This window comes from Dermacentor variabilis, chromosome 1 (assembly GCF_050947875.1).
Source record: "Dermacentor variabilis isolate Ectoservices chromosome 1, ASM5094787v1, whole genome shotgun sequence".
In the NCBI taxonomy this organism is placed as follows: Eukaryota; Metazoa; Arthropoda; class Arachnida; order Ixodida; family Ixodidae; genus Dermacentor; species Dermacentor variabilis.
In genome coordinates, this window is record NC_134568.1 from 241070883 (window position 1) to 241215061 (window position 144179).

The following is a 144179-nucleotide window of genomic DNA, read 5'->3' on the forward strand; positions in this document are numbered from 1 at the left end:
ACCCTGGAGTACGCAACAACGGGTTTCGGCACTCAAGGCCTTAAGGGCTTTGCTCAAGTTCTTAAGGACATGTGAATTGTACGACCGCCTTTGAATATGGCTGCGCGTAACATCGCGTTACTGTGTGCATTTTTCTTGTTTTTTTTTTCTCTTTCCCCAGCACAGCGTAGCCAGCCGGTATTTACACTGGCTAACCTCCCTGTCTTTCCTTCCCTTTTGTCTCTCTCTCTCGAGCGCGTATCCAGTTCATTTTATTATTCTGAGGCATTCCGAAAACACTGGAACTGCCCGAGATAACGAGCTCCGACGTTGACGCCCTTCACCGACTGCCAGCACGGCCCGGTAAAGAATCTGTTGCAATTGTTCGGTTTCGTTCAACCACCCTTAAGGAAGCGTGGTTACAGAGCCGCTCTGTCCTTAAGTTAAAAAAGCCTAACATGCGTATCTTTGAAAACATGACTGCTTTCAACAAACATCTCCTCTGGCTTGCGCGAAAGAAGGCGGAAGAAAAATGCTACCGTTTTGTGTGGCAAAAGAATGGGCATGTGCTTGTCCGTAAGGACGAGGGCGATGGCGTCATTCGTATCCGTAACGAACATGACCTAGAAAAAATGGTATAGGTGGTTAAGCCTTTTTTTTTAAATGTGATAGTGAATTCCAATGCCCGTCGCAAAGGATTCCTGCCGTTATCATGATATCGCATCTTTCCGCAACGTTGTATCTGTGCAACAGAAGCAATCTAGTTTTTTTTCTTGTTACCATTTAAATGCGCAGAGCTTAAGGAATAAAGAAGAAGAACTGCACTCTTTTTTGTCTTCTGTACACTACAATTTCGATGTACTGGCGTTTAGTGAAACGTGGTTTACTTGTGACTGGGATGTTGTACAGCTCGATGGCTACAATTGCGAGGCACTATGTAGAAAAAACAGGAGGGGTGGTGGCGTGGCCCTTTACATCAAAAATGAATTTTCATATAATGTTATACCCGAATACTCTGTTATTAATCCAGATTTTGAGTCCCTTTTCATCACAGGTAACGTATTCACACTTGGAGTTATCTACCGCCCGCCCTCTGGATCCTTAGAAGAGTTTTACCGCTTTTTTGAACCAATGTTGGAGTATTTTTCATCTTTCACATCGACAGTAATTATTTTAGGGGATTTCAATATAAACATTTTAAACCAAATGGATTTAGTTACAGAATTTGTCGATATTATATCGTTAAATGGTTTTTCGAATGTTATTGATGTTCCCACACGCATAACGGCCACTTCTGAGACTCTGATTGACTTATGCCTCACAAATCTCGATAAAAGCGATATTAATGCTGGTGTACTTACTACTGCTATCAGTGACCATATGTCTCTTTACTGTTTTGCTCCGAAACGCTCGGTGCATAGGGTGACACCCACAGCTACAAGCATTACTGTTAGGCCTATAACGTCAAGTTGTATTGATAATTTTCGACAACTTGTATCGTTGATAGACTGGGGTACATTAATGCAAGAGGCTAATCCTAATGACCTCTATGATGGATTTCTTGATAAAATTATTGGAGCATATGATCGTGCGTTTCCGATCAAGATAATTAAGAAATGTAAGAAAGCAAGAAAACCTTGGATAACCCGAGAGCTATTGCGTCGAATAAAAGAAAAGAATAAACTCTTCCATAAATTTATAAAACACAGAGACTTGGCAATGCTTGTAGAATTTAAAAAGATCAGAAATAAGTTGAGCTCAGATATTAAGAAGTCCCGAATTTCTTATTATGCTAGTAAATTTGCCGAAATATATTATGACCCTCAGAAAACCTGGCGCACTATCAAAGACTTACTACGGAAAACGCGAATTGACGTCCCTCAAGAAATGAAAATAGATGGGCAGAGATTAACTGGTAAGGCTCTCGCTAATGAGCTTAACCACCACTTTTTGACTTTTGGAGCGTCGGAAGGGACCACCTGTGAGGATTTTGAAACGTATATGGAACACAATTTGCCACAAACTTTATTTCTTTACCCGGTTACCAAAGTTGAAATTGCTGCTATAATTAACACTCTTAAAAGTAATGTTTCGTGTGGCTTCGATGGCATTAAAGCAGCCCCAATTAAAGCGGTCTCAGATTTACTATCCGACGTAGTTTGCCACTTAATGAATACTATTTTGTTGACAGGAATATTTCCGGATAAAATGAAAGTTGCTAGGGTTTCAGTTCTGCATAAAGGTGGTCCTCTTGACTGTATTTCTAACTACAGACCAATATCAGTACTTCCGCTATTTTCCAAAATAGCAGAGAAAGTTATAAATTCTAGAATTTCTCAGCATTTATGTAAGCACAACCTAATATCCGAATATCAGTACGGGTTTCAACAAGGTAAATCGACTGAGTCAGCATTATTAAACATTAGAGAAAAAATTGTTACTAATATAGAAAATAAACTGTATACAATAGGCATTTTCCTAGATTTTAACAAAGCCTTCGATTCTATTAAACATCCCATACTGTTTGCAAAGTTACCTTATTATGGAATAAGAGGACTTCCACTTAAGTTACTGCGTAGTTACCTGACTAACCGTACTCAGTTCGTTGTAATTAAGAATGTACAGTCGGATACGGAATTCATAAGTTATGGAGTTCCGCAAGGATCTATATTAGGGCCAACAATATTCTTGCTGTACATAAACGATATTGTCAACATCCCCCTGACCACAGACATTGTCCTTTACGCAGACGATACAAATGTTTTTTTTACATCTAATAACCTTTCGTCTCTCACTCGTACTGTTAACTTATGGCTTCAAAATTTGTCCTGCTGGTTAGATGCAAATAAACTCTTATTGAATGTTAGGAAAACCAAATACATTGTCTTCTCATCCGTTAATAAACTAGTTCACCTTGATAGTTCTATAACGTTTAAATCATGTCCATTAGAGCAGGCTTCAGAATACAAGTTTTTAGGGGTAATATTTCATGAAAACCTTCGATGGACAAGTCACGTGAATTTTATAAAGGGTATCATTGCTAAATCAATTGGAATGCTAAATAGATTTCGGACGTTGTTGCCAATAAGATTAAAACGGCAACTTTATTTTAGTACTGTACATTCCCGTATACAATATTGTCTACTAGTTTGGGGTGTTACATCAAAGTATAATTTGGAACGGCTATACATAATGCAGAAGAAAAGTATAAGGTTCATTCAAAACCTATCTAGTCGTGATCATACATCCCCATACTTTGCCGAGAACCGAATACTTCACATAGAAATGTTATATAAACAGCGTTTGTTAGAATTGATATTTCTCGAATTAAAAGCAAATCGTGAGCTGTTTTTTCATACATATACAAATACAGAGACACCATATTATTTTAGAAATAAAAACTTTGTAAAGATTAAAACAAGAACTAGATACGGTGTGCAATTATTAAAATGGCAAATTCCGAACCTACTGAATTGTTATCCATCGTTCTTAGATACAATGGAGAGTGCTCCCTCCTTGCTTGCCTTCAGAAAACTAACTAAAATGTATTTCCTCCAACAGTTGTAATTTTGTTGTACATTTGTTTTTGTTCTCTTCAAATCTAATTGTAGTCCATTGGCCTTAATAGTTCTATGTCTTGTTGATGGTGAATGTGTTGACGACAAATTGTCATTCTTCCTTATCTTGCTTTATCGTGTTTGATACTCTGTACATGCATTTTTATTTATATGTGTTTGATATTTTGCAGTGTGCTTTGAAGCATGTTGCGCTCATGTTGTGTGCTGCGCGTGCTGTCTGGTGTCAAAGGCCTAGTCAGGTGGCTTTTAGTGCCGCCTTTTGCCTTGGCACCAAGGCAAACCGCTCTTGAGCGTTGTTTTGTCAATAAACAAATAAACAAACAAACAAACAAACAAACAAACAAAGAAATCGCAGAACGCAAGACAATCAACCGAAAATGTAGACATAACGAACCTTATAACCTCACTTTTACCATCGCCGAGCTGAGATCTTCGTTGAATGCTTGTCTTAACTCTGCACCCGGAACTGACAAATTCATGTGCGATATGATTAAACACCTTCACAACGATACTCAAATGACTTTTCTTGCACTTTATAATGCTATATGGGCTGCTGGGTACCTTCCACCTACATGGAAAGAAGCCATTGTCGTTCCAATTTCATAGCAGGGGAAAGGCCCCTTCTCTGCGACAAGTTATCGCTCGATTGCGCTGAAGAGTAGTTGCCTTTGTCAGTTATTTGAAAAAAATGATTAATTATTGTCTTCTACGTTTCCTGGAACCTAACAGACTGCTAGATCCTCATCAATGCGGTTTCAGAGAAGGCCGGTCTACAACCGAATATCTCGCGCGCATCGAAACAAACATTAGTGATGCGTTCATACCCCCCCCCCCCCACATATACAATTCTTTAGATAGGTATTTCTCGTTATTGAATAGGTGTACGACACAACGTGGCGTTGCGGAATCCTGCGAGACTTGTCGGCAATGGGCATCCACAGGAACATGCTAAACGCTATAGAACTCTATATACACTTGCACAATCGCACTTTCCGGGTCAAACTGCGAAATGCACTGTACCGTCCATTCGTACAGAAAACTGGGGTACCCCAAGGAGCCGTTCTGGGCTGTACTCTCTTTAAGGTTAAGATGAATTCAGTCCAAACATCGTTGCCGGTAGCCATACCTTATTTCTTGTACGTCGATGACATACAGATAGGTTGAAAATTCTGTAACCTTAGAGTGTGCGAGCGACAGGTTCAAGTAGCCCTGAATAAAGTGTTTAAATGGGACATTGAAAATGGCTTCAAAATAAATCCGAATGAAAGCTCGTGTGTTCTACTCACACGAAAGAGAGTGCTATTAGCAGACCCCGAAGTAGGACTCCACGGACAACACATACCAGTGCACACAGAACACAATTTTTAGGCACCTTTCTAGACGCTAAACTAACTTTCATTCCCCACAAAGAGTACATCAAGGGTAAATGTTTAAAAGCATTAAACATACTGAACGTCTTGTCGCACACCACATGAGGCAGTGGTAGGAAGCGTTTATTAAACTTATACAAAAGCCTAATTCGTTCACGCATACACAATGGCGCGACAGCTTATCAGCCCGCTGCACCGACTTCTCCAAAGACACTGGATCCTGCATGTCCAACTTTTAGGCATCCGCCTCGCGGCCGGAGCCTTCAAGACAGCTCTGTGCAAAGTTATTACGTAAAGCCAAGTGAGTCGTCCCTCAATCTTCAAAGGTGTTTTACCAGTTTTACGTATTTTCATAGAGTAAATTAAAACTGTCAAGAGTCTTGTTACTCCATCATAAATGATTTTTCATAACCTACGTAGCGCAAGGGAGACCTTCTCACTGCGGGTGAGGAAACTCGGTGACAAAAATTATGCAGATCCCACGCACTGTGGGAATCGATGTAAGTGAAGCTGTTTGTCTGCGTAGTACACAGAACACACAGGAAGAGGTAGTTTGCTTGAGGCGTTGTTGTGCGCCATATTTCATAACCTCTGAGAGGGTTGAGCATATTCATTGCCTCACATGGCACATAGCATTGTGACAGAAATATTAAACTTGAATTGGATTATCGGGCTGTATGTGCCAAAACCACAATTGGATTATGAGGCACGCCGTAGTGGAGGACTCCGGACTAATTTTGACACCGTGATGTTCTTTAACGTGCCCCAAAATCTAAGTGCATGTGCGTTTTCTATTTTGCCCCCGTCGAAATGTGGCTGGTGCAGTTGGGATCAAATCCACGGCCTCTATAGCAATGCCATAGCCGCAAAGCTAACGGGGCGGGCACAGAAGTGTTGATTTGACGGTCGACCGCTTCCGTAGTGTCGTCTGGGCCTTGCGGTGCACGTGAACTAATGCGGCTCTGCTTCTGCACGCCCTGTATAGTTTGTCCGCTTTACATATTTGCATGGTGTTTATTTTTCAGAAATAGCAGCAACGTACTGTACCGTACCTTGAACTTCTAACGCCACCTCCCTCTCCTCCCTTGTGTGGCAACTGCCTCTTCTCCACCCTCCTCCTTACAGTTCTATCTACGTCCCCTCTGGACTCGCACCTTAGTAGAAAGGGAAGCGGTGCAGTTTCTGCAGTGCTTCTGAGGGGAGTCACGGATAATTACAGCTGTCAAGAGGCTAATGTGGCGAGAGCAAGGGAGCTCCAGAGGGCATTGTGCACATTCGACGCGGCAGGGAAAAAGTAGTTAAACGACAAAAAACGGAGACGTACAAAAGCACAGAAGAACATCATTTTGGCCTAGTTGGTGTTTACTGCATATCATATTGACTGCAAATAAAGACGGGGACAGCGGGAGAGAACACACAAACAACACGAGTGGTACACATACATACCATCCGTGTTGAATGTGTTACCGCCCGTGTTGTTTGTGTGTCCTCTCCCGCTGTCCCCGTCTTTATTTGCGGTCAGTATGATAGGTACAAAAGCACAGTTCTCAATAGGGGATCAGAAAATTTGGTTGTGGGAGTTAATAGTGTTTTTTTTCTTTTTTTTTTCTTGTTTAACCTAGGTAGGACATTAGGCAGTATAATAGCAAGAGCTTGGTGGCGCAACCCACCGCCCCGTTCCAAAGGGGACGCTCATAACATCCATCCATCCATCCAGCGGTGGGGGAAAACGAGTTGCTAGCGTCGTCTTTCCTTTCTGACTTGCTCTTGTCAGGTATGCACACGCTGCGACTCCCCCCCCCCCCCGACAGCAGCAGCGACAGCAGCCACAGCAGCAGCAGCAGTGGGAAAGTCGAAATATAGTGTACTATACAGAAGGCTTTGCTACTTCTAGTACACAGTAGTCGAAGGAAGAGGCAAATAAAGCTTCGCTTTAAAATGGCCGTTCCACTTCTTGGGCATCGTGCAATGCCTCCGGAAAAGCTGTTACCGCCATGGCAATGGCAAATTGTCGAATGTGATACATCTTTCGTTGAGGTCACAAAGCATGCTCCGGAAATACACATCTAAATGCATTTTCTTGAACTTCATTCTTTTATTCTTGCCTGGAATTTTACACCGATGCATCAAAGCCACATGCTGGCGTGTCTTAAGCGGCAGTCGGTCCCTCCTTTTCTGAATCTGATGTCCTGAACTCAGAAACAAGTATATTTACGGCAGAGGCCGTTCTGCTATTGTCTGCAGTCAGATATATCGGGAAGAAAATCTTTAAAAAAACAACATCAATTATATTTACTGACTCTTTAAGCGTCGTAAAAACATGTCACCTCATAAATACAGATATCATGTCCTGAATGAGCTCTACTCAGTGCTGTGCATAGTATATACGTCTAAGCAGCGTCTCACAATATGCAGGGTATCTGGCCACAGAGGTATTAAGGGCAACATGCTTGCAGATGAAACTGGCGCTTCTCGAGCAAGAAAGTGGCACTCCTCCTCTATAGCTGTCCCTGCGACAGGTTTAAAGCCTTTCCTGGAGAAAAGCCTTAGAAGCTATTGGCAGCGCATATGGAACACTGAAACCTTTAATAAATTCCACGTCTTAAGTCACATTTAGGGAATTGGCCACCCATTACAAAAATACAAAGAACTGAGGTCACTTTCTGCCGTCTTAGAATTGGCCCTTCGTATGGAACACACTCTCACCTGTTGACTGGTAATGAATCTCCTATCTGTGGTAAATGTGGCGAGACGCTGACTGTACTTCATGTTTTAATAGGGTGCCAGGAATTCAAAGCTAAAAGAAAAAGCATACTCGTACTTTCCTTTAGCGTATAAACAACATGTTCCCCTCCACCCGGCAATGTTTCTTGGCATAGAACCGTTTTTTGACCACAAGTTAGTTTTAAGGTTTCCTCGTGATGTCCGTACATCGCCAGTTATCAGCTCCCTAGATTCGTAGCTCATCCTTCTCCAGAGGCTGCTGCTGCGATAGAATTTTTACAGAGCACGTGCCTCTTAGCATTTGCGTTCAAGGGCATTGTTGAGGCACCAGTGCTACTTTCACCTACACGTTTTACTACATCATCCCTAAGTAACAACAATTTATTGTCATAGCACACATCTGTAGTTACTGTCATTATTTTATACTGATGTATTTTACGCAAGTTACAGCGGCTGATTTTAGGTCTTTGAAAAAAAGTTTTCTTTTAGGTCTTTGCTTCATTGAAAACCAATCACCATGTGCATGGCGCTAATTGGCCCTGCGTCATAAAACCACATACATCGGCACCATCGTACAGAGTGTTGTACCTGGCGTTCCTTCTGGACAAAAGATGCTGCTTCACCGGCGAGCGTGCAGCTATAGAATGCCATTCTCATTTCATCGTCTCCTCGACGCCGAAGAGCTGGCGACGAAGCTGTCACCTGAAGCTAATTGACAGCGATTATATGTCGCGTCTTCGTCTGTTCGACGACCCAGAGCTGACAAACGAGACGAGTTCTGGGCGGCTAGAAAGTCGAACACCAGTGGCGGAGTCTGGCGCGGTACGTGGTGCGACACCATGGGCGAGATTTTGCGATATTTCCAAGTGACCGAGAGAAGGACATTGAATTCCCTCGTCAAAGCTTAAAAAGCGGAGCTTGGGTGTTGTGGAGGGTGCTCGGACATGTAATGACTTTGACATGCATTGTACTCGGAGAATAATGGAGCCCTTCTTGTAAATTTGCCCATAAAACTTGATTTTCTCATCGCGCGAACGTCTTTATGGACCTCTCTTTTGACCAGCACTTGGCAAGTCACCAGCCATGGAACCCGGGGCCGCTCGGAACCCCGACTTCACAACGAGAGACAAGTACTGTTTGATTTTTCTATGTCAACTGCAACTGAATTTTTGCACTCCGCCCATATCTGAATCCGGCCGGGAATCTGACCCATGACATGGCCCGCGTCACCAGAACGCCATAGCTGTCCAGCAACCACGGCTGGTCTGGAGTATGTATGCGTTTGAAGTCATGCCTGACTAATGCATTTTGCATAATGCATTGATTTGGTTTGTTTGTTTTTGACCTAGTCAAGCTTCCAGTTTATTTTATTTATTTATTCAGGAACGTATATCGCCCAATTTGGCATTATTGTAGGGGGTAGGAACAATAACCAGAATGAGAACATGGAATCTGTCACAGCTGTCACTTGAACATTCAACTAAAGCATACATCTTGCAAGGATGACGAAAACGTTTGCGGGAACATACACAACACTCGCATCAAACTGATTCCACTCGCGAATCGTAAAGGGGGGGAAAATGCACAAATACATCCGTACGACATGATATTTCTCGAACCTTTTTAACATTATCAATTCTGAGCGATATGTACTGTGGGCTCATTATGTAGAACCTTTGATTAATACCAGTTATATCATGAAAAAATGGAAGGGAGAAATTCTTATCGCAGAAATTTTCGGCGCTGCTGAAGAGCTTTCCAACCTAGGTCATCATCATCATCATCATCATCATCATCAGCCTGTTTTATGTCCACTGCAGGACGAAGTTCTCTCCCCGCGTTCTTCAATTACCCCTCTTCTGCGCTAACCGATTTCAACTAGCTCCCGTGAATCTCCTAATTTCATCGTTCTACCTAGTCTTTTGTCGTCCTCGATTGCGTTTTCCTTCTCTTGGTACCCATTCTGTAACTCTAATGGTCCAATGGTTATATAACCGGCGTATCACATGACATGCCCAGCTCCTTTTTTTTTTCTTGATGTCAATTAGAATATCGTCTATACCTGTTTGCTCTCTGATCCAAACCGCTCTCTTTCTGTCTCTTAAAGTTATGCCTAGCAATCCTCGTTCCATCGCTCTTTGCGCGGTCTTTAACTTGTTCTCAAGCTTCTTTGTCAGTCTCCAAGTTTCTGCTCCATATGTCAGCACTGGTAAAATGCACCGATTGTACATCTTCCTTTTCAATGATAATGGTAAGCTTCCAGTCAGGAGCTGGCGATGTCTGCCATATGCGATCCAACCCATTTTTATTCTTCCGTGAATTTCCTTCTCATGATCAGGGTTCCCTGTGATTAATTGACCTAGGTAAACGTACCCCTTCACAGACTCTAGAGGCGGACTAGCGATCCTAAACTCTTGTTCCTTTGCCCGGCTATTTATCATTATCTTTGTCTTCTGCATATTAATCTTCAACCCCACTCTTACACTCTCTCTGTTAAGGTCTTCAATCATTTGTTGTAACTCATCTGCGTTGTTGCTGAATAGAAAAATGTCATTGGCAAACCGAAGGTTGCTGAGATATTCGCCGTCGATCTTTACTCCCAAGCCTTCCCAGTTCAATAGCTTAAATACTTCCTCTAAGCATGCAGTGAATAGCATTGGAGAGATTGTGTCTCCCTGTCCGACACCTTTCTTTATAGGTATCTTCTTGCTTTTCTTGCGTAGAATTAAGGTAGCTGTACAACCTCTGTAGATGTTTTACAAGGTATTTACGTAATCGTTCTGTACTCCTTGATTGCGTAATGCCGCTATGACTGCTGGTATCTCTACTTAGTCAAATGCATTTTCGTAATCTATGAAAGCCATATAGAGAGGCTAATTGTATTCTGCGGATTTCTCGATAACCTGATTGATGACATGGATGTGATCCATTGTAGAGTATCCGTTCCTGAAGTCAGCATGTTCCCTTGGTTGACTGAAGTCCAGTGTTGCCCTTATTCTATTGGAGATCATTTTTTAAATATTTTATATAACACTGGGAGTAGGCTAATGGGCCTATAATTTTTCAATTCTTAAACGTCTCCCTTTTTGTGGATTAGAATAATGTTTGCATTCTTCCAGTTTTCTGGAACCCTTGCAGTCGATAGACACTTCGTATGCCAGTTTTTCAAGCATTATGTCTCCTCCATCTTTGATTAAATCGGCTGTTATTCCATCTTCTCCTGCCGATCTTCCTCGTTTCATGCCTTACAAGGCCCTTCTGACCTCATCGTTAGTTATAGGAGGAGTTCCTGTATCCTGTTCATTACTGTTTCTAATTGAGGTATCCTGACTCCTCTGAGTACTGTACAGGTCAGTATAGAATTCTTCCGCTACTTTTACTATGTTTCAACAAGATACTCCCTCACCAGATAAGGAATTGGCTTCCCTGGTGCAGTATTCGGCCACCCCTCCCAAATGGCTAATTCAATCACGCAATGGCCCTCAGTCCCCATCAGCTGCGGAGCACCTGACCAAGGCGGCGGTGTTAGGGATGGCCGGACGCCAAGGGCGATACGTCATCCCCTTACCCTCTACATGGTCGTGGCACCGTGGGTGCTACGTCATCCCCTTCCCCTCTCATGGTCGTGGCACCGTGGGTGATACGTCATCCCCTTCCCCTCTCATGGTCGTGGCACCATGGGTGCTACGTCATCCCCTTCCCCTCTCATGGTCGTGGCACCGTGGGTGCTACGTCATCCCCTTCCCCTCTCATGGTCGTGGCACCGTGGGTGATACGTCATCCCCTTACCCTCTCTTGGCCGGACCCCACGGCGCCGGAGAGGTCATTCACCCGACCTTCTCCCCGGATTCGTCGAAAAGAGGATCGCCTTCCCCTCCCGTGCCCGGTGTTGCAGGAGGAGCGGCCCTCTCTCGGTGCCTGTCACGTGTCAATAGTATCGACAATGTCGTCTGCTAGCGTATTCTCGCACAGTCCAGCGCTTCATTGCGCTCGTCGTATCGCCTGTGCCAGCTGGCAATTCACCGAGCTTCTTGTTGCTCATCTACTGCTCGAAAGCCAATATATCTGGGCCTGCCTTGCTTCTATGGGACTATATTTACCACTCCATTTAAATCGCGTGCACGGGAAAGTGCGTCGCGACTTCGGCGTTGCGCTGCTAACCCCGAGGGCGTAGGATTAAATAATGAACTCGTTGGCTGCACTTTCATAGTGCCAAATGCAAACATGTCCGTGTTGCCGGTTATAAAACCCCAGTTGGTCAAAATTATTCATATGTCCTTCCTCCCTTTACTGCGTGCCTAATAATTAGATCTTAGTGTGTTTTACACATTAAACCCCGGAATGAATTCATTTTGACTATGCAATTGCGCACATACAAACTCACAATTTTTCCCGAAATTTTAGCTCCTAAGAAATCTGCCGCATCTTCAGCACATACTGTCAGAGTGACGCTCGCAAAAATTCCAGGTTAGTATTTCTTTTTAATTATTCACCATGAAAATAGCGTAGCTTTAAAGGAACCCTAAAGTGTACCTTCCCTAAACACCGAGCATCTAATCCCATTATAAGTAACTATTACTGTTAAAGCACATGACCAAAAACACCTTGTAGCATGGAGTTCTAGGAACATCAACTGAGCTTAATATATTTTGATGCCTGGCGCCTTCTTTCATTACACTTATTCACGCTTTTTGTGAAGAAATGTAGCCTGGTTGTGATGTAGAAAGCAGTGAGTTCTGCTGTGATTGATTCGAAGTGATCAGGGCAGCAAAGTTGATGCTGCAGCCTGTCTCAGCACCTAAAGCATCTAAAACGCTGCCTGCGTGCAACTCAAGAAGACTAAAACAAACCATGAAATCTTTGTCCAAGTTGATCACAAACTTGTACAGAGGGGAGGAAGGATGCGACAAACCACCGTTGGCTTTCATACGGTAAACTGTGCAAGCCTCAAATTTCCTGCTGCCCATTTTGTGATCAGTAGTCAGTTCAGGCAGGCTTCACAGCCTGTCTTTAGAATGCACTTTCTCGCCACAACCAGCGATATAGAAAATTAGGCGACTGTCACTGGATGCTGGAGTCCCAAATACCACAGCAGCTGGCTGAAACCTCGAGTTAAAACATGTGAAAGGTCATGAAAGTCACTTTCAGGCATTATTCCTTGGCAGATGATGCGGCTCTCAGAGTCTTGTAGCAAATGGTTCGCAGCGGCAAGGGAGCGTACAACTATGTCTTGGCACAGCGCACTTCTAAAGTACAGTTGAGCAGACACTTCGTCTTCATGCCCACTGAAATGCAGAACTTTTTCATGCAATATCTCGAGCCTTTCTTGCTTTTGTACCTACGTTGTCGCGAAAACTACGGTTGAGTCATTGCCACAGTTAAAGTGGCACCAGAGCTTGAGGGAACATTCACTACTTGGAGCGAGCTAATTGCGAATGGTTCATTCTCCGCAAACTGTCCGTTTTCATCTTACGCAGTCTCGACCAGGATCTCGCGAAGTGGTCGGCGGAGCTGACAATCTCCCCCTCTTTCTCCATTTCGTGCGGTCCGTACGCTCTTACGTGGCTTCGTGCTTACCATCGGTGCACTTTCTGCGGCTGGCCTCTTCCTTTCTGGCCTCTCTTCAATAGGCGCGACAGGAAGGTAGGACGTACAGTCGGGCAGAAGGGTAGGCACCGCGCCAGGCGCCAGCGACAGCTTCCCACGTGGAAGTCGCATTTCGGTGCTATTGATGATGTGGACGTAATCCCTCCAAATGTATCGAGGCTCGAAGTGGCGCTCACATACCGCTGAACATAAAAATTTTTAACAGCGCAAGCACATGCAACCACAAAGTAACAAGGACGAGACACAAGCACGCAATTTTTATGTCAAGTATGCACCAACTCGCCCAGAAAGAGCATAGAACAGTTTACACCCTTTGGAGTGCCCCTTCTGATAACGCGCGTGCCGTTCGTCACTGGAAAGTTCCGGGCTTGCAGCGATAAAGAAAGGAAACGCATCAAGGCAGATGACGATTATTTTTGTGTGGCAGAAGGGGCAAGCCAAAGGGTGTAAACTGTTCTTAGAGTGTACTTTCTGCTGATTCCAGCATTGTGCAGGATGTAGAAGTGATAGGTAAGGTGAAGTGCAATGATCATAGGTTAGTGAGGGCTAGGATTCACCTCAATTTGAAGAGAGAAAGAGCTCAATTGGACAAGAAGAAACAGGCCAACCTAGAGGCAGTAAGGGTAAAAGCAGACAAATTTAGGCTGGTACTTGCAAACAAATATAATGCCTTAGAACAGAGAGATGATGATGACATAGAGCTAATGAATGAAACCGTAACTAGGTTGGCTTCAGAGGCAGCAATTGAAGTGGGAGGCAAGGCACCAAGGCAACCAGTAGGCACGCTCTCCCAAGTAACAAAGGACCTAATAAAGAAACGACAAAAAATGAAAGTGTCCAACTCAAGAGAGAGGATAGAATTCGCGAAACTGTCAAAACTGACCAACAAGGCGAAAATAAGGGATATTCGAAACTATAACGTGAGAAAGACCAGTGGCGTAGCTAGGTGGTCTTGCATCCGGGGCCCATAGGTATTCTGTCACCTCACCCCCCCCCCCCCCACCCTGGTTGTAGTCGAGGAAGGCGAGGATGTCGACAATTTCCGGGTTTCAGCACCACTACAGCCACCTTGGATACCGCACACGTACGTTCCCTGGGTCTCCCTCTCCTTCGCTTTCTTTCCCAGAGATCGCGAATACAGCAGGTATACATGCTGTTTTTTTCTGCGCCAAGTAACACAGGGTGCTGCACTGATAACTTGTGATAAGCGCATATGCACATCTTCTGTCAGACTGTAAGACTTGGCAGCCAATACAAATGCGGCATCGTGGAAAATATGGCTCACGTCACAGGTAACAAAAATATCTTTATAAAGTTTTAATTACCAATTTTAGCGGCAATATTGCATTTGCAAAATTGAAGCCCGACATTCATATCTTGCCCTACAACAACTTCACAAAAATCGTCGCAGGTACTATGGCGCGCAGTATTTTGGCTGTGGGCAGCCCTGAACGAAAACGAAAATTAAATTGTGTGTCGGTGACGCTGATCTCCCCACCCTATAAGAAAATGCCACCTGCCTCCCTGCGGCGCGGGCGCCAATGCTATGACAAGTGCGAGTTCTCTTTATTCTGATCAATAAAGCCTTGTTTTTATTTGCTGCTATACGGACAAATGTGATTATCCGAGCTGCAGTACCACCACAAGATTGGAAACAGAATAGAGCACGCTTCGCGTCGATTCTTGGCGTCACCATGAAAAAAAAGAAAAGGACCGTGATGAAGCCCGTGCCAGCGAAAGCTTGCACTACTGTTGGTCTGCACTCGCAATGGAGATGATAGACGGATCAACGTCACTGGTCCACTATTTAATATTTCTGTCGCTGCTGCCACACTGGGCACCGCCCGCAGTGCCATAGTAATGTAGGCTGTAGCACCCAAAACGATTTTGTTTAAGAAGTTTTTCTTGAGTTAATAATATGACTTTGAGTCCTCGATTCTCGAATTGAAGTGCTTCCTCTATAAGTACTAATTAAAGGATTATTCAGGATATGGTTATAACTTATCTGCCATATTTTTCACGCTACCGAGTTTCTTGTAATCACAAAGACACATAACTTCATAGAATATCGGGAAGTATTATTACAAAATTAATCTTTTTTTTAATAAAATTCCGTGTAGCTGACACAGACACTGTACTTGTGACATGAAGTTATACAACAACAATATGGTAAAGAAACGGTTAGCTAGGACTAGGAGAAATATCTTTTATTGAACACTGCGAAACTGATAAGGAACGAATACAAAGATTCAAAATTGATAAACAGAACATTGTATACATATTGCCGATGCATTAACCATGGTGGGACATCGAGCCTTTTGCGCTAAAGTAATGACCGGTAAGGACACATTTCCTTCAGAAGTTCTGTTTCCGACACTTCGCTTCTGCAAACTCATTAATTACAGCAGTAAAGATTATATATATATTTTACGTGTTCTTTTTTTATGGTCAGTATCGCCAAGTTTGACAGCATTTCATCCCTCATGGTGGAGCGCAGGGACGTCTTGATCAGCTTTAACTTGGAAAAGTTCCTTTCGCGTGATGCAACTGACACGCAGATCGTGAGGAACAAGCGAAAGATAAGAGTAAGAAGTTCCATTTGGAGATAAATTCCAGGAACTCCAGGCACCGCGTCTGAAGACGACCCAGAGAATCCCATTCGCGACTTTTCACGGCCGCACTTATGCAATGTCGCTCTCAACGAACGCTTCGCCGTAAACGCGAGCGCCGGGCGCGCTCGTTGAACGCCCTCTCGCTGCTGTCTTTGTTCGTCTTCGCTGCGCGTTCGGAACGGAAGAGGGACCCAAGAGCCTCAACGCCTTATAACGCCTGACTGTGTGTTTAGCGACGCCTGCTCCCAGCATGAACGCACGGCACGAGCGCACCCCATGAAACGTTCCGCTAAGGCGAGTAGTTCAGCGACCATTTCTCGAAGTAAATTTTTTAGCCCGCACATTCGTGCAATTATTTCGTGGGGTGTTGATAGAACTGCAACCGACAATTCTGCGGCGCAACGCATCGAGTACATGAGCTCGGGCTACTGGATACCGGAGCATTCGTTGCCATTTGCGCCCAGTCAAGCCGGTAGAAAGAGGGGTGTCTTCAGACGTATATGACACCCCCCCCCCCCACCCACTGGCCCCTTGCACCCGGGGCCCACGGCCCCCCGGCCCCCCCTGTTGCTACGCCACTGAGAAAGACTGAAGAAGCCGTAAAAAATGGACTCAGCCTGAAATCGGTGAGAAAGAAACTTGGCATAGGACAAACCAAGATGTATGCACTGAAAGATAAGAAGGGTAATAGCATCAGAAATCTCGAAGATACAGTAAAAGTAACGGAAGAATTCTATACTGACCAACCTAGGTAGTCCATTCATGATGTTATACTGGAATCAGGGTTATAATTATAACTGAAAAAGCGCGCAGAACAGTTTTGTATGCGTTCAAGTTTATAAATTAGCGTTTGGTCATGAAGATCCCATACTGTACAAGTGTATTCAAGGATTGGTCGCACATTGGTGACATACCGATTCTTTGAGGCCGTTTGAGGCTGATTTGAAATCCGCGCTACGATATTATCATCAATCTGGTGACCGCTGGAAGCGGCAGAGGGCGCTAGAGATAATGGTGGTCCTCTTTTCTGATAAAGTTTTCGTTCGAGGGTTAGGTTCTTTAGCCCCATTATCTTCGTTAGTTCGTCTAACAAATGCAAGACGTTCTTGTCTTTACGTGACACATTCACGGATAGCATCTAAGGTACCCATTCGGCTCACGCACAGTTCATCTGTCGAAATGGATCTTGTCGAGAAGGCTAAGGAAGCAGCAGCCCAGAGAGCAGTTGACAACCACATCAAAGTAAGTGCAGCAAGCGGCCGCCTGCCGCGCATTGAGATAATTTGCGCGAGGAGTTGCAGAGTTCTTTTCTCCGTGCAGTTACGCGGACGTGGCATTCAACTTTCTTGTGTTGCTGCGGCGTGAATATCTGCCCACTGCTAATTAGAATTCACAGCGCATTGTATTTGTCTTTGCACTTTATTTACATTACAGTTCTTCGCCGCGGGAACGCCAATTTTTCTTACGTGTTGTGTTCGACGTTGATGTTGCGCACGTAGACTCACGCTTGCTCTTAGTTTACTTGCGTTGGAACTGTGTCCGTCTTACTGATAAGTGAACAGCTATCTTAATTAATTAGCAGATCATCAAATGATACACTAACTATAATAAGTAAGCGTATTGATAGCGTCAACCCTATCTTTTAAGCTCCTCTGTATTGTTGACCGGTAGGCAGCCAGAAATACGAGATGCGTTGACTGGAAGTTGTTTTGCCTTAGTTGAACCTATTCAATAGCACAGCTTTGAAAACATGCTCAGTTACGTGCTATTCAGTCTTACCATAGAGTGCGATAAAAATTGTTAATTAAGGAAATAAAGTAAGACAAACCTTATCTCTGAGGTTGTGCCTGTTGCAGCATTGATTGCTACATATTACCACAAAAAGCCATATGTTATGAGTAGTGCTACAAACTTAGCAAGTTCAGGAAGTAAAACTTAAGTTATACAGTAACAGCGTGCGTAAGAAAGGAACAAACAAAAAAGGCACATTAGACTACAACATTTTACAAAAGTGACAAACCTGTTATCTGTATAGATGACAGTGCAATATGCAGTACTTGGTAGCACTGACTTCGATCAGTGTGGCCAATCATTTCACCAACTGCACAAAACAATAATGGGGAGACAGCATGAAGATTTAATGTAAGAATGCTCTGTTGTACTACATTGCTAGGATATAGTAATCAGCAGCAGAATTGGCAAATTTCTTATGCGCTATAAAAGAACAAGAATGCAAAACTGACTTCAGTATTGAGGGATATTGATAGGTGGTTCTGTCAATTGCTTCATGAAGTAAACCAGCAGAATCGAATGTGCTGATGTGGTTGGTGATTTCACATGATATAAAAGTTTACCGTTATGTACTGATAAACCTAGCACTGAGCTTTGTTAGTTCTTATATTACAAAGAGGATAATGATACTTATAAAACCTATGGACATATTAGCCTTCATATTGCTGCAAAAGCCACAGTTGTAACTGCAATTGCGGGAAAAGGTTGACTTGAATGATATCATTATTTGAGTACTTTTGTTTTTTTCACATTTCTTAGTAGCTGTGGTGGCTCATTTTTTATGCTTGCAGGCTACTTTGCCCTTCACTGACCTATTTTCCCTGGCTTACATGAGATAAGCTACACAAAGTGACTCATTTGTCGTCCAAGTATATTGGAAATAAACTATAATTCGAATAATGCTCCCCATTCACCACACATACTACCTTCCCAACACCTTAAGAGAAAGCTTTAGTTTGGGTGCTCCTATTTAAATACATGTAAAAGGAGAATTTGTTTTTCTCTGTTACCACTGCACCAAATTTGGCGAGGTTTGTTGCATTTAAAAGAAAAACTAGTGACTGTTGGTATTGAATTCTTGATTTAGGTTGTGAATGTTTTAACAAAAATTGGCAAAAGTAGAACATTTTCAGAAAATCAAACTGTTATCACGTTTACAACTCTGTAACTCAGCAATGAAAGATGATATCACAATTCTGTGAATTGAATATAATAGTACGTCTAGAGCAAACAAAATTGATGTGTTACACGTAAATCTAAAAATTTAGAACTATGGAAATACAGCTTTTGCAGAACCCTTGTACAGAACGTAACAAATTCACGTAATATATAAATTGACACATAGAATTTGTCCGCTTTGAATGACCTAATGGATGCCGTTTACAGAACCGCAATATCCGTTCTTGATGTAGAGCTATTCATTTGTAAACTTCGTGCTTCTATTTTTTTCAGACTTGCGAACATTTGAAAATATTTAACAAAATTCAGGCCCTAAATCGAAATTCCACTTCCAACAGTCACTAGAATTTAACTTTCACAATTGCAACAAATTTCATTAAAATTGGTCCAGGGATTATCTCGGAAAAATGTTTTTGCGTTTTACATGTATTTGAACAGACCGTGTCGGAGTTGGGCCCGAGGTAAAGCTTCCTCTTGAGAGTTGGGTGAGAGGGAGACATTTTTCTTTGCAGCAAATGAACTTGCCTTGTTTAAGAAGATACATGGTAAAGGAAGAATTTCACATTTTGTAACTTTTTAGAAAAAAAAATGAAGCAATATGCTTACTGTGCCTTTTTTTTTTCTTTGCTGTCTAAGGAGAGTTAATTGTGAAATCTTTAAAAGGATTTACGGGTGCTTTTTTATTTAGATTTTTAAATAAAGACCACATTTGTAAATTGAAAGGAGTAAAAAAAAATATTACTATGCCATTGAAAATTGTCGTATTTCTTTGTAACCTGTACAGCTATCTATGCAACAAATTTGAAGAAGCGGAGGTGTAAAAACAATGGAAGTAAAAAATCCTGTAATTGGGGAGGTTTTGAAAATGCACTGCGTTCCGAATTTTTCTTATATGGATTCTGCTTTATCAGGGCGCTGAATCCTCATGTACCATGCTCTTCATTATTTCTGCTAGGCGCATAAAAAGCTTTATTGTTATTGTTTCAGTATTCCGCTTCTCTCCTTTCAAACATGGAAGCAGATGCTTTCTGGGAAAACAGTGCCTCTGCCTGGCACCTTTGAATGACTTTTTTTACTGTGAACTAGCTTCTTTCTTTTTTTCAAAGATAATTTTGTGCTTTTGACTGTGTAAGCAATATTATAAAATTATGTTATACAATTATATTTTAAAAGAAATTTAAGATGTGAAATATAGCCCTGGTATTGAATGCTGGAATCGAAGTTACGTAATAAAAGTTTGGAGTTAATTCAAGGTGCTGTATCAATGTCTGAATGCGTAGTTCATTTTGGCACTATGTAACCAGTGGCTGTATTGTGAAAGGATTCTTTTCCTTCTGTTATTAATTTATTATTTGTCCCACCATGGTGGCCGGTACTGGTGGTAATGAGGGTGCGGCCTCGTGCAAGCTCATGGCGGAGGTTATAAGAGTGGCAAATAAAAGTAGTTACCAAATCTGATGGCAATACTGTACTGGAAATATCTAGAGGGAGGTGGATACTTAGATGACCTCTGGCATGAGGAGGGCATTAAGGGTAGGGCCAGCTAAGCACTTAACATCAGGTATATGACATCTCTAAGTAAATGAAAAGCATAGTGGCTCTTTTGTTGTGGTCTTGGATAAAGAATGACAATTCTGAATTTGTTGCTGGAATTTCTTGCACACATTCTTGAGCACATGCTGTTTATGTTGATGGCATGTGATCTATATCTTCCAGAACAACTACATTGTGGGCATTGGAAGTGGAAGTACGGTAGTCTATGCAGTTGAGCATCTGGGTACGAAAAATTTTATTTCTTTCTTAATTTGCATGTTTTGTATTTTCCATTCCGCAAAGGGCCACATTAGACTATGCAAACTAGAATTTTAGTAGCTGTTATGCCTAAACAGTTCGTAAGAATAGGCCTTGGTTCAATAAGTAACATAAGCAAAATACTTATCACCAAGTCACCATGTTTTGATGAAATGAAGTTAAGAGACCTTATGAAGCCTAGATAAATGAAATAATATTCTACTGTTCAATAGAAATGACTCTCTCAGTGGTCAAAATCATGTGGAATGTTATTTTTTATATGACCAGCTTTCGTACACATGCACAAAAAAAAAAAAAAGAGAAAGAAAATACGGTGGTGGGTTTTAAGAATGATTACTACAACTATAGGCTGATTTCCATCTTTCCTCCTTGGCTTGTCATAGAAAAAGTTCGTGCAAGCATGGCTTCATTCTGTGATAAATTTGACTTAATAAATGTTGCTCAGTTTGGTTTCTGTAGAGGGCATAATACGATGGGGGGAGGGGGGGTGAATCAGAAAGTCATTGCCCCTATTTTTTATTAGCCAAAATAAGGTACATACAGGTAACTACAAATATAGCATACTATTCTACATACCTTACACTATTTTTCCACAGAGTCCCCACACCGGTTCAGACATTGGTCCCTTCGCAGGACTAAATTTGAGGTGCCCCTGTCATTGGTCGGCGACGCACGCAGCCTCCCCGAACGCTCATTGTCATGCAAGTCTTCACGGCCTTTTGCGAACTCGCAACACCACCACCTCAGGCTTCTCAAAGCGAGACACCTTTCCCCATACGTGGGCTGCATTTCCCTGTGGATTTCGTTGGGCATTCGTTCCTTGCACCATAGAAAACGAATCGTACTTCATTCATCGTACGCCGTGGATGTGTGAAGCACAACCGCCATCTTCAACAACTGACATCAGCACTGTGCTGCAAAGCTACCGGCAGATAAGGCCGGTCTAGTCCAAGAAAGGCCCACCTCTAGGGATGGATATTTTGACTTCGCGCTAAAAAAAAAAAAAAAGGGCAACGACTTCTTGATTTACCCTCATACAATGAATCTTTTAGAAGACTTCAGTGGTTTCCGCTGTGATTAAATTGATAGCATAAAATACTTGTTTTGTAGGTCTGTGTGTCACTACTGAGCAACTATTGTCGTCTTGGCCTGCAGTGTACAAACCTTGATGAATACCTCTGTCCAAGTAGTAGTGCCTCATGATGTGACCATGCTCATCGCATCCTCCCTAATTTTCTACAGGAAACTGACTTCTTGTTTGTAGCAAATTTTTTGCTTTGCGAGTGAAATCAGACTTTTTTGTATTTTGTAATTAGTGTGACGTGGAGATTACTTTTTTTTTCTATTCCTACTACAGTACTCTATCCTTTGTTGATGTCTTACTTTAGTCTGTAATTTGTCATCTTGTTCATTCTTTCCTCTTTACTCCCCTTTTTTCCAATATTCAATTTCTGGGCATCTATACCCGCCTTCGTAAAGAGTAGGTAGGTGTTATGCCCCTTTTGGTGCCAGTTGCCAGCCTGCTTCTTCTCTAATTTCCCTCGCTGTCCATTGTATATGTTTTCAGACTGAATAATAATAATAATAATAATAATAATAATAACATTATTATTATTATTATTATTATTAATTGCATTTTTACAATTTACCAGTGACTGATGTAAGAAAAATGGTTTGCAAAACCCTGTTCAACATGGTTTGGCTAGTATACATTAGCATCTCCTTACAACTAAGATCATTAGATAAAATACTCAGAAGAATTGCATCTTGTATTGTTTATGGAACTGTTTATCATAGGGAACCGGCTCAGCTAAGCGTGCCACACCATGATATGCTCATTGTTAAGAACATTGTTAAGAAATAGCTTATTATTAAAGTGGGGGGGGGGGGGGGCTGCGTAAAAATTATTTTTCGCACACTTTTAGTGATCTCAATATGAAAAGTGGGACCCTGCACCGGATGGAAAAATATTTCATCCCTTGCATTTAGACCAAATGCAAGTAAAAAAAAAGTTTTTTTATGTTCCTTTTTACTTTCATAAACTACAAACACAGTCAAATGTGGCTTCCTTAACAGAAATTACGATGTTCTAGAGGTCACTGGTTCTGGAGTGTCCAGCGATTCTCTTCATGCTCATTTTTATATAGCCCACCGCAATGCATTCCGTTCATTTATCTGTTTGCTGAAATTTGCTATGTATACTGGCCTTTCTGCAACATTGCCCTTTTGCAGAGATGGTTTTTAGGTTAGTCCCTGGTTGTCAGCTTTGTTTTGTTAGGATTCAAGCTTTAGTCTTTACCCAGTGTTGTGCTTCCGAGCTGCATAAACAAGCAGCCTTTGCTTATAATGCACTTCATTTACTGTTTCAAATAAATTCATATTATTATCAAAGTATCGCCACATAAAGCATGTTTGAGTGCATTTAGCAAAACAAACCAGAAGTGTTCATGCTAGCTCTAGAAAAAAAAATGGCGGAAGAAATGCATACTAGTTTTACTATGGCCGTGTGGTAATGTCCAAGGTCAGATGTTTTCAAAGGTAGTACGTTTTATCTTTCTTAATGAGCTTGTGCATGCTTCTGTCTGTTGTCTCATAAGTATCGTTTTCTTCACTAGCTCGTAGGGTAAAAGAGCATGGATGGAAGATATCTTGTGTACCTACATCATTTCAAGTAAGTTTTGTCTAGAGGCAGTAAACTGGTCATAGTGACTGAGTGGGTATAGCATTGTGCTGCTGAGCATGAAATCATTCATTTGGTTCTTAGCTGCTGTGACTGCATTCAAAACACCCTTGTATTGATTTTGTGCACATTTTGGTACATCTTAAAGAATGTAATTAGTTAAAATTAACCAGTGCCCCATATGTCGTAGCCCAGGTACAACTTTAAGACATTGGATGCCATAGTGTCCAATGTCCTGCTTATATACAACACAGCATCATCTATGCATCATGTTGATGGATTTTATTCATTGTGGTTTAGACAGCATATGTAGAAGACGTTAAGTACCCTTTTTTTGCAATTGTACAAGACAGAGCCATTGATCTCTGCTCTGCTTGCTGCAGTAAATTTCTTATCAATTTCATCGCTTACTGTAATAACGTAGCCTGTGTAGACAGCCTTATTTATTTTTGTACATGCACACGTAATCAAAAGCTCCTAAATATGCTAAAAATGTCTGGCCACACTACTTTGCTTTCAGTGAGTAGCTCATTGAGGACGTCTCTTCAATCACAAGAAAAGTTAACATTTCTCACCCTGATAATCACTGTGCAACAAGTCTTGAAAATGCAGAACAGCAACTAGAAATTGTGCTGCAGTAATGTGAGGGAAGTTAAAAATATTTTTTTTCGTGTGTGATTAGCATGAAAATACATTTGCTTTGCTCTCTTTTATGTTGGCCATTGTTTCTTAAGCTTCAATATAAAACTCAATTTGAGTTGGTGGAGCAGCATGCCTTGAGCTGTTCATTGCAGTAGAATGTTGAGTATTGTCTGTAGTTTCATTTTAACAAGGCTGAGACGTTGCAAAGCTTTTTCTTATCGAGGTTTAAATGATTGCTTTGCTGGACACAAAACTGTTTTGTCTTCTTAGGCTAAAGAACTGATTCGGAAACATGGCCTTGTGATGACAGATCTGGAAGAAAGCCCCGAGGTGAGTTTCATGTGTATACTTAAACGTGGGTCTTCACTCTGAAATTACAAACAGAAATGCTATGGAATGCAATATGGCCATCTTTAGTTCTTTCACTTCCAAACAATGAGCATGTGAAAGAAAAATATTACCACTTTCCTGCAGACCCACTGGCAGTTGCATGAGTATGGAAAAGAAGTACAGTGGTCACAGGTATCAAAATTGTGCCAAGATATGATTAAAGAAGCACTGACCTGACTCATCTTTTTTTGTGTTTTGCCTTTAATGAAGGTTCACAAACTCTGAATTTTTTTTTACAAAATGTCAGAGCACCCTAAATAACTTATATGTTTCTGTGGGGTGGTTTTGGTTTTAGTACCCTGGAGGTGCATGAGTCATGTCACAATACTGCTGCTTGCTCCGTTCCTTCAATTGCTTCAGCTGCCACATGCAAATGCGGTCAGAAGAAACGGGTGCAGCAATTTTTTTATATCTGTGGCATTATACCTAGCCCTATTGCTACACAATATTCTCAAATATTGCTCTGTCTTGACATCACAATAATGTTAATAATGCCAGGTCTGGCATTTTTTGAGACTGACTATAGTGTTAAATTAAAATACTGTGTGTTTCCCAACCTTTGTACCTGCCAAGTGTAATCTCTTTATGTGTGGGAAGTGTGTGGTGGAGTTTCTAACAATTTTGTACAACACTCAACACTCCCTTAAAGTGTGTAATTACTGAAAATTGAAGTGCTGTAAAATTTTGGTCCAAATTATCTTGGTGTAGATACTTCTAGGTTATATTGTGCCATAAGAATTTCATAGTCACTCAATCTACCTGTATCGGCACATGCCTAGAAATACCTTCCTCAAATAGGCCTACAATCTCTCGTTGTGTGGCTATGCAGCTGCATGTTAATTCAAGCACTACATACGAGGCAATATCATGCTGCACCAGAGCTTGTAGTATTTCATCTACTTTCTGGCTATAAATCAACAATGCAGCTGACCCATTTGCTTGTCAACTTTAGGACAAGCCCTCAGTGGACTTTGTACGTGCTTTTGTTTGCATTATGGGATGTATTGAGGACTGAATTTAGTGGCAGGTATTAAGTTGCATAGTTGTTTATATTAACTTGCAAGGTCACTTTAGCTTTGTTAATTAATCCCTTCAATTCTTAAGCACATACTTGCAGCCAAGAAGTTTTGCACCCTAGGTAATCAGCCATATCTCTCCAAGTACATCAAAATTTAGTGTCCAATTGGTCAAATTATGGGGCATGATAAGCAGTCTGTATGGCTGTTGCTACTGTTTCTTTATCTCAATGGAGGAATAGGTATACAGATCTGCATCTAAGTAAGTTGAACTTTGTTTAGGTTGTACGTACTTATCACAAGGGTGGAATTCCTGTTCCATTTGTGCCATTCTGCTCCATTTGAGTTTCCCGTGCCATCCAGCTCCATCGCCCGCCAATTGCGCCAAAAATAAAACTCTGCACTGCACTGCGCAATGCAGGACATTTTACTACAAATAAGGACACTTGGACTGGTTTCAATTTTGGTTGCTAGGCAAGGTCGTCTTCTGTCTGGCTAGCTCAATTTAGTCTGGCTACAATTTGGCTGTAGCCATTTCTCTTTCATACGTGGTGGTTGGTGAAGTTGGCAGTGACTGTATCATTGTGCACCGGGAAGTTCAAGGACTGAAAAATGGCCAAAAGTATGTACTATTTTCCTGGTATCTTGTATAAATCCAACTAAGCGAGCATTCGTGAAAAAGGGTCTGTTTGAGCGTGCCAGCTAGCATGTAGCCAGCTATGCGGCGTGAGTAGTGGCCCGAAGCAAGCGGTAGGCCTTTTGCCTTTTATCTGTGTTCGCACGTTTTCTTTACTTGCCTTTGTCGGGAACGTGAAGTAGGATAAACAGGTGAAGTGGCCATGCTTTTAGGGTGCACACATAAGAGTTACGGCATTCACAGGTTTAAGAGGAAGCTTTACCTCGGAGACTATTATCCAAATACATGCGAAATAGAAATCGTTTTCTTGGCAACCACTGCACCGAATTTGATGAGGTTTGTTGCATTTAAAAGAAAAAGTTAAAATCTAGTGACTGTTGGAAGCGTACCTTTTATTTAGGCCGTCAATGTTACTATAAAAATTCTCAAACATCTCAGCCTTTAGAAAACTAAAGTATGAAGTTTACAACTGTTTAACTCGGCAATGAAAAACGATATCACAATTCTGTCATTTGCATCTAATAGTACATCTAAAGCGCACAAATTGTGCAGTATCCCGTTAATATGTGAGTGCGTCTTCTGCAAAACCCTTGTAAACAATGTAACAAATTCATGTACGGTATAAATTTATGTATAAAATTTGTCCATTTTGGATGCTCTAACGGATGCAGTTTATAGAAGTGCGATATCTCTTTTTGGTGCAGAGCTACAAATTTGTAAATGCCATGGTTCTATTTTATTACGATAGCAATTACTGTATATCGGTGCTCCAGACATATTTCTGCTGTCAGTGTCGCCGTGAGGTTCCATGTATAAAGTCAAAGGCACTCTGCCACCAGAGAGACTGGCGCCATCTCATAGCCATTGGAACCGCACTATGCTTTTCAAGACACAGCAGGAGGAAATTCCCTCCCCCAGCCCAAAACTGAACAGGGCTCAGGTTGTTACTTTCAGGCTCTTACAGACGAGATCCTACCTCACCCCTAGAGCGCTTAGTTGGATAGACCCCAACTTTCCGCACTCGGGCTCCAAATGTGGTCATGCATGCTGCTCCTTCTACCACATGCTCTGGCTGTGCCCTTTACAGTGTGGGCTCCCAGCTTCAATACAAGTCCAAGTGGGACGCCTTGCTGAAGAGCTCGAAATTCACGCACCAACTACAGACCATTCAGAGGGCCCGCAACGTCGCAGAGAGTCGCCACCTCCCGGTCCCGTCGTGGGCAGAGCCACCAACTTGATTGGGAACCTTCGGCTCCCCCACTCAAGTTCTTCAGGAAACTCTAATATTAAAGTTCTTGTCACTGTCCTCAAACTTTCGCTATACTCTCCTCTTTGCGCCTTTCATCCCCTGCTGCGCTCTGCGTTTGCTCTTTCATCCTTCGCTGTGCTCGTTTGCTTGATTACGCCGACGTTCGCTGTAGGAATGGGTGCCTAAGAGCTGCGCTCTAAAACAAGGACATGGGCAGAGTGGAGAGTGGCAACATGCTGCTCGAGGACTCTGGGAGCTCAGTTTGGCGGAGGCAAAGAATAGACATTTTGACGGCTTGAGAACGGGGAGTCGTCTGGCTTTATTCAAAAGCAAAAGCAGGTTTGCCGAGTGACTGTGTAGGTGTCCCAGACAGGGGAGCTGCCTCAGCTCCAAGAAAGAGCAGCGGGTAATGATCCAAAGGCAAGGAGAACCAGCTTTCTGAGAAGCGGGGATAATGCCGGGACAGATGGCCGCTCCGAGGGCTCCTCCACTAGAATGCCGGAGGCTTGGGTGTGAATGGCAAAAGGAATAGAGAGTTAATGTGCAAGGTAGGCTGGTTTCATGCGGTCGCTCGACACTGTCTCACCTTTGCCACGAACGTCAGTCTTCAAGGTTTTCTCTGAATGCAAAGCAGCACAAAAGAGGCCTTGATAGGAAGGAGTCAGTGGTGGCTTGATAGAGTTGCATTGCAAAAAGACATCTGTAGTTGTGTCCATTGTTGGGAAACTAAACACAGCCTGCCCGCAGGCAATACGTGGGGGTGTAAGCTGAAGTTGTTCGAGCCAGGAATGTAGCCGAAAAACTGGCCTGAAACGCGGATTGATGACCCATCAAGAATCTCCGCTGCGCTGACTCCAAGGTCATCCCTGATTGTTGTTCGCAGCCCCAGTAGTACTAGAGGTAGCCTTTCTATCCAGTGCTGTCTGTCGAGCGTGGCGGTCAATGACGCCTTCAGTTGTCGGTAAAGACGCTCGACCATGCCGTTTCTGTGTTGGTGCTAAGCCATGGTGTTATGAAATCGCGTGCCGGGCAGTCACCAGGGCAGAAAAAAGCAAGCTTTGGAATTGCCAGCCTCGGCCAGCAGTTATACGCGAAGGACGACCATACCGCGACACCAACTTAGCAACAAATGCTTCCGCCACTGTTACGGCCGTGATGTCTTGTAGAGGAGTCGCCTTAGGCTATCTGGAGTACCAGTCGACGCATGTGAGGAGGTATTTGAAACCTTGGCAGGGCAGAAGAGGCCCCACCAAGTCTAAATGCACGTAATCGAAGCGGCTCTCTGGTGGTCGAAATGGCTGCACCGCTGAATGTGTGTGCCGGTTCGCTTTCACGGCTTGACAGGCTTGGCAGCTTCTTGCCCAGCTTCAAATACTTTTGTTGATCCCTGGCCAGATGAAGTGGTCCGTGATAAGCCTCTGTGCTGCTTTGTTACCAGGATGGCTTAGCCCGCGCAGTGCTTCGAACGGGCGAGGAGCGCCCTGCGATGGGTGTTGCACGTGACCAATGTTGTTGTGTATGGAAGCGGTATGCTGGGTGGCAGCTAGAGCTTGGAAATCCAAAGGGCCAGCAGGCACAGCGCTGATCTGCGACAGTGTGTCAGACGCCTGGTTTTCGGTACCAGAGATGTGGTGGGTGTCCGCAGAAAATTCAGAAATAAAGTAAAGTTGCCGAAGCTCACATTCTGAGTACGAGGAACTATTGTTCTTGAAAACGAAGGCTAACGGCTTGTGGTCAGGCAGAATATAAAAGCTACAGCCTTCAAGGAGAAAACGAAAATGCTTGACAGCTCAATAGATGGCCAACATCTCCCTCCCAAAGGTGCTGTAGCGAGCTTCTGTAGGTTTCGGGCGCTTTGAGAAGCCCAGTGGCCTTGAGTCTGTGCCATCGTGCTGCTGCAGTACTGCACCCACTGCAGTGGTTGATGCGTCTATTGTAAGGCAACTTGGTGAGTCGGGCAACGGCCAACACTGCAGTCGCCAACCTCATTTTGGCTTCCTGGAAGCAGTTTCGCGCTCGGAGGACCAGTGGAAGGTAGGTGGTCTTTTGGAGTCGCGATGCAGCAGGTCGGTAAGCAGCTGAAAAACTTGCACACAGGATGGTATGAAGCGCCTCTGAAAATTTATGACTCCCAGAAACTTTTTCAACTTTCGCAAGGAGGTTGGAGAGGGAAAATACTCGATTGCCCGCACCTGTGATTTCAATGGCTTGATTCCTTGGGGTGAAATGCGATGGCCGAGAAAATCCAGGGCTTCAACTCCGAAAATGCATTTCTGGGTCTTCAGGACCAGGCAGTGTTCATCCAGTCGCTCAAATAGAAGGCAAAAGTGCTCTTTGTGCTCTTTGTCTGTGCAACTTGCAACGAGAATGTCGTCAAGCTAGATGAAAATGAATGGGAGTCTGCACGTAACCTCATCCATAAACCTGTGAAAAGTTTGCGCAGCATTCTTCAAACCTTAAGGCATACAGACAAACTCAAATGGGCCAAATGGAGTTTTGATTGCTGTCTTCGGAGTATCGCTGCGTTCGATAGGAATTTGGTGGTATGCGCTGATCAAATCGGTGTTGCTGTATATTTTGATTCCTGTGAGACGAGCACCGAAGTCATGTATGTGGGAAAGGGGATATTGATCTGGAGGAGTGGTGGCATTCAAATTTTGGTAATCACCACAAGGCCGCCAGTTGAAACTGACCTACTTTGGAGCCAGATGGAGAGGTGAAGACCAATTGCTGGAGGAAAGACGAATAATGCAGAGCTGAAGCATGTGTTCGAACTCGCGGCAGGCGACTTCCAACCTTCGTCCTGTGAGCCTCTGTGGCCAGGTGGCGACAGGTGGGCTGGTGGTCGTTATATGATGCGTCGCCTTGTGCTTCACAGGCCGTGGCATTGTTTTGGGGGCTTCGTGAGTTTTGGGTACTCGGCAAGTATCTTTTCATACGTTGAGACCGGCCGAAACGTACGGATGCCGGATGAGGTGAAGTTGGACTGCAGGCCAAGTAGATTGAGGGATGTGGCATTATCCTTTAGCCGTGAACGCTGCATTTAGGTTGAAATGGCTGAGGAAGTCCGCCCCCAGTATGGCAAAGCTGACGTTGTCGAGTGTCGTGTACTCTACATGTGACACAAATAAAGGCATTATTATTATTATTATTATTATTATTATTATTATTATTATTATTATTATTATTATTATTATTATTATTATTATCTGTTCGAGCACAGGAGTCTGATGTATAGCGTTACAGAACGGAGCCCATATGATGCGATGGCAGTGCACTGTGTGAAGCGTGGGTGTGGACTTGCCGCGTTGGTGATCTGCGGCCATGGTGGGAATGATAGACAGCTCAGCTCCGGTGTCGATGAGGAGGTGGGTGCCAGTGATGCGGTCGACGACGAAAAATAGGCGGCTTGTGCAAGGGCCAATGTCGCATGCTGCCTTTAGCGACTGGCCAAGGTGTTTTCCGTCTATGAACAGGGCTGGGTGCAGCGACTTGGTTGTTCGTGAAAACAGCAGTGGTTCCAGCACAACTGCGACGGCAAGTCTTTAGGTGCGCTGCAAGACTGTGAAGCCGAATGGTTGTGCTGAAGTTGGTCACCAGTGTTGCCACCAGTCGTTGGCTTCTCCAGAGCACTGGTAAGGCAGTCGGCTGCTTCCTCCAGGCATGAGAATTAGTCTCCTGGCTCGGAGACTTTCGCAGTGGCGATAGGTAGTTGTGCCGAAGACAAGCAGTCGCATATGTGGTCAGCGAGTGAAGTTAGCTGATCGAGACTCATCTTATCGTAACCCGCCAGTACCATGCGTACAGACTGTGGGAGGCTTTGCTAGAACAGTTCACACAAAATTGGAAGCTGGCTCTCATTTGCAGAGTGCTCACCTTGTAACTGACGCAACTGGTGCAGGATTTGTGACGGGCATTGGTCGCCGACTTCCTTGGAGAGGAGCTGTTGGAGCCTACTCTTTTGTGATGGTTCGAGGCACTGCAGGACCATGCATTTTAGCTTGTCGTATGCTGTGGCCGAAGTCATACCCGCAAGCACGTCATCTATGGCATCGGCGATGTCGCAGGGTAGTGCAGCAACAATGTGCAGGCACTTTGCTGTCTGTGAAGTGATGCGCCGGAGTTGAAAGCTGTTCTCTACTTGCATAAACCAAACTTGGGGATTCTTGGGCCGAAAGTTGGGAAGCTGAAGCTCTGTGGCGATGACAGGAGACGTAATCGTGGCGTTGAATCTGTCAGCAGAAGTAGGAGCAGTGTCGTCCATGGCTAGTGTACGAAAAAAAAACATTTAAATGTCGTGGGTGACCACATGTTGAGAGCTCGACTTGGCGGAGGAAAGGAATACACATTTTGACAGCTTGAGAATGGCAAGTCGACTGGCTTTATTCAAAAGCAAAAGCAGGTTTATCCAGTGCCTACAAGTAGCTGTGTAGGCGTCCCACTCAGGGGGAGCTGCCTTGGTTCCAAGAAACAACAGGGGGTTATGACCCCCAAGGCGAGGGGAACTGGCTTTCCGAGAAGCGGGGACAGTGCTGGGAGGGACGGTCACTGCAAGTCCAGCAGAGGTCTGCCATAGGTGCTGAAGCGACTAGAAAAAATTGGCAGCTGACTATTAGTTGAGTGATGTTCTATCAACCTTTGTGGTACGGGACAGTGAAGTACAGTACTTGTTTACCATTTTGAACGTACCGCGAAGTGATGTGCAATAGCATTTCTGTGTGCTAAAGCCTAGCACGCCAGTGTTCCTTAAGTAATAAAATGGTCCAAGGCAGTCGAGCCTCTTTTCAAAGCGAAGCTTTCTTTGCCTCATCCTCAGACTTTCCCACTGCTACCGCTGCTGTTGCTGCGTCTGGCATACCGCATTAGGTAGGGGGGAGGAAGTTCAGAGCATGTGTATACATGACGAGCGGCGCATGGAGGAAAGGTGACGCGAGAAACTCATTTGGATTCCTCTGCATCAAATAAGCACAATGCCCTCTGGAGCTCCCTGGGCGTCGTCACATTAGCCTCTTGACAGCTGTAATTATCTGTGATCCCCCTCAAAAGCATTGCAGAAACTGCAGCACTTGCCTTTCTACCAACGTGCGCACCCAAAGGGGACCTAGATAGAACTGTAACAAAGAGGGGGGGCAAGAGGCAGTTCCCATACAAGGGGGGAGGAGGGGAGGATAGGGAGGAAGTGACGTGAGAAAGCAAGGAAACGCTACTACTATAACACGACAATAGTTGTGGGGAAACTGGATTAACTTAAGTTCAAGGTATTGTACAGTACATTTCTGCTATTTCTGAAAAATAAATGCCATGCAAATATGTCAAGTGGACAACTTATGCAAGGCGCGCAGAAGCTGAGCCACATTAATTAAAGCGCAGTGCAAGGTACAGGCGACACTGCAAAAGCGGTCACATGTCAGATCGACACTTCTGTGCCCGTTGCGGTAGCTTTGCGGCTCTGGCATTGCTCGAGGTTCTGGATTTGATCCCGACCGCGGCAGCCACATTTAGACGGGGGCGAAATAGAAAACGAATGTGTGCTTAGATTTTGGGACACGTTGTTAAATAACAGCACGGTGTCAAAATTTAGCCGGAGTCCGCCATTACGGCATGCCTCATAATCTGATTGTCGTTTTGGCACGTACAGCCCCATGATCCAATTCAAGTTTAATACTTCTGCTGCGATGCGATGTGCCATGTGAGGCAATGACAATGCTCTACCCTCTCATAGGTTATGAAATGTGGCGCGCAACAACGCCTCAAGCAAACACCTCTCCCTGCCTGTTCTGTGTACTAAGCAGACAAACAGCATTGCGGCATGCAAAGTAACATTTAACGTCGACTCGCCTCTGTCGTGTTAGACTAAATGTTGAAGAAATTAAGCTTTCGCTGTCAACATCACCTCTAATTATCGTTTATCAAAGCAACCAGCACAGAAATCTTCGCTTACATCAATTCCCATAGTGCATGGGATCTGCATAATTTTGTAACAATATTATCAGGTTCAACATTTTAAGGTATGATACATGCTCCTCTGATGTAAAATAAGGTTTGATATGCCGCTTCTATCTCTTCTGAAACAGTATTTTAGCTGCTCCCAGCCTGCTCCAAAACTTCAATTTACCTGCTCCCAGGGGTGCTCCAAGGTACAGTGTATCAGTTCCACCCCTGTTATCATTCTGAGGTATTATTAGTAGAGCCATTCTGGTGTACACTAGCAGAGGTGCAGATATAATACCATGCCAGTGCCACACTCTGCCTGTGGTGAAAATTTCACTTTGACTAATTCCTAGGAGCAGTGTCCATGCACTTCTCTTATGTTACCTTTCTTAATTTCAGTTGAATGTGGCAATTGATGGTGCTGATGAAGTTGATGCTAAGCTGACTCTAATCAAAGGAGGGGGCGGATGCCTCACTCAGGAGAAGATTATTGCATCGTGTGCAAAAGAGTTTGTTGTTGTGGCTGACTACAGGTGAGGATCAACTTTCATAGTTCCACACACTGTTCACTGCTGTGCAGTGTCAATGAACATAGTAGTGTTTCTTTTCAATCATCATTTTGAGAAGAAACTGTGTGTAAAGTCGGCATTGATAATCTATAGACGGTGGTCCTTTATGAAAGGTGACATGCAAGCGTGTGGCCTGTGATGTTTTTTTTTTCTTTTCTTGTTTTGGCATCCCCTTTGAAATGGGGCAGTGAAAAATAGTCACCTAGCATGCTCGATTTAATAGGGTATGCTATGCATGGTTTTCATCCTAGCATTTTTATATACATCTCCTTAATTTCCTTTTTTTTTCCTCAATACTTCTCCACTTCGTACCGCTACCTATGCCGGCACATGATCCGGTTGTATCAATCTCTCCACCAATACTCTAAACGTCTCTTGCTTATCTCGACTGCTGACTGGTTGATGCTTCCACATTAAATCCAAGCGCTTCTGGAAGGTGTACATTGCGTACTTGTCTTGCTCGGTGAATCCCTTTGCATTCCATTAGGATGTGCTCAGCAGTCTCCGGATTTTTTCTGCAGCATAACATGCCTCATCTAATTGCGAATATTTGCTGTGGTATGTTTTTGTCCTTAGGCAACCAGCTCGAGCCTCAAATAGCAGGGCACTGGCCTTTGTGTTATTGTTTAAACTTTGCCTTTCTAATTTGTTTTTTCTCATTCTTGTATATCTCCGTGGTCTTTTTTGTTTCCATTCTTTGTATCCGATTCACTGTCTCTATTTCTCACTTTCTTTGATTCCTCCTGGTTGTCTATCTACACTTTCAATTACCTTGTACTTGGTTGCCAACTTTCTTGACCTCTTCCTCCATACTGTGCCCATGCTTTGTAGGTACAGATACTTGTGCACTTTAGCCGCCCATTTCTTTTGATCCAGCGTGACTGTGGAGGCTGCTTAGAGCGCCAGCAAGTGGCAGCAAGACAAAGTACGCCCGATTTTGACGTCTTCTATTGGTGGCCAAAATAACCAGGCATGGCCGATAGGCAAGTGCCTGCTGGAATTAGCTAGGCACCTCCCCCCCGCACACACACATACACACACAACTTGTGCAAGCAGCGGGTTCTACAGTGCAGCATCTGCTGCAAGCAAACCGCTCTGGGCACGCGAGCGCCCTGGAAACATGGAAGTGCCAACCTACACTCGGTAGTTATTAAGTGCTCCCAGCGTATATTAATGCATGAGAATTCTAGGGCTACCTCCCTCGGAACTCTGACCATCCGTCTGTCTGCTGTAACATGTGACATGATGCACTTCATGCATAGGTAGGTATACATGGGGTCCTATGGAGGTATATATGAGAATGCCTTATTACTACGTATCACTATTGAGATTTATGATTTACTTATCTATAGTGAGTACTGAAGAGCTGTGAGAGTAATTAAGGTTGATAAGATTAATAAGGTTAATTATGATGTAATTTAGCATGATTAATTGAGGGTAATTAAAGAATAGTGAGGTTAATTAAAATAATTTGTTATATTGTAAGAGTGATCAAGAGTAACGAAGATGAAATCAATGGAGCCACTCGAATAAAGGGACTCTGAAACGATTTTGACAATTTTGTATAAACGTACTGAGTCGTTAGAGTAGGTCCTTCTGATCATTCACGCATCTACCGCGTAAAGTGTGTAATTTATTATAAGGTTTAAAAAAATGTACATCGCTGCAGATCGCAGCACACTGCTCGGCGGACTTTTCAGCCGCCCCTACCCATATGACGTAAATCACCCAATTGACGTCCGTAGGGCGAGCTATTCGATTGGCTGCCCAGGGTGTGCCATCGATAATTTTTCTGCCTTTATGGTGAACAAATCATGTTCGTAATATTTGTAATGTTAGTTAATTTGTTTCTACAAAAAGAAAGTAACAGAAAAAGAATGCACAAGAACAATTTCTCACTACACTTAAGCACTTCTGGCACACAGCAAGCATCGTCTGCTTGTGTTATGTGCTCCATTTTGACGAGAGCTCCATGGTCAGAGTTGGTCTCAGTCTTTTCGTGAGCATTATGATTCAACTTTGTTGCGTTGTGGACTGCAAACATAGCGACTGGCAATATATCAAGCTGCGACATCGTGTCCCCCTGCAAGGCAGCAGACGAGTGGACTGGCTGCAGTGCATTGGACTGCCGCTATTCGATCGGCGCCAGGATTTGTGTGTTTGCGGCCGTCGCTTTACACCGAAAAATTACTAACACAATAGCGTTTCGCAAGTCCGGTATTAGGGTAAATGCAAGCGCAAGGGGACAGGGCCTGGCCGTTGCAAATGTGAATGGTCTGCACGGTGCAGCCACTTGGTGGCACAGAGCTCAACCACACACAGTAGCAGTAACGAAATGTATTTTTATTTGCTGCTGGCGTAAATTTTTCGCAGTAGTGTGATCATTAACACGTTGTTTTTGTAAATGTATAAACTGTTTTGCACTTGGTTAGTGCAATATTAGCTCTTTGTTTGGCTGGTTAAGCTCTGCGCCAATAGGTGGCTGGACCATGGAGACTGATCAGGCGGCTCACGTACGCCTACGCTAAGGTTCCTTCATCAGCTTGAGTTTATGCCTTCACTGTTCTGTCGAAACGCCCAGCTCGCCCATGGTTACTGGAATACCAGACACATTCGGCGCTGCAACAGAATGCTCGCAACACACGCTGCTTCAATAGCTCTCGCTTGAGGTCGACGGCCAAGCAGCTGGCAGAGAGTTTGGAGAGGCTTTGCGCGCTCGCTCCTAGAGACCAAGAAGTCGACGACACGATGTGCCATCATGACGCAGAGCCAGCGAAGGCAGAGCTTAGCCCCGATCACTCGGCGAATGAGTTGAGGAGAAAATGCATGACTATGGAGGAGGGCAACTTGTAATCGTCCGTAGCTCTCTTAATATAAGATGTTTCACACAAATTGTGGTGCGAATGATTAACTTTAGCTGTAGCCTATGCGTCTACAAAATTTGTCCAAACCGTTTCAGGGGCTCTCTAAGGGTGCTGAGATTAGTTTGACCTACTCAAATAATCTCAATTAATTATACAAACATCTTCATCATACATTTAAGTATAATTTATCAATGAAGCAATTAAGCAGATGTTGCCATTTTGCAAATAATTGGGCCTAATTACTGAATTAAGTTTAATTACCACAGCCACTGTTTGACCTGAGTGCATTGGCCTCTCCTAAATCGCTCTGAGGTTTATTCATGCTGTGTGGCGAAGCGGGGAGCCAGAGCCGAGTGCTGCAAAAAATACGGTGGGAAGCGCCTGTTAACTAGCAGGCATATGTTGGCACTGCCATGTCTGCAGTGCGCTAGCATACCGAGCGCGGTTTGCTAGCAGCAGATGCTGCGCTGCAGGCCTCACCCCTAGGGCATATCTCTAGCGTGGGAGGGAGTCCAGCAGGGACTTTCCTATCAGCCATGTAAGGTTATTCTGGCCACCGACAGATGATGCCACATGCGGATGGACTTCATCTTTGTGCTCCTGTTGGCGCTCTAAGCAGGCTCGACAGAGCACAGGCTGTGTTCCCTTTAATAAAGGTCTACCGTGTACATATAGAAAAGGCAGTCACTGGCTTGCCAACATTGGTTTAGGCTTTTGATTATTTATGCTTCTTTGATAATGGTAGTATGCTCAGAAGAATGAAGCATTCAGAGATTTTGGTTTATAGGTGAGTAAGTGCAGGGCAAGCCTTTTATCTAGGGAAGAAACAAGATATTTAGCAGAATTTATTTTAAAGAAGGTTCAGAAGGCACCAGGTACTTATACAAAGAGCCACTACAGCAAGTTGGGCAAGTTGAAAAAATTGCATGAGGACAGATGAACATACTTTTCGTTATGTGCTTATCAGAGTTTGCATCCTTTTTCACGCTGTTTATCTGTCGTTAGGAAAGATCCAACAGTCTGGTCTGTTGCTCCTTTACTTGGATAGCTAGTTTAAGCATTTTAAACTGTCTCTCTTTTTCCTTTAATTTTCTACTCCCCACCTGCAAGGAAAAAAAAAACAGCTTTGTGCTCACAGAACAGCTACAAAGTGTCTTTTTTCAGTTTCATCTCTGAATAAGTATTTGTGCTCAACGTCATGCCTCTTTTTGTAGCTAAACAATTGTATCTAAAGGGCATCGGTTATTGGCAACATGTTGTTTTACACTCGTAACTTGCAGTCACATTGCCATATTTACTTGCATAATGATCGCACTCGCGTAATGATCGCACCCCTGTATTTTGTCGTTAAAATTAGATTTTTTTCCTTTCCCGTGTAATGATCGCACCCTGAACATGCCACAGCGATATGTTGTGTGCCAAGTCTAGCTAATGATGATTGCGCTTACCATCTGTCAAATGCTGTCGAATGCTGTCAAATGCTATGCGAATGACTCTTCAAGACATACCAAGCGGTCTGCACGCACCGAACATTCTTAAGCAGATGCCCCATTTCATTCCTTTCATCACTTTCCGTACTTCCACGAAAAAAAAAAAAAAGCTGCAACCAAACTTGCCTTGGCTTTATTATTTGTAGGCTTTATAATGGTTGTGGTTAACAACAAAAAAGGCACTTTTCGATTCTCCTCGCCTGCACTCGTGGACACGCAACAAATCGCAAGCGGCAACAATAGTAGCCATGTTTACACTGATATGTTAGAAGTGTACCGTATTCATATGCCGACGCTTGTAACACAGCTAAGATGTTCACTCACCCATAGCAGAAGCGTAGCGTATTAAGATACTGTATGAAGATAGTGAAGACAAGTGCCGCAGTTTCCGCAGCGTGGCCGCCATGGGTTTCTGTCATTGGCAGCTGAGCGCGCCCATCTCTGTTTCTGTCCCCTCAAAGTGGTCATGGCTACGTTATTGCCGGAAACTTGCCTTTAGTAACAATATTATTCATAACTGATATGGCAGAAACTGTTTCAATGCGCGCAATGTACTCACGAGAAGAAAAAAAAATTTCGTTCGGCATGTTTGGCTTGCTCCGCCAGCCGCCGTTTTTGTTTTGGTGTCCCGCACTGTTACTGTTACAGCAGAAGCCGCTTATTTGTTGACCTGTTGTGATCCCGCAGCAAACGCAGTATGAAAAAAAAAATTCTTTTCACGGGAAATTTAGCCAGCGTAATGATCGTACCTCTGAATCTGCGTCAATTTTTTTTACAAGAAAGTGCGATCATTGCGCAAGTAAATATGGTATTTCTCGTAAGCTGTGATCAAGGAACACTTCTGAAAACACTGATAGCCTTTGTGCTTATATCTGTGTCATATAATCCACTGCAAGGCACAGATTACCTTTCTTTTTATTGCGATACAGACTTGCCCTTAAGGCATAATTCTTGGAGCGTATATGTGTATTATATGTGTGCTGTGAGGCCTGTGTTGTGTATGAATTGAAGCAGTCTTTTGTGGAATCTGTTGTCATGTATCCAGCGGTCATAGCTGGTTGTCACGCTGTAGCGGAGGCCGGCTTGCAGTAGGAGACGCGAGCGTTCAGATTGTAAACCTGTACATGTCCATATTAGGTGGTATGCATCTGCTTCCACCTCAGGAACGGAGCAGTATGGACACGTAGCACCCAGTGGTAAATGCGACCAGTTCCACCTTGAGACAACAGCCAGTGTAAGGGCCACCCCGGCCCGAAGCCTCCTAAGCACAACTTCCTCCGCCTTAGTAAGGAGAAGGGGGAGGGAGCAGACACACGGTGGGATAAGAGCGCGTGTGTCCTGCTGGAGAACATTTTTACGGGTTCGGAGCGAGTTACGGGGTTGGGGTGGGAGGGGAATAGGTGGAGGATCAGGATTAGGAGGGCAGTGTGCCTGCTGGTCAGCAGCAATGTTGTGAGGGTTCGCTGAATGGCCTTGAATCCAGTGTACCTTGACTCAAGTAACTGTTTTACTATTCATAGTGTGTATTGTCTCGCAGATTTCCATCGCCTTATCAACCTTCTTGAGTTCCTGAATAGCCGCTAAAGAATCAGTGAAGATATCTAGTTGCTTGATGGTAGGCAGCTTAGATGTCGCATCTTGCACAGCGTCGTGGATGGCTTGAAGTTCCATTACTAGAGCGCTGGCTTCCGTAGATAAATAGTGCTGGTGGCCGCTAATGAAATCATGTGTAGTACTCAGGAATGATGTCCTTCCGCCGTCTGGGAGAATGGCAGCATCCGTATAGACTTTGCAGATGTTAGCGCATGCTGCATCGACGATATTGTGTTCGTCAATAATACCTGTTGTATCGCTGCGTCGTAACTTCATTGGCTTACTAGTTGTGATGCTGGTGAATTCCCAGGGAGGCATTTGATAGGGCTGATTGTCAATCCGAGAGCCGCATTGAAAATGAGCATGCAATGCAGCGACAGCCGGAACAAGTTGCCTTTGATTTCACGTGCTTTTTCACGTTGCAAAATTAGCTCTGCAATTGTGTTGAGCTGGGCATGTTCCTGTAAGGTTGGTATCGGTGTGATGCGGGGCAGTGCTGTGATTGTGCGCATAGCATCGCGATTATCGTCTCCAACTGTGCCAGCTGTCAGCCGTTGAAATTGTGCCTGATATAAAATTCGTGGCTGCAAGACTGCACTCACCAACCGTCGAGCTACGTCAGTACGAGTTCCAGCTGCTTTTGCTGCAATGCGACGAATAAGGTGAAGGGTTTTTGTTGAACTCTGTCTGGTTTTACGGAGCCAGTGTGCACCCCTGCCGGAGTGGTGAATATCGAGACCTAGTATGCGGACCTCAGAAGCCCCAGGGATTGTCACTGCGCCGAGTCTAAATGTAAAGGGGTGCTGCATGATTCTTGTGCGTCCTTTCTTGTTGGCCACCACAACATAGCTTGATTTTTGGGCGGAAATGTCCAACCCTGCTTTCTGAGTGTAGTTCTTCAGAAGATTAAGGGCTTCTTGAAGCTGTTGAGTTTGTATAGATATATCTTCATGCACGGACCACAAAGTGACGTCATCCGCATAGATTAAGAACCTCACGTCTGGAATCCAATGTAGTTGCCAGGCTAGAGGTATTAGAGCAACGTTGAAGAGGAGCCATAACCGAACCTTGTGGGACTCCTCTGTTCGATGTGAAGTATCTTTCTTGCCTTCCATCAACTCTAATCGCAAATGTGCGATTCTGAAGGAATGAGTAGATGAATCTTATCACCCGCAGTGGAAGTCCCAGGTCGATGAGGTTGGCTATAATGATTTCATGGTCTATATTGTCATAAGCTTTCGTTATATCTGTTGCTACTACCGTGCGCACAGCGTGACTGTGTGGTGAAACCTGTAAAACATCATCTGATAAGATAGAAAGTCCGTCTTCAGTTCCCAAGTAAGAACAGGATCCAATTTGAGCAGGATGATATTTATCGTGGCGTTCAAGCCACCAGGAAACACGTGTGGCCAGCATCTTTTCAGCGAGCTTGCAGACAGTTGAGGTTAGTGAAATTGGGCGTAAAGACTGCAGGCTATTTGGAGACTTTCCTGGTTTCAGAATCGCGACAACAATTGAGTGCTTTTAATCAGGTGGAACGTTTCCAGTCTCCCATACTTTGTTAATAGCCTGAAGAAGTGTGTCGAGAGCTGCTCCTTCCATGTTCTTGAAAACCTCATAAGGAATACCATCGGGACCAGGTGTTGTTCGTTGCTTCGAAGTTTCAATCGCCGCTATTAGTTCGGCCATGCTGAAAGGGCTGGATATTTTGGATTTGGAAGTTGTGTCAGACTCATCAATTTCGGGGCAGTTTATAGGTGACGCGTGATCGTATTTCGGGAAAAACGCTCTAGCAGCGTGTTCTGCAAATTGATGTGGCGAACTCTGCATCGCTAACCTAACGCTCGCTGCAGGGTCAGGTTGCTTATGACCGCGTTCCATTGATCGGAACGTATGCCAAAGCGCTCTGTTTCCAATGCCCGATCCAAGATTCTCGCACCACTCATACCATCGTCGTCGAGAAAGTTGCTTTTCGTGCTGACGCGCCTTCGCCACTATATGGTTAGCACGTGCAAGGCTACCTGGTGCATCGGGATTCCTCGACGCATACACTTCTGCCTGACGTCGCTTTGCCCAAAGTTGCAAAAGGGCGAGGTCCAGTTGAGGTTGTTCCTCGTCAACTACAGTGGTGAATAAACTACAACTACAGTGGTGTTCCTCCGTAGCGGTTCTTGCAAAGTGGGAAGAATTTCTGAGGGCTCTGAAGGTACTTTATCAATCGATAATTCCCGAAACTTATCCCAATGTGTGACTGTTACTCCTCGTCGAATTTTCTTTATGCACGTTCTGTGCAAACCAATCATTATTGGCATATGATCACTGCCCCATGTATCTGGTTCCACCCGCCACTGCGGCATTCCAGGACTCAACCACCACGTGAGGTCTGGAGCGTTTGTTCTAGGTACTGAGGGTACAGCACAGCTAGCCACTGCGTGATGGTTCAACAGTGTAAAAGTGGCATCGCTCATGATGTTTTTAACTTGGTATCCTCTTCGGCAGTTGTGCTTGTACCTCTATTCTGTATGTGGGGCATTGAGGTCTCCACCCACGAGAATAGGAATTCCCGGGTACGTAGACCGGAGATGGGCTATCCACCCCAAGTTCAAACGTGTGCGCTGTGGTCTGGCGTAGAATGACACTAGAATGACAGGAGTCTTCACTGGTCGTGTCAGGACCCCGACAACTTCTTGATTACCACTACACCATGGCTCCAGATCAATCACTGTGTGAGCTATATGCGATGATATATAAACTTCAGCTTTTTCCGGAGCTGAAGCCATTGTAGTAGCACATCTATCTCTAATAGATGGGTTATGATACCCATTAAAATTGGACAGGGAGCATAGCTTATTATGCTCTTTAATAAGTAGTGCCCATACATGTAGCTTATTATATTGAAGCTTGGTTTTAATTTCTCCTAACTTGGAGCTTAGGCCCCGACAATTCCACTGTAGAATTCCATCCTGTGACAGCTGCTTCAGAGAATTAGCCATGATGCAGGCAATTCTGAATCAGCAACGTTAGTTGAGCAAGTTGATCTAAAACTGCTGTCCAAACAGCTTGGTTGACCTGTTGTGCCGGACGGGATCCAGACGTAACGGTAGCATTTGCAGTGGTTGGTGCGTCACGTGTTGGTCCTGTTTTCTGACGACGCAGAATTACCAATTCCTTATGTTTGCGTAGTCGCTCAATCTCTCTGGCCAGTGCGTCTGTCCGAGCGTCAATGTCATCATGGTCATCATCTGACTGATACAGAGGTTCCGGTAATTTCTGTTTCTTTGTCTGCGACTGCTTGCCACATTTAAGAACAGAAGAATACAGTTGTGTTTCTGGGCATTTTGTGTCTTCTGCCAATTACCTGCAAGGTTAATGGCAGTTGTCTTGGTGCCATAGCTTAACTCTTTCGTTACCACACCTATTCAAATTGATCACCGGTGATCGATGCTTTAGATAGCCGATTTCGACATGTTGGAGCAGTTTCTTATCCACTTAAGGCAATCTGTTAGTTAGTACAGGCACTGAACTTTCAGAATCCGTTAAAATTTTTGCACTCTGGCAGCGTTGCGACTTTTGATGGACATTTCATTTTTGCGAACTAATGTGCGTATGTTGTAGTGAAAAGAGGCATGGCTGTCACCTTCTGCTGTGCACGAGAAAAAAGCATGCCGCTCACGATTACATTGCACTAGCATCAAAATATTGTAATCCAATGACTCCCAGCAAGTCAAGAATTAAATTATATCGTCGGCTTTGTCGTCCGACAGTGCTGAGTAGTGATAATTAACTGAAAATATCGCCAGCTGGGGGGGGGGGGGGGGGGTTCACTAGTGAGCTTTGGTTTGGAGTCCGAGTCGTTTTATTCCGCCAAAGTGTATTTCTGAAGGTACGCCGCATGTCCAACATGTGGACCTGGCATTTTCAACCAGCATCCAAGAGTTTCGGTTTCGCTTCTTTCATAAAATGCTGGCAAGGGGTGCTGCTGGTGTCACTGCACAGTTATCGAAAGTCACTCCCATGGCGTCGTCCTGTGCAGCTGTGTCGCGAGCAAAGCGTCGTGCTTCAAACTATGCTGCATCCACACTTCAATTTAGTGATGAGGACTCGAGTTATGATTCAGAAGATGACAGCAAAATAGATTCAAGCTCTGATGGCAACAATGCTTTGAGTCAGCTTGGGACATTCACAGTTGTTCACCGGCGAGTTTCGTTTACGGCCGTGAGCGGTCTCCTTCTTTGTGCATGCTTATCTGCCGATCTTCTTGCATGACCTGAGAGCTGTGCTGATTATCTTCAGGGTGCATACTTCGCTTGGTCACAATGTGCTGCTATCGACATCAAAGAAACTTCCGTTCACGCCAAAAAGGCTGCCCATAGCACATCTTGGCCCAGCGCTACGGAGCAGCGTAAGACAGTTTACAATGTTGTAGGATTTCTTTCTACTCTTCTCTGCAGACTTGATAAAGAGAATCTGCAAAAATGCAAACAGATATGCTTGGATGCATAATCTTGTAGTTGCCCAGCTAGGCTGAGAGCAATCCATCCTGGAAGAGGTGCACGACCCTAGATGAGCTGGTGAAGTACGTTTCTTGGACTTCTCATCGGACCATCCTCAGAAGATGCCGAAAAGGCGGAACTGCACAATGTCTTACGAGGACGGCAAAGTTGAACAAAAACCAGATGATTTGTGGGAAAAGTGCGGAGTGCACCTATGCTTCACAAAATCCAAGAACTGATTCACCGCATCGCATGAGTGATGAACTGGTCTTAGTTCCTTTTTTGTATCCGAAGGATGGCTGTGTACATAGCATTTATGTTTTTCAGGCACTATTCCTGGGTTATTTATCTTTGAAATGTGTATTCTGAATTTCATTTGATATTAATGTTTTTGTTGATATCATGTTTCTTTATTGTTGTTATCAACAGGCAGCAAAAATGGTGCTTTATAGAATTTGTATGTTTTACCTAATAATTCTCTTGTTTCACAATGCATGTTTTTGGAAAGAGCATTTTATTATGCACAATATGCTGTGCTGCAATATGTGCTGGAATATTATTTATAACGGTAAATTTTTTTCCATGACCTATAAAAAACAATTTTTTTGCGGTAAAGAAAGAGTTAAAGCGACACTAAAGAAAACATGAAGTTCAGCTGGATAAGCAGGCTACAATTGCAGAATGCCAGATTGGTCACTTTTGCCAATAGCAGATGCTTGTAATATCAGAAAACTAATCTAAAAAATGGAAGTAAGTCAGTGATGCCACTTTGATGCCATTCCAGCCCCATGCAACATAGATCATGGTAGCTTCTAGTCAGTATGTTATAGCACACAAATTTGATGAAAATCAAGCTGGCAGCCTCTAAAGACGTTTACTACATAACAAGACTCACGTATATGCGAATACTACTACAGATTCCATGGATTTGCACAGCAATCATTGGCACTGCAGCTCAAAGGCTGAATTCAGAGGTAAAAGCGTAGTGTTCAATAAACCATCTCTCATAAGCAAATAGATTCAGATTCCACTCAGTCTACCATTCTAGTGGAGGAAGAAGCATGTGCTTGCTGCGGATGCGTCCGCGCCGGCTCCCGCTTTCTCGCCAATTTACATGTGCCTTTTGCCCAGTTTTGCACCTTTTCTACTCGGAATCGGATTCTTGAAGTTCTTTTCTACCTAAGGAGACCACATTTTGGCAAGTGCGTGACCTCTGGGCTTTTTTACGAGTGATTTAATCTCTCGTCGCCCTGCCTCAGGCTGTAAGCCTAACGGCGAGTACGGCCGCCGCCATTAACGCCCGTCTCGACTACGACCAAGCCGCCACCGACCCCAGACCTCCCCGCGCCCACCCCGGCTGCAGGGATCTCCAGCGATCACAACAAACAAGCCTTCCACCCAAGAACGACCCTACAGCGATGGCATACGAAGTCAATGGCCAAGACATGAGCCCGGAAGACTTCACCGCAGACGCCGGGTGGACTACCGTGGCGCCGCGCCCGTCAATTATCAAGACTGCATTGAGCCAGCCCAACCTCGTTAACCTCCAGCGAAAGGGAGAAAATACGAACGCAACCATCTCAACAGCGAGAAACTCCTTGATCAAAGCAAGCAGGATGCCCGCGCTTCCCCAAGATGACATCAAGATCGGGATTCGCATACGTGGCGGTATCAACAAGGTAGGCCAACTTACGGTCACCAAAGCAATTGGCATGGCTGCTTGCATCGAACCTAACGAGCGAAGCGAGGACACGATATGCCCCAATTTGAAGCAGAACATCGTGGTGGTCAGCACACCGTCCGAAGCAAACGCAGCGAAATACCTCAGGATCCGCAGCATTTCCATAGGAGAACAAACGTTTGAAACCACTGCATATAGGACGGCGCCGCACGAAACGTGCAAAGGCGTTATAAGAGGGGTTCCGCTCGATGAGACGCAGGACTCCATAAACAGCAAGATCGTCAACCCACGCAACCAGCTCGCTCTGGTGGCAAAGAGAATCAAGGAAACTGGCACGGTCATCATCGCCTTCAACGGCTTTCATGTCCCGAACTATGTCAGATATGACAACGCCCTGATCAAGTGTTCTCTTTACCGCAAGCAGATTGCCATGTGCCATGTGTGTGGCAGACTCTGCCATTGTGCCGACGTACGCCCCTCGCCCAACGATGCAATTTGCAAAGGCTGTGGACTAGCTAACCCTAACGCAGATCATGTGTGCACCTCGATCAAGTGTGCGCTCTGCGAGGGAAATCGCGTCGCGGCAAGCAAGGAATGTACGAACCGCTTCCAACTCCCCTACGTCGTCCGAAGAAGACGAGTTGAAAGAAGAATCGCAGCAAATGCAAGCAAAAGCACCACGAGATCAGGACCGATCGCCCTCAGTCAGCAAGACTTCCCGCCGCTCAAGAACGACGAGTGTAGTGCCATCAACGACAATGTGGCCGCCAACGCAGATGCTCGCTCGTCTGGCGAGCGGGGGCGCTCGAGATCGAGAAACCGCGGTCACCTGTTGTCACGGTCGGGAGGTCGCTCCAGGAACCCGAGCCAGAGATCCTCGTCAAGGATACGATTCGCCCCCAGCCCATGAGTTGGTGGTGATGACCGGTTGACGTGGGCCCAACGAGTTCACCAGCACCAACAACAGGAGCGACAAGAACAGCAGAACCAACAGCAGGCCGCCAGCCAGGTGAGTCCGATGGCACGGCCAGAGCAAGTAGAAATAGCAAATACGATTAAAAGACTAGAACACGAAAACAAAGAGTTAAGGCAAACAATCACACAACTTGTCGAGGAAATCGGACAACTCAAAACGCCACCACCCTCCGACTCTAATCAAACCGAAGCCACATCAGAACCCATGGTAGTGGAAGTACCGGTCGCAGAATCCACGCGCAATCCGCATAAGAGAAAAGCCGTGACAAACACATCCATTGAGCATGGACAGCGACATTAAAGAAATCAAGGAACTGCTTGGCGCGCTTGCAGCTACCGTCGCGTCACTGAAGGAAGGGCAAGACAAACTTGCGACGACTGTAGGGACCCTCAAGGAAGGTTACGACAGGATAACGGTACAAATCAACCACATGATGGAGACGATCAACAGCCATGGGGCAAGGCTCAACGCGCTAGAAATGGCAGACCACCCGTCTGTGATGTCACAGTCTACTATCACCAAGCTACCTCAGGCGTTGTCGCTCGATATACAAAGCAACAACGTGGCCTCACAAAGGCCACCTAACGCCAACAACAAAGATGGCTGTGCAAACTGAACCGTTTCGTCTTTGGCAATGGAATTGTAGGGGCTACATCCGCAAAGAGGTTCCCCTGCAACAATACATTCGAGCCAAAAAAGACAAACCCCAAATCATTCTCCTACAAGAGGCAAATACCGCTACACCCTCGCTATCCGGATATGACGTGACTGCAACGACACCGCAACACAAATGTAGAGGTATCGGCACGTTGGTCAGCAACAAGCTAGCCTTCACGACACACAACATTAATCACGACCGCAGCAATTGCGAATTCATTCTGACGGAAGTCTTCCCTAGAGCCAAGAACGCCAAGGGCATATTCATTCTAAATGTTTACAGCAGCCCCAAGCACAGAGCACAAAAATTTAGGCAAATACTTCAGCTCACCCGCAACCGTGCCGGTGACAACCCCATGATCGTGGCCGGGGACTTCAACGCCCCTAACACGGCCTGGGGATACATCACCAGCAGAGCCAAGGGCAAGGACTTACTAAACGACGCCGATGAACTTGACCTAACGCTCATCACGAATGCCGAATACCCCACAAGAACGGGTAACTCGGTCAACCATGACACAACGCCAGATCTCGCTTTCGTGCGCAACATTCCAAACTATCAGTGGAACAACCTCTTCGAGGATCTGGGCAGCGATGATCACTTTGTCGAGACAACGATTGACACCCCATCCAGAGAACCCAGAAAAATGACATATGTCGACTGGGACAAGTTCCGTGAGTTCAGACACGAACGCCGAACAGGCAAAGAGTCAATGGAACAATGGACGTCAAAACTAAAGGCCGACATTAAAGCGGCCATGAAGGAAATAGAGACACATCTCCCCGTTCAAAGCATGGACAGCCGACTGGCTCACATGCTCAAAGCCAAACAATCGCTCACTAGGAGATAGAAAGAACAAAGACACAATCGACAGCTGAGGAAAAGAATTTCTTCCCTCAACGAGCTGATTGCAGAATATTGCACGCAATATCTAACCAGCAATGGAACGAAGTGTGGGATGCCGCGGACGGCCGCATCAACAGCGGGACAACGTGGCACCTGCTCAAGCATCTTTTAGACAGAACCAGAACCAAAGCAGACCAGGGTCGTACGCTGAACAGGATCCTGCACGAGGAACTCAAGATTACCACGGAAAATGAGCTCATTGACCGTCTCACCGACAAGTACCTCCCGCTGGCCAAAAATGCTAGAAGCACGACCGCCGAAGCATATCGCAACAAAGCCAACCCAGAGCAAGATCGGGATTTCTCAACCAAAGAGATACGCACGGCGCTTCAGAACCTAAACAGCAAGTCAGCGCCGGGGCCAGACGGCGCAACTAACAAGGCACTTCGAAACCTAGACGAGGCCTCAATCGAAACCCTCACAGAGGAAACCAACAAAATCTGGAGGAACGGAGCACTACCCGAAGACTGGAAAACGGCCCTCATCATGCTCATCCCGAAGCCTGGCAAGGCGCCCAACATTAATAACCTCTGACCTATCTCGCTGATGTCTTGCGTCGGCAAGGTAGCCGAGCATGTGGTCCTAAACAGGCTCTCAAAACATCATGAAGAAAAAGATATCTACCCCGCAGCAATGATCGGCTTTAGACATGGGCTATCCACTCAAGACGCCATGAAGCTCCTCAAGCATGAGATCATTGACGCAGACACGAGAGACGCAAGAGTAATCCTAGGGCTAGACCTCGAAAAGGCATTCGATAATTTATCACATGACTACATACTCGACACGATCTCCGACCTCGACCTCGGCGCGAGACTCTACACTTGTACAAAATCGTTCCTGAGCGACAGAACGGCCACCCTCCGTCTAGGGGAAATCAAGTCCCAGAAATACAGACACGGCGGCAAGGGCACCCCGCAAGGTTCTGTCATCTCTCCGACGCTTTTTAACCTTGCGCTAGCCGGCCTAGGCAAGAAACTGGATCAAATCGAGAATGTCAAATACACCATATATGCAGATGACATAACGCTCTGGGTCCCCGGAGGTAGCCTGGGATCAATTGAGAGCACTCTGCAGCAAGCGATCGACGCGATCGAGGAATACCTCGCTCCCACCGGCCTGCGATGTTCACCTGCGAAGTCTGAGCTCCTCGTCTCCTCAAGCTAACACACGCCTTTGCGCTATGCCACTTCACCTACGAGGCGGCCATGCACAGATGGAAGGTAGCGGACAAGGACAAACTCAATGTACAACTGAGGAAGCCAGTCAAATTAACGCTGGGAATCCCCAAGAACACCGAGGCAGAGCTCCTGCTGCAACTGGGGGTACACAGTACACTTGAAGAAATCGCCGAAGCTCAAGAACGGGCTCAATGGACAAGACTCTGTGGAGCCAAACCGAGTAGAGCAATGCTAGCCAAACTAGGTCATGACACCACAGTAATCAAGAATCTATATCAAAGCGTTCCGACGGACACACGCAATTCCTACATGGTTCGCCCACTCCCGCGGAACATGAACCCCACGCACCATCAACCCAGAAGGCTGGCACGCGGATCGTTCATCCTGCGCGAAATACGTGATAAGAAGATCCTAGCCTGTTTTGTAGACGCGGCACAGTAACCGACCAGGAAGGCCTTCATTGCCACCACGATCAATAAGCAATGTCAAGTCACAAACGCTCTCACTGTCAAGACCCACAAGTCCGAGATAGCAGAACAGGTCGTCATCGCACTCGCGCTCACAAACCCGACCACCACCCATATCTACAGCGATTCATGCTCGGCCGTCAAAGCCTTTCAGAAAGGAGCAGTTGCAAGCCAAGCACTGCAAATAATCAATAGATCCGCACCGCTGCAGCATCACACCATCTGCTGGTTCCCGGCACACCTCGGAGAGATCGAGGACGCCCCTCGCAATCTCAATGAGATGGCTCACAGGAGCACGCGAGACCTAATCCTCTGCGACGCCACCTATTCTGGTCGTGACCATCCCAGCGAGAATCGGCGCCCTCCCTCCACATATAACGAGATCACAAAGCACTTTTATCTAGACCGCAGAATATACAGCACACCTCGCAATAAGCTCACCAGGCCTCAAGCCCTCACGTTCAGAATGCTTCAAACAAACATGTACCCCACGCAGAACAGACTACATCACTGCATGCCTGACCTATACAAAACACCGTATTGTGAAAATTGCCATAGCACACTAGACGTACATCACTTGCTCTGGCCGTGTGGTCGGACCCACGCAAACAAGGATCAAGACTCCGCCAGGCTACAAGAAGCGTTACGCAGCACGGACCAGCGGAGCAGCTCTGGGCTGTCCAGCGAGCCCACAATGCGGCCAGGGAGTTACAACTCCCGGTCCCAACGTGGGAGTAGCCCGCTCTATGGGACCTTGCACCCCGTACCTCGCAGGACCTTCCATTAAAGTTATTCCATCCATCCATCCACCATTCTAGCCTAACTTAACGTCTTGATTAATAACTTGGCATCTTTTTAATATTTGGTGTCCTTGTATGCTGCTGCATTCTGTGAGGGTAGAAGTAGCAGCATAACAGATGACTGAGCAATCAAAGTGCGAGTCAAAATGTCGTAATGTCCTGCTGCTATATGGCCACATACTGCATCACGTCGCAGCACAGTAGAAATGAAAACGAAACTGGTTTTTGAAAACCTGCTTTATTAATTTTTTAGGGTGCTGTGAGGCTTGAATGTATTTCTCTAGTATTTAGAGGTGGCAAAACATCATTTGAAGAGAGAAAAAAATATTGTCAGTACCCCTGCGAAGTTGCGTCATCTAAAGAGACGCTTGTCAGATTACTCCTTGATAGCTGGATCGAATTTGGTTAGCAGTTCACCACCTCAATTGATTTGGGTACCAAGAGTCATAACCAGGGTTCTGTGCTTTCGGATTAATTCGATAAAACCCACTTTCTCTGTGTTCATAGCAGAAAAACTAAAGTAAGTATGCCATTACAACTCTAGAACAAAGTAGAAAGTAATGCATACCTGATCTTTCAACAATAGCAAAAGATATGTAGCGTGCCTAGGTTTCTGGCTATGAGCAAGAAAAAATGAAATCAGGATAGGTCACCTTCACAGAATAGTAATCTATTTACTCCTAATGTGTCATTTTCATCAGTTTCAGGCAGTACTTTATCGATATCTGTGTGGACTCTGTGGTCCATTGTATGTTTGGTATTCTTGATTTATCAGTCTCCGCAACAACCACAAATGGGATCGTGGCCCTGAGGCTAACCACTTTGCTATTTGGTCCTATAACGCGTGCAATTCTTCGGAACACTGAAAACACATGACGCGACTTGTTGCAGCTGCAGTAAAACTTTGTTAATTCGGATTTCACAGGATTGAAACAATGTTCAAAATAACCAAATGTTGAATTATCGAGGTTATCGAGAAAACAATCAACAAATACTGACTACATCAACACACTTTTATTTACTGAATGAATGAGCAAATCCTGTTTCTATTTTGTACAAAAGCAGTGTGGAAGCGGCAGTTCTAGTCATCTTGTGACTGAGTGGCTCTTGCAGCGTTGAAGGTCTCGCAACTTCCTTTGTAGTCCAGCTGCGGTGTGCGCCTTCATTTGAGACATGCTTATCGCTACCGCACACACATTGCAATTATTTTTTCGGCATTATTTTTCTCCAGTGAGCTGGTCGCCAACAGATCGTCCGTCAATTGCGATGTAGCTGGTGCTTTTCATCCTTGACAGCCTTGCAGCGAGTCAAAACTAAACAACTTTTTTGACGCAATTGCTGTGGACGAAACCGCTGACACTATCAATGCGATCATGGATGCCGACCTTGTGGTCTTGAAGCTACTTGGTCGATGCTCACACAGAGTTAAAACGGAACTACTGCTAGGTACAAATGCTCCAGACAAGACTGCGGTCACTGTTGACGTGATCATGGATGGCAGCTATGCAGTTATAAAGGCATGCGGCTAAAGCGGTGGTGTGCATGGCAGTGAACACAAGAATAAAGGCTTTAAAGGCACAAATAGGCATGAAGCGTTTCGGCGTTGCTGTCATTAATGTATAGCTTCTATAGATGACTCTTCAATGGGTACTCCACTGCTTCGTTTCGGTTGGATGCTAACACCGTTCTTGCTCTTTTGCATTGCAAATTTGCAGCGCTCGCTGAGCTCCGAGGGTCATCCGAATTAATTGATGTGCGGCCAAATACGTCCGAATTAACGAGAGTTTGATTGCAATAAATAATGCACATGCCTGCTGGGACAAGAGGACGAGTCTGAATTATCAGATTTTTTGAATTAACGAAGGTTGAATTAATGCGGTTCTACTGTAGCTTAGCGTTCAAAGTAACATCTTTTGAATGAATTTTCATAATCAAAGACTGAAAGTAGCATGTTATTGTTATCGCATTGCATGAGAACTATGGATCTACTTCTGCCGCCATCTTGCGATGGCAATGGAGAGGAAACATGATACTGGCTGGACTGGCTCTCACAGTAGGCTGTTGCGAACTCGGCGACATGGTTTTGGTTTGGTATCCAATTGCACTACACAGGCAATTCCTAGGCCAATTTTCTTGGGGAAAGAAGGCAGATGTTAGAATCCGCCTTTCTCATGGTGCGATGGTGCATGCGCCCTGCCCTAGCAGATTAGTTGTGAAACATTTTGGAAGGGTCGCCATGATGGAAAGTCCCCTAAAAAAAAGAAAAGCGCTCAGACACTCGCTGTTACGAACACTCATGCCATGTATTGCGTTGAAACTCCAATGTTAGCTCGACCATGGTGTGGTGTCGAAAACGTGCGTAGCATAAGACTAAAACTCCACTTTAAAACAGAAAGTGGCCAGGGCTTCGTCCGAGTTGTCCGGACTGTACCATGAGCCAGGTAGTTGCTGCCTTTCAGTGATGGCTAGCGAATTTAACAAAAAACCCGTGCGTTATACTTGGGCGACACTTAATAACATCAGGTTGCTGACGAAGTCTTCTTGCAGTATCGGCCCTCACTTGCTGGTGGGGGCAGCGCATGCCTGACTTCATGTATTCGTTTAAGGCGCAGTAACACTTGGTCGATATGGGACTGATTAGATGCTCACGCCAACGATTCACCTACTCTTGTGCGTCACTGAAACCATTTTATCATATCAGACTGACGACGACGCAACCGATGAGTGCAAGTTGTTGTACTGCAACAGGCTCTCTTATCGACGGCACCGACAAAATCTGCGGACCAACCATAGTTTGACCGAACCCTGTGCGATCGGCTGTTGAATCGACAATGTGATAGTGACAGTGTGTTCTCTTACATATGTAATTAATCATGATCAAAATGAGTCAAACATGCTTTCCAAGTTGAAATGCACAAGCTTCAACCCTCTCAATTCATGCACATGAAGTTTGAACCAATGTTGATCCTGTTCAGTGAAGGTTAAGCCTGGCGTCCGTCAAGTTCATGCCCCTGCTACCGATGAACCTGAACTGACAAGTAAGCAGTTAGGATGAAGGAAACTGCTTTTATAGTTCAGTACTGGTCTTAGAGATTTGGAATCAATTACACTTCATTTCGCACGGTGCGTACACAATAAGTGCCAATCGGTGACACAATGCTGTACCAGCATCTGTACGTCACCGTGCCCGTAGGCTGCCGGTTGTACAGTATTTGCTGCCTAGATGGGTGGGTCTGTATGTGTGGTTATGCAGACACATTTCTCAATTCGAAAGATGCACTGTTTACCTCTGCATCAAATGGTAAACAAGTGGCGGTGCATTTGGTATACAGCAGCGTAAGCAACCGTCTCACTCAGTTATACCAATGGTGTCAGTGATGGCATCTGCATTATCGCGAAAGAGCAACACCGCCTATAAATGTGTGCATATGTGAGCACAGTTTTCTCTAATAATGCTTTATGGAACATGCAAATTGTTAGTATGATGGAGTTAAAGAAAAGTGAGAATCGGTAATAAATAATGGCGCATAATATATATATATATATATATATATATATATAGGGGTTTTCTTCAAAGTTCAGCACGCAGGACCCGACGTAAAATACGCAGGAAAGAGACGACGAACTTTTTGGGAGACTTCTTTTACTTAACGTTTTCGGCTGGTGGACCAGCCTTCGTCAGAGTACAGTGCTCTGACGAAGGCTGGTCCACCAGCCGAAAACGTTAAGTAAAAGAAGTCTCCCAAAAAGTTCGTCGTCTCTTTCCTGCGTATATATATATATATATATATATATATATATTCTGGATCTGGATAAATCTGGATCACAGTTGTTGTTTAAGTGGTTCGGCTGCTCATGGGAGAACAATAAGTCTCGGGGTGGAACAACATGGCACATATGCGCAGATATGTATCTTTTGCTACGTTTTGACGTTGTTTCATATCAGTGATGCACATTTTCCGCAATATTTGCACTAACAATGATCTGTGGCTGTAGATGTCGATGTAAACAAGTGCACTGCTTTGATAGATCTGATACGGAAGGCTGCGCTTGAAGAATTCTTGAATATGCGACATGTCTAAATAATGGGTAAAGAGATACATAAACTGAGCTTTAAGTGCTGAAATCAGTGACAACAAACTCCAAGGCAGCCGTGTTGGTGAACGGAACTCAACGTGCCTTTATCGGCCACGCTGTTTGCGCAACAGCGCACTCAGGCCTCACCCAGTAGTCAGTGAGTGCTACATGGCTTCCAGGAACGACATGCTGCCCTAAAGAAGCCATTAATAATGGTCTGCGATCCACGAAATGCACAACGATGTGCACTCAACGTGCGCGCAAGTACACAAAGCAACCAGTGAAAGCCCCGGCACCCTTCCAAAATGTTTCCAGAGGCATGCGGCAGAGGGGCACCACGGGAAAATGGAAAAGGTGGATTGGGGTAAATACTATAATCGTTCTTTGTAAGCTACCATTATCGCTTGAAAATCTTCCTTGGGCAGGCTGAAAATATGGGGGATAACGTGTGTTAGAAGCGTACACTGTCCCCAATGCTTCTCCAGGACAGACTTCTCCAGGGGGGGTCATTGGTTGGGTCAGTTGCATGTGCGTTGATCGAGTTTAAATGCTCCAGTGAAGGTCAATTTTACGATCCAAATATCAAAAGCTTGGGCTCGTATAAATGTATGCGCACCAGCTGGGATCGTCTGTTAGGAACAAATTAACCTAAAAATGGAATTTCCAAGACCTGAGTTAGCCAAGGTCTACTGTACTACTTTTTTTCTTCTTCTAATCATTGCTATCTTTAGGTCATGGGTGAAACTAAAAAGCGAATAATTCCAAAAAGGCAGGTAGACTCTGAATTTAATTCAACGGTAACAGAAAGCTCTGATGAACTCTGATTTTTCATGAAAAGATAAACTGTGAACAACTTTGATTTGCCATAAAATAAGCTACAAAAATGCAGGACTCTAGTAATAGCGATGTGCACAGCTCGGCTGACAGAGACAACAAAGGAGTGGTGAGGACAAGTGCCAACTTCCAACTGAAGTTTATTGCAGAGAACGCACAAATATACCCCTGTACACATGAGTGCAACCTGGGGAGCTTTTAAAGCTGACTCGCATAACTTGGTCCTACTTTCTGCATGTTCTAAAGGCCTCGCAAATTTCTCGCGTAAATTGGTAAACCTTTGTTTTTGTTTTCACTGCACTGGTTTTATTGCCATGAACCAATACAAACTTTCCCAGCTTCCTATCCTCATCTTCAGCAGATGTACAAGAAATACTGAGCAGATTATATTATCTCATAGTTTGAAAGTTGCTTTGCCAGAATCGTTCTTACGATGAAGCTTTAGCTCGGGCCGAACTCCGATGCCGCCTATTCAAATACACATAAAATGCAGAACCGCTTTTCTTGGATAACCACTGGGCCAACTTTAATGAAGTTTGTCGCATTTGAGACGAAAAGGTAAATTCTAGTGACTGTTGTAAATGAAATTTTTATTAAGAACTAAATTGTTTATAAAGGATATTTAAAAATTAGTAAGCTTGAAAAAGAAATAGATGCACGAAGTTCACATATTCGTAGCTCTGCACCAAGAACAGATATCGCATTTCTGTAAACTGCATCCGTTGGAGCATCCAAAGCGGAAAAGTTTAATAATAACTTTATATCTTACATGAATTTGTTTTATCGTTTATAAGGGCTTTGCAAAAGACTACTTGCATATTAGTGGTTTGTTTGAGGCCATGTATAATTATCAATTTTGCCACTTTAGGTGTGCTATTGATGCATTTTACAGAATTGTGATACCATATTTCATTGCTGAGGTGTAGTTGTAAACTTGGTAGCTTGGGTTTCTGAAAACTTGCAATTTTCAACAATTTTTATTAAAAAATTGATGGCTTAAATCGAATTCGCTACCAACAGGCACTAGATTTTAACTTTCTTTTAAAGGGACACTAAAGCGAAACAATAAATCAGTTTAGACTAATGAAGCATTGTTTGAGAACCCTGCAGGCACTCATTTAAAAAAGATAGTTTGATTATTAGATGAGAAAATGAAGGTCCAAGTATCAGTATTTGAATATCGCGCCGGTATGTCAGCGTGACATCAGAGATTCCAAAGTATGTTTTAGCATTTGGGCCGCGTTGGCTGAATAAAGGTTCCCGAAACTTGCCATGTTTAATATTTGGTTCCTTTAGAACACAATGCAGTCAGTCTGTACCGCTATATATAATTAGTAGGCCCTAGAAGATGCCATCAAAATTAAAGACATCGCAGCCCCCAGGTGTGGGAACATAAGTAGGCGTCGCCACCCGTATTTCGTTCTTGCGCTTTTTCTGGTTTACCAAACGTCTTATCGTTGTAAGAGTGGTGTGTTTTTGGTGTTCTAGAACGGTAATTTACTGATGCAGAAGAAGTCATTTTTCACTTTAGTGTCCCTTTAAATGCTACAAACCGCACGAAATTTGGTGCAGTGATTGCCAAAAAAAACGATATCTCCTTGCCCGTGTATTTAGATAAGAGCCCCGAGCTAAAGCTTCCTCTTCAGTATACTACATGTTTTTAAGGGGGACACGGCAATTGAAGTGGTCAAATTGTCAATTTCCGATTTTCCAATTTATTTTTCTCATGGTCCACAGACCTTTATTTACCTCGTGGTGAAATATTATAACAATGTACACAGTAGAAACAGAAAAAACAGCACTTTCCTAGAGTGCTGTCATCTAAAATTGCGAAAACATCTGACTTCGCCAAGCGCCGTTGCACCGCGGAACGTTCGGCTGTCTGTTGATGCAGCGTTGCCATCTTAGTATCATCGTAAACTGAAGAGATCGAAGCTCAAGATACCCACAGCAATGTATTTCTCCACCGAAAAATAAACCAGCAAACGCGAGCGAAAAAAAGGCAAAAGTGGCATTGCGATTGGGCGCAGCAGTCACGTGCAGCACAGTGCATGCTCCTATTGGCTGTTATAGATTTGAATTGCTGATGACCCTCTCTCACGTGCATTTGCGCAGCAGTGAGCTGCATGTTCCGGTCAATGTGATTGGTGACAACACGACCATGGGCTGTGGTGACAGGGCGTCCGCGTGTGGTCGTGACGGCAACGTGACATTGACGAAAGCAGAAGTTTTCACATCATACATTCAGCTGTGGATTTCAGCTCCAACTCTCACTAATGAAGAGGTTGCGCTATCATCTACCTTTGCACAACGCATGGAGGCATGATGCATCAAAAAGGCAACTAAGCTGCACGAAACTGCTGCAAAGAAGCCGAAAACTACATGAAAATCTAAAGAAAATATGTCCTCCTAGGCAAAAGACTACATCCCAGGCAGCTTTTAGGCGCTGAAAGTAAATATTTAAATGTTTACAACAAATGAAACTTTGAGCTCCGTTTTCTCAGCTTTCATTTTTTGTGCAGTTGCTTGCAGTCATCCCAGTGCCATTTCGCAACGAATAAAGACAAAATAATTCTGTCTTTTGCACTTAGATCCTGAAACATTGATGAGTGCAATAAAGCTGTCCATCTTTATCTGCACCTCATAAAAACAATGTTTTTTTTTTTGCTAAAGTCGTTAGTAAGACAGTATGCATAGGAAAGTTAAAAAATATTTTATGCTCATTTCTTCATTTAAAAAATAAAACCAATAGCGTTATTGCACAGAATGGGTCTTTGTGAACATGCTGATGTGAAAATCTTGAACTTGTGTGTAATGAATTAATTTGGGGACAACCATTAGAGGTTGTCAAGTGTTGTAACATGAAAGCTACAATAGATAGCATAAAACTGTCCAAGTGTGTGTCATCTGCAGAAACGAAAGAATTCCACCGTCGCTGCTTAGCACAACAAGCTGCATGCCACACTTGTGCACTGTATGCATGGGGAGAAGTGGTACAGATACAGATGACTAGCCTACTCTGTAGACACTCCCAAAGAATGCGAGTGCAGCCTGTTGGAAAATGCATGTTTACAGCTTGCATCATAGCACAAAAACAGCATGCGCTTAACAGGCAATGCATGCCATGCGAATCGTGAGATGACTGGCACCGTGCAGCAGTGGGTACTGTGTTTCAATGAAGCGGTGCCAGTTGTCACTTAGTATGTTGTACAAACTTACATACCTATATGCATATCAGAGAAATCTCGACAAGTCGATGCATTGTCCCCTCTGCTGCTGTGCTCCTTGCTGAAGTTCGGAAGTGCTGCTTGGTATTGCCTGTGCTCTATGGCACAGTCATGCAAGTGAGCCGGAATCTTTTTTCACTGTGCAGTTAAAAAAAGAAAAAGAAACCGCTTGTTGTATATTTTAGGTACATTTACTGTGGCGTAGCATTTCTTCATTTTTTCGTGACAGCACAGAAAACGAGATGCAAATTTATATTTGCCAGTTAGTGTGTACTACCATTTAGTGCGTGTTGTGCCACATTCCCGTCGTATAAATATTCACAAGGTTCCACTGCAGTAACAAATACTTTGCAAGTCGTTATATGCAGCAGTGATCACATTTAATTTCCTGGCTAACTTGCTGGCTTATGTCACTGAATAATCTTTCACAATGTTGCTTTGCCATGCAAGAAATGTATGATAAATCACATGCAGACCATTATCTTTGTGCAGGAAAGATTCCTCGACCCTTGGCGAGAACTGGAAGAAGGGCATTCCTGTTGAGGTGATACCCATGTCCTATGTCCCTGTGCAAAGGAAAATAGAAAAGCTGCTTGGGCATAAGGCAGAATTGCGGCAGGCAGCTAGGAAATGTGTAAGTAAATACTGGAACATCTGCGAATAACATATAATGTTTTTTAAAGCGATGCGCAAAAGGAGTCATGTACAGTGAAGCTTTGTTACAATGCGCCCTTATATACCAGCATGAATTATCCAAAGTACAGTTTTCTGCATAAGAAACTAAAGACTATTTGTCTGTTGCTATAAGCAGCAATTTTTTGCATTAAATGAAGGTCGTGGACGTTGGAACTAGAAAATATACTGGCTAGCCTCGGAGCACTCTAAATAAATTACTATAATAGCGTTTCTATGAACCAGCTTTAGTTAAATTTCCCAGGAGGTCTATCTCGTATAACACAATTGACATAGGAGGTAGTCATGTTGTAGCAGGACCATTGTGATGTTTTGGCACTCGCTCCAGCTTGCTTGGTAATCTGTTACGCTGAAACATTGGGCTGTACAATGAGCAGAAACATTAGCTTCGGCTCAAGGTCGACTCTGGAATCTGTCTTCAGCCATAGATTTATAGCCTTCATCTCGCACACACAGTCAGCCGTTCACAAGGTCTGGTGCTGTAGAAGAGCGTCGCATGTTTCAAGCAATGAAAATGTCTCCACACGCTCGACACTGCTCACAATGGCAATATTGTTCTCAAAAGTAAAAAAAACTACCTTGCTGTGCAGGGATGCTTTATTGTCTTAGAAAATGCTGACCACACTTGTGAAGCACACCACTAGTTAATGGTCACCAGAGGTGGGCAGATGCCCTCATTTTATTGCGATGGCAATTATATGGACACTCCAAGTGAATTTCTGCTGTCAGTGTCGCCGTGAGGTTCCCTATAAAGTTTGAGGGTGTTAAAATTGTCGCTGGGTGCCTTATGCTGCATGTGCAAGTAAAAGCGTGCAAGGGTGAGCCGGTGATAACGGCTTAATCTTGCATATGAAAGGGAGGAAAGCTGGGAGGAAGCGTGCCGTCTTTCATCACACGCAAGGCTTCAGGGGAGAGGCAAAGCAGGGAGGGGAGGTGCATTCTACGTTGGGCAGCACGGTTGGCCACAAGCTGGGCCGCTGTATCTTGAAAGCCATCTGCGACGGGGACAAGTTGCGCCATGGGTAGGAAGGAAGGGTGGGGAGGAGGGTTCTACCCTGGGCAGTGCGGGCGGTAGCGCTTGCCCGGGCCACTGTATCATGAAAACCATCTGCGACGCGAACACCGTCCACCATCTCTTTCCACCGGAAAAGTCTATGAGAAGAGACTTTTCCTCACTTGAAAGTGTTCATGAAGACTAGAATGAATTGCCTGTGCAGGAATATTCCACAATATAGGTCACACACCTGTCTCTCTCTAGCATCTCCTGCACAGTGGCGATGTTCTGCTCTGCGACAGACGAAACTGGGCATCCTTACCTTCATGCATTTTGAACATTGAAATTTTCTCTCTGGAACTGCCGATACCATCTGAATACAGTAAAACCTTGTTAAACCGTACCCGCTTAAACAGTAGTTTTGTTTTAAAAGTAGTAAAGTCAAATCCTTGACTCAGCGGCCATTAAACATAATGTGTTTTGTATCCACATAAACCGTACCAGCTTATTGCGTACATATCTGTTAACATGTAGCGTTTCCATATTTCGTTGTGCAAGCGCAGCGTTGCGTCGTCTCCATCGGGTGGCCTGGCAAAACAACAAGCCTCAGAGATCAGAACGGCCTTCAAGCGCCCTGTGCGTTTGCGCGTGAAGCCACATCAACGTCAACATAATTTCGGTGCTGTGCGTGGCGCCGTGCCAGAGAGTGTTGTGGCGACGTGCAAACAAGGACTCGTGCCGTACCGAAGCTTGGATAAAAAAGACGCCGGGTGCTCATCATAAAAGAAAAATTAGACATTGTTCGGGCTATCGAACGTAACGCGAAGAAGTCGGCGCTTGCATGTGACAGGGATGTACTGTTTACTACGGTGTGTGGCATTTGGAATGCAAAGTTGCTCAGCAGTGCTGCTGCGACCGTGAGGAGATGTCGGCTACGAGGTTTGACTTTTCGCCATCATTGCCTCTGTTGTTGCCGAAGTGTCGACTAGCGACAGTGATGAGGACAACATCACGGGCGATTCAGGCCTGACAGTGGCAAAAGCTGCGCGTTACGTCAGCCTCATGAATGCAAACATCGCGGCGAGAACAGCACTCCACAATGAAAAAGGCGCCCTGCGAGTTCTGCAGCGCTACCGCCCACGTGCATGGAGAACATGCAATGCCAACGAGTGTTTGCCGAGAAGAGGTTGCTGGCTGAAAAGCTGGCTCGCAGCTTCAGGAAGTTTGAGGCCGCTGTTGGTGCCGCTAGGCTGCCGTAGCATCAAATGAAAATAACACTTTTGTCGTGTGAAGTGAATAAATACTGCATGTCTTTTTTCCCCTTTCATCGCGCTCTCTCCGAGTTCCGTATTTGACAAGTAAATGGGGGATCGCATGCTACTTCGGTTATGCAGTACTACCGTTTAGTAGCTACTTTTTCCGAGCTCCGGCCAACTACGGTTTAATGAGGTTTCACTGTATTGACCTGCAGTGAGAGCAGTCATCACCCAAGCACAGGAATCATTTCTTCCTGACACTTATCCACACTCAAACCACAAGCAACGTTGTAGCTCTAAACTGCCCGGTATTAGACTTCTGACCATGATGGCATGTGAGCACTTCACATTCCCACAGCTCGCAAAACATGTGCTCAGGGCCTGTGCTACTATCTAATAACATAAATTAAGACATTTCTCAATCCATGTGTACTTGCAATGAAGTGTGACCGTTGGCTAAGTCGTATTGCAACATTTTCTTAATGACTTTTGTATGTAATGAAAATTTTTTCGTTGGCTCCTTCTTTGAGCGAATATAGGCAGACGTGAAACGTATTGTTGAGCAAGTAAGGTATAGAAATAGCATTTTTGCTTCATGTTATGCAAATAGTGAATTTTAATTTGTCACATTATGCTAACTGGGTTATTTACTGTCAGAGTCACAACTTTGTTTTATTTTGTATTTGTGAAGGGACCAGTTGTAACCGACAATGGAAACTTCATACTTGACTGCAAGTTTACCGCACAGAAGGACTGGTTGACTGTTAATACTGCACTGAAGATGATTCCTGGTAAGTTGTGTCTGCTGCATATGCTTTGTAATCCGCCTTTGTGTATGGTTGCAGGTGACTGTCAGGACCTACTTAAAAGCTGTTTCAAGCATAGTTCAGCTTTCTTACACAGTAGAACCCTGCTGATACGTTCCTCGTCCATACATTTTCTTGGATATAGCATTGCTAAGCTTGGTCGTGGCAAAAGCCTGATAGACAGCCTTGTATTAAAATCCTTGATAAATTGTTGTTTCCACAACGTCCCTGCATATCACATTGCGACTTTGGCGCATAATTTTAAATATATGAATGGTACAGTCTAAAACGTAAGAAATCTAAAAGAAAATTGTCAACAGGCTGTGCTGTATACCCTATATCTGCATACTTTCGACCACCACCAATGTGTGCTTTTGATGCACCACCGTCTTGGCTGAAATTTCTAAAATTTTGGACACCTAGCAGCAAGCCACTTGATATTGGGCTGCACGACCACGTGCCAGTTTGGTCACAAATTGGAAAAAATAGCTATATTTTGGTTTTAATGTGTTGTTGGCCATGTCATGCCCTGGTTCCTCCTTCAACCCAAAACTAGTAAAGCGTAGTCGATCCATTAGTTGCTGAACGCACCCAGACTGCAGGATAAGCTAAGGCACGTCGCAAAGTGTTGAAAGACTGCATCATCTGCATGTGGTTCATTTGCTGTTTGTCATGTGAGTTCTGCGTGTCCAGTCTTTTTTCATTTCTGTGTTCAGTAGCAACTAAATTCCGGGCAACCTTTCAGGCAGTTTCAAGTGGCGGCGTCAACTCCACTCTTGATGTCAGCATCGATGAGAGAAGTGTCGGACAATGATTATTGCAAGAAAGCTGTGACCATTTGGCTGTTGCAACTCGGTTGACTTCGTTATGTGGCTAGCGCATGTAGATTGGATGCATGCAACGACTGTACTGTTGTCTATAGGTAGCAACAGCATGACAATGGTCGAAATATGAATTGACCAGGTTGCAGGCAAGCGTACGTGCACGCTGCGGTGCAGTGACAAACTTGGACTGTATTCTCAGATGATCACTTTGGAAGATACTTCTATAAGTTTCGTAGCGCTGGATGCCTTGGCAAACAATAGCAATCCTGCACTGTGATAAGACAGCGAGCTTGGCACTGTGCCTAGAAAGCCTTCACTCGTAGTCCCTCCGATGCATCTAGTTTAGTCACGCGACATCTTGCAAAAGATAATGTATCCCCAAAAGTGGTGATCTGAAAATATGACACACCTTTTTTGGCCACTTTTGGAATACGTACCGCATTCTTTGCAGAATCCATGTACCGTATTTAGTTGCATAATTGATGCGCTTTTTTTTCCAGAAAAATATGTGCAAAGTTCATTATGTGGGGTAAATTTTTAAGTGATTTTTTTTTTTTTTTTCTGCGGCCACATCTAAAAAAAGTCAGTTTCACCCGGAATGCGAACCATTGATTGCGATAGAAAATGTGTAGACAGCTACACAAAGTAAGGATAGTAGTTTTATTGGCAGTATAAACTTGCAAACATTTGTTTCAACGCAAACAGAGCGGCACGAATGCAGCATGCACAAAGGTATGAGCCACCATTGACTCAGCCCCCAATACAGATCGCTTTGAAGATAGGGCGTACCGCAGCCATGCAAGCTTTAGCATATAGCTATTTTGTGCGTTAGCGCAATGTGCAATTGCTGCCGGAGTAAAACGCCGCCCCCCCTCCCCCCCCGGCACCATGCATGTGACAGAAGATGGCATGTTTCCCCGCTTTCCGTCCTTGTACGTGGTAGATTGAACCGCGATCATCGGTGTCCCTGGGCCCAGTAGTGCAATATGCAGTTGCTGCGGGAGTACAACGCGCCCCCCCCCCCTCCCCTTTTGGGACATTTTGTGCGACGAAAGACCGCGCGAGATTGAACCGCGATTGTCGGCTTCCCTCGTGCACTTTCACTCGCACCTACACCATGCGGCGCTCGGTGACAACCACAACCACGATGATGGCAAAAATGCGCCTAGAGCATCCATATAATTGCTATTGCAATAAACTAGGACACACAGTACGACTCGGCGTCCGACATGGCATCGAACACAATTGCACCCACTGAATTCCATATCAGACGTTGAATCATGGCACGTGTCTCCTACTTCATGGCAGCAAGTTCATCGTGCGATCATTATGTGAGAAAAAAAAACAACACACTTCTTGATTGGAAAAGTGGGGGCTGCGTTCATTGCACAAGTGCGCTCATTGTGCAAGTAAATACGGTATCCTGGACATTTAATGGGTCCCCGTCAAGCTTGCATTATCGGTCGACAACTTTAAATCTTTTAGAGGCTGAATCGTGCGTAGTGTCTTTGTTTTAATATTCAACAGCACATTCGCATGATTTTAACGACATGCTCGTGCAATACGTTTCTCGAGTATTACTTTTTTTTTTATTGATCCTGTGGAAAACATATTAGAGGAGTTCCACTATACTCAAGTCACAGGTGGCACAGCTGTGCTATTTGGGCCTAAGGGCTACATTTTCGACTTGCTGCACTAAAACAACAAAACTGCCTCATATTGTGTCCGTGCAACTACAGAACACTGTGTGCGACATTCAGGTTCTGGTCAGTTTTAGTGGAAATTGGTAGTTATGCAATTAATGTTGTTGATTTTATTAGTCTGATCTTCAGAATATTGGGATTAGTGTACTCTAATTGTGCAGTGCTATAGCCGCTGGGTGGTCTAGTGCCGTCTTGCGTTCTATTTCGGTACATTCGTGTTTAAAAGTGAAACCCTATTATACACATTGTTAGTGAGCCCACATACCCATGTTAATCTTTCGTCAGTGGTAGTCTGGTTGGGGCTTACAACAAAAAATTGTTTTATAGTTTCATTCTTTCAATTACAGTGATGAAAACATGTAAATATATGCAATTTTATGTTCTTATTTCGAATATGAGTTACTCATTTGATTTTGTTTCTGTGTAAGTTTATTTTAATTAATTTTCTGGAAAAACAGCTTTCACTAAACAGGGTTGTATCAGTGGCTTCAGCATGATTAAAAACAATCCAATAGACAAACTTTCTGAGCTTATATACTCAGTAGAGACTTCTGTCTAGTGTAGATGCCAGGGTAGACAGAGCAATAAGGTTGGTCTTGTTGGATTTTTTACAATTGTGTAGAAGCCACTGATACCCTGTTTGGTGAAATCTGCACAATTCTTTTGTGAATAATTCCAGAAAATAAGTAAACTTCCATAAAAATATCACTAAGATAAATCAAAATGTACCTTATATCCAAAGCACATAAAATTGCGTAGTCTCATTAAGATTAACTCGGAGGGATTCTGGGAAATCTGTTCGTCCTATCAAAAGTTCATCACAACAAAATTGATTTGCAAAACTAAAGATCTACTATTCCTGGTGCACCCAAATATCTGTGACACCATATAAACAAAATAGCATTGAAACCAAGAGAGAGATGTAAGAAGAGACATGTATTTGGCTTATATAATAGGGAACATAGCTTATTGCACACATCAACAATAGGTGCAGTCAGCTTCCATTAAGTCGACCTGGACAGGACCGACAACGTTGATTGAATTATCTGGCAGGTCGAATTAAACAAGATGCATAAAAAGCGTCAAAACGAACCACTGATTCATTTGGAAGTATCTTCAAGAACCGTAACGCGCCTCTGAATGAAACGCGGGCCCACTTTCTATGTGTATAAAGTAGAAAAGTAGCATAGAAACTACATTGAAGCTCCTTAGCAAATAGAAATCTAATGCGTACTCTATTTTTTAGCAAGAAAAATACGCATTGCGCAATAAAGGCCAGTTTTCTAAAGTCAGCTTCGCTGCACTGTTTTTAAAGTCAGCTTCACAGAAGTACATTTGTGTTGTGCAGTAAAGCATATGAACGCCATGAAGGCTGTTTTGGTTTCGTATGCAATTGCATTTCAATTCTTGGTCCAGTCGCAATTCACAGTCCAATTTCCTCGAAAAAAAAAGGTATTAGAATTGCATAAATACTGGAATTAGACATTGTGAGCTACATTTATTATTTGAAAATTTTTCTAGGGCAGGCCGAAAATGGGCATTTTTGATGGGAAATGACGCTTGTTCAACACATCTACTGGCCCCTAAGCTATGCCGAGACAGACACTGCCGCTAAAGGGTTTGTGTGTGCGCTGGCTGGCCAAGCTCAAGTTATTCAGCAAAGGCCAATTTTCTAATCGAAATAACAAACCTTTGGGCCCACAGAAATGCATGGGCGCCGGCCGGGACTTTTGGTCGAAATTGAATTAACCCAAAAATCGAATTAAATGAAGTCGAATTAACAGAAGTATACTGTATTAGTTGCTTGCTGGTGCTGTGCAAACTTGTGGGCAGTTACAAAACATGACATTTCTCCTGACTTGCTCATAAATTCTTCAGTGTCCTCATGTTGTTAAAAAAAAGATACACAAAAGCATTCAGGACATTAACAGCTGCATTATGCAGTAACACTGTGTGTCCTTGTAGCTCCTGGGCGTTGTCCTCACAATAATTGTATTGGCCTGCAGAAACACTTTGAGGATTTCCTCAATTAGCATTTCTAATGTGTCAGCCCTGTGAGTTTCTGCATCATTGTTGTCACTGGTGTAGCTCTTCATGGCTGCTGAAACACCATTTACTCCTTGTGTCGCTAGAAGTGTTGTCTCCTTCAAGTCTGTTGGTGTGTATTGAGTATGTAGCAGGCATCAGTGGTGGTTGCAGAAATTCAGCTCTACTGAATTAGTGGTTAGTGTTAAATGGATTTCTTTTTTCACCGGGTCTCGGCAAACCTACCAAATGTTCCTACATTGTTCCTCATATGTGAAACTTCAGCTTGACTGGGTTCATTTTAATGGGAGTCAACAGTATAACTACAAGTTTTCAGTACCATAACTTGAGGAATAAAGGTTTTTTTAAAAATTTTAAGCCAACTAGGAAGGAGGGAAGCTTGCCTTGAACAGCTTTATTTAAATTTCATCTAAGCTTCATTTAAGCTTTCCTGGCACTTTGTGTCCTTCTTTAACTTATACTACTAAATAAATATGGGACAAAAAGTGCTTAAGGGCCGCAATATGTAAAAGAACTGAATTGTTCTTGACTGTTTGCTAAAATGTCTCCTCATTCCTTTCATTGTTATGTTGCTGTAATTGTTTTCTTTTAAATTATCTAGAGAACTACGTGCTCAAAAGTTATCTTGGCAATGCTTATCTGCTCTCCAAGTGTAATGGAAATCCCTATAGCTTCTTCATCTTGCTTGGCTGGGTAATCTACAATACGACTTTTTGCTGTCCCATTGTAGTGATAAATATTATAAAATGTAATCTGTACAGTTATTTCTTGAAGTCTTCGAATGCAAAGTTTGCATTAGAAGTAAATGGTGATAAATGTTTGGAGTAATGGCACAACTGTTCAAACTCATTGCTTTCTCTGGACATTAGTGTGCGAATTAGTCTTGCTTACTCATATTGATGCGGTGTTTTTTTACACTTGCAGGTGTTGTTGAAACAGGTCTTTTTGTTGGAATGGCGCACAAGGCCTACTATGGGTTAAACGATGGCTCAGTGAACGAGAAGAAAGCTGCATGAGCCCGTTTTTCTGACTTGCTATATTTTTGTATTCGTATACCAAGTTGAATAATGTACAGTGCATAGGCTAAGCTTCGAACAGACTTTGGCAGTGCAATGCTATATTGACTGGCTAGTCAACTTATTAACTTGAAGTTACTGTTTGTAAGATAGCTGGTGACAAATGCCACTGGTAATTTTACAGTCTTTTCAAGGGATCATTTTCCTCCTCTTAAAGTGTAGAATAAATGCAGTTTTATATATTGCTGTTGCTTTCATTCTTAACACTCGTGCTAAAATTTATGCACATGGTGCCCATTCCAAGATTAAGTTACTGATTTGTGTTTATTTTATTTATTTGCAATTACAAGCATTATTGAAAACAAGCTACAGTGCAGTGAAAATGGTGTATTGATTAAGGCAAGTAAGTACAAGTGACTACAGTAGCCCTTGCTTGCATTTGTCCATAGGCAATTGTGCTGTTGGTTTTGGGGCATTTTATGGGCATTTCATGAAATTTGTATAGTGAAACCTCAATATTATGAACTTCATATCGGCAATTTCTTTTTTATGTTAACGAAAGTTAACAGAATCCCCAGCCAAAAGCTTTATGTAAAACTGTTTCTGCACTTTGAATTTCATGATTGAATATTTCAAAATAATGAGCAGAATTTTATCTGTTCTTTGTGTAAGTAGCACCTTAAAGAAACGACTTTTTAACCTGAAATATTGCACACATTTACTAAGCTCTGAAAAATTATGCGTGCCACTAGTGCCACCACTGGCCTCGACAGCACCAGATCTGCCTGTATAGCTGGGGTTCCAAATCTACACCGGGTTATCAACATCACCTGCAGTAATGGTGGCTTGCAGAAACACTAATTTGTTCTTCCAAGATCGTGAGATTACACCCGTTGCGATGGCCGTAGTCATGACAGTCTTGAAGGATTCTGGAAAAAAATTGCTGCCTAAAGGCAGGTTTGCTTAAAACGGCTCTTAAACCCAGAGAGTGATCAAGAAGTCGATGAGAAAACAAGGAAAGTGATAAAATTCGTGACTGGTTCAGGACATCGACAACATATCGTGAAGATACCAGCATGTGTAGATCTCGGATACACTGTGCACTTTACTGACGGGCACTGCTGTAATTGGCAAGCTTATGTATATGGTGTGGAGGCTCGAGGTACATTATCTATGATTTGAAAGGATGCACTGCTGCATGGTTATTGGTGCACACTCAGGAATTACGGTATCGTGACGCTCTTGCACTGCAGCATCGCATTTCATCCCACCACAGATTATACATGCTTGGAACGGTGGCATACAATGTCATTGTCGGTATGTGTCTGTACAGGGCACAGACGTACAGCCAGCCACACACTTGCTCTGAGGTCTGTACGAGCTGTACACATGCCAGAAAGAGACTACTTGTTCGCATTAATATGCCTTCCGACTCCTATCGTGTTGCAGCTTTTGTTTTTAGTGGCATAAGCATCGAGTGAGACTCTTTGTTTCTTGCACTGTTCACCACCGAAAATGACTGGGGAGGAAATTCAAAATAAATTGGGAAAAATTAAAGAAAAAGATAGTACAGTACAAAATTCATGGGGTTCATTATAGATATAATATCGGAGCATAAGCTTAGTTACTAGTTGAGTTACTGAAATGTCTGTGGAATAATTAGAAATCACTCATTACCGCACACCAAAGCACATAATTGTAGACTTTAGAGACCCACCACGTGAGCACAACTTTGGTGAAATAGAGCCATAAGGACATCTGAAGTCCCAAGCATGAAGATCGGACAAATCCATGTACTACCCATCATTTTCATGCTAGCTAAATGACTGCAGCGCTTCCTTACTGTAGGAAACTATGGGAGGAAGCAACGGCAAGGGAGTATGGACATCATGCGAAGAAGGTGAGAGAGGGAGGCCTGTACTAAATAAGATAGTGTCCGCTCACACCACTATGGTTTTGCTCACCGAGGGCTTCACTCTTGATCGTAAACATCTTTACTCGAAGTCAAGTGAGGGCATGCCTTGGGTTATTATTAAACACTGTCCAACGGCACCGTTGGTACTTGAGCACTAGTACTAGAGACAAGCATCTTGTGTACGTGGCTAAGGGCCATAGTTTAAAGGGACCGACAACCACCTAAAACGTTGTGAGATTTGGATGGAAACGAAGAGCGTGATTTATAGTGAATGATTGAACTGAACATGCTGTTTGCTGCATAAATAGGAATTCCAATTTTAAATCTCCACAGGAAGTTGCAAAAAACGGTATGTCACCGTGCATTACAGTGAAACCTTGGTTACTAGTATTGCAGGCCCACCACATGACTGCAGATTACTGTAGGCAAGTTGCTTTTTATTGAGTGCACCCTATGTATTGCATGTATCAAAAAGTAATTAAAGTTATAAGAGGAAGCTTTAGCTCGGGGCCAACTCCGATTTCCCTGTTCAAATACATGTACATGTAAAAGGCAGAAATGCTTTTGAGACAACTGCTTCACTACTTTCAATGAAATTTGTTACATTTGAGAGGGAACCTTGAATTTTTGGAAGAATTGCCAAAAATCAGTAAGTTAAAAGATATAGAATTGCAAAGGTTATATATCCATAATTATGTACCAGAAATGAATATTGCAGTTCTGTAAAGTGCATCTGTTAGAGCATTTTAAGTGGACATGTGATATAAGAATTCACAGCTTGCGTGAAACTCTTACAAACTTTTGCGTGAAGTATAGGGTTCTTCAGTGAAAGTTGCAATCTTTATGAGGATTTTGTGAAATTCCACTCAAATTTCATATTGTATGTCAGAAAGGTGTATAATAATAAAATTCATCCACTTTAAATGTATTATGAAGTGTAGTTTACAGAATTGTGACAGTTTTTTTTTATGAGTTGGAGAGCTAGAAAATTGATACGAGTTTTTTTAAATTTGGCAATTCTCGAGAATTAAATATCGCAAACCTAAATAAGAATACAAAAATTATTTTTCCGTTCTCATGTCCTTGAAAGGACCTCCCCAGCTAAAGCTTCCTTTTGAGAGCATTGCTAAATGGGTTTTAGACTGCTAAGGTAATTATTCAAAGCACAAATTTCCTTCATTTGACATAAAAAGGTTCAATGCTGCTGCAGAAAAATGAAGAAATAGGGGTGGGCGAATATTCCAAGTTTCGAATGCGAATAGAATATTTCATACAAACTTTTTGTATTCAAAGAACTATTTGGTACTTTTGAATATTCCCAAATTATCAAATATTTTGCAACAGCCGACTGTTGAAGTAGAGTTACTGTTCTCGGTCTGCTAAACGAAGAATCGAAAATATCAGAAGTGCCGACACGAATTTTTTGAGGCAATGCAGAAACAAAATCAGTTATGCTAGCCTTGTTTTATAGGCTTCGCAGCAGAAGCCTACATGACAACTTCCAATTCTTGTTTGTATTCTGTTGTTTTCTGCTTTTCGCAGTCATGCAGCAGTTCTGTTTTTTATGCTACAACCAGGGAAGTTTCTTTAATGCAATGGCCCTTGTTACATGTGGCTGCGGCACACAAGTCCTTCGACAGCCTTTTCTTTCTTTTCTTTTTCCTCAAATCCTGATCGTCTTTCATCATCATCATCATCATCACCCTATCTTATGTCCACTGCAGGACGAAGGCCTCTCCCTGCTATCTCCAATTACCCCTGTCCTGCACCAACCGATTCCAACTAGCGCCCGCAAGTTTCCCAATTTCGTCGCCCCACCTAGCCTTCTGCCATCCTCGGCTGCGCTTACCTTCTCTTGGCACCCATTCTGTAACCCTAATGGTCCACCGGTTATCTAACCTATGCATTACATGACCTGCACAGCTCCATTTTTTTCTCTTAATGTCAATTAGAATATCGGCTATACCCGTTTGCTCTCTAATCCAAACCGCTCTCTTTCTGTCTCTTAACATTATGCCTAGCATTCTTCATTCCATCGCTCTTTGCATGGTCCTTAACTTGTTCTTCAGCTTCTTTGTCAGTCTCCAAGTTTATGCCCCATGTCAGCACCAGTAAAATGCACTCATTGTACACCTTCCTTTTCAATGATAATGGTAAGCTTCCAGTCACGAGCTGACACTGTCTGCCTTATGCGCTCCAACCCATTTTTATTCTGTAAATTTCCTTCTCATGATTGTGGTTCCCTGTGAGGAATTGACCTAGGTAAACATACTCCTTCACAGACTCTAGAGGCCGGCTGGCGATCCTGAACTCTTGTTCCCTTGCCCGGCTATTTATCATTATCTTTGTCTTCTGCATATTAATCTTCAAGCCCAGTCTTACACTCTCTCTGTTAATGCCCTCAATCATTTGTTGTAACTATTTTTTCATGTTTCGACAGCTTGTTTGCAACCGGGCTCTAAAAGTGGTCGAAAGGTTATTCATGCAGCTTCTGTTTAAAACTGATCGTTCGAACCTGCTATAGTTAACAATCTTCGTTGCACTAGTGGGTACAAGTACAGGAATGGTATTATCTTGTTAACCAGAATAAATATTCCTGCTGTATATATATGCACCCCGCAGGGGCGTGTGCGTCAGCAGGCGTTTGGTACTTTGCGGCACCACGTACCCAAGCACACGAGGGTTGGACCCTCCCGCGTGTAGCCGTACACGTGCGCGGCTTAGCCGTGTCCGGGGAAGGGGATATCCTGGGGGTTGATTCGTAGGACGGAAGACTGCTTGTAGTATTTTCCCTCTGGACAAAATGTAACACAGACCAATAACATAGTGTTCATTCTACGGAACAGAATAAACGTTACTCATAGGGTAATATTTCTTGTCTTCTATGAATGGATGGCGGCGGCAAAAGAAAGAAGGTGGCTAACTGACGAAGAAATTCAGCAGCTAATTTTCGTTCCAGATTGCGAATTGTGCTATGTTGACTTCCACAGTGACCAGGGTGACCCTGACTATAAACCTAGAGATGATCGAAAATTGATTGATTTTTGTCCATTTGAAACTGTGAGCAACCTTGGCGATGAACAGCCATGCGAAGAGGAAGACGCAGAAATGCGAAGCGATCTGGTCGTAGCTTTGCGGGGAGCTTCTGGCGCTCACGTGGTGGCTCAGCGCAGAAAGGAAGAAAATTCTCTCAAAACAAGGCCTGCTTCGAAGCCGCAATTCTTTCAAGGCCTTCCGTGTAAAATAGTACCATAGGTGCCTAATGTTGCTCTGGAGCAACACCTCATTGTTCAGCAATGAATAAATATATATTTTTTTATTCTGACATCTTTCGGATATTTTGTCAGTCCTTTAGCATGCCAAAGTTTCCGTCATGCTGCATATTGAAATAAACTTTTGTTCATCGACGGGTTAGTGCACCCAGTGTGGGTATTGTGTACGATAGACCATGTTTCATTCGGCCGTGTATGGTTCCGGAGCTGCATACGTTTACGCTGAGCAAGATGTTTCCACGGGAGCATGTGTTCAACTTAGTCTTCTCTTCTACTTGCACATTGTCTTTATGTTTCTTGCGAGCTCTAAATCTTCGCCTAAACCTATTCTACCTTCAGTGTTAGTTTCAAGTGATATAGGTGTTTTACAAATCACATAACTATTATTGCTACACCCACATTTTTGCTGGAAGAACCAGTTGGTTCAAACTCTTCAAACTTAAATAATTCAAAGCTTACTGATACAAGCTGCGAAATCTATCATTAACGATGCTACAAGAAAAAAATAAAACATCACATGTTTGTTGCACTAGGACGATGAAAAAAGAAAGAACGGCCGCATATGTTTTTACAAGTGCAGGTACTCTGCTCTTGAGATTACTAAACAATATGTCGTCCTAAATCAAATGTTCAACTATACGTAGAAAACTTGGAGAACAGCAGAAAAAAGTTAACTCTATAAAAATTCACTCTAGCGTCATTAAAGGGCTACGTCACAAGCAAATCCGAAAGAACACGAACTCTGAACCAACACGAAAGGGCACAAGTTGAAGGAATTTAATTAGTAGCGAAATTAACAAGGATTCTGTCATATACTTTTAAATTTTCCGTGTCTATCAAGGCATCTAACCTAGAGCGGCCATGAGTGAGCGTGCGCTGGCAAGCAGGTGTGTGGTCTGACCTCAAGTTTCGCTTGGTTCGAGGCTGGTTGAGTGTTCAAAACTAGTCGAAATTAGCGACAGCCAATGTATATACGACCCCATTAAACAGGGCGGAGAAGGTTTAATTCGTACGTTGCCGGGCGTGTCCGAGAGTGAGCAGGCGATAGTCGGCTTCTACCAGAAGTACGTAATTATTATCGAAATTCCAAAGCAGATTTTCCCTTACTTCATTCTGCTTAAGAAACTGCGTCAATAGATATATACAGTAACAGTAGGAAGAAGCGCACTGATCCAAACACTCTTCTTGGTGGTTGTCAGCTATTGGCCCACAGCATCCGCGTATGGGAATCTGCTATATTACGAAATAAAGCGTCCAGAAAAGAGTGAGGAGCAGGCTTCTGTTGCAAAGAGAGCGCTTGAGAGAAAGGTGACTTCGCTCTCCGATTTGACCGGCACATGAAATTTCCGACGATCGCCGACTATATTCGCCGCTATCGTTGTGGTTTGAGTGCAGTCTGTTTTTCTGGGCACAGGTTCGCCCAATAAAGAGTTATTTTCACCATTCGCACTTTCGCTACTGTGTTCTTCGCCGGTGCTACTGCGTGACAATATTGCCGTTTTTGCGTTTGTCAAGGAGTTGCCTCTCAGATCGGGCTGCGCGCGATCTTTGAGGTGGTGATTGGGAGAAGGAGAGGGCGACTTCGCCGTCAAGATGAAAATCGCCACGGGAGGTTGACGCGATGCTCATTATGGCAACAAACAGCGTGCCCGTGATCGGTACGACACGATTAGAGGAACTGCCACACTTGGACTTGTTGCATCGCGGGGTTAAGCTCAAAGAAAAAAAAAAGAAGAAAGCTCTCGTCTACAGCAGACCACGTCAACGAAGTCGAGGAGTGGGTGGTTACAGGTGCTTTCAATATCACCAATTTGAATTGTCCAGTACCGTGCACCACGTGGAACGCGGCAGAGTGCCAGAGTGAAGCAATAACATGTTCGCTACGCAATGAAGCGCCGTTTAGGACGCAGGCCCATGATGAATCATTTAACGGGAAGTGGAGCATCGTGGATACACAGTGATGAGGTAGCAGCAGTAGTGGACCATCTCGTTCACAGGTGAAATTAAGTACTTTGAAACAAGTTGTAAACCACGAGTTCGGTGCGGTTTGTGTTCATAGTGTGCTTACTGTGTACAATGGATTGGTTTCGTCGTCCCTGTGTGTCTGTGATGCTCGAGTGCTCCACTTTTGCGTTGAGCACGACGTTTCCAAATGAAAATGTGTCCAATTTCGTCTTGTGTTCTACATGCAAATAGTCTTTGAACATGAACACCATTCTTCGCAAACACAAAACTTGCTTCAGCGGATTCTCACTTAGAGGTTGGTGGTAACTTGTCAGTGATATGGGTATTATAATAAATAACGTATTCCTAAGTCAGTATAGGTCAAGTAAGTAAGTAGGTAGGTAAGCAAGTAAGTAAGCAAGCAAGTAAGCAAGTAAGTATACGTCAAGGTTCAACATTACATCTGATATTTTATTGAAACATCTGGTCGGTTAAAGTATTGAAACAGTTGAACGTTACTGAAACTTCAAGGTGTAACGTTATTGATGGGTTAGGGAAAGAAGACAGGACATGATTGTTATACAAAGAGAATGAAAAATCCCAATAAATTTAGTCGCATATATAACGCACAAGAGCAGGCACAGATTATCTTACCACTCAAACGACATACGACCTTTTTGCATGAAATGCCTAACAGCAAGCGCGTACAGCAACGGGCAAATACTCTTAGCACTCTAAAAGATTCACTCTAGCATCACTATATGAATATGTCCCAAGCGAAACCGGAAGAACCCGCTCTGTCACTTAACACGAAATAGTAAGAGTGCGCGGGCAGTCGAAGACCACAGAGAACTCTTGCGATTGAAGCGCGGCGTAGGCGCACACCTTGGCCCCTTCATCGTCTCCACAGAACGTCTGACAGAACCTTCGGAAGAAGAGCTGGGCTCTTTCTGTCCAGCGGCTGTAGAGAACGGTGGTGGGGTTGGTACAGAGCCCCCACTAGTGCCAAGTCGAGCGCCCACGGGATGAACAGCATTTCTCGAAGACTGCTATCGGAGACGTTGTCGGCCACGTATTCGTGCGCGCTGTCCAGAACACTGTTTGTACGACACTACTTCAGGAGACGCGGGTCTACGGGAGAGAAGCATGTGCACCCATTCGACCAGGACACGTACGCCGACCGTCGAGTAGTCCAGGAAGGGTTCGCTAGCCTCTGGATGCAGGAGGTCACCTGTCAGGTATAGTGCTGGCAGCAGAAGTGTGTTCGTGCCGATGTCGACTGTTACGGCGCCGTCTAGCTGATGTTGGGTGATGGATTGTGCCAAATCTCGCACTTCAGGCGACGACGGTTCTTCTCCCTTGGCCGCGAGGACGACGTTGCGCAAGAAGTCATTCGTGTAGATTACCGGAGCGTTTCTCGAACAGCGAGCGATACCGCTTTCTGAGGCTCCTGCGGAAGTTCGTAACCACGTGTTTAGACATGATATATTGCATATTTTTGAGAAACACAAGAAATAAATATTTTGTAGCATCAACAGTTCTCTATAGTGACCTTACACGTAGGGTTGCCGTCTTGAAAAAGGCAATTAGACTTGTCAAAACGACGGCTTTTGCTTTTATCTTGTTCTCGTTTTACTCCTTGTCTTGAATTTCCATCTCCCGCATTCCCAGCTTTTTCTCTTTTTGATAGATTAAACGCTATAGCTCATGTGCCCTGGGGCCCTATAACGTAAAACTATTCCGATATGTTTATATTCCAATTTCTTCCAATTTGTGTAATCGACGAATCAAGCATTGGGCGGTGACCCGCAGGATTGGCTGAACAGACCAATCAAGCGCTCTCCTCATTTATAGGAGTTCACTTTTCCTTGCTTTAAAAACGAATAACATTGCCTAAACTGAGCGGCTTGTCTTATCTAATTGGCTCACAAGAGGCGAGGAGCACGCTCATGGGGAGACGCATTCGATGGGGCCGAGCCAGTGCACTGAAAATCGATAACCGGATGAAGAGGGTGGTGCCGTTGTCTGTGATTGGCCCGCTTTCCCTTACTTAGCTTGCAGAGGCTGGTCGAAAATCACGACGCCATGCAACGGAAGGTAAGAATGCCGCTAAAACAAATCCCCAGCAATGAAGAGTTGTCAGAACAATGTCGTAAACGTCGCGAAAGTGCTCGAAAGCGTGACACGGCCACGCAAAAAGCTTTATTGTATGCAAATAAACCTGTGCTATCCGGCAGGTGCGAGACGCCAGTGCCTGAGCGATCGGCGGCAGCCATCTTTTATTCCTTTCGGAACTGGGCAGCCTGCGGCTATTCAGAAGAAAATGCAGTTTTATTCGACATATTAATGCATATTTAACGCGTGCACGTCACTTTGACGTGGTGAGTTCTCGCGGTTTTGTAACGCCGCGTCAAAGGGAGGTGAAGTGGGAGTCGCCTGAAAACTTTCGTCCAATAGCCTTGGGCTAATGGCGAAAAGGCGTCGAATCATAAATAACTATTTTTCTTTCGTTCGTTTCAATCATGCATAATCAGTGTGTTACGTCATATCAGATGGAGAGCTATCGCGTTTTTGTGACATCGCGTGACGGACAGGCGAAGTGGGAGTGCTCCAAAAAAGCTTTTGACCAATCGCGGAGGGCTGATTGCACAATTGGAATAGAAAAGTTTGAAATAGCTCGACAATAAAGCGCTTCTACTTTGTTCGTGCCAGCTGTTCGTGTCAACAGTGGGTGATGACCGAAAAGGCCTATCCGACCGAAGAAGAAGCTGCGCTTGGATTTGTTGTAAAATGTGGTATCAAACCGCCGCATCATGTGCGCGCTGTCAATGCGCAGGCGCCACTTTCTTTCTCTATGTTCACTCCTCATTTTCCCTTTCCCCTTTTTGCTTTATATATACGTGCATTAAACTCTTGTGCGTTGTTCTCGGCTAACCACTGGGTCGTCAACGTCTCCCTTCTTACATGACGGCAGCAACGCTGCCGCTGCTATGTTACAGGATTCCTAGCAGAAGGCCAAAAAATAAACAGAACAAACGCACATATTGCAATTTATGTGAAGCGAAGCTTTCTTAAAGCGGGTATTCAATTGCTTTACAGCTAACGGTGATGCGTACAATTTTTTTGTTACTTCCATCCCATGCAACACGTAATATCACGCAATGTTTATGCTTATCTGCTAAAAAGGGCACAACTGTATTCATCATCAAATTTTTATGTTTATGCACTACATCGCTCACATGCTCTGCCGAAATGAGTACTCCAAATCAGGTGGATCCACATTGCGAGCCGTCCGCGCAGCGAATCGGTGTCACGGCGACGAGCGCAATCTATGATGCTTGTCGAGGAAATAACGATAGTGACAGGTGTATGCGCAGAAAAGTACAGCACCTATAGGGGAACATTAAAAAATTCTATACCCTGTTTGTCACACTGGCACATACCGATTCTGGAGGATTGGTCAAGAACGGGCACACACCCAGTGGAACATACCAAACGGCTGAATCAAAGAAGCTGTTATATATATAATACGCTATTTCCTGGACAGGTTGGTGTGCTTTCGAGATGCTTTTAGGCGTTAGCCAACATTATTCAGCTTTTATGTAAGAATTCTTTTTTTTTTTTTGTTACGTATAGCAAAGGTAAGCTTAATTAGATTACCACGGCCGCTGGATAAAGATACACAAGTGTGGCCTGCAGCGTTGCGCTGCTGACAATAGGTGAGAGCGCGAAGGAGGAATTTACAGTTAATGCCACATTTGTTGAGGAGGGCGCTAGTTGTCCGGGAGAGCTAGAGTTACTGTATGTGCTACCAAAGGTCACCTAGTCGCGCGTAGGCCCGTCATCTTGCCTGCCAAGCGAAGCCATTCGCTGCACGCCCTTCTTTTGCAGGCGGCATCCATAGCATATCGCCGATCGTATAGTGCGTTACGGCACGTATAAAGTACGTTTGTTAGAATATACGCTAACTCTGTGGAGAGCCGTGCGTGACACCGGCGCACCTGCGACGAAGTGGCGAGTACATCTTAAGGATTGAAAAACTGCGGAAGGCCCTCTGGTGATTTTTCTTCCCCTGTGCCGTTACAATTGCGTGTCATCCACGACAGGTTACGTTTGTGCTGACCTCTGCATGCGCCATAATGCCGCACAACCGTTGTGCGCCGCTGTACACAAAGAATGTGAAAAAAATTATCCGAAGATTATGGTACTCCCTAATGCAAAATTTGAGAGCAGCTCTATATGTGTTTTGATTTCACGATATGTTAGCTGACGCGGACGATGTGTCTCGTGTGGCCCTTTCCAAACGGAGCGATGTGCGGTGTGTCTGCCTCACTAATCGGGAGCTCGCGAGAGGCAGCGCGTGGGTGACGCATGGGTACGATTGAGAATGAATGAATGAATGAATGAATGAATGAATGAATGAATGAATGAATGAATGAATGAATGAATGAATGAAAAACCTTATTTTCACAAAGCAGGTATACCGGCGAAGGTGGAGCCCTCAGTCCAGGGCCCCTGTGGCCTTTGCCATCTTGCTAGCTCTGCCGATCAGCTTGAGCTGTTCTTCAGACTTCGAGCAGGACAGCGCAGCCTCCCACTGCCCCGGCGTTGGTGTTTTGTGTACTGGCGCTACCTTTGGTTTTTGGCAGGCCCATGTAACGTGGTAAAACGTTGCGTGTTTCCCGCATAGCGGGCATTTATTGTCATATGTTGCCGGATAGATTTTCCTGAGTAGACTCAGATGTATGTATTAGTTTGCAGTTGTCTCCAGGCAGCCGACTGTTCTTTACTAAGGTCTTTGTGGGGAGAGCGGTGGATCCTCCTTAAGGCTCTTTGGTTTTCTAAAATTGCTCCATAGCGTTTGGTGATTGTGTCCGGTTCCCCGTCGTGGTGCGACCCCCGTTGGCGTATGTTCGGGCGTTGGCGCCGGCGAGTTGGTTCCCTGTCACAGTTTCATGGCCTGGTGTCCACGCAATGAAGCATTTCGAAAAGGTGATTTTTCTCGTCTTGAGTATGTGGATGGCCGCAGTGGATATGCGTCCACTGCTGTACCTTCTGCACGCTTCCTGCGAGTCCGTAAGTATTGCTGTAGTGGCCTCTTTACCCTGGTGGGTGATGGCGAGTGCGACTGCCGCTTCCTCAGCCTCGAGGATCTTGTTGCCTTTGATCGAAGCGCAACTGATTTCCCTAAGCTCGTGATCAACAACGCTGACTACCACCCCGGAGTGTTCTTTATATGTAGTCGCGTCAACGTATAGCACTTCTTTTCTCCCCACGAAATATCTTTTGCGTGCTTCTAGTCTTGCTTTTCTTCTGGCCTTGTGTATTCTAGGGTACATGTTTCTCGGTATCGGGCTAATTTCTATGATCTCTCGAATCTCTTTGAGAAATGGGTCGCAGGTTTTGCAGGCGGGGAGCCTTTCCGGACTTCGGAATTATTACTATTTCCGCATTTGTCCAGTCGTCCGGGATGGTGCCCCGTTCCCAGTGTTTATTTACGAATTCTGTAAATCGCTTCATCGAGTTTTCGTCCAGGTTCCTTATCATGGCGTTGGTGATGCCATCCTTACCTGGCGTGGTGTTCTTTGTCGCAGACATCACAGCGTGTCTGACATCTTCTGGTGGTAATGGGTTCATCTAGAGCGGGATTTGCTTCGTCCGTGTATGCCAAGCTGCAGTCGACGTCCGTTGTATCCCCACTGTAGCGCTGCTTGACGTTCTCTAGCATTTCCCGGTCTGTGCCTTGGAATCGGTGCGTGATCCGTTGGGTCGTTTTACGATTTTCGGACTTGGTCATGGTTGGGTCTATAAGAGCCCTTAGCAAGGCCCATGTCGTTTTCCAGCCTAGGGTCCCTTGTAGCTCGCTTCATTTTTGGTCAGAGTTGTGCCCTGAGAGTTCTGTCGCATACTCTTCGGCTTGTCTGGCGACCTCGACGATCTTTAGTCTGAGTTTTCTGTTGTGCTTCTACCGCTTCCCTCTTCTTAGTAGCTCCCATCGGGCGTCCCATAGGTGTAAAAGCTGCTTATCTACCTCGGGTGTGTTGGTGGTGAGGGCGACCTTCGGGTTAGTTTTTCGCAGTCTGCCTTGATTCCTGCGACCCAGCTCATAATATCTGTGCTCTCAGTGTCTTCGGACTCCGCCCTAGTTTTACTATAGGCAACCCAGTCGGTGAGCCTAGCCTGGCCTAGCCTGGCCTAGTCTTGATGCGCAAAATGATGTGGTCGCTGCCAAGCGTTTCGCCGTCGTTTTCCCATCGAACATCCCTTACCCTTCTGACGAATGCCAAGTCTGGGCACGAATCTCGGTTGATACTGTCCCCACTCGCATGTGTTGGGTGTGGTCTGTGATGAGACTGATCCTTCTGCGATCCATTTCTCTGGCTAGGTTCCTGTCTTTTCGAGTTTCCTTAACACAGCCCCAGCTTTTGTGCCAGACATTAAAATCCCCCAGGATGACGAGACACTTCTTGCCTACTGCTTGTTCTGCTTGCGTAGCAGGTAACCGAAGTTGGCTTTCCTCTGCTGTGCGGGCTGTGAATGTTGAGGAGAAAGATGCTTTCTTGGCTTCTTTTTTGGGCAATAATTTCAATAAAGACGTGGTCAATGTTCGTTGCGTCGATGTCGTGTTTGATTGCGCTGACAGCTTTGGCAACCAGCGTCGCGACCTTACTCTGGCCGAACCCTTCATAGACTGAGTAGCCCGCAAGAGTGGGTGAGCAGCCGGTTTCCTGTAGGGCGATTGTGACTGGTGGAGCTGTGCAGTTAGTGATGTGTTGTTTAAGAAGACCCTGCTTTCTGGGGATCCCACCACAGTTCCACTGCCATATATCGAGGGTTTCCAACTTGACCGAGCGCTTACGGTTGCTCGCCATACTCAGCTGATGGATTAGTATAGGGTTTAGTTCTGGATTTCATACCCGTAAGTTGTACTAGGCGTTCTCTATCCTTGCGTGCCTACTCTTGGATGTTAGAAACGAGGGTGCTAAGATTCGCTAGTACATTGTTCATGGCTACCATGGCAGTTGTGAATTCCTGCCGCCCTATGGTGGCCGACTGGGTTTCGTCTGTTTGCGGGTTTGATTTTGTCTGCCCTGTTCTCAGTGCCTTAAGTTCATCTATGAGCTCGTTGAGCTTCTGTCGAAGCTCAGCATTTTCTGCCCTGAGAGTCTGAATAGTTTGCTTGAGCTCATTTACTTCGTAGGTCTGCGTGTTCGTGTTCTTTGGAGCAGTGGGAGAGGCTGAGAAAAGATGCGTTTTTCAGCTCACTTTACTGTCTTCTTCCTTCTTGTTTATGATCTTCGTCTGCTGCTTGTTTTTCGATTCCGGAGCTTGTCTGGTCTTGGACAGGGATCTTGACCTTGATCTGGACTTGGATGTCGAGCTGGAGTCCCTACTGAACCGGCGTTTCCTGGTCCGGCCACGTCCACCGGCGTCCCTGGCTTCGGCGTCTGTTCCTTTTTTCTTTCTCGCCCGTGGGCTCCTCGGTTTCCTGAGGCGTTTCTTGCATTCCTTCGCTCGTGTTGGGTGCGCTTCCTTCAGAGCAGCCGTCGTAGACAGCCTCAGTTCATGCAGCGCTTTGTTTCCATAGCGACGACGCGCGCTGCTCTTGCGCCATATCGTAGCCATCGTCACTGCACAGCCTGTCTTGCGCGGCACTACGATTTTCTCCTCATGCTTTCGTTCCACCAACGAGAAGAGCGGCCCTTCGTCGAGGGGAAGCCGTGTCACCAATGTCAGCGCCGACAACACCGAAGGGAGCGTCACACAGAGCCTAGTCGTCTAGACACTCGTCTAGTCGCCATTGCCCCTTGCAGGGACAGTGATCCCCATCACACACGCTAGTACCGCGGACTGACCTCAGCAGCGGACGCCGTGGACGAGCGTAGCCCTCCCCATCTCACGGCACCCTGCCTCCCTCGCCACCTTGGAAGCGACGATGAGATCGCCCAGTGCCCGCAAATGCCGTAGACGCCGGAAACTCTGCGCATGTGCAGGCTGTTTCCCCTCCGATCCTCCTCCACTTTCCGCCTGATGGTTCCGCTGCATCCTTTTCCTGAGCTATTGCCTTCCTTTCATATCCCGCTGAGGTTCTCGTTCGCTTTCATTCTTCGAGGCGCTCGTTCGCTCGGTTACACCGACGCTCGCCGCAGGAGAGGACGCCTAAGAGCTGCGCTCTAAAAAGTTATCCAAGTCCGCTACCACGAATTTCCCAACCACGCAGAATGCCGGGCAGCGTTGCTGTGAAACATTTCCAGGGAGAAATTCGGCATAAAAGGAACCAAGTGGCAGCCTTGTGACAGGTCCGTGGTGTGTTCTCATGATTTTACAGAACAGGACTACAAGGTAACCTCGAAGCTGAAGGTGCTTTGGTCGACCGCTGACCTGACAGTGTTCTCCGGTTATCCTGGATACTGAGAAAGACAGGCACGCAAGCTCCGAGGAACAAGCGGCCGCTCCTGTAAAGAGTAGATGATTCGCAAGCACGTGTAAAATGTGCGGGCGAAATTGCTTCACAAGACAAGGCCATCAAAACGGACAACTGTTTGACAGCAGTGAAGCCGTAATGTTTCACTACACGGAACGAGTGGTTGTAACCTGTGGTCAAATTGCATAATTTGCAGATGCATCATGTCGAACATCTCATGAGTTTTTGAAGAAAAGAAATAAAATAAGCTTAGAAAACAATACGCCGCGCCTTCAAGTGAAAATGGCCCGTCTTAAAGGAATACTGCAGACACTGCAAAGGAAAGTCGATGGAGCTGAGGAGCGACCATAATTTTAGTAAATGAACAGCAAAATAGCCTATTTTATGAAGGCGCTCCATTGTGGCGCTCAAGGTCCAAGGTGTCCGCATAGGTGCAATGCAAGGCTCAGCGGCAGCCTCAGAAGGCAAACGACGCAGTGTACCGTCTAATTGAGAATATTAACGACAAACTCGAGTGCCCGAGGATGCACATAATTGGTATTTGCAGGCTGACAAGTGTCTGAATAAACAAAGTTAAGAATATTCCGGAAGTAAGAAGTGGCAAAATAGGTGATGCCCTTGCAGGAGCACTCCTACCACACCTGTTTCTATGGCGGGAGCTGATTGGCGGAGCTAAGCGGGCTATGCCGTATAAAAGCACAGGCCGCTCCTGTGCTTTTGTCCAGCGGCAGTAGAATACATTGTCCGTCAGCACACAATGGTTATACAAGTATAATCCCATTCTCTGCTACATTTCTTAGGCGAACATCTAAATCTGCACATAAACGAGTATGTCCCCTTCAGGTTCACTGTCCACAATTGTGGACGGCACGAAGTCCAAATACCTCATTAAAATTGTATTAAAAAGGTCTCAATGGAAACACTTGTTTTTTTCTTTATTCGAAAGCTTGCCCTGCGGCAAATGCTTCTTAGTGGAACTGCGCTGCAAGTACAATGTTTTAGTAAAGCGATTTGAAATGTAGACAGCTGGGTGCTTACTCTTGGTATGCGGTCATGTAACGATACATCTTTCAATGTTTTTCACAGTGTTCGACATGAGGCATCTTTTTCTAATGTCTGGATAGGTTCTTCCCCAAGTATATGCCAAACGTGAAACAGTTGATGTTCTCACATCTAACTTTTCTTTATGGAGTTCTCGCATAAAGATCACAAGCTGCATTCTCGAAAAACTCGCTATCAGATATTTATTATTCTGTTCTGAAGTAGTACGCTTTTCCTCACTGTGTGGACATGGAAGACACGTGGCAAAACTAAATTTGCAGTCGTACTAATATATATATATATATACTAACCAAGCCACCAGCAGCCAAAATCATCTTTTTTTTTTGCGATTGCAAGAAAAAGAAAACGTCTGTCGCTGTCTTGACACCGGTGTTTTTCGCTGCAAATAATGATACAAAAAATTCCTCCGCTTGTCATTACTCTGGTCTTGCTCAAACCTCCTAGCAAGATAGTATTTTAAATACCGGATCATTCTATACAATCCTTGGCAATATTGCTTGTCTAGTTCAGGATTGGGCAACGATACTTGGCAATTGTATCATGATACGATACAAGGTACTCGGGCAACAAGTAATTGAGACACAGACACAAGATACTACAGCAATTATTGTATCCGATACGATACTTTCCATTTGTATCTCAAGATACTTCGATACATTCTCAAATTTTTTTATTTACACACACACACACACACACACACACACACACACACACACACACACACACACACACACACACACACACACACACACACACACACACACAGATATATATATATATATATATATATGTAGATATATTGCAGCAGCAAATTCGTATGCACAAAGATATTTGCTTGGAAATTTCTTAACCCCGACCAACCTTGTTTCATTTGAATGAAATGTCTGTTAGTATCTCAAAACTTTTAACTTTCTTGGTCAAAGTATAATGTTTTTATTCTGAAACGCTTTATTGGGGTTGCTTGAGCTGCCTAACATGAAAGATGTTTATACGCTGCGCTTTCAGCAGTTTGCTGGTCGCTTTTGTAATTGATGAGAGTCGCTGATCCGTTTCCCGACCAGCTAACAAGTCGCCATATAATTACAAGGACGTCACTAAGAAACCTCTGCACGAAGGCGCAAATACCGCTGTAGAGTTTTACCTTGTACGTAAAGGTATTACCGTTTTCGCACTACCGGGTCCCCCGACACAGTGCACGGCAGCAACAATGCTGGTAGCGACATTTTATGTCACGCATTATGTATGCAGAGATCACACAAAGCTGTAATGACCTTTCATATTGGGCTTATCTGCTGGCGCAGAGCGTTCCTTAGCGACATATTAATAGACGGCGCGAGCGCCACCACGTGACTCTGATCCACCATTAGGGACGCGCCGACCTCATCTCCTGTCCTCGCTGGAGGGCTGCGGAAGAAAGGTAAAAGAATTTCGCAGCCTTTAATTTTATTCAGGCGGCCTAGTGGCAGCAGTATCATCTTGAGAAGGGGAGCTTCACCAACGCTTATAGTTTCGGCGGTGACGTTGCGATAGCAGTATCTCATCTCGTTTCTTAAGATACACGATACATTCTTTCATGTATCGGACATGCAGATACTGATACACATCTTGCCAAGCTTGTTGTGATACAGATGCAAGATACCCTAAGAGTATCTAAGATAGTATCTAAGAGAGATGTATCTTCGATGCTACACAACACTGGGACTCTAGCTGAATAAAAAAAGTGAATATGGGGGGCCTTCATTTGCACCGCTCGCGGTGAGTGAGGTTTAAAACATGGCTGACATGTCATAGCCGTCGTCTCCAGTGTCAATTCATTGCTCGGCGCTGCTTTAGACGTGGGCCAGGCGAATTCGGAGATTTTTCCTGACATACCGGAAAAGTCGCAATGAACGACCCTGACCTTCAAATGCGATCTTGTTGCGAAATTTAGTCAAGGCCAGAGCAGCGGTAAGTGCAAACTAATTTTGTGCCTTTGTGCGCATGCGTGTGTGTGTGTGTTTGCGGGCGTGTGCGTGCGCGCGTCATGGCCAGGGAAGAATGCAGAGCTTCGTATGTATGTATGTATGTATGTATGTATGTATGTATGTATGTATGTATGTATGTATGTATGTATGTATGTATGTATGTATGTATGTATGTATGTATGTATGTATGTATGTATGTATGTATGTATGTATGTATGTATGTACGAACAGTTATTGATTAATAAGTTGAGGTGTATCTGCAGCAGTGCGAGGGACCGAAATATTGCCGTGGGCGGTGCTTGCTAACACTCCAGGGAATCTTAGAATGGCCGACACTTTATAACGCTCCCAGGGACACATTTTGTCCACTACACAAACGCCCAAAAGAGTGGATGGCTGTAGTTTAATTGATAGAGTTTCGCACACGCAATGCTGAAGGTTTGGATTCGGCTACCATCGGCGGCAAGTTTTACTTTCGCACGCTATCATTTACTTTTACTTTGTCGTTTGTACACTTCCATTAAAGCAAGTAGTTTCCCCTGTGCTTTCGTTGGCTGCATTGTCCGTTACGTTAATTTCGGTTCCACAGTAGCGAAGTACTCATAAATAGTGCGTACAAAGTAGATAAACAGTTTTGCGCTCATCAATCACCGTGTACGCAAGGCAGCTGTGAAAAGAAGAGAAAAAACAAACAAACCAGACCATTCCTGGCTATAGCTATTTGTGATGCATTGTGAAATAACCGAAGGTTTCATTTTTGGGAGGTTATTTACTTACACATTGTAATTTCGTTGGCGGTGTAAAGGGTAGTGGCCCTCCAGGGGTCCTGCCGACATTCTCCGAGTGAAATGGTGCGTTTTGTCTCGGGAATGCCTTGGGTAGCTATGTCGTCACCATATGTTCAATCTTTTCCCTAAGAAAGCTGTAGTAGATAAAGCGGCATTTCTGGTAAAATACATAACCTGTCCCGTAACTTGTTTGCTTCTCCTTGTAGTCGCATTTTCACTGCTGTTTCCGTTAGCATCAAGTTTATCGGGCACAGCTTAGGCATTACCAAGAATACTGAAGCATTGCTGACATCCTTACCAATGACTGCAACTCGTTGCCTTAGGACGTCTGCTGAGCTGACGTTGATTTTGTCCGATATAAGGGGAGTCCGGTATCTGAGGAGCTCGAACACTGATAGCATTTCTTGGACGTAATCCGTAGATGAGTGCCACCCAAGCTGCAAGCAGCGTTGGAAAGTATTGGCCGGTTACTTCCAGACATGAAACAGCGATAAGGAGGTTGTGGGCGTTACTCGATGGCAATATGTATTCGTATTTCGCGAGTTGGGCTAAGGCTAAGAGTAAAGCGTAGATATTCGCAAATATAAACCAATCAGTACGAAGGGCTTTCATTGTAGCCGTGACTTGCTCGTAGCCCCGTATGCGGATGAAACATTCTGAAGACAAGGTGGTGCCATTGTAGAAGACGTGCTGAAATGCTTCTATCCACGAAAATCCTCGAAGCGGAGACTCGAGATCCCTAATGCTTATGTTTCTGAATGGATATGTTCTGTTGAATTTCTGTCCTATTTCCCAAGCTCTGCGTCAACACTCCGAAGAAAGAGCCACAATTTCGTGTCATTACGAAGGTCCAGCTCTCGCAAAGCCCGCTGAATATACGCGACAGCGGTAGTTCCGCTATTGTCTCTTAGACTGTTGGCAATGGTTGTGCCAGGCTCGATGCCAACTTCGCCGGCTATTGAGAAAGCCGTGACTAAAGAGGGCAAATCGGCGAGAAGAGAAGTCTCTATTACGACACTCATCAGGTCCTGTAGAGTTGTGCATCTCAGCCATGCATTGACGTCGATGTTAGCTTTCGCGAGCGTGCCGCGTACAGACGGGCGTCGGCGGGCGCGAACAAAGGTGTGACAGCTGTCGTAGAAGCGCGCCATCTCGTACTTGCGCTGGGCGCAGACTCGGGCTTCGAAGGACCTCGAACAACAGGTGGTGTAAGCGTTCCGTTAAGTTCCGCCGGTTTTCGATCGCGTAGCTGGGCCTCCCGGGTACTTTGATGCTCCACAGGCCACAGGCGTTGGGAATAGAAATCATAGCAGGGGTTGATCGTGGCGTTGGTTGCTTCCAGAAGCATGTCGAAGACTCTCGCCAAGTCCTTGCCGTCGCACACGTGGGCTTGGCGTGCATCCAACACATCGTACTTATACTCGTCTTTCAAGGAACGGAAGTGCCTCAGCGTGATGACGAGCGCGAAAACCACCAGAACTAGCAGCATGGGCGTCGCGGTTACTAAGTCCTTGAAGAAGCCTTGCTTGTCCTTCCTCGAGTCGCTTAAATCTTCTGGACATCTCACTGCGCGAAGAGAGAAAAAGTGATATTTTCTATGTGGGTCTTCAACGACGCCACAAAATTTGATTGCTTGAGAAATTTCACAATGAAAATTGCACATTTTTCGAATGTAGGGACGAGGAAAGCTTCGCCTTCAAATTGACAAGAGATTGTGAAAATTAAGCTTTAGCCAGCAGTGTAATCACCCGCACGTCCTTAGGCAGGCGTGTTAGGCAGGCGTTGTAGCCCTCCTGGTGGCAGTTGCCAGCCTGCTCCTTCCTTCCCTTAACAATTTCCTTCTCTGTCTACTTATATATGGCTCAACAACAACAACAACGACGACGACGACGACGACGACAATGACGACAGCAACAAAAGTAATAATAATAAAATTTCGAGAACACCTAAGCACTTATGAGTTGTGAATGCGAATGCATTAATGTCCAATTGAACGCCGCTGAGTGGTCCTTCGAGTTTTGTGCTGCGACTAATGTACCATAGCGGTAGGGGCTGCCCGAGCCAGCAAGCAGCAGCAGCAGCAGCAGCAGCCTGCGGTATCAACGCCGCATGCCACCGATATCCTGCGCGACAAGAGACCCAGGAAGCAGCAGGGGTCACCAATGCCGGCAGATGCGCGCAGCAGCTAAGCCCAGTGGGGGTGAGAGAGAGAAAGATCCGGATCTCGTGCCGGTTTCCGAGAGCGAGACGGCGTCACCTTAACGTGGTCTTCACGTCGCCGTATCTGTCCCGCCAAGGCACGTTGGTGATGTGGCGTCATGGCGATGCCCTCTCCCCTCCCGCAGCTTTGCTCTAAGAACTGTACAAGGGCACGGGAAAACACGGACGAAAAAAGGCACACTACGCGCACACATTAAAGCAACTTCCAACAATTTATTTTTGATCCCTACGCTACTTTTTATACATCACATAATCTGAGCACATCAGTGCGCAGAACTCCGAGGCACCGAATCGACATTTCTACAACAGTGAGGATGGCACACCCAGAAAATAAAATTATTGCCTTGTCAGCGTGATCGACACCGTATTTACACACATTTCACCTATCTTTTATATTTTTTCTGCTTCTGTAATATATTTTGTAAGCTGGTTCCTATTTTGGCCAACAATTCTACAAGTGGGAAACAAGGAAAGGCAACCGCAACTCTTACACTGCATCGCCAGAAAGCCACCGCCCACGTGATTGACCTTGTAACTGTGCTCGCGCAACCGATCGCTGCACAACCGAATTGCCGATGCTCGCAACCAATGCTTGCGCAACCGAACTACCGTACTGGTGTGGTATATAGTGTCCATTTCAGTTGCGGCCGCTTCTACGTAGGGCAGACAGGCCGTTGTGTTAATCGGAGATTAATGTAACATGAAAAGATGTTAACCGGAGGATCGCCATCTAATCTTTCTTTTGAATGTGGATACTGTAAATACACGCCAAATTTCGATAAGTGCGCTGTTTTATACACGCACAAGAACGAATCAACGCGTCGAATAGTCGAGGCCTGGCATATCAATAGTAGTGGAAGTGCACCCGTGAGCCAGCTTTCGATTAAGCTGCATAAAGAAGGAATGAAATGCCTAAACAGTTATCTCTCGCGTAGACCCGCCAGTGTGCCTGACTGACAGGTGGCGCTAGCATACCTGAGGACGTGTAGATGTGTTTTGTATCTCTTTTCCGCCACTTCGCGCCCTTCATTTGATAGTCGGCGTTTGTGTTGCCTGGTTCTCTTCTCTTGTGCCCATGTCTGCGCGCCTTACTTTCTTTCACGATGAATCTCTACCAACTAGGTCAGTTTTCTCTGGTTGAAACTAAACCGTACATGCACCGGCGCAGTCGAAATATTGTTTAGGAAAACTGAAAATTAAATTATGGGGCTCAACATCCCGGAGCTGCACAATTAAGGTTATGAGGGAGGCCGTATGCTGAAGACTCCGGATTAATTTCGATCACATGGCGGTTCAGCTAATTCGAAGGGCGCAAGCGTTTTACAGCGAAGCTGTATATGGCTAGCCGATTCGTCCGTGCGTCTGTCGCCTGTACGCCGAAAACTCCTCCGGCGCAATCACATGCTCATATGTGAAAAAAAAATAGAGAGAGAGAGAGAAAGAGATGCGCGCTATTGGCTGCGCCAGTAGTGACGTCGTTGCTCTCCGTCGCAGCCGAGCGTGCGCACAGCAGTTTCTCTCCGGCTCCAAAATGGGTAGGCCACGCGACATAAGTATTCCTGAGGAGTAGGCAGCTTCCGATCTGCAACGCCGCGAGCAGAACCGGGACCGAGCTCGTCTACACCGTGCCGATGCTGCAGCCCGGTGTTGCGTTTGGAGGCGATCCCACCGCTCGCAACCAGTTTGTTGCGCACTCCAGGGTAGCGTACCGTACTGCTGCCGAGAAGTAGCGACGCCTGCCTATCGAAGCTCGACCGACATTACTTATTGGGTAGCGTGGCGTTGTCGGCGGGCTGCAGGCATCCGGTAGACCATGGCGACCGAGCAAGGGCGAGACGATTTGCTAGTGCGAAACTTGCACTGTTTATTCAAAGGTAGTTGAAAGAAAATAAGAAGAGCATGAAGTATGAAGTATATCAAAGTACATTTCGGAGCCCCTTAAATAGGCTCTCTACAAGTGTGGGCGGGATCTTGCTTCCGTCGACGTCACGTGACAGGCACAGAGAGAGAGCCCCTCCTCCTGCATTACCGAGCACGGGAAGAAGTCAGCCCGCTTTTCGAAGAATCCTGGTAGAAGGCCCTTTGTGCGCAAGCTGACTGACGCTGACCCTCGCAGAAGAAGTCAGCCCTCTTTTCGACGAATCCTGGTAGAAGGCCCTTTGTGCGCAAGCTGACTGACGCTGACCCTCGCAGAAGAAGTCAGCCCTCTTTCCGACGAATCCTGGTAGAAGGTCGGGTGAACGACCTGTCGCCCGTGGTGTCTGGCCTGGTAGAAGGTAGGGGGAACGACCTGTCGCCCGTGGTGTCCGGCGCCAACCATAACACCGGGCAGACGGACAGGCTCGTGCAGCCGAGCGCAAGCAGCAACTGCGTACCGACGACCCGGCAGCATACCAACCCATCGTTTAATGAACCGTCGGGATTACCTCAGTGATAAACACTGGGGCCGCACGTTTTAGCTTCGCTCTGTTAACCATCTGTAGAGTGCTTGGGCGATGATTTTTTTTGCATTTCGCCCCGCTGAATATGCTACCACCGTGGCGGGTTTATTTAGGGAATGGCGGCGCATAACACGGTCACGGTCAGCTCAACACCACCTCAAAGATCGAATAATATTGCTACGGGATAGTATTTCCAATGACGAAGAGCCGAGCAGTAAGAAGACGACGACGACGATTTGGATGCTATCGCGGGCTGTTGCCTCTTGGCCAACCGCGGCGTATTGCCTTGTAAATATACTTGTAAATAGCTTTTCGTCGGTGTCTTCCTACGTAACATATCTGGTGGAGGTGGACGTTCCCTGTACCTCGTCACGGAGCTTCGCAGTGGACGGTACGTCGAGCCTTCCTTCATGACTCCCGGCGACGACAACTAGACTCCGCCGACTCTGACACCTGCTGCCACTTCGACGACCTACATCACTCTCCCCGCTCCCCGTGATCCTGGCGTATTCTCGGGAAAAGATGGGGAAGACGTCGAGGACTGGATTAGCCTGCACGAACACGTCAGCCACAATAACCGGTGGGACCCTACTATCATGCTCGCCAACGTAGTCTTTTACCTCGGTGGCACACCTCCAGTTTGGTATCGGACGCACGAAGATGAGCTCACCAGTTGGGATTCGCTTAAGCAAAAGCTCCGAGACTTGTTCGGCAACCCCTAAGGTCACCAACTTGCCGCGCAGAAGGCGCTTTCCGGTCGTGTGCAGACGTCAACGGAGCTCTACGTCACGTACATTCAGGACGTCTTGGCTCTGTGCCGCAAAGTTGAGGCATACATGACTGAGTCCGACAAGGTCTCCCACATCCTCAAAGGCATTGCCGATGACGCCTTCAACTTGCTCGTACTTAACAACGTGGCGACGGTGGATGCAGTTATAAAAGAGTGCCGCCGCCTGGAACTCGCTAAAAGCCGACGTATCGACCAACAGTTTGCCCGTCTGCCCAACACCCCAGCGACATCTTCTTGTGCAGACGCTCCTCGTCCCAACAACACTGGCGATGTTTCCAGGATTGTCCGGCGTGAGATCGAGGCCGCCTATCCGGCTGCCTTCGACTCCAGCCCCTCCAATGCGCCTGCAGTCACTGTTTCCCTGATCCAGGCAGTTGTCCGCCAGGAGTTCGCCAACATGGCTATTCACACCATCTGCTCGGCCCATCGCCCTGATACCCACCCGGCTTCTTCGATTCAGCCCCGTCCCGCACCTTCTTACCCACCACGTTTCCGCAACCCCTCTGAATGGCGCACTGCAGACGACAAGCCAAATGTTTTCACTGCCATCGAATTGGGCACATTTCTCGGCACTGTCGCAGTCGCTGGAGTTCCCCGAACCAGTCTACATATACTGCCTACTCTCGCCCCCCAGGTGGCCTTTCTCGTCCCCATGCTGCCCGTTCAGATAATGCTGCCACCGATTCTCCTGCGCCGAAACGCCCCTATTCTCGTTCGCCTTCGCCCCAACGACGACAATCTCGCTCCCCCCAGCCCCGTCGCTCCTATTCGCCGACTCCCTTCGGACGCCGCTCCCAGCCGGAAAACTAGACGATGCAGCGCCTCGAGGTGACGCTGCATTGCTCCCTACGCCGCCAAATCCTTCCCTGACGTTGCCCACTCATCTGAACCTCCTTGACGTGCAAGTCGACGGTGTTCCTGTATCTGCCTTCATAGACACTGGGGCGCATTTGTCAGTAATGAGCGCTGACCTTCGCAACCGGCTGAGGAAAATAATCACGCCCGCCACGACGCCTGTTGTCCGTGTCGCCGATGGCGGAACAGCCCCTGTAATTGGTATGTGTGCCACCCGCGTCTCCTTTGCCGATCGCTCCACTACCGTGCTATTCACAGTCATCGCTCACTGTCCCCACGACATCATCCTCGGCTTAGACTTCCTCTCCGCACATTCTGCTCTCATCGATTGCTCCGCCAGTACTCTCCGCCTCGACCTGCCTGTTCTGGATCCCGCTGAACAACACCCTACTCGCCTCAGTTCCGTCGACTTCGTTCGCTTGCCACCTTCGGCAGTGACTTACGTTGACTTCGTGTCATCCCCACCAGTCCCCGACGGTCACTACATCGCGGCTCCTATGCAAGACGTCCTCCTTACACACGGGATCACAGTACCTCATGCAGTTTCATCTATTACGGCGAATTGCGTCTGCCTGCCAGTGGTCAATTTTGGCTTGACGACACAAGTGCTACCACGCGGGATGTCTCTGGCCCAACTTTGCTCATTCGAGGATCACTCTGTAGCATCGATTTCAGTAGACGACAATTCAGCCGATCCTCCTCTACCATCGCTGTCGGCAACTTGTACCATCGCCAACTTACAGAAAATGATTGCAGCCGACATGCCGTCCGAGCACGCTCGTGCGCTCTACTGCATTCTCATTTCCTACCAAGATATATTTTACTTTAACGATCGTCCTTTGGCCCAAACAACAGCTGTTAAACATCGCATTAATACCGGCGATGCCAGTCCTATTCATCGCCGCCCGTATCGAGTATCACCGCCTGAGCGTCAAGTTATTCACACCGAAGTTCGCAAAATGCTTGCCAAGAACATTATTGAACCATCATGTAGTCCATGGGCGTCACCTGTTGTGCTGGTAAAAAATAAGGATGGCTCATGGCACTTTTGCGTGGATTATCGGCACCTGAACAGGGTTACCAAAAAGGACATGTATCCCCTACCTCGGATTGATGACGCCCTTGACTGCCTGCACGGTGCTCGCTATTTCCCCTCTATTGACCTTCGCTCCGGCTATTGTCAGATTGCCGTGGACGATCTCTACAGCGAGAAGACTACCTTTGTAACACCCGACGGTCTTGATCAATTCAAAGTGATGCCGTTCGGTCTATGTAACGCTCCTGCCAGTTTTGAACGCATGATGAACTCCCTTCTTTACGGTTTCGAATGGTCCACGTGTCTGTGCTACTTGGACGACGTTATAATATTCTCCCCAACATTCGCTACGCACCTCGAGCGCCTTTCAGCAGTCCTGGACGTTTTTCGGCGAGCCGGTGTGCAACTCAACGCATCGAAGTGCCAATTCGGCCGTCGCCAGATTACCGTCCTTGGACATCTCGTTGACGCGAACGGAGTGCAACCGGACCCAGGCAAGATCCATGCTGTTACGCACTTCCCTGTTCCAAAGTGTGTCAAGGATGTGCGCAGCTTCATCGGCCTTTGCTCGTACTTCCGCCGTTTCGTGAAAAATTTCGCGGCCATAGCACGACCACTAACCGAGCTTTTGAAAAAAGACGCCCCTTTCCAGTGGGGCGATAACGAGGCCTCTGCATTCTCGCTTCTAATCAACCTTCTCACAACTCCTCCCGTTCTGGCCCATTTCGATCCTTCTGCGCCTACCGAAGTCCGTACTGATGCCAGCGGTCACGGAATTGGCGCAGTACTGGCACAACGCCAGCGTGACCACGACCGTGTTATCGCTTACGCCAGCAGGCTCCTCTCGCACGCGGAGCGCAACTATTCCATCACTGAGCGTGAGTGTCTGGCCCTAGTTTGGGCGGTTGCGAAGTTCCGCCCATTCTTATATGGCCGACCCTTTTCCGTTGTCACAGACGATCACGCGCTTTGCTGGTTATGCTCATTGAAATACCCTACAGGAAGACTTGGTCGCTGGGCCTTACGCCTCCAAGAATATTCGCTCTCTGTCACCTACAAATCTGGCCGACTACACAAAGACGCTGACTGCCTGTCTCGCTACCCGGTAGACGAGCCTGACGACGCCGACAGTAGTACCGCCGACGGCATTTTCTCTGTGTCTGCCTTCGCTAACATCGCCGATGAGCAGTACCGAGACCTATCGCTGCGAGTACTCATCGAGCGTCTGCGCTCTACACCTACCGACGCATCCGTTCGCCGATATGTCCTCCAGGGCGGCATTCTGTACCGAAGGAACTTCCTCTCTGATGGCCCTGATCTTCTTCTTGTCGTGCCAAAACATCTACGACAGACTGTGCTCTTTGAGATGCATGACGCACCCACTGCAGGTAATCTTGGGGTAACCCGCACGTACGACCGCGTCCGCCGCGGTCGTACGTGCGGATGACGCCGGTCGTACGTGCGGATGACGCCGGAAAGGGACCTCCTCGGTCCCTTTCCCACGTCATCCTCTGGGAACAAATGGGTAGCCGTCGCAACTGATTACGCCACCCGATACGCTATCACGCGGGCTTTCCCTACCAGTTGCGCCACTGACGTCGCGGACTTTCTCTTGCGTGACATTATCTTAGTGCATGGCGCCCCGCGACAACTGCTTACTGACCGTGGTCGTAACTTCCTCTCGAAAGTTATCGCCGACATTGTGCGTTCCTGCTCTATTCAACACAAGCTGACTACCTCATACCATCCTCAAACCAATGGCCTGACAGAGCGGTTAAACCGTACTCTTACCGACATGCTGTCCAAGTACGTTTCGAAGGACCACCACGACTGGGACGTTGCCCTTCCTTACGTCACATTTGCTTATAATTCTTCCCTGCACGGCACCGCCGGATTTTCTCCATTTTATCTACTCTACGGTCGCGAACCGACCTTGCCCCTTGACACGGTACTTCCTCCTGCTGCGATCTCAACAACCGAGTATGCGCGCGACTCCATCGCCCTCGCCAACCGTACACGCCAGCTTGCCCGTGCTCGACTGACGGACTCGCAAACCATGCAGCAGCGTCAGAACAACGCCCGCCACCGTGACGTACACTTTTCGCCTGGTGCACTCGTGCTCCTGTGGTCGCCCTCTCGTCACGTCGGACTTTCAGAAAAGCTCCTTTCGCGATACACAGGGCCCTACCGCGTGCTGCGCCAGGTGACGCCTGTGACGTACGAAATTGCTCCTGTGAGCTCAACCTCGTCATCTACTCTGGCATCTAGTGATGTCGTGCACGTCAGTAGGCTCAAGACCTACTACACTGCTTCAGAGTCCGGCCTTTAGTCGCTCCGGTACGGCGTTTTTGCCGCCGGGGTAGTGCTACGGCATAGTATTTCCAATGACGAAGAGCCGAGCAGTAAGAAGACAACGACGACGATTTGGAAGCTAGCGCGGGCTGTTGCCTCTTGGCCAACTGCGGCGTATTGCCTTGTAAATATACTTGTAAATAGCTTTTCGTCGGTGTCTTCCTACGTAACAATATTTAAAACATACATTGCGATGTCCGTGATGGACAAGAAACTTGGCCCACTGGTCAGAAGTCGGAGCGTTGTCTGGCTTATCGAGAAATAAATAAAGCGCTCGTCTGTACTCGCAAAGCCGTGGTTAGTCACAGTCACAAATGCGATGTGAAACGTGCAGGCAAGCGCGAAAAGTACACTAGAGAAATTTGAAGCTTTCATGGTGTTCTATGGTGTTTATAACTCACCACCTGACAGCCGTAGAAACCTTGTTTAGTCAACAATACACCCATAATGAAGGTTGTTTTGTTGGAATTGCCTTGTCGGAATTGCACCCTACGTTTATCTTTTTATACAGTGATATCTGCAATTCTCTCACTCCCCTAGTGTTGTTTGGATGTCTGCCACTGGCGCCGGTGTCCGTCTAAGGAATGTCAAAGTTTTTGCAAGACGTTTATTTAAAAAAAGCGAAGAGGAACAGTTGCGCAATGCTCCATCTGAATTCGATCTCCAACCCTGTCTTCTCAACCACTTAGCTTTTTTTATATATAACCAGTTCCTTAACATGTTACAAAGACCAGCGAATACACTCGCGCGTTACCTTAGAACAAAACGAGAAAACAAAGGAAAGGCAGTCAGCCACCCGATGGCTAGTCACTTCGCAGATGCTACAGCAGAGAAGAATAAAGCACTTGGAGAGTGAAGTTGCGCCGCTGGGGGGGGAGCGGCTGTGATGGGTTGGCACGTCGCTCAGCAGCTTATCGATAAATCAGCACCAATTTGGGTAAAATGATTTAAGCGAAGCTGGCGGTATGACCTGAAAGGTATAGGATAGGAAAAAGGAGTAAAAAATGGTCGTGTCTCCCCACTTTACGACCACGGAGCGCCACCTCCGCAATGAATGTGCTCTTCTTACTAGTATAGGAGATTGCTCCGCAAGCACCTGCGAATGTTACTCCAACCAATACCGCATGAAGCAGTGCAAGGCTTGCTGCGCATAATATTGCACTTCCGCCGATGCTACACCACAAAGAACATGTGCCTGGAAAGCTATGATTCGCTGACGCTTGGTAGCGGATCTATAAAGCCAGCTGAAGTAATTTAAACGAGGCCACTGGTAAAAGGCGAACGGCACGATAGGAAATGTCGAAAAAACCCCGTCTATCCGCTTAACCACCGGGGACGCCATACACAGTAAGCGGCAGGGTAACATCCGTAGCCTACTGTGACCATATGGCATGCTCAAACAATGACTTGGCAAAACCGCTGGAAAAAAAAAAGAAAGCTCTTACAGCTTTTTACTTGATTGAAAAGCTTAACTGTCGAAGCACGCTAAACTCCGCAAGGTGTATGTTTCGCACATAACACCCTTTCATACCTTTCCGAGAGTGCAAAGATGCAGCGAGGGCGTTCTGCTAACGAATACACCCATTTTCGAAAATTTCAGAAACAGTAAGGGTACAAGAAAGGGGTTCTGATAACCAACCCACCAACATGGGTGCATTTTTTGTGTGTAAAAAGGTGAAGTCCAATTGAGTTGCTCGGGCGATGTTACTGTCACGTGTAGCAAGGAGATATGCGTGGGAGCGCAGATGAGCCTCACTTAATTGGGCCTTCATCAAAAGCGACAGCTGAGTAACTTTTCCTGCATCGTGTCCATTTCACTGAATCGGGGTCTCAGAGGCAAGGGGGCTAGGGCAACTGCTCATCTATGCGTCTTGCCTTCCAGCATTTTTCTAATTCCATTAGACGCAGTGGCCTCGAGTTTTCGCTCATCAGGGTTAAGTGGGTCGCATTGTGCAGCCGCGCCTCTCGTCACTTCTGAGCGACGAGTGCAATATGAGACCAACTTGTGGTCACCTGACAGCCATGAAAGCATGGGCACTCTTTCCTTCGTCAAGATTTTGCTCAGGAGTGCTGAAAAGGGCGAGCTTTTCAGCGAAGCGGTTTATTTCGCACTCGGCTTTATCAGCGCTCAAGAAGTGGTCTGGTTCTGTACGCATCTTCTTTCTTTTTATCACAAATTCCAACTATTTGAAAAGGCAACACGAGGAAAACACTTAGATGACCCATGTCATTGTGATGATCTTTACATGATTCATCAACCTGAAGTACGTAGCTTGTGGCTTGTCCATAATGTGTGGGAACGACGAGACATGTCTTTTTGGACTGATGAGTTGGTCTAGAGATATCTACTGATATTTAGCAGTGACTTTGATAGTTCTCTCTTTGTTCGTGATTTATCTTTTGCAAAGTAGAGAGGGGTGAAGAGTTGCGAATTGGGTCGTATTCTTCGCTGCTACATATATGAGAAAATATGCGAAGGAGCCGCTTGAACCTCGTGCAGAGAATATATTTGCGCGCTGCGGGTGTTACAGTCGCTGCGCACGCCACAAAGAGATCGACTTGCTCAATGCCAGCCGATGTGAATATCTGCAGCTTCTGCTCCCCTTTTGAAGACTCGGACGTGCCTTTTCAAGCGCGCGCAAGGGCAATCTTGAAAGAGCGCGCGACGCGTACAGTGCCGCGGCAGTCGCGGGGAGAGCCGGCCCTGAGGCAGAGGCGATGAAAATGGCACTGCTGCGACTGCCGAGTAGGCGAGCCGTCAGAGCGCGTTACTCGCGCCTGTCCGGCCGCGGTGACGGCGGCGGCGGTTTGCCTGCGCAGGCCGCTGTCGTCTTGAATAATTAATCAAGCAGGGATTTCAAAGTCTTAGACAGGAGGCACGCAGTGTGCCTCCCTCTTATACCCTTTTGCGCGGGAAGCGATAGGATGTCTCGCTTCTGGGACGACGCTTCTCCAACTTTTTCCGTCGAGCATTCTAATGAACTCGTGTGCCAGCAGTGTAAGGGAAAGGGCGAGTGGGCGAGGGCGTGCGTCAGCACGATTCTAGGTGGATTGCTTTTCGCCCTGATTGTCGCCTATGGCGCAGTTGTCTTGGCGAAGCCGCGGGGGACGATTTTTCCCTCGCCCATGCTCCGTCAGACCACCGAGGTCCCAGCAGCGGCCCGAGGCCCAGATGTATAAAAGGCAGTCACGTCGGCGATCGAGAGACCAGAACTAGCAGACAAACGGCGTGCACTGTGCCTTTCGTAAGGGTCGCCTGCTGGGTATCGCTTGCGCACCGCCAATCCTGAGGTAAGGGCTCACCTTGAGCTGTTACGTTACTACGTGTGATTCAAGTACTGTTGCAGGTCTACGTACATACATTATTTTGTGCGTGTGACTTAGAATTGAAGTCTCGATGCGTTGGCAGCAGAAATTAAATGGTTAAACCATAAATGCACATACGTTGTCAGAGACCTGTGCGTAAATTCACAAAGCTTTTTGTTTGTGAGCTCTGTTTGCCATTCGCTGACCGGCCGCCTACAATACGTCAAGCAATCAAATTAGCTTGCACCTTCTCTTACGAACAGTTCTAGCGTACGAACTGCTATTGTGAAAACGGGGCCCGCTCTTTCGCCGTAAACAAGGTAGAATAGTGCAAATTGGTGCTTGCAAAAAAGAGGTGTCATAAGTTCGACACGCATATGTGCATGATAACTTATCAAAGTTTCAACGAATCTCCTCGTGGAAGTGGCCCTCGGCGATGATGTCGATTTGCGCAGCGCACTTCACTTACTAGCACGAGCAACGCACTGTACGACGTACTTACAGTACTGCTGAAACAGATTACCTTACTGACTGATTTAAAAAGTACGTTTGTCGTCCCAATGACGGTTAGCTTTAGCCGCCAAGCGCTGCTAGTCATTGGACATTAGTGTTCCTGCAACACTTAACACCAAACGACGCCTCTGAGACCTATTTCACAAAAGATTTCGTTTGTAATGCTCCCTGCTATTGGCCCACTGCCTTTGCTAATGATCTCTCCAGCATCTTGATTGTCTTGCAGCTGCTTCTACACGAACACGTTTAGCGTAACAACATTTTTGTGAATACAGGTTCGTTTCCTTGGCTGATATTATGTGTGCTATATAAGGCCTGCGTCTGTTAGGAACCGCTCAAGCGTACTACTTGTCTTGTGAATACGGACCTTGCTTTTTCTTTTTCTTTTTTTCCCCTCTGCTTTAGTCATTGCAAGTGCATTGAATAGCGCTGACAGTACTTAGTCGGCTGTGTAACGCAACCACACGGCGCTCGTGTTGTTCTTCGCCGACGCATTTGCAAATGTTCACTGCTCACGTGGGGCTGAATTCACAAACCTTTTAGTTCGTAAGTGTTATTTGTCATTGGCAGGCCGCCTTTGCCAATAATACGTCCAGCATCAGGATTGGCTGAAAATTTCTCTTAACGAACAATTCTAGTGCATAATAGATTCTTGGGGGGAATATGGGTCCTGGGTCTGTATATACAAAAATGTTCTTACACCAGAGCACTTCTTAACAACAGCTGTCACTCAATCGTGACTTTGGACGTATTATTAGCGAAGGCAAACGGCCAATTACAAAGACCTCTTACAAACAAATAGTTGTGTGAATTTCACCTCTGGGCTCGTATTCACAAAAGAAGCTCTTACGCTAGAATTGTTCGTAAGAGCAACTGCCAGCCAATACGTATGCTGGGCGTCTTACTAGCGAATGCGTCCGGCCAGTGGGAGCTAGAGCACTTACGAACGCAAATCTTTGTGAATACTAGTTCAGGGCTCGCGTTCACAAAGAGTTACGTTCACAAGTGCTCTTTGCCATTTGCCGGACGCCTTCGCTAGTAATACGCCCAGCATGCGCAGTTGCTGGCTGTTGCTCTTACGGACAATTTTAGCGCAAGAGCTTTTCGTGAATACGGGCCTAAGTCTGCAAAAGTTGGCTAATTCTGGGACACGAAATGTTGCGAAGGAGTGGTGCTCAGGAAAGGAAGAATCATTCATGGTGCTGCAATGTATCCAAGACCACTTTATGGGGAGGCACTCATGAGAAAAAAAGACGTGTATTTTATTCACAAAACTGCATTTATATAACTTCAGGCGATGACTGGGCTTTGCGTGTTTATTGAAAACCTGTTATTTGTTTGTATACATCTTCTAGTACACTTGTGTTGTACGCGTATGGGATACAACGGCGAAACGCTTTTGTTGTGCGCGCTTTTCCATGTGCAAATATATCGCAATGATCATAGTACGATCGTTTGTTTAGCACCTTACCAGGTGTGAAATGGAAATAACTATCTAGATTTCGACTATAATCGCTCTAATCTTAAAGAAATTTAAATCTTACAAAAGTTAATGTAGCATTTGTAGACCGGAGATATTTTGGTCACAAAAAGAGTTTTCAGGCACGTTGTGAACACGAATAGGCACTTGCACGCAACGCACATTGGAACCTGTGGACGCGAAGTAGCATTATTAGAAAGCAATTTCAAGTAAAAGCAAAAATAGAAAGGAAACTGGCTTGTGTATAGCAGCAGAACAAGGCTAACACACATGTCTGTCCCACTGGAACGTGGACAGACGCGCTTTGTTGTTAATATATTTCTTTTCTTTATTTCGTTTTAGAACGCAGAATTTGCTTGAAGTATATTTCTTCTCTTGCGAGTTTTTTTTAATCTCTCCAAACAAGTTCCTTTGGCAGTTGATGCTTAGCGTCAAATGGTGGGCGCTGGAAATCACTCGAAATATTTCTTGTTTCCCGAGCCACGCAAATACATAAGATGCGTTTCAACCAAGTTTTGACTTTGTCCAAGCATAGTGTCGCAAATGACAGTTCATGACTGTAAGTTTTCTGGAAAACTCTGACTTTTTGGTACGCTCAAGGCATTTGAAGAACCTCGCAGCTGTTGGTGGCGTCGTAAATGCTGAGAAGTGGAGTCTCCAAATTGTTGATTTGTGCCCTTTGGCCGGCGAAGTGGCGAGTGTGAGAGTGGAAAAAAAAGTGTGCTACAATGGTGGCTCGGGCGGGTTGATGATGCATGATTTTCTTGGTACAGCGCCCACAGAGACAAGACACAAAGGAAAAAAAATGGCACACGAACACCACGCTGACTCACGACTAATACATTTATTGGCATTGCGCGCGATATAAATAACATGTGCAGTGAAATATTTAAAGCTAAGACCGTCTCCGCCGTGTTCCCTGGTCGTCGCCAAACAAGTCTCCAAGTTGGCTCATGAGAGTGAACCAGACTGATGCGTGTGTGAGGGTGTCGGCGTTCTGGTGAAATGTAAGCCAGCTGCGAATTGTGTACCTGTAGGGAAGGAGGTGTCATATTTGAAGGAACATTCATTCCCCAGTGATAAAGAGGGGAGGTTCGTACTACTACAAAATAATAAAAAAGCAAAAGAGACTGTCATAGCATCCTTCGAATGCCACAACGGTGTTTGCCTGACAAACGTAAGCGCTGAAGTGTAGAGACTGCGCGCGATACTGTACCTTGCACAACTCGGTAGATCCTTTTAAATGAAAAGCAACCTCAACCTATAGGTGGTGCTCTCAGCGAAAACACATCAGATTGAGTAAAACTTGAAGCAGCGCGAAGACGAAGACAGTAATCGAACGCAAACACAACTGGACGAGCGCCCGTCCTGTTGTGTTTGTTTTCGATTACCCACTACTGGTAATTGTCTCTGAGAGCAAAGCATGGCAAAATGTTGTAGCCTTGTACCTTGAAGACATGTTGAAGTTGCTACGAGTCAAGGACCCTTTTCTAATAAAATATTCCGAACAGGTAGCTACTTTTCTGGAAGTGAATAGAAATAACGTGTTTTGGGCATGTTTATTTGATAATATAAATTATATTATTCTCTCTCGTACACGGAACTGTTGCAGTGCATTGAAGAATGTATCGGTATACGAAGTGTTTCAAAACCAATCTGGTATGTCTGTTCAGGGCTTTGTGGAATTGCTCCCCCTTTATCGGAGATCATCATTCACAGTTTGGAAAGATGACCCATCATCATCGTCATCATCATTATCATCATTATCATCATAATCTTCATTATCACCACCACCACCACCATCATCACGAAGTAGTCGCCAGAAACGAGACTATATATACCGGGTGCACCAAGATTTAAAAAAAGAGCAATTGCGTTTCTCGAACAAAGCCTAGTGCATATTGTTTCCAGTACAGTGGAGTAGTTAGCAGTAATTTTTTCGTTAGTGAGATTTAGTTAGGTAGTTGCAATTAATGATCTAACTCGAGAAGTACTGTCCTAATTATCAAAGTGTCAATGAAGCATATGTAGGCACGCCCAAGGGCCATCTAACTACGTTATTTGCTGCGGCGTAATAATTGCATACTATTTTTTTCTGACTGATAAATAAACCCCGCGAAAAGAGCCTGGAATTGCATCTGTCAGTTATTTTTATATTTAACAGACATAGACCTATTCATCAGTCACTCATGGTGAACCATGGAGGCCCGACAAATTGTTTGAATTTGCATTCATTTCTAGTAACTATATAAAATCTTAAATTGATACAGGGACGAAAGGTAATGAGTACCTGATAGAGGTTCCTGGTCCCGCCCAGTAGCAGCCGCACGACGCACATAAAAAATGCACATTTGCTACGAACAACTTAAATAATTAAAGAAAGAATTGTACTTGGCGTTTAATTCTACAGCAAAAACGTATCGCTAGTTTAGGTAATAGTATTATTGGGGATAGACACAACGAAGTACAATCAACATAAACGAGGTGCAGTATTCACACACACATAAAAAATAAACAGCAGATGTGTGCGGCCTTATAGAATTACAATCTAATTCCCAGCTAAGCAATTTCTTTCGAACAGTTGCAATAAAAGTATCACTTAACTGTAATTACATCGCACACCTTATAAGGTTGCCCCTATATGACTGTTCCATTTGAAACCTCGCCCGCATATAATCCTTTGGAGCATCTCTTGTTGAGAATTTTTAAGAAGCTAGTGATTCATCAACGCACATGTTACTTCACCATAACAGTTACCATAGTGTCCTCCCTCCTCACTCCCCCCCCCCCAATTTGGCAATTCTGAAAGCCCTAATTACCCATATATTTTGAACTTTACCTACATATCACTCATTACCTTGTCCTTACAGTCACTACACATGAATAAGCTGTTCCCTTTAGTTCAATGAGGACACCGGACGAATCTAGGGGAGGAAGATGAAGTGTCTGCGAGCCTGGACGCTATTTCTCTAGCCTCATCCGTTTGCATGGGTACCAGAACATATACGGGACTCACTTTAACCGAGTCAGCAGACGCACTAGCGGCAGCATCTCTTAAAGGCCCGGTACTGAGGATCCCAAATCCTTCGGCATACATCACGGCTGCAAGATTTAGAAAATTTTATGTTTTGAAGAACATGATAAATCATGTTTATTAAATAACGCTGATCTTCAGCGCCTTAGATATTCCCGTGGCACAGCAGATGGTGTTCAACAAGAAAATTTGAAGTTTCATTCACGAGAATGCGTTGCCGATTACCAATTCTTAATCTTTATTCCCGCAGGTCTGGTTTGGCATCTTCCCCTCAATGTTTTATCGCAACTAACCTGAAACTATGGAAAATTTCTTTATAGAGTGTCGTAGGTTCGACGACAAAAAACGACTTCTAGAAGGTCCCCTTCGCCAACTTTGATTGGTCATTGCGTTTCCTGTGATACTGTCCCTTGGGTCGTCGGCACTAGGACACTGCAGTAGGAACGTATGATTTGCCATATTTAATTTTGAAGTGAAACAACGAGACTACCAGGTTAATTGTAATGTTTTACTTTCCTCAATATGAACACAAAAATATTGTTACGGCGCAACCAAGAGCGGCGCCAGTCAGAAGGAGACGATGTGACGTGTGTATTTAATATTAAGTCCAAATTAAATAGGCTTCAGAGCTAATTGCTTGATATGGTGCGCCCATGCTGATTTAGAGAGCCGCATCCAACTCGCTCGGAAAAGGAGACAATATTCTGCTTTAGTGAAATTAGATATAGCTAAAGCTTATGACAGCGTTGAACATTCCATTTTACTGGATATTCTGAAGCGTCGTAATTTCCCATATTATATTATCGCGGGGTTGACAGAATTTTTACGATCAAGATAATTTTATTGCTTCAAGGGCGGATGTTCCTCGTCTAAATTCAGACAGACTCGCGGTGTTCCCCAAGGAGCAGTCCTGTCCGCAGTATTATTTAATATATTTATGAGCTTCATCCCCACTCGTCAGGACGTGCACGTTTACGTGTAGGCAGATGACATTGCCTTCTTTGCGGCTGACAGTGACATTAACGCTTTATACAAAAAATTACAAAGATACATCAGATAGATCATTCAATATGTACCACTTCAAAAAATAGGTAATCGTTTCAGCACGCAATTCTTGGCCGATCCCTCAGTGTGGGTATGAGCCGTAATATGAGGTCGTCGTCGTCGTCGTCGTCGTCGTCGTCGTCATCATCATCATCATCATCATCATCATCATCATCATCATCATCATCATCATCATCAGTTGGAATTGGTCTCGACAACCATCTTGTTTATGTATCGTTGTCTCTCTTGTAAATATTGTAACTATATCGTTATATGTGACTTCTACAGCGTAACAAATTGATGAGAGGTGCGGGGTACCCATGAGAAAGAGCAACGGAACTCCGCACTGGTCGTCACCTCTGAGTGGACAACATGACAGACGAAGCAGGACCCGACATGGCGCGGCCTACATCAACGCCTACAACCCCGACGGTTGTGCGGGCTCAGCCGGGGGATCCAGGAACGTTTTGTGGCACCGACCACCTCGACGTGGAAGACTGGATCGCCGCGTATGAGCGTATAAGTGCCCACAACAAATGGGATCCGATGATTATGTTGGCTAACTTGGTCTTCTACCTACAAGGCGCGGCGAAGGTGTGTTATGACAACCACGAGGAAGAGCTTAACGACTGAGACACATCCAAACAGACGCTGAGGGACTTGTTCGGCCGTGCCGCGAGGCGGAACTGCCCCGCTCTTAGACCTCTTAGACCCAGGACGTGCTGGCTCTGTGCCGTAAGGCCGACAGCGATATGGCTGAGTCAGACAAGGTTGGACATGTACTGAAGGGAATCGCTGACGATGCTTTCAACCTGCTAATATGAAAGAAAGTGTGAAACAGTACAGGGCATCATAGAAGAGTGTCAACGCTTTGAGTAGGCCAATAGCCGCATTGCAGCGCCGTTCACACGTCTGCCGAACACAGCTGCGACATCCTCTTGTGACGACAGGCTGGTAGTGCAGCGACCATCATCAGATGACTTGACGCGGATAGTGCGGCGAGAACTTGAAGCCATGACTCCTGCAGCCCTTTTTTACCGCCCCAGTGAGGCGAACAACTTGCCTACAGCACTATTTGTGCAGGCAATAATCCGCGAAGAACTCGCTAATCTTGGACTTCATTCTGTATGTGCCGTTGCCGCTTCGCAGCTGTCTTATGCTTCAGGTCCATCGACTGGTCCGCGGTACCGTGCACGCTACCAAAATGAATCCGAGTGGCGAACCGCAGACGATCGGCCAATCTGTTTTGCCTGCCGGCGTATCGGTCACATCGCTCGCCATTGTAACAACAGTTTTGTATCCTCCCTTGTGTGACCGCTATCAACCAGTTACTATCGCCCCGAACAGAGCGAACGTCGTTAACAGCCTGCAATAACCAAACATTGAGGCTCGTGCTCCTTGGAACAGTCCCTCGTCGTTATTCCGACGTCACCAGTCCCGTTCGCCACCAGCTCGTCGACCATCGTCCCTATTACCGCAGGCTTGTCGCCCACCGTCCCCGATGTAGCCCCGACGCCCGTCTCCGTGAAACTAAGCGATGCAGGTCCCGGAGGTGACTCTGCATTGACGACTCGACCGCAAAACCTTCTGGTCACTTTACCGACCAAACAGAACTTGATGGACGTTTTAGTTGATGGCGTCAGTGTTCCAGCACTCATTGACACTGGCGCTCACGTATTCGTGATGAGTGCCCAATTGCGCCGACGCCTGAACAATGTTCTCACACCCGCTGGATCACGCACCCTCCGCGTCGCCGACGGAGGAACACCTACCGTGCTTGGTATGTGCACCGCTCGCATTGGCGTCGCAGGGCGCCTAATGACTGTTTTGTTTGCCGTTTTGGAACAATGCCCTTACGACGTTATACTCGGCTTAGACTTTTGATCGTCCCATTCAGCCGTCTTTGACTGCGCGTCTAGTGTCATTCAGCTTGAACTGTCCCATGGCGGCTATAGTCCACGAGTCACGCAACCACGTTTATGCTCTCCCGAAGACATCCGCCTGTCGCCTAAAGCCACTACGTATGTCACTCTACTGTCGTTACAATCTGTTCCTGACGGCGTCTATGTATACTACGTCTCACCGCTGACATACTGCTTGAAAGAAATTTAGCCGTTCCCCATACCTGTCGACCTCCCTGAATATGATGCGCATGACACCGACTCTTGCGTCCTGGCCATTTCTGATCTGCACGACATCCACACTGAACAACAGCATGATGGCTGCTTACGTGTTCTCATCGATTGTCTTAATTCTGGAAATTCGGAGCCCACGCTGCGCATGTTCGTGCTCCGCGACGACGTTCTCTACCGTCGCAGCTTATGCCTTGAAGGACCAGAATTTTTACTCGTACCACGCCATCTCTGGACATCAGTTCTTGAGCAGTTGCATGACGCCCTTACGGCAGGCCACTTCGGCGTATCGCGTACTTACGACGACGTGTGGCGCCGCTTCTGCTGGCCAGGCCTGCACCGCTCTGTGCAACGCTACGCTGCAGCCTGTGCGCTCTTTCAGCACCGCAAAAAAAAAAGAAACATGCTGCGCTGCCCGCTGAACACCTTCACCTCATCGATGTGCCCTTAGAACCATTCTTTCGCGTCGGTCTCTATCTTCTCGGCCCTTTTCCGATGTTGAAATCTGGCAATAAGTGGGTCGTTGTCGCAACTGATGACGCGACCCGGTACGCGATCAAGCGAGCTTTGCGCACAAGCTGTGCAACTGAGGTGGCAGATTTCCTTTTACATGACGTCAGCCTCTATCACGGCGCAGCCCGGTAGCTCCTCACTGATCGCGGCCGCACCTTCTTGTGCAGAGTAGTTGAAGTACCTACTTCGCTCCTGTTCTGCCGAACACAACTCCACTACTGGTCTCATCTACTATGTGGGCGTCTCCACCTCCAGCGCTGACTTGCCGATTTTAGTGAAGCCAGCCGTTGATAGCGTCGCCATAACCCAGGTGTCTCGCCTCGGCCACATCCCGCTGTGCGAAAGTAATTTTCATGGGCGAGTCTGTCCCTTCGCACATCAAGGTGGCCCGCTTTAGGCACCCTGTGCTACCATTTATCCCAAAGCCACTGCAATGGTGCAATAGTATGAGGCTGGGACACGTGAGCACCTTGTGCGAGAACACGAGAGTTTGCTCACTCTGCAGACTCCTGTGCAACCACGGTTCTCAAATGCGCCAATTGCCTTGGGTCCCATGATGCTCCCTCGAAGGACTGCTCCAAAATGAAGAAGGAAAAGGCAGCAGATGGTGAGAAACCGTTCGTCTCGTCGGGAAGCTGTTGCGGCCGCTAGAAAGCGACGCTCCCGACGCCGTAGTACTTCAAAGAACGCCGATGCCTCTGTAAAGAGCACGCCACATCCGACAGCACCTCCTCGTTTGCCCCCAAGGTCTGGGGGAATCTGATCTAAATCTGACAACAAGGTCACGGCGGAGAACAATAGAACTTTGTCCGCACTACTAAAGCTACAGCCAAAGCCAGAGCCGCAGTGGAATTCATAATGGTAACAGCGTGAACAAAATCACGATGGCATGAAATGACACAGGACAAGCGCTGGTGCTGTGTTCTTTTGCTCCGTCGTCGTTTTATTCGCCCTGTTACCATTATGAATGTATACCAACTCGCCCAACTTTCCACTTTACCACAGCGGAAGTCGCAACCGAAGCCACAGCCGTTGCCACAGCCGGAGCCGGAGCCACGTCAAGTGATACAGCGCACTGCTGTGGAGTGCACAGCGCGGTTTCCTGACAAATTTCCCGAAGAAGACCGGCAAGTGGTTATGATGCCCCACTCTCTGATGAATACTTTTCGAATGCCTGTGAATAACCTGCATACTCCGGCAGCGTAACGTGTAGTGCAAATGATGGCGCTCTCAATACAGTGCTTGCAAGTCTTACGTAAGCATCATGCCTCACCCGCAGCCATTTCTTCGTACTGAAGTAAAAAAAAAAAGCCGCGGTTTACTTTAACGATATACTGCCACGTACTGCAACATACTGCTAACGACCACTGGCCCCTTGGTCTTCCCAGGTGGCTTCAACGCGCATCACCAGCTATGGGGAAGCACCAGGATTAGCTTCACAAAGCAGAATGACGGCGGCCCAATGTATCGGTGGGGCACTTACTTGGACTTGACTGATTTCAAGGCGCTTTGCTGCGTGCACACAGTGTTCACTCTCTCCCGCTTTCCTCTTTCTAGTCCCCCTTTCTCTTCCCCCAGTGTAAGGTAGCAAACTGTACGCTCGTCTGGTTGACTTCTCTGCCATTCTTCTGCATGTTCTCTCTCTCTCTCTCTCTCTCCAGACGAATCTAATATATTACGCATGAAAAAGTAAAAAGAAAGAAAACGAAGGTTCAATAATTATTTGTAACGCTTCTAAATAAGCCAGAAGCATTAAAACGCGGCCCGTTGCACTTAAAATGCTGCCTATTCCTTCAAAGTATAAAATATCTGAAATGCACAGTTCTCTTGGGACATTGGGAAACCTAACTAATAACAGCATCGTGATACTTTCGAATACTTGCTTATAATCCTTTAAAGCTGTATTTGATCAACACGCATATACCATGAGCCATAGACTTGGCGTTCGCCCCTATGTTCACAAAATTTGATCTCAGTTGTAGTTGTAATTATGCCAGCGCAGCCGTAATGCAGACTAATAACGCTATGGACCATTTGAATATATATTCTACTGGAAAGGGCACATTTAATCCATACATTTGTAACATTGCCTACACATTGTCCATACCATGCCCCTAATTTTCCCCATATTCAGCTGCTTCAGCTGATTCCCCAGATTCTCAACCGCGCTTCGTGCGAAAGAACCGTGAGCGCGGACAGTGGCAAAGTGAGCGGCCGCGACTCTAGGCATCGGCTTCACAATTCGTCAGAATCTTTGGCGGTGGCACCATAGAACGGAAGCGCCGTCGTCCCTGTTAAGCGATATTCTCGGTGCCCGGTTGAGACCGCTGCAGTACGATATCGCACGAACGCAGTCACGTGGTTTTATTCATATTTGGTGCGCTTTCTTTAGACGTCGACAATATATCTAGGCAGCATGTAAGTAGCCCCAAAAAATTGGATCGTTTGTTTCTCAATCCCCTCTACAACGCAACAAAACGCCACATGGCTGCAAACCTTACGCCTTTGGTTTCATTCGGCTGCGGCTAACCACTTCCTTAAAATCTTTGGTTCAAGTTACGTGAAACACCCTGTATAGGCAAACTAAACAGCAATCATTTAACATGAACTTACGTGCCCTATATAAATGATCCTGTAACACTCTGAACTGTAAGCTAAAATCAGCTAAATGACTGTATATCGAGCAAATTCTACAGGTGGCTAACAATACTGAAAAAATGGCAGGTTGTCAACTCCTTTTTAAACAGGAACACGCGGCAAGACCGGACTCCCGATATAGCTGAGTCTTTCAGTAGTTTTTCTTTCATAACAGTTTACCTTCTTCTACACAGATCTTCAAGATGAACCGTCTACCTAAGGCATTCCTTTTATTTCGTGTAAGGCCGGAAGAAATAACTATTGTTATATATAACCTAAAAGTGACAAGCGCTGGACTTGATGAGGTCCACCTTGCTAACATTAAATTGCGAACTTAAGTTCATATATAATTTCATTTAATGTTAATTTATTATTCAGGACTGGTATATTTCCTTGTGAACCTAAATGTGGCAAAGTCATCACAGTTCTAAAAAAAGCGACAGGTTATTAATACATCACTTCCAACATATCAGCATTCTACCGTTCTTCGGGAAACTTATTGAGAAACTAGTTGAAATACGGCTAACGAAATACCTTTCGGAATTTAATATCCTCTCTTCGTGCCAGTTTGGTTTTCGCCATGGATATTCCACAGAGCTGGCACTCATCAATCTTACTGACCAACTTAAAAAATTTGGTTGGTCAGTAAATTTCTCGTGGCCTCAGTTTTTGTTGATCTAACACAAGCATTTGATAGCATAGATCATAATGTCCTATTCGCTAAGCTCGAGGCAATTAGCCTTTGAGGTCCTGCCTTTTCACTACTAAACACTTACTTATATAACAAAGTTGAAGTTGTTTCTATTTCAAATGTTTGTTCTCTACAGCGAATCACTAAGATCAGTGTGCCCCAAGGATCTATGCTGGTGCCACTTATGTTTTTGATTTATCTTAATAATTTACCGAATTGTCTTCCACAAGATGCATTCTGTGCACTGATGATACCACCATGTTTACTTTTCATAAATATATATCTCGTTAATAAACTAAATACTGATTTAGAGAACATCCTAAGGTGGTGGAATGCCAACATGTTATCGATTAATGCAACTTTGTTCTATTCTCTTCACATCAGCAAAACTTAGCATCAATTCCACCTTCACCCTTGGTCCCCACTGTCTTCCTCCAAATTCATGCTATCTTTTCTTGGCATTCTACTTGATTGTAATTTAACATATCAGAACCATATTGCTCACATAAAAAAGAAAATATCTTACGGTATACGCATCTTAATTAAAACACCCCCTAACTTTACACTTACCACATTACTCTCACTTTACCACACTTTTGTCCACTCTCATAATACTTCTGGTATAATATGTTGAGGAAACGCTTAATTTATGATACTCATAATGCGTCTCTCCAGGTAGTTCAAAACCAAGCCATAAGGATAATTACTTACAGTTGACGCTTTTCTAACGCCAAATCCCTACTATACGGGAATAACTTACCATTTATGGACTCACGAAATACAACCTAGCATTTCTTTTTTTACAGATTTGTGAATAATGAGCTGCCACCGACCACCTTTTCACCATCTAACCTGATGATTTATTGTACCACCGGATGCGCGTTTAATAATAATTTTCATTCACCAAGAATCCGCACTAACTATGGTAAACAGGCTGTAGAATTCACTACCATATATATATGGAACACTCTTCCATTCATAATCAAAAGCGCAAGATCTTTACATGAATTTAAAAGACAATGAAAAATCACTTATTTTTGACAGACTAACGAGAAGACTTATTCTATCCGTTCTTTTTGCTCAGTGTTCTTGTAGCATTGCGAATAAACTGTTTCTTTTTTTTTTTCATACAATCTTTCTTGCTACCATGACATATGCTAAAAGCTTGTTATTCTGTCTAATCAATTCTGTATATTGTTCTGCTAACGTTCTTTTCTTTTTGTTTGTGTACTGCCTTATTATGTGCGACTGTTGCTTTGAGTCGTCAACTATCATAATTGCTCTTGTACAGGAGGTCCCGATACTGTCTTTGACCATGAGACAGCTTTCTGTATATTAAATACCTGTAATATGACCGAACTTTTAATAATAAATTATGATTTTGATAAGTCGTCATTACACAATGAAATTCGACAGTTATACCTGTAAGTAGTTTGATTAGATGTTCGATGGGTATAAGATACTGACACTGCAACGCTATGTAGTCTATCTCTAGACGAAGATTCACTAGTTCTGGTATTCGATAATCCAACGATTTCATGCCGCAAGGCACACCAGTCGTTGGACGCAGCTGATTATAACTAGTACTTTATAAGGACCTTCCCCTCGCCTGCAGGTTAAATATACAAGGCTATATCAGTATCTGTTTTCAGATACTGATACAGCGGTCCCAAAGGACTGGGCAGGATGCAATTAGCGCAAGCTGACATTTGTTAGGGCGGGAACTACCCATCGCCAGGCCTTCTCCGCAACGCAAGCGTGTATGGCGAGTCCCACACGTCCGCGACAGGGCGTCCCGAGGAGGCACGCAAGACAGTGCTCGCTGCCCAAGCAAGGGATACGTAGTGAAGAAAAGCATTACTTACCTGGCCACTCTGGATTAGAGTCCCTGCCCCGTATTCCATCTTCTCTGGAAGACCTCTGTTGCAGAGGACGTGGCTGTTAGTCAGCACTGTATAAGCCTCGATCACCAGTACTTCTAACCTTACTATGACCACTAAAATTCCAGGCAACGCCTGATAATTCCTCAAATAGCCCTGCTAAGTTAGCCTCATTCGAGAGGGTTCGCGTGTTGAACGTTGTCAGCTTCAGTCTCCAGGGGCGGCCTGTCCGGATTCAGAGATTATTAGCACCCTCTGACGCATCGAAGGTCTAACTGCCGCCTCGGTGAGGTGCTCCACACGCGCTGGGGATTGAGGACCATGGGTTAATAGCAGAAGTCATGAGGGAGGTAGTGGCCGAATACTGCACCGGCGTGGCCAATTCCTGATCTTGTGAGGGAATGTCTTTTGAACGTGGCTTTCCTAATTTGGTTGCATCTGGACTAGCATAGCCCCACTGGCTCTAGGAATTTTTTTTTGCCGGTGTCAGGCAGCACCCCAAGCCTCAAAATGTAGTGGACTGGAGAAGGTTTCGAACTTGCGACCTTCAGGTTAGAGGCCCGGTGTGCTATCTTCGCTCCAAGCCACCACAGTTTTTAAAATACGGAAGGGCTAAACCAACTTTATGGAAGTCGGGTTACCCTAAAGCCAATTTACTTGCAAACATACAGTGCTTACAAACGCAAGGTATGTATAAGAACCGCGTGGGAAGAAGCCTTTAATGCACTTTGATTCCACGCCTTCGAATGTACTTACAAGGGCTATTGTGAAGTCCTGCTGTAAGCATGAACTGCACAAGCCCTGCCGCACCACGCCATCCTTTCCACGTTTCCAGGAATGAACCGTTCGCCTCGTGGCTGCTGGTTTTCCCGCCCACGTGCTAGTCTCAGTGGCGGAATCTTTGCTCGGGGATTTAAGGACTGGTCACTCATTCCAAAATGAGATTGCTAAAGGCTAAAGGAAGCAAGAAGATAATGCCATGGGGCCATGCATGCATGAGATTACTCATGGAATAATGACAGGGAGGCGAGGAAATATAAAGGGCGTTTTTCCAGCCCAGCAAAAATTGCCACGCATTTGTACAGTCAGGTAAGTCTGGTCTGCGCGGGTAAAGCAGGTTGTGACAAGAAGTATCGCAAAATGTTTGTCGCCTGTGCAGAAGGTGTTGAGTACTCTTTGCCATTTTCATGCGGGAAAATATAAGTGAGACTAATGGGGTGATGCTTGAATGGTCTTTAAGAAAACACGATTGTGATGTTTTCCATGCTGTTAGCTGATATATCGGTATACATCGTCACGATTGTGGTTGCGAGCCGATGTCCGTACAGTGTTCTGTCATTAGCAGAAAAAGATTACCAGTTGGCGAGAAAAATTTTTTGAAGCCATAGAAACTTCGCGCCCTGGAAACTTACGTACTAACACACCCTCAATTTCTCTCTTGCAAAAAAAAAAACTGATTTTCTCGCTGCACGATTCTCTATGATCTTTCCTGGCGTTGAGCCATCAAATATATTTACTGTACCTGTTGTGCTATTTTTGTGCATATTTTGTGCTGCTTTGTAGAATGAAATCGCAATGTGCTGGCAGGCCTTGTTGACCTTTTGCATTTTTGCCTCCCCCTCCTTGTTTTTACCGTCCAGCGCCATCTCTTCTAACCGACATAACTATAGATCACTATTGAAAATGCCAATTCTCGTTTGTTTCCTTCATTTCTTTTCCTTCCGATATTTAACTGCACATGTTATTTTGTCACGCGTAGTGCCAATAAATATTTTACTTCTGAGTCAACGCTGCGTTCGTATGCCATTCTTTCGTGTTCCTTATTTGTGTGCGCGTTACGAAGAAGGAAAAAAGCGAGTGCCTTTCGCTTTTATGTTTGTCGCAAAGAGGTACGAGTAGTTGAGGAGCTTAAAAAAACCGCGTTTGTGACATTTCGTTGCACAAAGCACCGCGGCTTTTGTTGTACGACGCGTGTGAAACGCCCACAGGATGGTCGCACTGAAGTCGCAGTATTGGTGGGTTGCATATGACTCCTACTATACTACTACTGAGGTGACTGCCATTTTCTTCAGCAGCCTTTGAAGCTACTAACTACGTATGACGGGAATGTGGGAAATGTCGCGACTGCGATATTCTATTTCATTCTCAATGTTCTGCAAGCTCATGGAATCTGGGTCCGGATTCACAAAGCAGTTCGTCCTCTAGAGCGGTTCAAAAGAACAGCCGCCGGCCAGTTCTGATCGCGAACAACAAACCCGGTGGGCTGATGGCAAACCATATTTTTACAGAATAAAAGCTTCGTGAATTTGGCCCCAGTGCCCATACTGACAAATCTTTTGATTTGGAGCGTTTGCTTATTGTCTGGTGTTCGTTCCGTATTCACGAAGAAGCTCGTACGCTAGAGCAGTTCTTTAAAATGGTGTCGGGCGATGTTGCTGATGAAAATGTACTTCACCGACGCGGCGGGTCAGTGACAAAACATTCTTACAAATGGAAACCTTCGTGAATTTGACCCCTGGCCTTTATGACATCGTGACTAGCGTGGCCAACGCACAAGCTTTCTCTTTAAGTTATTCTTGTTTGGAATGGCTCTTCAGGTTCTCTCGGCTTCAAAAGTGTAGGTACCGAACGGGTGTGGCAAACGCTTTCAAGCTTTCTTGTCACACTCGAACGTGATGCTCGAACCGCCACTTGAAGTTCATTTGCAGCTTTGGACCTGCCTTTTTTTTGTCTAATGACAAGAAGGCGCCAGTTTTCATGAAGATATCACGTCACATGCAACACTCGGCAGTGTCTTTCGCCGCGAGTTTCACTGAGTGCCTGGGCAACTGCAGTCATGAGCCGCACCGTTGCGACTTGCGGAGTGCTGCTTGCCTGCCTGGTGATGATCGCCTCATGCCAGACGTTCCAGTACAGCCGAGGCTGGACCAACGGCAAGCGAAGGGATGGAGCCATCGTGGCCGGTCCTAGCCGAGTCACGGTCGAGCACCGCTTGCTGGAAGAGTTCCTTTCCAAATTTGTGAGTGTACATCATGCAGGCATGCACATATAGTATCCGCGGCAATGAAATGTTTTGTTTTAACCTAAGATGGGTGGTGTACACATGGGTTCATGGAAATTATCAATACTGCAGTTACAGCACGCTTTGGCGGGCGATTGTTAGGTGGACGAAGCTTGAACAATCATTTCATGTTGACTCACCTACTGTATTGACAAGGTAGCCAGGGGCCGTGGTATGTGAGGTTTCTTCCCTTCTTTTCTATTTATGATTATCTGTCCCGCCGCGTGGCCGATCCTGGTGCGGCGAGACTTCGTGCGAGCTAATTATAACGGGCAAAAATAATTAAAAATTAAAAGAATAGTTATCCTATGCGGTCCCAAATATAAAAATTGGACAGTACTGAAACTGGAATCCAAGTGTTACAAAGCGTTCATAAAGATGACAAAAAACAACAACTTTACAATGTAAAATAATCTGAAATGAATTGTGGGGCAAACGGCGCAAGGTACGCGCTAAATAGGAAGCTTAACGCTTTGCACTGCGATGTAAAAGCAAATCCTAATTGCTTCGTTGGAGATGTACACGTGTGGTCACTGCTAGCGAGAACACGGGAGCCCGTGAAAGTGCTCCGCGGAGCGCCACCACCGACGCCTCCTGGAGTCTTGGCAGACGACTCACAATAACAGACGACTCGCCGGGCTTTTCGCCAATCGCTTTGATTGTGCCTGCGCCGTAAGACTTCATGAGGCGCCGGTGGTTGGGCATCACACTGAGCGATGCCACAAGCCCCCATGCTGCCGCTAGTAGTGGCCGCACCTGCGCCTGATTTCGGGCGGCGTGCCCTTACGCTGTCAGAATGGTTCATTTGCTTCCCCGATTGTGGAACTTATTTGCAGTAACGTAATAGGAAAATAATGCGTTTGAATTTGTCTTGTCTTTGTCGCCAAGCTTTGCTGCACTGCAAGTTCACATATCACCTTAAAATTTTTGCTGTAGTGTAAAAAAATTATATCGTAAGGCTATCGTAGTTGGAAGTGATACTGGTTATGTAAAATAAATGCCAAGCACTTCCCTCTTATGGCGTTTTATGTTGGTCGATCTGGACTGGCCGACAAAATTCTTGAGCGAGCACTCGGATTTCGTCAATCCGAATCGGTTAGCGGAGAACAAAAATGCTCCGCGGGGGATCATGCCGGAAGTTGTTGCGCACATCTCACACAAACTGGTTACGAAAATGGTGCCCAACTTCCGCTCTGTACGTTTACTTGGCAACCAAAGTCGCCGCATCACAGCGGGCACAATGTTGCGTACCGATTTTGACAAGAAGACGGAAGTGACGTATGTTTCTAGTCCTATTTTCACACGGATACACGCCTTGGCGGCAGAGCAAGTGAGGGCGATCCGGCGTGAGTGAGTGATTGTGAAGAGGGAGGAAGAGGCGCAGAGTGAATTGCTCCAAAGCGAGCAGTTTAAAGCGCGAGCCTGCTCCAGATCAACCAGTGGAAAACACCTTTAGCATTGGGTTAAAGAGAATGCTTGAGTTAAATGGCCTCTTTATTCAAGCATAAACGCTTCCGAAAAATTGTCGTTTTTGGCGCCATCAGTGGTCGGAGATGATGATGATAAAAACTTTTACTGAAAACCGAAAAAGAAAGCTTAGGGTTATGGGAAGACTGGTCATGTCCCTAGTCTGGAACACTGTTGACAAAAGCCGCTGGCCGTCCTCTTTTGATGAGGGCTCGTTGCTGCTCAAGATCAAAGCTGGACCAGTTTTGATCCAGCCCGCCCACGTTGTCTTATTTATTATGCCAATACTGATATTGTGTTGACAAGCCTATGCCATATGGTATGTCTGCCTTTTGGCCACAAAACTTCTTTCCGCTTTTTCGCAATTTTTGTGGCCAGATAGCGGTCGGAGAGAAAATAATATTGTTCGCGGGCTCACCGCACTTGAAATCGTAAGTCAACGTGTGCCGACCGCGTGTTTGCGGTCACGTCTGCCCGTCGGCGTTTAACCAAGTTTGGTGTCCCGTTTTGAGCTGGCACAAAAGTAGAAGTGTGTGAGACAACAACTAAGCTGACTTTTAATCAACGGTAGGGCTGAGCAGAAATAACCAGACGCATTTTTGGATTTGTGGCGAAGTACGCTAGAACAATAGACTCAAAGTGCGCCCTTTGTGTGCGTTTGTGTGGCCTTTCGTGTTATAGCGCGAGCGCGCGTGCGTCTGCATGTGTGTTTGCTTGGAGTGTGTGACTCTTTACAAAATATAACTTCGGACGCTCGGACGTGGCCCATCCCAATCGAGAGTGCCATGTTTGAGGCCGCGAACACAACCATGACATAAGTGCGTGCTAGAGTGATGAGAAACACGAAGAAATATATTACGCTGCTAAGCGAGTAGCTATAGCAGCGTGCCCTTTCATCATTAGTTATTGCTCCTTATTCGTTGAGATATAACTGCTTCTCAAACAATTGAGTATACCTGAGGGTAGAGCCAATGCTGTTTGTATATCTCGAGACACATGAGAAACATATAGCAAGAATTTCAGATACAGATAAACTTTTGGGTCCATATTCACAAAGCAGCTTAGGTGATAGGGTGGTGTTTCTGAAAGAACTGTCCGCCAATGAGAACGGACGAATGGCAAACAATTCTTACGAAAGAAAGGTTTTGCAAATTGGGCCCCATACAGCAGAACTCACAGTGGTTTTAAGTTCGCAAGAACCTTATGGTATTGGCCAGGTACTCTTCGGTAATTTTATGTTCGTTATCACTATTGGCTCGTGGGTTTCCTTACGAATCGCTCTGGTGGTCGAACTGCTTCGTGAACACGGGTTCTTATTCAAGAATTCAAGTCTTCGGGGCCTTCTAAGCCACATGCTCGGGCAACACATGCGCCGTCGGTTGCAGGATAGTACGGCGGCGCCAATGGCGACGGCACGAATGCGCCTCGAGAGTCCGTGTAATTGCTACAGCAATGAAAAAACTTTTCTTTCGTAACATCTTCGTGCGACCGGCTTGCTGCCTTCACAGGACGTAATTGGCCGCTGCCTGTTCTTAGGAACCGCTCTTGCATATGAAGCGCCTTATGAATGTCAAGTTGTTTGCGGAAACTGCGCGATAACATCTGTACATAGCATCACGGTATCTGCCTGCTGCTTCTCATGCTCGTAGGCCCCTAAGGATCGAGTGGTTCTGGAGCGACTGGGCCACCTGTTTAGAACCCTGGACCGCAGTGAGGACGATCAAGAATGTATGTGTGTTACGATGTTACATACTGCGTCCAGTCACTGTATATTTTGAATAAGGTGGCCGTTGTCACTCTGTGTTTCATACGAAGTTCCCAGATTGCAATGCACGATTTCATTTTGGCTCGATGTTGCTGTCGTGCGCACCACTGTTATTTGGGGTCAAATCCGACGAATGCAGACAAAGTTTAAGTCATCACATCTTTGAAGACTACAAGCGTCATACCGTGTTGGTGAAGCAGCGCATTGACAAGGACAAGGCGAAGGCACACAAGGATACACGACACTCGCTGCACTCACAACTACTCTATTTCAGAACAAACACTTCATATTTATATACCTGCGCACCCTAAGACGTCAAAGGTAAGCAAGAAAAGATTAAAAGCATTTTCAAATTCATTTCCTCGCGCATACTCGGGCGTCAAAGATAGGCAACATATCTATCATGATGTGCAATCCTATCCTATTTGTTGCACCCCTAACAAAATCCTTTATTACAGATTTCTTCTAGTGTTCTCCCAAAAAGGCAACCTCACGATGGCCCAGAACAACAGATGGTTGACTGATACAACCCTCTCCTGTAGTGTCAGTGTAAAGTGGCCAGCTCCCATGTGTGAGCAATGCCTTGTAATGTGGGAATGACTGTTTCCCTCCAGTGACCTTTTGTGCTCCAAAAGTCTTCTGTTCAAACACCGACCCGTTTGGCCGATTCATACTTTTCCACAATATATGGGCAAGCAGTATAGAACGGACAACCTGCACTTAACAAATTCTTTCCTATGCTTGACCGTATACACCTATAACCATTTACTTTTATTTTTGTTGAAACTCTACGATCCAGTCCGGCGCACATTTTATAGAGTTTGTTAGGTGCACATGGGTGCTGGCCGCTTTACAATGACACTACAGTTCTATCGCACCATAAGGATCAGCTGACATGGGAAATACTGGAAGCTTTTCACCATTTACAAGAAAGGAGAGGGTTGTATCAGTATAACATCGGTTTTTCTTAGCCTTCGTGAGGTTGCCTTGTTGGAAGAACACTAGGAAAAATGTGTAATAAAGGATTTTGTTAGGAATGCAACAAATAGGATAGGATTACAGACCATGATAGAAATGTTGCCTATCTTTGACGCCTGAGTATGCGAGGGGAAATGAATGCCTTGCTTATCCTTGACGTCTGAGGGTACGCAGGTATATAAATATGAAGTGTTTCTTCCGAAATAGAGTAGTTGCGAGTGCAGCTAGTGTTGTGTATTCTTGTGTGCCTTCGCCTTGTCCTTGTCAGTCCGCTGCTTCACCAACAAGGTAGGATGATTAATCACCAACTCGCCCAACTTCCCACATTACTGAAGACTATAAGCGCTGGTATAGACCATATTGATCATTCTAGAGTAAAGTTAATTTCTAGATAAATGTCGGTTTTATCTCTACTTATTAAAAAACAGCTCTCTGCCGGGGTGTTTCCAAGCTGTCTTAAAGATGTCAGAATAGTTCCTGTTTTTAAGGAAGGTGATCATACTTCGATCTGGAATATTAGGCCAATTTGCATCCCTCGTTTTCGTGGTAAAGTGATTGAACATCTATTCTACACTCGTTTGATGCGGGACTTGATAAAATATACGCTTTTATCTCCTCTACAATTAGGATTTCCTCTAGGATATTCTACATAAATGACGCTTATACTCTAACTGAAGAAATTAAGCAAGCTATTGACAGATTCATAATTTTGGTATCTGTATCTGCCGATCTGACAAAAGCATTTGATATAATAAACCACCACATAGTGCTTGTTAAATTTGAATCATATGGCATATCTGGTCGTCCATTAAACTTAATTAGAAGCTATCATGAGTAACCGGTATCAGATGGTACATGTTAAAGGTAATATCTCATCATCCAAGCTCATTAACGTAAGAGTCTCCCAGGCATCAATTTTAGGTACACTTACTTTCGCTGCTTTTTAATGACTTATCTACTGTTCTTATAGCAAGACCACATGTATAGCATATGCTGATGACACGGCAATCTTTGCATCAGTAAAACAGTTGCCACGTACCAGTCTACACTTAGCACTTAATAATATTTTATGGTGGAAAAAATAACCAGCTGCCCATCTATCCCACTAAAACAACAATCACGATGTTCCATTCCCCGCGAATTTCAGTCGACGTCCTATCTTCTGTCAAAATTGGTGGTTACGTCGTGCTTATTTCGAATGAAGCATGGTTTCTTGGCATCATATTAGATACTGAACTAAAATTCCATGCACATATTCGTTCACTTACGAAAAAGATTGCAATTAATTGGCATCCACATTATTATCAAGACAATAACTCATTTCTGACCTCACATCGTGCCATCTTTGTATTTTGCTAACATTCGAATTGAATTCTGTGGTTTTACGTGCCAAAACCACGATTTTATTATGAGGCACGCCGTGAGAACGACTCCGGATTAATTTTGACCATCTGGGGGTATTTTGCTTACATTCATAGCCGTCCTTTGTAATATGTATCCTCTCAGACTAGCACGTATTTTACGCATGCTGAACACTTGCAGCGCTTTCAGAGCCAAGCCATCAGACTATGGATTTTCTGCCCACTTGATTTGTCCTGTAGATCGCTGTTTTCAAAACTTAACATTGTTCCACGACGACAAACATTTCGACAGAAGCGATCTATAATTGCATATAGGCCCATCACGCATGGTGTTTACATTGAATGTAATAATCCTGAACATATTACTAACACCAATTATACCAGGTTTTCCCAGCGGAGTAATGTTCTTTTGCTGCCGTAGAACTAATTAATTGAAGTTTACAGCTACATATGGAGAATAACATAGAATTCATTACACTTCGAAATAAAATGATCGCGCAATATTTGTTTATTTTTCGCTCATACCAAAAACTATTTTGTCGGGGAATTGAGCGATTCACTCGAATCTTCTAATTAACTGTGATTACGTATCTTTTTTTTACTTTCTGTTAATTTCTATTTCTATTTCAAGTTCATTATTCTTATTACTCTTTGTTGTTAATCTGTTTCTTCACATGCTTCTGTTTGATTACTTAGTATTACCATTATCGTATCTACCTGATTATTTTGTTAGATATAGTCAACTTACCTGGTTATTATTATTTATATTGCTGACATGTCCGCGCTTTTATTACTGCTTGCTCGCTTTGTATAATTACTGTATTTGTGTAACCATAGGCCAGTTTTTCTTAAACCCTGAGACTCCTGCAGTATTTTTTACCATAAAACTACAACATTACTTTTGAAATAAATTTGACTTGGCTGGGAAAAAAATATCAACACCCTCTTTATACGTAAAACTGGTGATGGTTGGCTGTGCACACTCGCCCGTAGCAAGATCGCCTGGCATATCTCCTTGCTAACCACTCTAGCCGTAGAGTTGCTTCATGAATACGAAGACTGAGTCCCTGTTCTGAAAGCAATTCAAACGCTGAAGCGGTTCGTAAGAACATGCTTTAAACCAAATTTTTTGCCAACATATCGTAAGGAGCCGGGGGGGGGGGGGGGGCGGCCTATCACAAGCAGTTGTCACGAACGAAGGGATTTGTAATTTGGCTTTGTATTACGCATCTCACAAATGTCAGTTTTATCAGATATCTCTTTGTACTTCTTCATTGAGCCCACTGATCTGCGTTTCTTTCTTTTTTCTCCCCAGACTGAGAAGAGCCAGCAGCACAAGTTCCTTGAGGAGATAAACGAAACGGGCATTACAACTTTGTACTTTGGTGATTCGCTGCTTACACTTGCCTTGCCTGTCGTATTATTCACGCGTAATAAACGCTCGCGACCGAATACCGACTGATGGTCGCAGAAGTCTGCTTGAAAAATGCCAAACATCAGGAATAGCGACCTTCTCATCATTTGCCTGTCCAGTTGCTTCTTTCTCTGTATCTCTATCTGTTTACAGGTCGCTCTAAAATGTTGCTGCTTCGGCAGCTCTAGTGGTAAGCGATGGCAATTGAAACAAACGACTGAATGTGACCGTTATGAAGTTTTTAGGACGTCATTTTCAGCGGCGGGCTGTGCTTCGGACAAATTTATGAGACATTCACTCGCCTCAAGCACGAGCATGCGTCACTGTCGACAGCCCGTTCCGGTGACAGATATGTGGTTCGTGGCCTTGCAGTAGTGTAGACACTTTTCACCATTGTAAAGCTAGCTTTTCTGAGAGCCGGTTTGTCGAACTACTGGTGACGCAGTTGTTTTTGCGCAAACAGCGTGTACAAACAGTTTGCTTGCATCATGACATTAAAAATGTAGACGCGTCTTTCTTGATGAAACCATTTGCAAGAGACAAGCCTTAGAATCTACAGTAGCACTTCGTTTTCATTTGAATGATTATCGGTGCCGCCATTACTTGAACAAATATGCAGTGCAGAGAAGTGCACTTGCGAATCATTAAATATTTTCATTTCCGCGGGTGCTCATTCGCTGCTTATAGCTTTTTTTTCACAGGTACTCATAGGGAATAAAATTTGTGTGGGTTCTATCACCGAACCTCCAATCACGGCCACGCTACCGTGGCCCTCCCGACTTGATGTTATACTTTGATACCTTTCCATGCCCGAGAGGGCGCTCTACTAAATCTAATTCGCCCAGGTAGATGCGTATACCGTGCAGCACATTAGCCGTACAGTGTTCAGGTGTAAAGTGACAAGCATATTGCCAAGTAGGCATTCGCTGCAATAAAACAGCCGTTAAAATTCTTTTTTTCCTCGGCGCCCCACCTAAATTTTTACCGCCATCGGCCAGCGGCCACGGTGGATAACAAGGTTGAAATAAAACTGAGCGATAAGAATTGTTCAGTTCGCCCACTCTGCAGTATGGAGATCCTGAAAATGTGGCACGTGACACAGAAAGGTCTCACACTACCAGGCGCCCGCACAAAAACAACGCTTTTGGTGGATTTAGAGCGCCTGCGTCGAGCTAAGTAACGGAATGACGTGTGCACAACATGGAGGACTGCCCGTCGCGCGTGCAGGAGGGATATTCTCATTGCTAGTGAGTTTGCCTAGGATTTTGCAGTTGACCTTTCACTGTTCAATTTAGTAAGGAAGTCAAGACACTTCTTTAGAATGTGCGAGGCGCGTTCTTCAAACTGCGCTGGCGACATTGTAAATATAACATATGGCACGAAACTGGCTGGATGTGGCAATACGCGGATACTTTTACGTCATGCCTTGCCTTCTGTGTCCCTGCTGGACGCCTAATGTTTTGGCAGCTGTTTTGTCTGCCAGGAGCACGTTCTAGACAAGTGTCTTGAGGCCTGGGCTACAGTGTTTTTCTTTTCGAGGCTGCGCATCTTAAAGCTTCCAAAAACTCATCGCACACTGAAACTTTACAGGCCTTAGGTTTAAGAAAAGCATCCTAGTGAAGAATTATTTAGGCTGCAAATAATCCCTCAATTAACTGTTCGTATGAAACGATTCCACGTTCTGCTGTCTAAACACCAATGCCCTTTGCACACAGATTGCAAAATATTTAGGTGGCATAATGTTTTTTTTTCTTTTATACCATGTTGAGGAAGAATGAATCCCAATCATAGCACTCATGCTAAACACACTTTATCAGTTATACCACATCGGCTGATCAAAACGTCTCAACGTGCTGCTTAAATTGCCACATCAGCCAAATGTTATATCAAGCTAAAGTGATAGATTAATGCGGGGGCGAGAACGTGTAAGGCGTCAATATTATGGCGAACAAAGTTTTAGTAATCGACAAAATTCAGGTAGATGCAGGACACGATTTGCGACTCACCCGGGACGTTCAAGTGCTAGCCAGATGACGTATGCTCTCATTGTAATTCTGTCACTAGTACTCAACCTCTCGTAATAATAATAAAAAAAAGATCATTGCATTGCATTCTAAGACGGGAGGAAATGCTACTTGTCCAGTTCGTTTCGATCTTTAGGAAAAAGAACGCATTGACGTTCCCCTTGACAACGACGCGTGTGTTCGAAAGGTTTTGTTTTCGCTCGACTATAAGCCGCCCGCGCTTTCGCGTTTCAGTAGTTTCGTTATCGCGCAGCGCTGCGCTGGTTTTTCTTGCTCGCGAAACTCACGAAAACTGCAAGTAGCAGAGAATTCCACCTCCATGTGATGTTGCGGGATGCCCGAATGGTGCACGACACTTGGCTCAAAGCAGCTGCAACGGCGAATCCATCGCTCTGTCTTGGCTCGGTTTCTCCATGACCGCGCGTTTGCGTATTGCGCAGAAAACTATAGCGCAGTCTGTAGTACGCCGCTTTATTCACCGACAGCAGTAAAGAACGGCGATGGCATGCGCAACGTCACCACTCCCCCTCTCGAGGGCGGGCGATTCGCATTGCGCTAAAGGTATGCGGTACCTTCAGACGCAATTTTCTCTTAAACTAACTCTTTTCATGGCACGAAAGAAGCTCTGCGAGGCATCTGGAAAAGTTTTTTAACAGTCCACGTTGACTTAATACTTAACTTTGGTGTACTTTTAAGGCCGTAAAGGTATTGTGCTTTAGTGGTATTTGTGATGGCACCATTTGTACTTCCAACACAAACGATTAATGTCACTCACTTTTTGCGAGAATTGAGGTGTTCATAAGTCATGTGACTGTTTCAAGCTATCGATTGCGAGTTTACTAACGCTAATGACTGCGTTGATAGGTGCACGCATAGAAAATTATGTTTCTGCCTGTTGTGAAATAAGTCCACGAAGTCAAGCAAAGGTATAGTACGTATAACTAAGGCATATGTGTATGATGAGATAAAGCGTAAGTTTTTGAAGCTATACGTAGGCTATTGTGTGTGTGTGTGTGGGGGGGGGGGGGGGGGAGTCTGGCGGATTCTCTACTTCCAACCATGTTCGTCAGTGTTTGTTTACCCAAACTATCAGTTTATATTTTCCTCTGTTATCGTGTAACTGTTCTTACCGGTACCGTAGTCATAAACTTGGTCACATTCTGAAAGAACCAACTTTTGGCTGCGGCAGTATCTGCGTCTTCTTATGACGATTCGTGGTAGAACATTCGTATACATTAGGTCTAAATTTCTATTTCTGCATTATTGAAGCTGGCGGCGACTGCAGCAGCCTTCCTGTACCCCTCTATGCTGGCACCATTGTTTCCTTTGTATTAGAAGAGGAAGTTTTAGGTCGAGGCCAACTCTAATTTCCCTATTCAAATACATGCGAAACGCAGAAACATTTTTATGAGACAACCGCTGAACTGATTTGAATGAACTGTTTTCACTTGACAGGAGAAAAATTACAGTGATCACTGTAGCAAGGAAAATATTTATCAAGAGCCTGGAGTTTTGTAAAAAAAAATCCCGGAAATTGGTACGTTCTCAAAATTGCAGCATGAAACTTACACAGTTACGCGAAGTTAACTGCAACAAGAACATCTATATCAGTTCTGTAAACTGTATCTGTTAGGAAATCTACAGCGAACAAACTTGATATATGAAGTTACAGCGTACGTAGAATTGGTACTATGTTTACAAGGGTTTTGCAAATGTATTACTCACGCGTTACTGGTATATTTCAGAGCAGTGTATGATACATCAATTTTGTCCACTTTATTTCTATCATTAAGTGGAATTTATAGAATTGTGATATAGTTCTTTATTGCTGAGAGACAGAATTGCAAATTTTATACTCGAGTTCTTTTATTTCAAAATTTTCAACAAATAAAAAAATAACGTTATAAATCAAAAATCTGCTACCGTCAGTCACTGGACTTTAGCTTCATTTTTTTAAGGAAGATGAACATAATCAAAATCAGAACTGTGATTGCCGAGAAAAACAATTTCTTCGTTTCTGGGGTATTTACACAGGAGCCCCCGAGTTATAGCTTCCTCTTACGAATGCAGGCGCCAAACTGTCAGAAGGAAAACTTCCTCCTGGAACACCCTTGGAACTGACGAAGAGGAACGAGCAAAAAACAAACAGGCAAACAAACAAGTAGACAAACATAAATGACTAAGTAAAAATGAAACACCCAGAATTCGCGCCATGGTCATTATTCCCAAAGAAGTTCGTACACTACAACTGTTTGTATAAGAAGAGGTGCCGGCCATATCGGGCAAGGCAGCCGGCCAATAATGAATAGCTCTTGCGGACGAAAATGGTTGTAAATTCTTCTCCAGAGAGAGAGAGAGAGGGGGGGGAGAGAAGACTCCCGCGAAGCGCTAGGTCGTTCTTGTGGGAATCAGGTGCCGACTTCATAAAGCTCTTCCTTCGCAACTGCCCTGTGCCGTTGGATGGTAACCTTCGATATTAATATATCCAGCATCAGGATTGGCTGGAATATGTTCTTAGGAACAATTCTAGCGTAAGAGCTTTTTGTGAATGCGAGCCCAGAAACAGAATGCACGAATCTTTGTGTTCGTAAATGCTTTCCGTCACTGGCCGGACGCCTTCATTAATAATATGTCCAACATCGCGAGTGGCTCGCATCTGCTCTAACGAACAATTTTAGCCTATGATCTTGTTTGTGAATACGAGCCCAGCTGCTTTTGTTCGCAGTACACAGTTCAAGAAGATCCACTGGACTGAATATCCTTATCGGACGCTTATAATTGCTTGCCTGGGTTTTGAGTATACATTTTTCGAGTTACCTTCACTTCTAGCACCGCTATTCTTTTCTTAGATTGGTGTTTACTCCCATGTAATAAACAAAGGCACGCACAATAAATTGGTTGTTAACGTATGCAGCTTCAGCTGAACTTTGCCACAGTGGCATGAGTTTCATTCTCATTGGATATTGTAGACGAAACGATTTTTTTTTGCCCCCTGGTAATAGTGAATAGCTGCTTAAGTGAGGAGATGGCACGACGGCGATGACGTAATGGAGAAGAGAGACGGACGCACAGATCAAACGCAATTTGAAGTTTCTAACTGGTCTCGCATAAATGATTTCTGCCGTTGAAGTGTTATCAGGATTTAGTAGCACGAAACGTTGTGCAATCGCCGTGTATGCGAGGTAGGTGACCTTACTGTTTTGGGTCGTCGAGCGAAGTTATGTATCGGAATGTACTGTTACGTGTGGAAACACACAGAAGAAAGAGGCTATTTACAAGCTATTTACACTGGAGCCAGACCACGCTTCTGTGTATGACGGTAGTCTACACAGAAGCGCCACGTGCCATCCTTCTTCTTAACCAACACCGCAGGTGACGCCCAGGAACTCGAAGAAGGCTCAGTGATGTTTTTAACTAGCATTTTGTTCACTTCACTTTGAATTACTTGGCGTTCCGACGCTGAAACTCGATACCATCGTCGGTGAATATAGGCGTAGCATCGCAAGTAAGAATCCGGTGCTTGACCGCGAGCGTCTGGCTTAAAGGGCGATTGACGAAGTCGAAAATATCTCAGTAGGACGATAATACTTGGCAAAGGTCTTCAGCCTGCGCAGAGGACAGGTCCGTCGCAACCATTTTTTTTATCTTGGCATCGGCGGCCGAGGCTGGCACGATGCGCCTGCTAAGCTCGCAAGAAGCACCGGTCGATAAAGTTGCCACGTGATGGTCGCCGAGACAATCAACGTTGGCAAGGCAAATACCTTGCGGCAGAATTTGCTTTGCCAATCCAAAGTTAAAGTTAGGTATAGTAATAGTAAGCATAGTGTGAGGCACGGCAACGTCATACTGTAGTGGAATGTCGGGCAGTGGAGTGACGAGGTACTCGCCATCAGGGGCTGGTGGGGAAGACAAGAGTTCAATATAGGCTATTGACTTTGGCGGAGGCGAAGAAAGCCGGTGGGGCGTAGGCGGCACTGGGGTGCGTCAGAAGGTTCTGGGAGAATCGGCAACTCAAGGCGAAGGCAGTCAATAAGAGCAGAATGCGCGGAGAGAAAATCGAGGCCGAGAATGAAGTCGTGGGGGCAATGAGCAATCACGGTGAAAAGGACAGGAGTGTGGTGGCCGGCGACGCTAACACGTGCCGTACACATGCCGATGATAGGCACAGTACTGCCATCTGCAACGCGGACGACGCGTGCCGAAGCTGGAGTGAGGAGCTTGTTCAGTCGTCGTCGGAAGGCAGCACTCATAATAAAGAGATGTGCTCGTGTATCGATGAGTGCCGTGACAGGATAGCCGTCAACGCCAACGTCAAGAAGGTTTTGGTTCGTAGGTAATGTGAGCAGAGGATTTGAGGGCAGGGTGGACAACGCAGCTTCACCTCCAGAAGCTGCAGTGCCTAGTTTTCCAGCTGGATCTGGGAGGCGATAGGCGGCGGAGAGAAGCGACGGGGTTGGGGCGAACGAGACTGATGGCGTCGAGGTGAGGGCGAGCGGCTGTAGGGAATGTTCGGGGCAGGAGCATCAGCGGCAGTGGGTTCATGGCGGGTGGCATAGGGAACAGAAGGTCCAAAGGTGCAGGAATAAGCGGTGGTGTATATCCGAGGAGGTGGTGGCCATAGGTTGCGGCAGTGACGAGCGACGTGGCCGATGCGACAGCAGTGGAAGCAGATCGGGCTGTCATCAGGGGTACGCCATTCGGACGGGTTGTGGCGAGATGTGGCAGAAAAGGGCTGCCGCGGACGAAGAGGGTTGCTAGAGAACTGGGGAACCGCGGGTGGAGACGTTGATCGCACGGAGTTCAGACCCATGTTCTCAAATTCATGTCTGATGACGGCCTGAATCATCGCAATCGTGGTTGCTGGCGTATCGGGAGGCGTCGCGGAGAAAGCTGGCGAACAGGCGGCCTGGAGCTCGCGGCGAACAATACGGGTTACGTCGTCACAGGGAATGGCCTGACGTGGTCGACCCTCACATGTCGACGTAGCAGCAGTGTTGGGTAGCCGCGTGATGTGGTGTGTGATACGGCGGCTCTTAGATTGTTCAAGGCGACGGCATTCTTTGACGATGGCGTCGATAGTCAAGACGTTGCCGAAAACAAGCAAACTGAAAGCATCGTCCGCGATGCCTTTTAGCACATGCGACACTTTATCTGCTTCAGGCATAGTATCGTCAGCTTTGCGGCATAGAGCCAAGACGTCGTGGATGTGTGTAACCTACGGCTCTGTAGATGTCTGAACACGAGACACAAGAGCCTTTCTCGCGGCAACATTGCGCCCAATGGGGTCGCCGAACAGTTCCCTGTGCTTTTCTTTGAAACTGTCCCAACTGGTTATCTCGTCGCCATGCGTTTGGTAGCACACGCATGGGGTGCCGCCGAGATAAAAGATGACATTGGCGAGCATGATCTTTGGGTCCCACCTGTTATTAGCACTGGCGTGTTCATAGAGCTTGATCCATTCGTCAACGTCCTCTCTCTCAAGGCCAGAGAACACACCAGGGTTGCGATGTTGGGCAACCGTGATGATTGGAGCAGTCGGGCAAGCCGAAGCCGTTGCAGAGGCGGTCTCGTCACCGGGAGGCATTGTGATAAGCTCGATGTACCGACCACTCCGGAGTTCTGTGGTGAGGACGGGGACCGCTAACTTCCACCAGAATGTTACGTGTGGAAAGACACAGACGAAAGAGGCTATTTACAGGCTATTTACACTGGAGCCACACCACCAGGCCGACACTCACTCGCGCCAAGGGCACAGACCCACTTCGTCGTCGTTGTGACGGCGGCTCATCCTTTGAGCATCGCTCGATGATATCGTAATAATACTTTCTGATACCCATAGAGTGAGCTGATCTCCTGTGAAGGTACGGCACTACAAGGGACGTTACGTCTCATGTTCAACGCCTGGTTAGACCACAAGGATTGCTAGCTACTCTCACCCACTCATTCTCACTCTTCGAACATCCTCTGGCTTGGAGATTCTCGACATGTCTCCACGCCTAGGACTACGTGCTCCAGAGTGCTCTTATCGATAGCCTACATGGTTAGGTTTGAAAATTTCCTGGTAGCTCTTCTTCATACATACGTTCCTCGGCGACCGGCGTGTGTTGTTCAAACTAGGGGTGATTTGAACTAAATAACGGACCACTTCGTGAGATTAATGCAATAAAGATGTTCGGCGGATTCCTTTGTTTCGGTACTCACATCACGTCTGAATGTGATCAGGAGAATCGGTTACAGCGTGGACGCTATCCACCTTCCATGATCAAGCTGCACTCGGTGGTTGTAAGAAGAGTGTTTTCCCGGTTGCCTCTATACTTGTACCGTATGAGTCACAGTATGACAGCTGGATTTACAACGTCGAAAAAAATTCCACAGAACGCATCTCACGATGAATGCCATATTAATGCGATTAGCATTGAAGCATTGTAGCGACCCTGCAGATTGCCGCCGTAGAGAAGCGTTATGTATGAAGCGTGTATGCAGCCGGATTCCTCTCTCGCGCTTCCCACCGAACACGCCGCGCCATGTAGTGGCGGCGCCGTGAAGTCTACGCGTGTAATGTGTGTGAATATATATTCAGACAAGGTTAACTGAGTAAATATGACGCTGGTTCGATTCGGCCCAGCACCAGAGAAATTATTAATGATTTTTTTCTTTATTACTGAAAAGCAGCACATACTCAGTAGCATATAGGTGAAAGAGGTTCATTGAAGAGTGGCACGTACCCAGTAACCGAAGTTCCCAAAGAAGTGGCCAGTGAAGTTCCCAAAGAATGCTAATCGAATTAAAAGCACTTGGCATATGGCAAACAACTGCAAACGACAAGTTTTTGGACAAATGCCAATCGCCCTCTTTACGCCTTATATCTTCTTTAAAAGCTGATCATGTTACTAGTTACTACGAGACATTTAATCCGGTTGAACTCTACCACATTGTTTTCAAAGGTGGAACTAGTCTGGAGCTTTAACCGCGCACCGCATTCTTCTGCACCTTTATTAATACCCGAAAAGAAAGCAACAATTGGAGCCACCGTGGACCCACGAGAGTGTGCATTGAATTCCGCTTGAGCATCTCGTGCATGCACATCCGACGAGATATATCTATACAGCAGGGTCGTTGCCTGTGGTCGATTACTTGGTCATGATGTACACATGGTACATGCCTCTGATAGAATGGTAGATAAGAAGTGGGGAGGCCAGCACAGCGCAGCGACGTTTGCCATATCATTAAACTGCTTGCGTTGCCAAATTGGATTGCGTTGGTTAAATGTAAATGAAGACGAAACCCATAAAAGCGGCCTAACGCAAACTGAAATGTTTCTAGAGGGAGCCAGGCGTCCTGCTTTCAGACTGAAAGTCAGCACCGCCAGCATTGCAGTAGAATTGCCCCCCTTACGTCACCTGGTGTGTTGCATTGCGCCGTGTCAAGCAGTTACAGAGCCGATCTTTGATTGTAAAGTTTCTGTGCACTCTCTCGCGCGTATGTATATTGAGCCATGAATCTCTTCGCGGGATTGCTTTAGAAACTTTGGTGTTCAGATCTAAAGGGTGAAAACTCCGCACAGTCGGGCTACTTCTAAAGCAAGCAATCATGGACCATTCTTTATTAAGTTGGTCTCCGTCACGCCAGTTTTATATGACCAGGGCTCTCAGCAAGATGGACACCGAACTGCGGAGTCTTATTCGCTATTCTTCCCTTTCCCCCTCGCCAAGTGTTGGGTAGCCAACCGGGCACGCCCTTGGTTAACCTCCCTACCTTTGCCGCTTCGTTTCTCTCCCTCCCTCTCTCTCTCTCTCTCTCTCTCTCTCTCTCTCGTCTGCACGGGGTTAGAACTTTAGTGTGGTGTTACAAGATAGAGCGTCAGCTTCGTCATTGTGCGCATTCTGTTCTATGCATAAGCTGACGAACAGCATTATTTATTATAATTATTTGTTAGATCACCCTGATGTTGCTGAAGGGTGAATAGGTCTAGTTGGCACTCTAAAACGTAGACGGCTACGCAAGCTAACATAGAGAACGTAATGTTCTAGCAGAGGCCACTGTTCATTCAGGGGGAAATGTCAAGGCTCTTGTTGAATTATTTTAGTGGGTGATGCTAAATATCTGACTGAGTGGTGGCTCACCATCGAGAGTTTTGAGTATTTGCTTGAAGAGACTAGATGGACACAACGGTGAGCAGACTTTCCAAGTCGGCTCGCTTTCGCGTGTTCTTTCTCTGTTTACGATGATGCGAACTGGATCCATTGGTTGATCATGTTATTTATTTATTTATTTATTTATTTACCCCCAAGGCCAAGGACATTACAGAGGGGAGTGGGAGAAATACAATCATAAATAGAAGAGCAAGATACAATGAGTTATAATAACAATTTCAAGCAGGCATGTACTTAAACAATGGTGGTTAGTGCCTCGCGAAAAGTTATACATATGCGGAAGATGGCGTCGTGCGAAGCACTCGTCGGCAACCCATGAAAGATTGTGTGCCTACACCAGCAAAATGCCCGGGCTGTATTCACATAGCTTTCTCTTTGTATGCTGTGGTTGCCACTCGCCTGTATTCTTCACTAATATGCCCACCATCGCTATTGCAAGCATCTGCTTTTACAAACAGTCCTAGAGTAAGGTGCCTTTTATGAATACGAGCTCTAAGCCTCAATAAATGAGTGCAGCGTTGCGCAAACTCCATCTCGCCCGCGTCTAATCAAAGGCCGAGTTTACGAAGCCACCGTTCCGTAAGAGTGGTATTTAGTTGGCTGTCTTCATACCACCTGCCGATAATTCTTAGACACAGTGCCGGCTCAGGTTAACCGAAAATCGCAATTTCTTCTGAACAGCTTTGTGAATTCACTGACTCATCAGCTACTGCACGGTTTTAGCGAGCAAGAGTATTGTTCCGTGCCCAACCATAGCCAAGGTCACCGTGTCGTGAGGAGCTCTCTTCGCTCTTCTGAGAGGAGAATTTCTGTAAGTGGCGAATCGGCTGTCAAAAGGCATCTCCACTTAGTCTGCCGGCAATGGGCCCACGGCGGTGCCCGTCCTCGACAGCGTGGTAGCGGCGGCGTCTTTGGGCACGCCAAGCACGCGCCCCCACGCCGCACAACCCTGCTGTCCCGCGAGGGACAGCGCGCGTGTGCGTAGATGAAGTAATTCACAAAGACTGAAACTCTGAAAAAGAGGAAAATAAGTACAGAAACACAGATACAAAACCGGAAATCGGTGCGTAAGCGAATACGCTCTCGGAATGCGTCACTTTTGTCGGCGTCTTTGTGCCATGTCCCAAACATTTCAAAAAAGGCTGCGTTGGCGCTTTTCATGCAAGTGTCCGGCCAGGCGCTTCTTCAAAGAAAGTGGAGTCACCGCTTTCTTTTTTAAGGTCTATGTCCTTCCTCTTCTCTTCAATTTTCGGTGCTGGTAGGTACAGCTTTCAGGGATATTTTTCATATGGGGACATATTTCTCGCAACCTAAACTTCCGTCGCTGATGTATGTATAAAGAAGAGAAAATTCTAACTGGCTAAGTTCAAAGAAGACTGGCATCTTGGCATCGCCAGGTTGCAAAGGCGGCTGCTGAATTTGTCTATGCTTTTGCTTTGCATAAGTTATAGGGTGTGAGAGGTTTGTATTTAAACTTGATGTCGGTGTGAAGCTATAAGACGCTGGCTTTTTTTTTTTAATTTGCGAGAATCATCGCTTGTTGTAGAACAGAGTCTGGTAATTAAGACGGAAAAAGGCCGGAACGCAAATGCATAAGGCGCCCACGTAACTTTTCCCATCCCTCAAAAGGCATAAGCCCCGCTAGGACGGAGAGAGAGGTGATCATCATGTTAGCGCTCATTACTAGGAACCACGCAGTTTGCTGAGCCGAGTTCAAAGCTACGGCTTTGGTCTAGGGTGTTTCACCGCTTGTAGATTCTCTTTTTTTTTTTTTTGGCTCTAGGTGCAGACTTTCGTAGCGCCACTTCTCCAGATTCTTCAGATGTGCACCAGTACAAATCAAATCGAGAGCACTGAAGCCCAAGTGGCAGTCGCCTCGTCTCCTGAATAAGTGAGAAACTTCTTAATGAAATCTTCCCCGGATGTGTTGAGGACGTTTGGGAGTTCTTTGACCATGTCTCTTCTCCCTCGGAGGCATTTCTCGGATTCCTGTGATCTTTATCTATACTGTTTCGCTTCTTTGTCGCCTTGGCGGCTCATACTTCATACGGACATTCCGCCCCCGTCGAAGCTGACGCTTTCTAGGCTCGTGACGTCATCTTTTGAAGAGCGCCCGCCCTACCAACGTCCAATGAGGATGCTGGACGTCTCCATGAGAACCGTATTTAAGCGCCATCGAGCCCTGGGAATCGACATCTTTCCCACTTTTCTCCGGTGCTCTTGCAGGCTGCACTGACCGTACACGTGGATCTAAGGTAAGCATCCACGAATGGCATGCTGCATGTTTGGCGGTCGAATGCTTCACCCTCTGTTATTATTTCATGCGCCACATTAAAACCATTACAGCTTCATGAACCGATATTATTCAGGCGACGCTGAGTGCGGGTCCTCGGGCTATCGTGAACGTTAGGCATGTGAGCGACGGCTTTGAGCATGAAATCCAAGTCGAGTGTTACAATTAGGCTGATGAATCACAAAAACACAATGCCAAAACACATTGAAACGACGTTGTGTTTTGTCTGTTCCATTATTGTTTTTCTTGTATGCATATACGTAAAAAATACCTGTTTTGTCATGCTTCTTTGACAAACCGTGAAAGAATGCGTTTGAATGTGACGCTTATATTATTTGTGAAAGTTTTCAGCCACAGTTATTTGTGAAGAGCATGAAAACGTGTTATCGTATCGTTAGTCGTTCACCTATACTGGCGGTTAAGCCAGGCGACACTCCTTGCAGCTGAATTGTCATTTGATAATGGCTCGGAACGCCACAAAGACACTGGGAAATGGAGACAATGTAAGGACTAGAGGTGAGCGGATGAGTAGCCGCGGAGTAGTGCCACTGCTTTGGCAAGCGAAGCTGGATTCGCCAAGGCCTTGACGAAGACAACTTCACTTTTCAGAACATTGGTACAGAATTGAGAAGAATTTTATCCTTTTTCTTGCTCTCAACAAACAAACATGTCATATTTTACGCCTGTGCTGATCATGTTCCATAAGATAGCAAAGAACTTGCATTAGCGGAATGTAGGCAAAAATTTAGTTGGTGGGTCACATGCAATAAATCACACTCAAGCTCTGTTGCCGACGCCTGCAGCTCTAACATCCTTTATCTTGACGATATCTAAGGAACATGCCATTTTCTTTGTGTGTTCATACCTGTCTTTTTACATTAATCGAGGGATTACCCTATCCGGCACTTTTCTGTCAATTTCTTGACAACTAACTGCTGGAAGCGAGTGTGCTTCAACTCACGAGCCGAGGAAGAGGGTACCTTGTAAGTCTGTGTCACGTGTAAGATCTCCAAAACATCTTTCTCGCTTTTTGTCGTTAAGGTTCGCCGCTATTACAACGGAATAACAAAACTGGTTTTTTCTTCAAATAGAACTTCAGTTGGAAAAATACGTGGAGTCCTGTCTTTTCTCGTGTGTGCGTAGCTGCCTGCATCCATTGTAAAATGAACACGAAGGCACGTAACCTTGCAATCGTGTTCCGGATAACCGTTTTGATGTCGAGACTGACAGCACAGTGCCGAAACTTCATTTACTCTATAGGTGATCGAGCGGCGTCTGCCGTCGGCATGGCATCGGTGTCCGTCAAGCTCTCCCTGGTCTTGCTTCTGGCGACGCTGCTGGTGATGCAAGAGGCCTACTGCCAGATCACGTTCTCAAAAAACTGGCAACCAGGCAAGCGCTCCGAGATGTGCTCTCAGAAGGAGGCCCAAGCCATCATCAAGCTACGGCATTTCCTACTGGTACGTGCAACTCACTTCACACATTTCTTGTTTTGTCGATCGGAAAGGCCAGCGCGCGGGTGCAGTTTTATTCCGCAGAATCGGGGAGTCTAGAGTTGGCGCGTGGTAGAACTTATCGTGCGCTTTAGCAGTATTTTAGTTTAACAAGATTTGCCGAACTTCTAAGTCGAGCGAAAATATTGGACAAGAATAGACAACATGAGCGCAGACTAACTTTTATTTGAAAGAACATATATACTAGGTGAAGATGGGCAGAAAGTTAAAATCAGTACAGTGGGACACCAAATAGCAACGTAAAAGCCGGAGCACACAGTTAAGTCACCTTGTCAGACGACCAAACTATCTAGATACTTAACTCTTCATCAATCAGACTAAGCGATGGCACACTGACGCAACTGGGGCCTTTCCCATGAACGCTTCAATGATTTCGCGCGTTCTTTGGTCCTTTTATCGCCTCATAATTTGGTACTTCTCGAAATCACGGGTACAATCGCACGAGGCTGCATAAACAGGTAGGCGGCTACCGCGTACTGTCTAACGATCGTGCATGTTCCTAAGGCGTCCGTTGAGGTATCGTCCCGTCTGTCTTACTTAGCTCCGGCTACAGGCCAGCGGGATTTCGTACACAACACCAACCGTACAGCCGCAAACTATTGCGCGTGCTTCTTGACGCAAACTTTGTTTCTCGGCTTGGTCCAGTTGACCTGTCTGCACAAAGCACCCAGCTTGCTCGACGCGGAAAATACTACGCCAAGTTCAGCGCTTCTAGCTGTTATTTTGAGGCAATGGCTGACTGCGTGTACTTACGGGATGACGGCGGTGGCACTCGGCTTGCTTGTGGTTCTCAGTCTTGAGGCACCATGCGCGCACAACTCCGCTAAAAGCTTGTCAATGTTGCCCGCCAGAAGCCAGCGCGGGTATGCCGATGGAAGTAAACGTCGGAGTTGGGTCTCAAAAATTAGTTCCACTTGGTGCTGGCACGACCTGTTACAATGATACTGGCCCATCATGAAGGTGGAGTGCAGGTAGATGGTTAACAGGTCCATGAGGCCGCTAGTACTTGTGCCGCGTGAATTCTGGAAGCTGACGCCTCCAAACGCGTCGATTTCTTTTACGACCTCGCCACTCACGCCAGGAACTGACAGGGAGCGTACAAGTCCTTTACATCTACCGAAAATGTTCTGGCTGCCGCAAAACACTCCTCCTCCAGGAAGGTTGAAACCACAGCTAGATTTCTTAGAAGGAATGGGTCATCAGTTGGCAGTTCAGAGAGCGACCGCTGCAGAAAGCGACCTATTGGTCGTTTTCTGCAGCGATGGGCTCGGAACAACGGGCATAGAAGTATACCTCCGTCTAACAACCAGCGTTTCTCGATGGAAAGCTCCCACTGGCTCCTACATTCCACACATGCTATTGCTGTAAGAAACAACTATGAGACTGTTCATTTGATTATGTTTTGTATTTGTTAAATTATATGATCGACCAGAACCGGAAATATTTGCTTTCGCACAAATCCACAAAACCTGCATGCAGTCCAAAACTTTTCGCAACAGAGTCTTTGAAGTTGTTGCACTTTGTCGTCATCGCTTGGGTTTTGCATTGGAAACTAAAGCCACACAGTTACGTCGATGCGTGCGTTATGCGTACTGTGCTGATCACAGCGTGAAATTTCTCTCGTCATTTCAGGAGGAGGCCAAACACCTCGAAGAATGCCGCCTTTTTTACGGGAGCGAAGGTGCCAATGAAGACTGACAGAATGTCCTTGTGCCACGTTTATTATTCACGTTCATCACTGATCCTCAGAGCTCACGCATGTATCTGAGGTGTAAACAATAAATGCAGGAAGTCACATCCCACAATATTTCTTGCGTGTACGACTGTCCTTATTGTTAGAGTTCCTTGCACGTAGTATGGCTAACAACAACAACAACAACGACGACGACGACGACGAAACTGTAGTTACTGGACTGTGCTTTCGGCGCTGGTGGCTGTAGATGATACAATCTTTGTGCACTTGTGTGCGTGTGTGTACTTGCTTTTTGATAGTTTCTTGTTTTCTTTTTCATTGAGCAACGAAGTTGAGACTTTGGGATAGCCTGCTATTGCGCTGTCTGCCTTCCCATGCTTCTACATATCAATAAATAATAAAAAACAACACTACGCACGATTCCTAGATAGAATTGTTATGTTGTGCAGGGTTACCCATGCACTCCAAATTTGAGCTAAACTTCGTTGTCTAACGTTTTATTGTAGTGGCAACCATATGAACACCCCAGGCAAATTCCCGTCGTCGTCGTCCCCGTGATGTTCCGTATAAAGTCCAAGTGCGATAACATCGCGGCCGCGCTGTATACGCTGTAGATGCGAGCGAAGGCTTGCGAAGGTAAGCCGAGAAGTATGGTAGCTTGTTGCGGCAGTGTCTTCTCGAGCTAGAAAGGGAGGAAGATGGGGAGGGAGCGCCCCGTCTTCTCACGTGCGCAAGGTGGGCGCTGGGGGCAGCAGGGAGACGTGCGCGCGTTTGAAGGGTGAGGGGGCAGGTTAGTGCGCATCTGCTCTTCTATTCCAGCTGTGGCGGCTGTTCGCGTCCGCGCGCGTCCTATCTTGGAGGCAGTCTGCGCTGGGTTCTAAGGCTAGCCGACCGAATATTGCCGATGGCTTCGTGCGCGTGGTGTTTTCGCTTCTCCCGCGCTTATTTCGCGTTAAAGCGAGGGGCAGCACGACGGAGCATTCACTCGCCGCTGCTACCGCTCTTCACGACGCCAGCGTTCGGAGAGCGAATGTCCGCGGTCATCAAGTGAGATGTGTTCTTGTTTGGCTGTGTGCGCGTAACAACGTGATTGTTAATTTAGTTAGGTAGCGAATGTTCACAGCACTTTATGCAGCTCATAAAATTACTAACCTTATTTTGTATAGCTGTCCAAAAGTTTGCTATACCAGTCAACGCTTCGCCTGTCGGGTGAAACTGCGACCTTTTCTATATAGTGCGCCCCACGTAACTTGAGCCAAATTTTTAATATATACAAATGCCACCTAGCTAGACAGAACCAAAGTAACGTTGTTTGCCGTCGCTTGGAGATGCTCAGATTATTTTTTGCATTCCGTGTAATTGTATCATTAGTCGTAATTTTTCTTGTATTACATGAAAGATTTGCGCGCGACTGGCCACTCGAGGCACTTTGCGAGTATTTGCGGGCTTCTCTCATGCTTTGGAAAACTTTTTTGTCGCCCGTATTAAGCAACAGAAAACTGTAGCGGGAATTTTTCATGTTGCGCTGCAATTTTCTCATCTACACTTTCCAGCTAATTATAATATTCGAGAAGTTAATTAATGAATTAACACTCATTATATAATTAGGCGGAATACAGCCAGCAACCTCAGCATCTGCAAGCGACGGCAAACAACATTACTTTGGTTTTGTCCAGCTACGTGGCCTTTGAATATTTTTAAGGTTTGGCTCAAAGCTACGTGGGACACCAGGTATACTACTGCACAGCTGCAATTGCTTTAATATAGATCACACAAGATACATCGAAACTAAGAAAGTGAGACAAAGACGTCACACACATGATTTCACAATTAAAGAATATTCGTGCAATAAACAGCGCATTTTATTATTTTATTATCCATACGAGAACGGAATGGCCTCAAGTGGCTTATAATACAACAGTGCCCAGTCGATCAATTTTTAAAGCTGGTACAAAAGGCAGTTATACCTGTCGTTTATTTCCTACGTCCTGATCACGTTGTAATTGCATCATGTTCATATTCCCCCATCTTCGCATATGTGTTCTGTTTTTCTGGCGCGTTGTTAATTATTCAATTTGAATATTTGCTTTATTTCTCTAATTCAGTAAGTTCTTTATGTCTATATTATGTGAACTTCTATGCCTACACTACAACTATGTCTTGCACATACCTTCTGTGCCCCCCCCCACTCTTTTCTGTAACTTTAGGGCGAATTTATTTTAGCTGGTGCCAATTATTGTTTTTATTGTTTTATTTTCAGAACCCCACTCCTGTTATAACCCCTTCAAACGGTTGACACTATGGAAAAACACAACAACAACGACAACCACAACGACGACGACTGTAGTATCTCTGTGCGTGCATTATTTAAATGTGTACCTTCACTTAGTGGGGTGCAAATTGTTCTCACCTTTTATCTATGTGTGTCCGTGTCTGTATAGGAAAGTATACTATATATCTTTCGATGCTATGACGTTGTTGGTTCTTATCACACGATGTATCTTTATTACTGTTGTTATTATTATGCGAAAAGGAGTAATCGTCGCCATTATAGGGTGACTACGTCTCTTTCTTTGATTTTCATTTCTATGAAACAACAAGAACAACTGAAGGGGCATTTATTCTCGCGCGAATATAAGCTGAAACATAGAATGATTTTTTCCTTCGGGACGAAAGCTGCGAGAGAAGCTTTTTATTGTTGTGTTGAATGCACACTGGCTGTCGTAACTACGCAAGAGGAATTTGTTTTGCAGCCTGCTCTCATGCACAATGTGGCGACCTTGCTTGTTTTGTCTTCTTATTTCGTCGTAAACAGTCGAAAGTCATAACTCCTTTGAAAGGAAATAATAAGCATATCTGATATTGTAAAAAAAAAAGGAAGCACGGTAACCGAGCTTCCCTTTTATGAGCGAATCACGTAGCGCACCCGCAACCACAAATGTTTGCGGGGGAGAAAGACTGTGAATCTTAGCAGAAACCATCGAAGATTATCGTCACAGTCAGCGATAGCTTTCTTGTGTAACCCGCTGCATATCCCGATATTTCTGACTTGTCAGTCAGAAAGCCTTATGGGCACATCAGCAGGTACAGGAAGTGGCAATCTCGCTACCAGCCACAACTCCAAATGATACCACGACACAGTATATCTTGTTGTAATACAGCACCCCAGTTGAAATTCCGTAGCCACCCCGGCTATCCTTAGTATCCTGGCCGACTTCGTTGCAATGTCTATACATCAACCACCAACGCGGAGGTGTATGTTGCGGGTGGGGCTCTTGCAACTGGCGCGCGCCTTCCTCCCCTCCCCCCCCCCCTAGTGTGTGACGTCACTCGCACGAGCGCCAAACAGTTGCCTTGCTCTTCACTCCTTGCTCTCCTCCCGGATTTTACTATGGGAGATCGGCCAACGTCCATCCGAAGTGGACGAAGTGGCTAAAGAAGGCGATCGCTTTGCTTGTTTTAGTTTGGCAGATATCATCTGGGAGGATTGGCCGAGAATGGGCGCATACCGATATCACATACATAGTGCCAAAGTCGTATGTTCGGGCACATACGGAGTAACCCAATTTGTCTACAAGGTCTGACAGCAGCCAGCACATACCTAGAGACCTAAGTTGACTCTCATCCAGGTTTTTACTGTGGGAGATCGGCCAACGTCTATCCAAAATGGGCGAAGTCGCTAAAGAAAGCTATCACTAAAAAATAAAAATAATAAATAAAGAGAGATTATCGTTGCGTCCAATACATTCTCTCTGGAATCGAATCGGAAAGTGCATTGGATACTATGTCGCACGACCACCACATTGCTTAC

At 45.3% G+C, this 144179-nt stretch overlaps 3 protein-coding genes and 1 long non-coding RNA gene across 4 annotated transcripts; 3 read left to right on the forward strand and 1 right to left on the reverse strand.

Moving 5' to 3' along the window:
* Positions 1–16888: 16888 nt before the first annotated feature.
* Rpi (Ribose-5-phosphate isomerase) lies at positions 16889–68593 on the forward strand. Its single transcript, XM_075672281.1, has 8 exons — positions 16889–17112; positions 20557–20617; positions 23268–23323; positions 24245–24304; positions 33597–33730; positions 59506–59647; positions 62648–62747; positions 68260–68593. The coding sequence occupies exons 1-8, from the start codon at positions 17050–17052 to the stop codon at positions 68349–68351; spliced, it is 708 nt and encodes a 235-aa protein (XP_075528396.1). The 5' UTR covers positions 16889–17049; the 3' UTR covers positions 68352–68593.
* A 7339-nt stretch (positions 68594–75932) lies between these two features.
* On the reverse strand, positions 75933–79101 carry LOC142573163 (uncharacterized). Its single transcript, XR_012826235.1, has 2 exons — positions 78926–79101; positions 75933–76932 (listed from the first exon to the last, which is right to left on the reverse strand). It is a non-coding gene; the product is annotated as an uncharacterized LOC142573163 (long non-coding RNA).
* A 21514-nt stretch (positions 79102–100615) lies between these two features.
* Positions 100616–124970, forward strand: LOC142573165 (pro-corazonin-like). Its single transcript, XM_075682736.1, has 4 exons — positions 100616–100706; positions 117480–117664; positions 120823–120901; positions 124593–124970. The coding sequence occupies exons 2-4, from the start codon at positions 117482–117484 to the stop codon at positions 124595–124597; spliced, it is 267 nt and encodes an 88-aa protein (XP_075538851.1). The 5' UTR covers positions 100616–100706; positions 117480–117481; the 3' UTR covers positions 124598–124970.
* Positions 124971–137070: 12100 nt separating this feature from the next.
* LOC142573174 (uncharacterized) lies at positions 137071–140472 on the forward strand. The gene is made up of 3 exons (XM_075682748.1): positions 137071–137123; positions 138422–138621; positions 140308–140472. The coding sequence occupies exons 2-3, from the start codon at positions 138448–138450 to the stop codon at positions 140371–140373; spliced, it is 240 nt and encodes a 79-aa protein (XP_075538863.1). The 5' UTR covers positions 137071–137123; positions 138422–138447; the 3' UTR covers positions 140374–140472.
* Positions 140473–144179: the final 3707 nt, after the last annotated feature.

Excerpts from the sequence above, each read along its gene's own strand:
- LOC142573165 (XM_075682736.1), top strand. The coding sequence starts at position 117,482 with ATGAGCCGCACCGTTGCGACTTGCGGAGTGCTGCTTGCCTGCCTGGTG. Across the intron at positions 117,665-120,822 it reads AAGAGTTCCTTTCCAAATTT|GCCCCTAAGGATCGAGTGGT; the intron begins GTGAGTGTACAT and ends TCATGCTCGTAG.
- Rpi (XM_075672281.1), top strand. The coding sequence starts at position 17,050 with ATGGATCTTGTCGAGAAGGCTAAGGAAGCAGCAGCCCAGAGAGCAGTT. Across the intron at positions 23,324-24,244 it reads GTGTACCTACATCATTTCAA|GCTAAAGAACTGATTCGGAA; the intron begins GTAAGTTTTGTC and ends TTGTCTTCTTAG. Across the intron at positions 24,305-33,596 it reads ATCTGGAAGAAAGCCCCGAG|TTGAATGTGGCAATTGATGG; the intron begins GTGAGTTTCATG and ends TCTTAATTTCAG.
- LOC142573174 (XM_075682748.1), top strand. The coding sequence starts at position 138,448 with ATGGCATCGGTGTCCGTCAAGCTCTCCCTGGTCTTGCTTCTGGCGACG. Across the intron at positions 138,622-140,307 it reads AGCTACGGCATTTCCTACTG|GAGGAGGCCAAACACCTCGA; the intron begins GTACGTGCAACT and ends TCGTCATTTCAG.